Here is a 144,179-nt window from a genome sequence, read left to right as displayed (position 1 = left end):
CCATCTACAAGGCACAAGTCAGGAGCGTGATGGAATACTCTCCACTTGCCTGGATGGGTGCAGCTCCAGCAACACTCAAGAAGCTCGACACCATCCAGGACAAAGCAGCCCGCTTGATTGGCACCCCATCCACAAACATTCACTCCTCCAGCACCGTTGCACAGTGGCAGCAGTGTGTACCATCTACAAGATGAACTGCAGCAATGCACCAAGGCTTCTTAGACAGCACCTTCCAAACCTACGACCTCTACCAACTAGAAGGACAAGGACAGCAAATGCATGGGAACACCACCACCTGCAAGTTCCCCTCCAAGTCACACACCATCCTGACTTGGAACTATATCGCCGTTCCTTCACTGTCGCTGGGTCAAAATCCTGGAACTCCCTTCCTAACAGCACTGTGGGTGTACCTACCCCACATGGACTGCAGCGGTTCAAGAAGGCAGCTCACCACCACCTTCTCAAGGGCAGTTCGGGATGGGCAATAAATGCTGGCCTGCACAGCGACGGCCAAATCCCATGAATGAATTTTTTAAAAAGTCCAGGACATCAGAGGATCCAAAACTGCTGACAATTCTTCAATCTCCCAGCCAGGTCTACACACAGAGAAAGAGGAGACAGTTAAACAATCTGATCAGTGTTGTCAGCTTTTGGAACTAATATCGGTCGGTGACAAAAGGAGAACCGGCTCAAATAGACAAAATAATGGATTTCAACCTGTTTCGCATTATTCAGTTATTCAGTAAATGCTGCATTTATTGAAATGTTATCATTAATTAGTGATTGTGTGAAATTTCTCTGAACTGACTCTCAATCTACTCCCTCATCTTCACAAATGCCAAACCATTTTTTTCTCCATCTGTTTCTGCAATTTCGAGAACTTTCTCTGCATTGAATTTAAATGTCACTGATTTTCTCGGAGTATTTCCCCCATTGTTTTAGACTCTCTCCCTCTTCTTCCCTGAGATCTCTGATTAAACTCTGCTCTTTCTCAGTGAGAATCTGCCGCATTTTAACGAACTCGGATGTGATGTGGGTTTGCAGACTGCTCAGCTGTTACTTCCGAATGAAATGTGAAATATAATAAAGTTCCTCGATAGAGGGTCAAAACTAACCGAAATCCCAGAAAATCAGCACAGGTAGATCTTACCCTAACATGGGAAATCTGCTCTTTCTGTATTAATTCCGTTCCGAGAATCGCTGATTTTCCCTGTGAGAATTTAAGGAACATTTCAGCTGACCCGAGGATTGGCTCCGAGGTTTTACAATCAAATCTAATTTATACATGCAACCTGAAAACAAGAAGATGTGAACTGGTAACACGAAGTGTTTACTTTGTCCTTGTAGATTTTGGCAGCTCTTGTATTGTTTTTAATTTGTGGGACTTGCGATTCAGCCGCTCTCCTTTGCTGACTCTCATGATCAAATCTTATTGTTTGGGACTGCAGACAATCCAGCTGGTAACAACAATTCAGTTCAGTAACCTTATTAACAATACTGAGAAGATACAGATAGAAAATAGTTCGCAATTCTGGAGAACACATTTACTGTGACTTCCGTGCTCCCGTCTTTCCGGGTCTGCTCAAAGTAAACTGCCGCTCAAACCAGTTAAATTCTACATTTGCAATCTGGCCTTGTTCAACTCTAACCACAGACTGTTGCCTTATCACACAAACATCCCTTTTCCTTGCAGGGAAAGAGCACCAGTTTACAAAGCCAGCTTTTATCTCGCTCAATCTAAAGGTCACTCATCCTGACAGTCATTAACTTGCTCTGAATGTACAAATAACACATAATGAGCTAGTTTCACACGCTGACACTCTGCAGCTGTTTTTCAGCTCACCTATACCTTGTTATTATTAACTTCTCTTGTTCTCCTTTTCTGATTTTATAACTTCCTCCTGTCTCATATATTCTTGACGCGTATCCTAGATAATTCTGTTCTGTCAGGTACACGCATTTTCCAGTTTACTTCTTTTTGATACTTGCATACGTTTTAAATACAGGTTTATACCATTTTTATATTTCCTGCCTTCCCAACACTGAATTCATTAACGACTTAGACAATGGGATAGAAAGGCACGTATCCAATGTTTCCGATGTCACACAAATAGAGCTGAAAGCATCAAATTACAAAGAAACATTGAAAGGTTAACGTGAATCGGAAAAACAGTGGCAATAGATTTCAACACAGGCAAATGTGTTTGTTTTATTCTTTCACGGGATGTGGGCGTCACTGACATTTGTGGCCCATCCCTCATTGCCCTTGACAACTGAGAGGCTTGTTAGGCCATTTCAGAGGGCAGTTAAGAGTCAACCACATTGCTGTGGGTCTGGACTCACATGTAGGCCAGACCAGGTAAGGACGGCAGATTTCCTTCCCTGAAGGACATTAGTGAACTAGATGTTTCTTCATGACAATTGATGATAGTTTCATGGCACCATTATCAGACTAGCTTTCAATTCCAGGTTTTTTTTATTAATTGAAAGGAAAGTCTGGGAAGGTTCTGTGAGTGGCGGCAATTCCGCCGCCGGACAAATGTTGGAACATACTTTCACCTTCATGACCATGGTGGCACCTTTCCGACATCTTGAAAAATAAGGCTTTATCATTCAGGAGTGAAATTTCGGAATACTCTTTCACTACCGTATGTAAGGGGAATGTGGAATTCTCTTCCCCCAAAAGATTGTGGATACTGGGATAATTGGAGCTTTCCAGTACAGAAGTGATTTGAGGGGCTGAATGGCCCAGTTCTATCCCTATCTTCCTACGACTAGTTCGGTCCTTCCGATGATATGTTAAACCAAGGGGTTGTCTGCCTCAAGTAGGTGTTTCAGGTTCCACAGTAAAGAGGAGCAGGGAGTTCTCCTAGTGTCCTGGCCAACATTCCTCCCTCAACCAGCACCATTAAAGACAGTGATTCCTCTCATTTTCTCTCTGTGGGATCTTGCTATGTGCAAACTGAGTGCAGCATTTCCCTATGTTAGGACAGCTCCTGCACTTGCGAGTGTTGCATTGCGAATGCAGTAATTTACTGGGTTGACTTTAGTCACTGTTTGAATGTCGTTCTCTCATTGTTACAAAGAGCACCGCTGCCACCTGCTGGCAGAATATTCGTACTGCATGAAAGAATTCCAGGAAGTGGTGACTGCCTTTGGAGGTCGAATGGCGGCCTCCTGTGCTGGTTCAGACTATGATTTTATGTATTCTTATAATTGGATTTGACTAAATCCACCTTCTCAAAATTGATTTCATTCAATCCATTGTTTGAATATACGTTTCCTGGTATCATTGGGAAAAATACCTGGAAAATCTTGCACCCATAAACATAAATATGTGAGAAATATATACGCATAAGGAATCTCTTTAAATCTGTAATGTTTGATATATGCTGCAGTATTTAGCTGACTTTGAATTGCGCTATATAAATCAATATGATTGACATTAAGACATTATTGTTCCAACAGAATGTTTAAGTACAGTAATGGTGGAGAACAAGTGATTGGAGAACTCAGGAACTGAACAGGATCACTGTCAGTCTTGGTAGCAAGACTCTGCCTTTGGGCAAATCAACTTCAATCTGCTGAACTCCTGGTTTGTCGGATATTCTGGAGACTATCACAATGGGAATTGCTCAGCGGGGGAAATTATGTGACTTTCAACTCTCTCTCCGGACCTCGTTACACTCAATAGAGTCTATCATAGAGACATGGAATGCAATACAATCAACTGTGAACCCCGTTCAGTCTAAAGTGTCCTTATATATTTCTTGCTCCTGGTTTAGTGAGTTCACTTTTAACTCCTGTCTTTGTTTCAATTACCCTGTCCAGCTCCTTCAGAATTTTGAACGTGTCAATGAGATCAACTCTCTGAGCTCCAGAGATGATGAACCAGGTCTACTCAATATCCCCTCATAGGACTGTCCCCTTCAGAAATCATTCATACACCTTCATTGCTGAGGATAATGATGAAGATAAGAGGACTTGCACAAGCTGGTGGAATGGGTGGACAAGTGGCAGATAAATTTAATGCAGTGAATTGTGAAGTGATTCATTTTGGTAGGAAGAACGAGGAAAGGCAATATCAAATAAAGGTTACAATTCTAAAGTGTGTGCAGGAGCAGAGGGACCTGGGGGTAAATGTGTACAAATGATGGAAGGTGGCAGGGCTGGTTGAGAAAGCAGTTTATAAAGCAAACGGGATCCTGGGCTTTATAAAGAGGGGCAGAGAGTACAAAAACAATGAAATTATGTTACGTCTGCATAAAACAATGGTTCAGCCTCAACTGGAGTCCAGTTCTGGGCCCCACACTTTAGGAAGGAGGTGAAGGCATTAGAGTGAAAAATTCATGAGAATGGTTCCGGGGATGAGGAATTTCAGTTACATGGATAGATTGGAGAAGAGAAGATTAAGAGGACATTTGATAGAGGTGTTCAAAATCATGAGGGGTCTGGAGAGAGTAGATCGTGAGAAACAGTTCCCATTGGCCGAAGGATGGAGAACCAGAGGACACCAATTTAACATTATTGGCAAAAGAAGCAACAGGAGGAAAAACATTTTTATGCAGCGAGTGGTTAGGATGTGGAATGCACTGCCTGAGAGTGTGGTGGAGGCAGATTCAATCAAGGACTTCAAAAGAGAATTGGACAAATATCTGAAGATAAACAAATGCAGGACTATGGAGAAAAGGCAGGACAGTGGGACTAGGTGAGTTGATCTCCAGAGAGCTAGCATGGGCACGATGGGTCGAATGACCTCCTTCTGTGCTGTAACCATTCTAGAATTCTATGATTTCAAAAGGATTGGAATATAAGAATAAAGAAGTTTTACTGCAATTATATAGGGCATTAGTGAGATCACACCTCGTCTACTGTGTACAGTTTTGGTCTCCTTACCTATGGCAGGATATACTTGTATTAGAGGGCGTTCAACCTCGGTACACTGGACTGATTTCAGGGGCGGTAGGGTGGGGGTTATAGTCTATGAGGAGAGATTGCGTAGACCTGGTATATCGTCCCCACTGTTTAGAGAGTAGTTTCTTAAGGGGATTGACAGGGAAGATGCTGGAAGGATTTTTTTCTGATTGGAGTATCTAGAATTAGGGACCTTTGCAAATCAGGCAGAGAGAGCTTGAAAATTCAACCTGAATGTGAAAGAGAATGAAATGAAACTTCCATGTGAGGAACATCAGAAAGACTGAAGCTGTTTTGTGAAATTGATAAGAAATTGATCTGTATGATGTGTCTTGCTGGGAGAGTCACACCGCTTCCTGCTGATCAATGAAGCTGTTGAGATCAACAAGATACAATGATCAAAAGATTCACTTTAACTCGTCATTCACTCGCATGACTGAAACACTTTCATTGTGTGATTTTCTCTCAATCTCAGGGTGGGCTGAGGGAATTGTCTGATGTGATTAATTCATTAAAGTACAGACATAAACTAGGAAAGGAAAGTTTAAACTGAGATCCCAGCGTTCCTCAAACAGTTGTGAACATAACGGAATGGGTTAATTAGTTTCTTCACTTTCACTTATTCACTGGGCCATTCTGCTGTTTTCAATGATGGACAATTAACCATTGAGAGACCGTTCTTGTACTGTTACCTGAGATTCCACTTTGAGTTCCTGTTACTTTGGCCAAGAAGGCATTATTCATCTTAATATCACAGTGAAAACTGTGTAGTCTTATTTATGGATGTACCTGTCTGTTTCACTGGTTTCTGAATGTTTGTCTTTTGATTTGATGGATGTACATGTTTGGGAGCTCGTGAGGTATGTGGAGTTGTGTGTGATTATGTATCCAGGACCCACAACATCTCGATTTTAAAATTCTTATCCTCCTGGCCCTCTTCCTATCTCTGTAGCCTCTTCCAGCTCTGTAACCCACTGAGATTTCGGCATGGCCAATCCTGGCCTCTTGCTCTGCTCCGATTTCCTTTGTGCCACCATCGGTGACCGTGCCTTCAGCTGTTCCAGCTTCAGCTGTGGAATTCCCTCATGAACCTCTCCAATTCTTTCTCTTCTTGTAAGATGCTCCTTAACATCTACACGACAAAGATTTTGGTCATTTGGTCAAGATTTTGAGTTCCGAAGAAGAGTCACTGACCCGAAACGTTAACTCAGCTTCTCTCTCCACAGATGCTGCCAGACCTGCTGAGTATTTCCAGCATTTCTTGTTTTTATTAAAGATTTTGGTCATCTGCCTAATCTCACCTTATGTGGCTCAGTGTCAAATGTTGCTGCTTGTTTTATGATTATTTTGGTGGGCAGACTCCAGGACTCTTTTCAGAACATAAAAACATAAGAAATAGGAGCTGGAGTGGGCCATTCAGCCCCTCAAGCCTTCCCCGCCATTCAATAAGATCATGGCTGATCTGCCCCAGACGTCAACTCCTCTTACGTGCCAGCTCCTCATAGCCCTCAACTCCCTGATATTTCAAAACTCTATCTACCTCCTCTGTAAATACTTTCAGTGATCTAGCCTCTGCAACTCCTGCTTTTTGACTCCCTCCCTTCTTTAGTTAGTTTAGAGTTTAGTTTAGAGTTACAGCACTGAAACAAGCCCTTCGGCCCATCGAGTCTGTGCCTTCCATCAACCACCCATTTATACTAATCCTACACTAATTCCATATTCCTACCACATCCCCACCTGTCCCTATATTTCCCTACCACCTACCTATACTAGGGGCTATTTATAATGGCCAATTAACCTATCAACCTGCAAGTCTTTGGCATGTGGGAGGAAACCGGAGCACCCGGAGGAAACCCACGCAGACACAGGGAGAACTTGCACAGCTCCTTCTTGAACAGGGGTTTTCCAATCCGCTGGGACCCTCCCGGAATCAGAGTTCTGGAATATATCGACCAATGCCTCCACTAACTCTGCAGCCACTTCCTTTAAAACCCTTGGATGTAGGCCATCAAGTCCTGGTGACTTGTCTGCCTTTAGTCCCATTAGTTTGTCAAATACTTTGTCCCTCGTGATCGAGACTGTTACAAGATCTTTCCTCCCATTAGCTCCTTGCTTATCTGATATCTGTGGGATGGTTATAGTGTCCTCCACTGTGAAGACCATTGAAAATATTGGTCTAAATTATCTGCCATTTCCCTGTTCCCCATTATCACATCCTCCAAGGGTCCCAGGCTCACTATTAACTATTCTCTTTCTTTGTATATACCCGTAGAAGCTCCAGCAGTTTGCTTTTATATTTCTTGATAATTGACTTTCATAATCAATTTTCTCCATCTTTATTAGATTTTAAGTCATTCGCTGCTGGTTCCTAAAAAAAATTCCCAATCCTTTTGCCTACCACTAGTTTTCGCCACTTTGTCTGCCTTAGTAATGTGTAATGAGTAACTCTCCTTGACCACCTTTGTTAATCACGGGTGGTTCATCCTTCTCATCGAGTCCTTCTTTTTGACCGGGATAAATTTTTACTGAGTGTTATGAAATATCTGCTTAAATGTCTGCCACTGCTCATCCACTGACCTTTCCCTTAGTCTACTTTCCCAGCCCGCTTTCAACGACTCTTTCTTCATACCTCTGTAATTGCCCTTGTTTAAGTTAAGGAAACTGGTTTGTGACCCGAGTTGCCCGCCCTCAAACTGAATTTGAAATTCGACCATGTTGTGATTGCTCCTCCCTAGAGGATCCTTAACACCAATATCTCTTATTAACCCACCTCATTACACATTACTAGATCTAAAATAGCCTGTTTCCTGGTAGGTTCTGCAACTTATTTCTCAAAGTAACAATCCCTGATGCACTCGACAAATTCATCTTCCATGTTACCTCTGCCAATCTGACTTGTCCAGTCTATATGCAGATTAAAATCACCCATGACAGTTGTATCGCCCTTTTTACATGTCTCCATTATTTCCCGATTTATACTTTGTCTTACAGTGAGGCCTAAACACCCGTCTGACAAACTGCACTTGGGGATTCGCTGGAGATCTTTCCTGTGCGTTATACAGAGGAATAACAACATTCAGGACAGCCCCTCCCCCCCCCCGCCCGCTCCTCCCACCACGTGATGCCGTTCTCAGCCCCCTCCCCCTCAGAGGCTGGCTGATCCTCCAATCAGAACCGCGCTTCTTCCCGCTCTCACCACGTGATGCTGTGCTCTGTCCAGCCCCTCCCCCCGCTGACGCTGGCTGATTCTCCATTCAGAACCGCGCTTCTGGCCTCTCTCACCACGTGATGCTGTGCTCTTTACAGCCCCTCCACCTCCCGCCGATGATTCCTGATCCTCCAATCAGAGCCGCGCCTCTTCCCGCTCCACATGATGCAGTGCTCAGTTCAGCCGCTCCCCGCAGACGCTGCCTGATCCTCCAATCAGAGCCGCGCTTTTTCCCGCTCTCACCACGTGATGCAGTGCTCAGTCCAGCCGCTCCCCGCAGACGCTGCCTGATCCTCCAATCAGAGCCGCGCTTTTTCCCGCTCTCACCACGTGATGCAGTGCTCAGTCCAGCCCCTCCCCGCTGACCCTGCCTGATCCTCCAATCAGAGCCGCGCTTCTTCCCGCTCTCACGGGCCGCTCGCGCTGTGACGGTTGATGTTTGAAGTCAGCGCCCGGCCGTTCCTCGCGCTCTGGCCGGAGCTTTTCCTCCCGAGCGGCCGCTTTCCCCCCTCAGCCGCCCGGCCCCGCGCTCCTCCGCTTCACATTAGACAAAAGCTGCTCCTGTTTGGCGGCTTGGGGGAAGGGATTGGGCCGCCTGAATGTGCGGGAGGTTCTCTGCTAGCCGGGCCCAAGATGGAGGATTCTCTCTCCCCGGGGCTGAAGAATCTGGCAGGAAGAAAAAGGGGGAAAAGAGCAGCTTCTCCCCGCCTTAAAAGTTGTTCAAAAGAGAAACAAATCTGAGAAAAAGATCAAACTGTGTTTGGGGATCATTTTAATGGTGATGATATCGAATATTGAATTCAATGGAGGAATGCTGCTCTTTGTCATTTGTCAGTTGGAAGGTGCCGAGAAGCGGGGACCTTTCCTGGGCCTCCAGCATCATTTCCATTGGAGAGGCCGAGCTCCCAGCCTCAATCCGCCGCCCAGATGCAGCTCAGCTGTCGGGGACTGAGGAACCTCGGGCCGCTCTGAAGTGAGCTCGCCCACTGGAAGCTCTGTAACTGGGAGGTTATCATTGTAGGTCTTTCTGCACAAAGATCCCAAACACAATTCTCATCCTCAGCCTCAGAATTTATTCCTGTCACCCTGATCCCGGAACATTTTCTATTATTGAGGCTCAGAGTTGTCTCTGGGACAGGAGAGGTGATCATCATTCCGGGGAATAGAAGCAGCGTGTGCTCCAGTCCAGGACATCAGAGGATCCAAAACTGCTGAACAATTCTTCAATCTCCCAGCCGGGTGTCCACACAGAGAAAGAGGAGACAGTTAAACAATCTGATCAGTGTTGTCAGCTTCTGGAACTCAGTAACAGTCTCACTCAGAGACACAGTGTCTCTCAGCCCCACCGTACCAGATACACCCACACTCTCACAACATGGAACTGTACCTGCATTGTAATGTCAGATCCCGGAGAATATTCAACTCCTGGGCATCACAGAAATAATTACAGTCTGAGTGTCAAGATCAGGGCACCTGATATCCGAGTTTGCAGGTATTCCCGGGATTCAGGAGACAGTCAGTGTCCATTAGTTTGGTGACGAGCGGAACCCGCTCGCAATGGGCAAAACAATCGGTTTCAATCTGTTTCGCATTATTCAGCAAATACTGCATTTATTTCAATGTTGTCACCAATTAGTTTGTGACTGGGTGAAATTTCTCTGAACTGACCCGCAGGATATTCCCTCAGCTTCCCGAATGCCAACCAGTCTTTTTTCTGCATGAGTTTCTGCAACTTTGAGAACTTTCTCTGCATTGAATTTAAATGTCACTGATTTTCTCGGAGTATTTCTCCCATTGTTTTCGACGCTCTCCCTCTTGTTCTCCGAGATCTCTGATGAAACTCTGCTCTTTCTCTGAGAATCTGCTGCATTTTAACGAATTCGGATGTGATGTGAGTTTGCAGACTGCTCGGCTGTTCCGTCCAAATGAAATGTGAAATATAATAAAATTCCTTCATAGAGGGTCAAAACTAACTGAGATCCCAGATAATCAGCACAGGGAGACTTTACCCTAACATGGGAAATCTGCTCTTTCTGTATTAATTCCGTTCCTAGAATCGCTGATTTTCCCTCCGAGAGAATTTAAGGAACATTTCAGCTGACCCGAGGATTGGCTCCGAAGTTTTACACTCAAATCGAATTCATACATGAAACCTGAAAACAAGATGAAGTGAGCTGGTAACACGAGATGTTTGCTTTGTCCTCGTAGATTTTGACAGCTCTTGTATTGTCTTTAATTTGTGGTTCTTGCGACTCGGCCGCTCTGCTTTGCTAACTTTAAAGATCGAGTCATAGGAACATATGAATTAGGAGCAGGAGTAGGCCACTCGGCCCCTCGAACCTGCTCAGCCATTCAATAAGCTCATGGCCGAACTGATTTCTCCACATTACCACCTCCCCCCATAACCTTTCACTCCCTTGCTTATCAGGAATCTATCTACCTCTGTCTTAAACATATTCGACGACACTGCTTCCACTGCCTTTTGAGGAAGAGAGTTCCAAAGACTCGCGACCCTCTGAGAGAGAAAAAATTCTCATCTCTGCCTTAAATGGGTGAATCCTTATTTTTAAACAGTGAGCCCTGGTTCTAGATTCACCCACAAATCCTTTCCCCATCCACCCTGTCCACACCCCTCAGGAATTATATGTTTCAATCAAGTCGCCTCTTACTCTTTTCAATTCCAGTGGATACAAGCCTAGCCTGTCCAGTCTTTCCTCATAAGCTAGCCTGCCCATTCCAGGTATCAGTCTACTAAACCTTCTTTGAACTGCCTCCAACGCATTTACATCCTGCTTTAAATAAGGAGACCAATACTGTACACAGTACTCCAGATGTGGTCTCACCAATGCCCTGTATAGCTGAAGCTACTTTTGAATTCAATTCCCCTCACGATCAACGATAATATTCTATGAGTTTTCCTAATTATGTGCTGTACCTGCATACTAACCTTTTGTGATTCATGCACTAGGAAACCCCGATGCCTCTGCATCTCAGAGCTCTGCAATCTCTCACCATTTAGAAAATGTGCTTCTTTGTTATTCTTACTGCCAAAATGGACAACTTTGCATTTTCCCACATTATGCTCCATCTGCCAGATTTTTTGCCCACTCACTGAACCTATCAATATCCCTTTGTCGCCTCTTTATGTCTTCTTCACAACCTACTTTCCTCTCTATCTTTGTGTCATCAGAAAATTTAGCAACCATACCTTCAGTTCCTTCATCTAAGTCATTTATATAAATTGTAAAAAGTTGAGGCCCCACAACAGATCCCTGTGGCACACCACTCGTTACATCTTGCCAACCAGAAAATGGTCCATTTATGCCTGCTTGCTGTTTCCTGTTAGCTAGCCAATCTTCTATCCATGCTAAGATGTTATCCCCTACACCGTGAGATTTTATTTTTTGCAATAGCCTTTGATGTGGCACCTTATCAAATGCCTTCTGGAAATCTAAGTACAAAATATCCACCTGTTTCCCTTCATCCACCGCACATGGAACACCCTCAAAGAACTCCAATAAATTGGTTAAACATAATTTCCCTTTAACTAAACCATGTTGACTCTGCCTGATTACCTTCCATTTTTCGAAGTGCCCTGCTATAATATCTTTATTAATAGCATCTAACATTTTCCTTAAGACAGATGTTAACCTAACTGGCCTGTTTTTTGTCTCCCTCCCATTTTGAATAAAGGAGTTAACATTCACTATTTTCCAGTCTAGCCGAACCTTCCCTGAATCTCGGGAATTTTGGAAAATTAAAACGAAATCATCAACTATCTCACTAGTCACTTCTTTTAAGATCCTGGGATGAAGTCTACCAGGACCCGGGGACTTGTCAGCCCCCCGCTCCAACAATTTGTTCAGTACCACTTCCCTGGTGATTGTAATTTTCTTAAGTTCCTCCCTCCCTTCCATTTCGTGACTTACAACTAACTGTGGGATGTTACTTATATCCTCGATAGTGAAGACCGATGTATAATACCTGTTCAATTCACAACCATCTCCATATTATCCTTTATCAATTCCCCAGATACACTTTCTATAGGACCAACGTTCACTTTGGTAACTTTTCTTCTTAAATATCTATAGAAACTCTGATGATCTATCTTTATATTTCTAGCCAGCTTTCTTTTGTACTCTAATTGTAACTTCCTTATCAATCGTTTAGTCAATCTTTGCTATTTTTTTATATTCTGTCTAATGTTCTGACCTGCCACCCATCTTTGCACAATTAAATGCTTTTTCATTAAGTTTTATACTATTTTTAACTGTTTTAATTAACCACGGATGGCGTGTCTTCCCCTTGGAATTTTTCTTTCTCATTGGAATGTATCTATTCCTTAACCTAATTTGCCAGTTTACTTTATCTAGCTCTGCTTTCATGGTGCTTGTGATTTGCCACTGCAAGTAATCCAGCTAACAACAACAATTTAGTTCAGTAACTTTATTAACAACACTGAGAAGATATAGATAGTGTATAGTTAGATCATTCTGGAGAACATCATTACTGTGGCTTCCGAGCTCCCATCTTTCCAGTTCTGCTCAAAACAAGGTGCCGCTAAACCAGTTAAATTCCACATTTGCGATCTGTCCTTGCTCAACCAGAACCACAGGCTGTCCCTTTATCACACAAACATACCTTTTCTTTGCAGACAAAGACCACCAGTTTACAAAGCCCACTTTTGCACGATGAACAAGGACGTTAAGTTATGATAAGACAGACTTACAGACATTCTTCATTTTTAATGTCATGTCACTCACATCTTGTAATAGCAAACGTTCCACTGGTCCAGACACACAGTAATTTTCCATTAATGGTAAAATTCTGAGCATGGAATCCTCCTACTCCATAGTGAGTACAGTACATGATCCTTCCTCATCCTCCTGGATCTCTCTGCACCTTCGACATAGTCTATAGTCATTTCACCTCCAATATTGCTCCTCAGTTGTGTGGTATATTAAGAATGGATCAAGGTGAGTACACTCCACCTGACTGGACGACAGTGGAAAGGTTTTGGAGGAGGTTGGTGTGATCGACCGTGTCAACGGCTGCAGACGGTTCGAGAAACACGAGAAGCATTAGTTTACCTTTGTCACAGTCACAAAAGATTTCATTTGTGACTTTGATAAGAGCCGTTTCGATACTGTGGTGGGAGGAATCCTGATTGGAGGGGCTCAAACATGGAATTCCAGGAAAGATAGACACAGACTTAGGACATGTTCAAGAACTTTAGAGAGGAAAGAGAAGTTGGAGATGAGACAGTAATTTGCAAGGACGGTGAGGTCAATGGTTAGATTTCTCCTCTTCAGTGAGACGGTCTTTACTTGGTTCCGCATTTTCCTATCCAATTGTAGCCAGAGTTTCTCCAGCAATGGCTTATCTTCCTTCCTCTGCACTGCACCCCAGAAGACTCTCAACTCTTCATTCTTGATATTCTCCTCTTACTGATCTGCATGTTACCAATTGGCAATCTCATCCACATGAACGGGATCAGTCTCCAAATCCATACAGATGATAACTTGCTCTGCCTCTCCATTACCTTTCATGACCCCTCCATTGCCAGTGTGTTTTCAGACAGTTTATCTGGAATTCAGTTACAGAGGAGCGAGAATTTTTTCAAGTTCGCATTGCAAACGTTTGAGCCATCGTCTTTGGAAATTGCAAACAACTCTGCTCCATCGTCACCAACTCCATCCCCTCCTTGTCCACTGTCTCAGGCTGAAACTGACCCTTGCTGTCCTATTCAATCTGGAATTGTACAGCTGATTGTCATAGAGTCATAGAGTTATACAGCACAGAAACAGGCCTTTTGGCCCATCGTTTCTGTGCTGGCCTTCAAGCCCCTAACTATTCTAGTCCCATTTTCCAGCACTTGGCCCGTAGCCTTGTATGCTGTGGCGTTACAAGTGCTCATCTAAATAGTTCTTAAGTGTTGTGAGGGTTTCTGCCTCTACCACCCCTTCAGGCAGTGTATTCCAGATTCCTCCAATCCCCTCTAAATCTCCTGCCCCTTACCTTAAATCTATGCCTGCTGGTTATTGACCCCTCCACTAAGGGAAGAAGTCTCTTCCTATCTAACCTATCAATGCCCCTCATAATTTTGTATACCTCAATCATGTCCCCCTCATCCATCTCTGTTCTAAGGAAAACAATCTTATCCTTTTCAGTCTCTCTTCGTAGCTGAAATGCTCCAGCACAGGCAACATCCTGGTGAATCTCCTCTGCACCCTCTCCAGTGCAATCACATCCTTCCTATAGTGTGGTGCCCAGAACTGTACACAGTACTCCAGCTGTGGCCTAACTAGCATTTTATACAGCTCCAGCATCACCTCCCTGTTCTTACATTCCATGCCTTGGCTGATAAAGGCAAGTATTCCATATGCCTTCCTAACCACCTTATCTACCTGTGCTGCTGCCTTCAGTGATCTATGGACAAGTACACCAAGGTCCCTCTGACCTTCTGTACTTCCTAGGGTCCTCCCATCCATTGTATATTCCCTTGTCTTGTTAGTCCTCCCAAAATGCATCACCTCACACTTCTCAGGATTAAATTCCATTTGCCACTGTTCCACCCATCTTACCAGCCCATCTATATTATCCTGTCATCTAAGGCTTTCCTCGTCAGTATTTACAACACCACCAATTTTCGTGTCATTTGTGAACTTACTGATCATACCTCCTATATTCACGTCTAAATCATTAATATACACTACAAACAGCAAGGGTCCCAGCACTGATCCCTGTGGTACACCACTGGTCACAGGCTTCCAATCGCAAAAACAACCCGCGACCATCACCCTCTGCCTCCTGCCACTAAGCTAATTTTGGATCCACTTTGCCAAATTGCTCTGGATCCCATGGGCTCTTACCTTCTTAACCAATTTCCCATGCGGGACCTTATCAAAAGCCTTACTGAAGTCCATGTAGACTACATCAACTGCTTTACCCTCATCTACACATCTAGTCACTGCCTCAAGAAATTCAATCAAGTTAGTTATACACAATCTCCCCCTGACGAAGTCATACTGACGATCCCTGATTATTCCCTGCCTCTCCAAGTGCAGATGAATCCTGTCCCTCAGAATTTTTTCCAATAGTTTTCTCAACCACTGATGTTAGACTCACCAGCCTGTAATTACCTGGTTTATCCCTGCTACACTTCTTGAATAATGGTACCACATTTGCTGTCCTCTAGTCCTCTGGCACCTCTCCCATGGCCAGAGAGGATCTGAAAATTTGTATTCAGGCCCCTGCTATCATCTCCCTTGCCTCACATAACAACCTGGGATACATCTCATCTGGGCCTGGGGCTTTATCTACTTTTAAGCCCGCTAAAACATCTAATACTTCCTCCCTTTCAATGTTAATATGTTCAACTATATCACAATCCCCCTCCGTGATCTCTACACCTACCTTGTCATTCTCCACAGTGAAAAATCAATCTAAGAATGTCTGGGACATTGTCTGCAGTACCTGGTGTATCCTGTCTTTTCCATTTCCACTGCTGAGGTTTTTAATTTAGTTTCACCTCTTTTTGGATCTCTCTTCCTTTAAGCAGCAGTTCACACCTCATTTCTTTTTTCCTTTGCTTCTCTCTTTTCTCTGGATGCTTGCACTTTCCCCTCTTCCCACCTCGACATCACTGATTGTGATGTGTGGGTCACTCCTGCACAGAGAGAGATTGCAGGGTAAAATTAGTCTGGGTGTTGACATGACATAGACGACAGTAAATCAATGAGGCGGGGGATCCATAGCATTGTAATGGGAAGCGGGGGGACAGAGGGCCCGTCACCTTCCAGTCGCACCGCAATTAAGTCGAGGGCAGGATAGGACGATGACAGCCTTCCCACCCAAATACCAACTAAGGTCCTTACAAAGTCTATTATTAACCACTTAAGGACCTCTTCCTGCCGCCGCTGGAATGAAGCGAGAGGTGAGAGTGGCCTCTGCCACACAGGGAGGTCACCCAGTGAAATTATGTGACCTTGCTGCGCGCTTGTGGGGGAGTGGGGGCGATTCCTTGGGCAATCTATGGTCCACGGAGGGCCCCCGCTGGTAAACTCACCTCCCCAAACCCCCCTCAACGCTCACCCACACTCTACACATCACTGGGGCCTGCCGGTCTGGCTGCACCAAACCTGCCTCACTTACCTTGGGTCCAGGCCTCCAGAGCTGGACCTGGTTCCAAAGCTTCCTGCACTACCTGCAGTGGCCACTGCTCCCGGTAGCGCTGTCGATACTCCTGAGCTGCAGTCCTGCTGACTGACCGGCAGCTCTTAGAGGTGGATCCCTTTCTTTAAACAGACAGGAATCCCCATGCTGAACAGTTAACTGCTGGGCACTATTATACAGAGGTGTTTCCAAATGGCTGAGGTAGGTTTCCCACTGCCTTTTTGGCCTGGCGCTGTGAATCCCACCAGCTCCATTTAATCCAGCACACATGTGCAGAGCACTTCCTGGGTTAGTAAACCAGGGGATAAAAGTGGTTCTCGTTGCGTCGGTTTTCTCGGTATAAGATGGACCGATTTCGAGTTGCAGCACCCTGCACCCAAGGACACTTGAAATAGACTCAGATGGAGTATTGTGTACAGTTCTGGCCAATTTACTTTGGTGAGGATGTCAAGGCCTTGCAGTGGCTACAGAGGAGGTTTACCAGGATGCTGCCAGGGATGGGGGACTTCAGTTATGTGGAGAGATTGGAGAATCTGGGATTGTTCTCCTTCGAACTGAGAAGGTTAAGGGGAGATTTAAGAGAGTTAATTGAGAAATTGTTTACTGCAGCAAGTCGCTCTGTAACTAAAGGACACAGATTTAAAATAATTGGCAAAAGAATCAGAGGAGAAATTGTTTCATTAAGAGGGTTGTTATGATCTTGAATGCACTGTCTGAAAGGGAGCTGGAATTTTCATCAGGCAATTGGACATGTACTTGAAAAGAACTAAACGCGGAGTGTGGGACTGAATTGAACAACTCTCAAAGAGACAGCACAGGCTCGACGGGCCGAATGGTCTCCTTCTGTAATGTTTTCTATTGTCCACGACAGTCTTTCTCCATCGCTGTCTCTCTCCTTCCTCCACAGTCTCTCCCCTCCCGCCTCCCCACATCCCACTGTCTGGACTGGTTCTCGGTTCTTTATCTGCGGGAGCTGCTTCCGCTGCGGCGCTGAGGTGGAGCCAAAACGCGCTCAGAGGTGAATCCACCACGGTGTGTAAACCCCCGAGGGGCAGCAGATTCCATGAATATAACCCAGACTCCGAGTGGAAAGTGTTTGAATAAATTACAGCAAGAAACTCAATCACTGACTGTGTTATTTTAACTTCCCCCAGCTCCAGCCTCTCTGATTCTGGATCTGAACACAGTGAATCCCCGGCTCATCCTGTCTGAGGACCGGACCAGTGTGAGAGTCGGAAACAAACTGCAGCCGCTCCCTGACACCCCGGAATCGACCCGAAACCTGAGAGCGGATATTGGACTGAAGGACTTCGGTCTCAGTCACAGGTGGTGCGGATGGTGCAAATGTCACCTGAGGTCAGGGTGGCTCCAACCGAGTGACAATGTCTTGTTGGTGATGTTTGTTTGTTTAATCGGTGCAGTGGAACAAACTCGTGGCAACTATTTCAGCGACTCCTGTAAAATTAAATAAAAACCTCAAGAACATGGAGAATCATCGGGGCGCAGAGACAGAGGAGAATTAAAACCCGGGCAGAAATACAGCAAGAGAAACACAGACTCCAGATGAGAAGATAAAGGTAAAGAGGGGCAGGGGAGAGGAACGAGGGTGAGATTGAACACCAGTGGGAAGGACATGACAAAGGAAACCATCCGAGACCCGGCAAATTAAATCATACCCGAGGGAAATGAAAAGTAAAAGGGGAACCAGATAGAAGTGAAATCAGAAGGCAACAGGTGAGAGTATCAGAAACATGGAAAATCCCAGGGGATGGAAATGAACAGAACATTCCGGGGTTCAGAATAGCGAGTGGACAAGGTCATCTCAGCTGCCGAGAGAGAAGACAGGTTAACATTCCGGATATAAACCCTGTATCGGAACTGGGAACTGAAAGATCAGCAAAGGAAAGAAGGATGGGAATGAAGAAACAAATAGAAGCTGAATTGTAGAGAGGAACTGACTGGGTAGAATGAGCTGTGAACTGCAGGAACCCGGTGACCTTCCTGCCTGAAATGTTGCTCCACAGGCGGAAGCTGACGCTCCATGGAGTGAAGGAAGTGATATATTGTCTGAGGTGAGTGAAATAAAACAGCAACCCGGGACTATAATTATCATAAAAGTGACTGGGTCACAATAGCGCATTAACCCTTCCCCCTTCACGCCCATTCCACATCATAGCATTGAACAGGTCAATGTACATCACCTCAGAGAGATGGACAGTGATAGTAACTGTGCTGTAAAGGAGACAGATATTTACATCTCAGCTGTGCACATACTCCATACACAATCGAGAAAGATTGAGAGACAGCGACACAGCCCCTGGTTTAACTCGGCGAGAGTCAATAACTCAGCCTATTCAGGCAAAATGCTCAAAACAATCCCCAGAAATCATTCAAAGCTCACAATAGGATTCCTGCTCCACAAACAGCTGGCGTACACAATGAGTGAGATACAGTGATCTCCATATTGAAAGTGGGCGCCCGTGCAGATAGGTTGTGTGTCCAGCCATAGCCAGCTCAGGTGGTCTAACAGTGGTGGGGGAGCGGGGACAAGGTTGAGACATTGTGAGGCGCAGGAGAGCAACAATTTGTGTGAAGCAGCAACAACTGGAACTCAGCTTCCAGCGGCCCCTAAAGACTGCTTCAAGGACAGAGGGAGGTCGCTAAACAAGGCCAATAGTCTACATGGAGAAAGAAAAAGATTGACTATTTTCCTCAACTTCTTCAAAATTTATGATGAAAGTTGGGTGAGGGGCAGGAAGTGGCTGTGATTTGTCAAAGTGAGGCGAGTGTGTGATAGTGTCAGGCAAAAGTGAAGGAAAAAGTGTTTTCAAAGCTGAGCAACACCGGGAAACAATAGAGTGAGAGACGGGAGTGACACAATTGAAATCGTTTCGATTCCTGTAATAGCCTGGGTGGGGAGATAATTCCCACACTGACTGAACGTGAGGCCTGAGACAGTTCCTCACACAAACTGGATCAAGCTCTTTCATCAAGGCACAACCCGAGCTTAGCCACTGGGCTGCTCACTCTAGCAGATGCAGCCCAGATGTTACTGGTTTTCCATTTCAACGGAGAGTTCCAGAAACACCAGACAGTAAACTTGGATTGAGCCCAGATTAGCACTATCAATCCCACATGTTGTAGAACCTAGTCAAAGGGGCTAAAAGAGTTAAATTATGAGGACAGGTCGGTTTGCCTTACAGTTGAGTGAGGTGTCTCAGCTTAACCTCTAACTCGGGCCTTTCTAAATGCACAGAGCACACAGTCATAGTAACCAGCAGGGTCTCCAGAATGAAAAAGCAATTCTTTCGGTTATTTTATAAAGAAAAGATCATGAAAGAAAGTTAATACCTTTGGAGGTTATTCCAGTGGTCAGTGGCTTGGTGCGTACACCAGCAGAGATCCCATAGACATAGACTGTGTAGACGGTGCTAGGCCTCAGGCCTGTGATGAGAGACAATGGACAGTCACCAGTTACCGTGAGGTTCTGCACATCCTCAGAACTTCGCACTCTGTACTGTCTGATAAAAGAATCAAAAACCTTATCCACACCCCAGGAGAGTTGTGACATTATGACTGAAAGATTCTCCAGTTTAATCACTTTACTTGGCTTTAGTTGGCACCCCTTACTTACCAAAAAAGGTAAGGTAAGATGGCTCCTGGGCTGTAAGCTCCCTAGGAGGCTCCCTTGCTGTTCAACTCTATCCATGGCCATCTGCTCGCATTCTTAGTGTTTTCTCCCCCAAATCTACCCTCTTAAACTGTTTAAAATCCCCTGGCTCTTTAGTCAGTTCATTTTAGCCCTAACTACAAGCTAACAGCTAGTTTATGTTACCTGGGTCCACTGACCTCCCCCAGCCATACCTGCTCTTTGTTTTCTCAACGAAATTGATCGCAGTCCAGATGAAACTGAAAAGTACAGCTGGTGATACTTTGATCTCCGATCCTGCTGTCTTCACCGTCCAGAGTGTCCGCGGCCACGGCGTGCGGTAAGTCCATTGAAGAGAAGAAGGAGCAGCGGGACCCTAGGGAAGCCTTGCGAAAAGGTGCCCCGAGCACCCAAAAATCCACGAATGGCTCCTCAGCCGCAACTTGAAAGCGCCCGCGGGAGATGGCTCAGAGAGCATCTGCAGCGCACTGTCGGAAATGCTGGTTCCGGCGCACGAGGATGTCGCTCACCTCCCAAACGACACGGAGGAGATTTCCAGGCATCGATGGTAGGAACTGAGGAAATGGCTTATTACCTGCACCCCCTCTCCCCCTTCCCCCCTTCCCCTCCCCCTCTTTCCACCACCCCTTCCCCTTCCCAGCTCCACTCTCTCAGATCACCCCCCTCCCCCCTCACAACCCCTTCCCAGCCCCCCCTCGCACCATCTTCCCCCTGCACACCCCCTACCCCCTTACAACCCCCTTCCCAGCTCCCCCTCGCACCCCCTTCCCTCCACCCTTCCCCCTTGCACCATCTCCTCCCACCGGCATCATCCTACACCTGTGTAGGGGCCCTAACAACCCCACTGCCTTGTGGGCGTCTCAGGAGAGACCAAGGCTAAGGGAGTAAACCCTAACAGAGAATCCGGAGTGGAACCCCGTAGGTGGTCATGTGTCACCTTTGGCATGTTTCCGGCAGTTCCTGCAGCCATACCAGTGCCAAACGTCATGCTCTGCACTCCTTTCGACCCCACCAGAAAGGCCGAGAAGGGGGTTTTGATGATTGGGCAACTCAACCTCCACACATTCACCCAGGCATGCGCCATGGAGAGGTCACTCCATAGTTGCCTCACAGCGACTGAAACAGCATGGAAGGCAGCAGTTACGGGTTATAAGTCCAGATAAATTGGCACAGAGATTGGGCGCCACGGGTTGCATTTGTCGGTGGGAGAGGTCATCGCATCTCACTGGACAGCTACCGCCCGCCTCAAACCGTGCAGCCCCCGGTCAATAAGGTTCTGTCCCGCCACAGTCCATCTGCTTAAATGGGTGCTTGGAGCTCAGGGTCACAGCCCGAAAGGTGGACTGCAACACCGCACCAAACAACATGAAAAAAGGAAAGAAGGTACCAGCCCTTTGCTTTGCAAGCTGGAATGTCAGAACTATGTGTCCTGGCCTGTCGGAAGACCTTACACAAATCAAAGATTCTCGGAAGACCGCCATCATTAACAACGAGCTCAGTAAACTCAATGTAGACATTGCAGCACTTCATGAGACACACCTCCCCGCGAGTGGATCTCCAGCAGAGCAAGACTACACCTTCTTCTGGCAGGGCAGGGATCCTGTAGAACCAAGACAGCATGGAGTGGGCTTCGCCATCAGAAACTCCTTGCTCAGCATGATAGAGCCTCCCTCAAATGACTCGGAACGCATACTGTCCATCCGACTGCTCACCACCTCTGGTCCAGTACACCTACTCAGCATCGATGCTCCAACACTCTGCTCCCCACCTAAAGCTAAAGACCAGTTCTACGAGGAACTCCATAACATCATTAGCAGCATCCCCAACACCGAACACCTGTTCCTGCTGGGGGACTTTAATGCCAGGGTTGGGGCTGACCATGACTCATGGCCCTCCTGCCTTGGGCGCTATGGCGTTGGAAGGATGAATGGGAACGGGCAGAGACTGCTTGAGTTGTGTACCTATCATAACCTCTGCATCACCAACTCGTTCTTTCACACTAAACCCTGTCACCAGGTTTCATGGAGGCACCCAAGATCGCGTCGTTGGCACCAGCTAGACCTCATCGTCACAAGGTGAGCCTCCTTAAACAGTGTTCAAATCACGTGCAGCTTCCACAGTGCAGACTGTGACACCGACCACTCCCTGGTGTGTAGCAAGGTGAGACTCAGACCAAAGAAGTTGCATCATTCCAAGCAGAAGGGCCACCCGCGCATCAACACGAGCAGAATTTCTCATCCACAGCTGTTACAAAAATGTCTAAATTCACATGTAACAGCCCTTCAAAACACTCCCACAGGGGATGCTGAGACCAAGTGGGCCCACATCAGAGACACCATCTATGAGTCAGCTTTGACCACCTACGGCAAACGTGCGAAGAGAAATGCAGACTGGTTTCAATCTCATAATGAAGAGCTGGAACCTTTCATAGCCGCTAAGCGCACTGCACTGTTGAACTACAAGAAAGCCCCCAGCGAATTAAAGTGGCAATGAAAGCAGCCAGAAGCACTGCACAAAGAACAGCCAGGCGCTGCGCAAATGACTACTGGCAACACCTATGCAGTCATATTCAGCTGGCCTCAGACACCAGAAATATCAGAGGAATGTATGATGGCATTAAGAGAGCTTTTGGGCCAACCATCAAGAAGATCGCCCCCCTCAAATCTAAATCAGGGGACAAAATCACTGACCAACGCAAACAAATGGACCGCTGGGTTGAGCACTATCTAGAACTGTACTCCAGGGAGAATGTTGTCACTGAGACTGCCCTCAATGCAGCCCAGCGTCTACCAGTCATGGATGAGCTGGACATACAGCCAACAAAATCGGAACTCAGTGATGCCATTGATTCTCTAGCCAGCGGAAAAGCCCCTGGGAAGGACAGCATTACCCCTGAAATAATCAAGAGTGCCAAGCCTGCTATACTCTCAGCACTACATGAACTGCTATGCCTGTGCTGGGACGAGGGAGCAGTATCCCAGGACATGCGCGATGCCAATATCATCACCCTCTATAAAAACACAGGTGACCGCGTTGACTGCAACAACTACCGTGGAATCTCCCTGCTCAGCATAGTGGGGAAAGTCTTTGCTCGAGTCGCTCTAAACAGGCTCCAGAAGCTGGCTGAGCACGTCCACCCTGAGGCACAGTGTGGCTTTCGTGCAGAGTGATCGACCATTGACATGCTGTTCTCCCTTCGTCAGATACAGGAAAAATGCCGCGAACAACAGATGCCCCTCTACATTGCTTTCATTGACCTCACCAAAGCCTTTGACCTCATCAGCAGATGTGGTCTCTTCAGACGACTAGAAAAGATTGGATGTCCACCAAAGCTACTAAGTATCATCACCTCATTCCATTACAATATGAAAGGCACAATTCAACATGGCGGCACCTCATCAGACCCCTTTCCTATCCTGAGTGGTGTGAAACAGGGCTGTGTTCTCGCACCCACACTTTTTGGGATTTTCTTCTCCCTGCTGCTTTCACATGCGTTCAAGTCTTCTGAAGAAGGAATTTTTCTCCACACAAGATCAGGGGGCAGGTTGTTCAACCTTGCCCGTCTAAGAGTGAAGTCCAAAGTACGCAAAGTCCTCATCAGGGAGCTCCTCTTTGCTGACGATGCTGCTTTAACATCTCACACTGAAGAGTGCCTGCAGAGTCTCATCGACAGGTTTGTGGCTGCCTGCAATGAATTTGGCCTAACCATCAGCCTCAAGAAAACGAACATCATGGGGCAGGACGTCAGAAATGCTCCATCCATCAATATTGGTGACCACGCTCTGGAAGTGGTTCAAGAGTTCACCTACCTCGGCTCAACTATCACCAGTAACCTGTCTCTAGATGCAGAAATCAACAAGCGCATGGGAAAGGCTTCCACTGCTATGTCCAGACTGGCCAAGAGAGTGTGGGAAAATGGCGCACTGACACGGAACACAAAAGTCCGAGTGTATCAGGCCTGTGTCCTCAGTACCTTGCTCTATGGCAGCGAGGCCTGGACAACGTATGCCAGCCAAGAACGACGTCTCAATTCATTCCATCTTCGCTGCCTCCGGAGAATACTTGGCATCAGGTGGCAGGACCGTATCTCCAACACAGAAGTCCTCGAGGCGGCCAACATCCCCAGCTTGTACACACTACTGAGTCAGCGGCGCTTGAGATGGCTTGGCCATGTGAGCCGCATGGAAGATGGCAGGATCCCCAAAGACATATTGTACAGCGAGCTCGCCACTGGTATCAGACCCACCGGCCGTACATGTCTCCGCTTCAAAGACGTCTGCAAACACGACATGAAGTCCTGTGACATTGATCACAAGTCGTGGGAGTCAATTGCCAGCGTTCGCCAGACCTGGCGGGCAGGCATAAAGGCGGAGCTAAAGTGTGGCGAGTTGAGGAGACTTAGCAGTTGGCAGGAAAAAAGACAAAAGCGCAAGGGGAGAGCCAACTGTGTAACAGCCCTGACAAACAAATTTTTCTGCAGCACCTGTGGAAGAGCCTGTCACTTTAGAATTGGCCTTTATAGCCACTCCAGGCGCTGCTCCACACACCACTGACCACCTCCAGGCGCTTACCCATTGTCTCTCGAGATAAGGAGGCCCAAAAGAAAGAACATTGATTTGAACTGTGGAAGTTAAATGGGGAAAATTGATATGAACTTTTACCAAGCAATAACTGCTGAGAGACATTTGATGATGTCCCATTCAGTCATCAAGGGTTGTATTGTGGTACTGGCTTCAGAACCTAAAGGAAGAATCAGGCAAGATCAAAGGAATTCACTTTGAATCTTCAGGTCTTTCCTTGGACCAGGGAACCCCAGGGCTTTTTCACTATGGCTTTTAATTCATATCCAAAGAGAGATATCCGGAATTCTGAGACAATGGACAGGAATTTCCTCAAACATGTTCCCACTCCGCTGCCGTAACCTTTGCCGGGTGTGTGTTGGATGCAGATTTGTGTACTTATGGGGAGATTATAGCGGGTTAGCCCAGTGGAAATTACTGGCCAATAGCTTGTTTCCTCTCCCATAGATCCCAGTGTGTCCAGTACGGCAGAATTAGCGAGGGACCATGATCAACCAACAAAGGTGGGGATTGTTAGAGTTCCTCCAAGGTCATGCAAATGTTCCCACCTCACTGTTTTTCCCTAAGTCATGTTCTGAACACTGCGCACTATGTAGAGCAATAACTCTTGTTTAGATTCGAAAGTGATGTAGTCTTAAAGAAGTCCATCAGGGACATCCCACCCTGATCCCCTGAACCCTGATAATCCAGTCTTCAAAGCTCAGGCCAGTTAATCCTCTTTGTACTTTGATTTCTTATTTGCTGCTTTATGCCAGTTTTTTTGAATTCGGAGTGGTTTAGTCAGGTCTGTTCTTAGTGCTATTTCCCTTCTGGTGGACACATTCTAAGCTGAACATTTAGACCTGTCAGTATTTGCAAGTTGAGATACATGGGGATTATGAGGAACAAGGATTTAAATCTTGGATGTGACCTTCAAGGCTCCTCACACGTGGCCCACAAGAAGCATGGACATTCCGAATGGACTTGATAGAAATTCTAAGTTAGGTGGAAAGACAGAGACTGAAACATGCTCTTCAGACCTTGTTCATTAAAGAATCTTCAATGGACAGAAATTGTTGCACAGGTAAAGCTGGGAGGGAGGGGTAATTTTGACTTGGGGGTGATATCAGATTGGAGAACCCTTTACAGACCTCCACCGGTTTTCACTTCTACTGAAGCAAATGGAAATTAAAGTCTGTGGAGATCAGATGCAATATCACCCATTATACACCCCTGTTCCAAAGACAAAAATCATTCCTGCAGTAAGTTAAGTTGCATTTGGAGGAAAATGGAGTGCAGCCCGAACAAGTCAAAGCAGCAGAATAGCCACATGCATTTACAGAGCATGTACAACCCACAGAACACCTCACAGCGAGCATTTTACACTGCTTTGTCAAACTAGAGTAAGGAAGGAATAGCTTAAGACATGGACAGCGAACCAGGGGACTGTCCACAAGTCACCCGGCTACCACCGAGAGAGGTGGGAAGGCAGTTCTATCCTGGGAAAGAATCCAGTGAAAAAGGTGGGATGTTCTGCCATGTTCCAGAAATGGAGAATGACCTCCCACCTTCAGAGTGCACCAAGAGACAACTGTCAGAAACTGTTCTGTTTGTGTGTGATTGAAGAAAGAACAAAGAAAATTACAGCACAGGAACAGACCCTTCAGCCCTCCAAGCCTACGCATATCCAAATCCTCTATCTAAACCTGTCGCCTATTTTCTAAGGGTCTGTATCTCTTTACTTCCTGCCCATTCATGTATCTGTCCAGATACATCTTAAAAGACGCTATTGTGCCCGCGTCTACCACCTCCATTGGCAATGCGTTCCAGGCACCCACCACCCTCTGCGTAAAGAACTTTCCACGCATATCCCCCCTAAACTTTTCCCCTTTCACTTTGAACTCGTGTCTCCTTGTAATTGAATCCCCCACTCTGGGAAAAAGCTTTTTGCTCTCCACCCTGTCTATACCTCTCATGATTTTGTACACCTCAATCAGGTCCCCCCTCAACCTCTGTCTTTCTAATGAAAATAATCCTAATCTACTCAACCTCTCTTCATAGCTAGCGCCCTCCATACCAGGCAACATCCTGGTGAACCTCCTCTGCACTCTCTCCAAAGCATCCACATCCTTTTGGTAATGTGGCGACCAGAACTGCACGCAGTATTCCAAATGTGGCCGAACCAAAGTCCTATACAACTGTAACATGACCTGCCAACTCTTGTACTCAATACCCCGTCCGATGAAGGAAAGCATGCCGTATGCCTTCTTGACCACTCTATTGACCTGCGTTGCCACCTTCAGGGAACAATGGACCTGAACACCCAAATCTCTCTGGACATCAATTTTCCCCAGGACTTTTCCATTTATTGTATAGTTCACTCTTGAATTGGATCTTCCAAAATGCATCACCTCGCATTTGCCTTGATTGAACTCCATCTGCCATTTCTCTGCCCAACTCTCCAGTCTATCTATATTCTGCTGTATTCTCTGACAGTCCCCTTCACTATCTGCTACTCCACCAATCTTAGTGTCATCTGCAAACTTGCTAATCAGACCACCTATACTTTCCTCCAAATCATTTATGTATATCACAAACAACAGTGGTCCCAGCATGGATCCTTGTAGAACACCACTGGTCATACGTCTCCATTTTGAGAAACTCCCTTCCACTGCTACTCTCTGTCTCCTGTTGCCCAGCCAGTTCTTTATCCATCTAGCTGGTACACCTTGGACCCCATGCGCCTTCACCTTCTCCATCAGCCTACCATGGGGAACCTTATCAAACGCCTTACTGAAGTCCATGTATACGACATCTACAGCCCTTCCCTCATCAATCAACTTTGTCACTTCCTCAAATAATTCTATTAAGTTGGTAAGACATGACCTTCCCTGCACAAAACCATGTTGCCTATCACTGATAAGCCCATTTTCTTCCAAATGGGAATAGATCCTGTCCCTCAGTATCTTCTCCAGCAGCTTCCCTACCACTGACGTCAGGCTCACCGGTCTATAATTACCTGGATTATCCCTGCTACCCTTCTTAAACAAGGGGACAACATTAGCAATTTTCCAGTCCTCCGGGACCTCACCCGTGTTTAAGGATGTTGCAAAGATATCTGTTAAGGCCCCAGCTATTTCCTCTCTCGCTTCCCTCAGAAACCTGGGATAGATCCCATCCGGACCTGGGGACTTGTCCACCTTAATGCCTTTTAGAATACCCAACAGTTCCTCCCTCCTTATGCCGACTTGACCTAGAGTAATCAAACATCTGTCCCTAACCTCAACATCCGTCATGTCCCTCTCCTCGGTGAATACCGATGCAAAGTACTCGTTTAGAATCTCACCCATTTTCTCTGACTCCACGCATAACTTTCCTCCTTTGTCCTTGATTGGGCCAATCCTTTCTCTAGTTACCCTCTTGCTCCTTATATATGAATAAATAATTGGTGACCAATGGTGGGAGAGTGTTGGGGAGGGGGTGGGGCAGGACGGTTACAGGTAGGAGGTCATGTGATAGAACCGCCAGGAATACGCCCAATGACAATTGGCAACTCCTGGAGATGGGGGGAGGTTCTGAGCATGCTCACTCCAATCTTCAGCATCGATTGCTCCCCAGGGCAGCGCTTGCAGTGGGTTTGGGGATCTGGCTGTGAGCTGAGGTCCCTCTCAATTGGATGAAGAGGGGTAGGAGAAGGTCCTTGTGGAGCATAAGCACCAGCATGGACCATTTGGGCCGAATGGCCTGATTCTGTGCAGCAAGATTCGATGTAATATTGTTCTACGAATCAGAAACAGTCCATCCCCCGCAGTATTGAGAGACAAGAAAGCCTGCGGTGAACAAGAAGGGCAAAAGCAGTTCCTTTTGTTCACACCAGCAATGTATTCCTTGTGGTGCACTCAGTACCTTTGGTGACCACCATGAGGGTCAGTGGCTTCTTGGCTTGGCCAAGAGAGAGGCCGTAGACAGACTGTGTACTTGGTGGAAGGCCTCAGGCCTGAGATGGTCGTGGCTGGTTGGTCCCCAGTCACCGTGAGGTTCTGCACATCCTCAGAACCCTGAACTCCATACCACAGAAGGAAGGAGTCAAAGACCTTCTCCGCCCTCCAGGACAGACCAAGAGAGTCCATCGTGATGTTAAAGACAGAGAGTTTGCCCAGTTTGATCAGTCGACTCGGTTTGATTTTGACTTGGTCAAAGCAGAATAGGTGTGCGGATTTACAACTGAGTGTGGACCAGCCAGGGAACACAGAGAAACATGTAGAAAAGCAACATTGGAACCAGTGCAGTTGTGAATCTCCCTCTATGTCTCATCTCAAGCAAGTGACAGCTGTTTTAATTCCCTTCAGACCTTTGACCCAACATGGGCGGCACAGTGGCGCAGTGGTTAGCACCGCAGCCTCACAGCTCCAGCGACCCGGGTTCAATTCTGGGTACTGCCTGTGTGGAGTTTGCAAGTTCTCCCTGTGTCTGCGTGGGTTTCCTCTGGGTGCTCCGGTTTCCTCCCACATGCCAAAGACTTGCAGGTTGATAGGTAAATTGGCCATTATAAATTGCCCCTAGTATAGGTAGGTGGTAGGGAAATATAGGGACAGGTGGGGATGTGGTAGGAATATGGAATTAGTGTAGGATTAGTATAAATGGGTGGTTGATGGTCGGCACAGACTCGGTGGGCCGAAGGGCCTGTTTCAGTGCTGTATCTCTGAACTAAATTAAAACTCTGAGTCTAACACTGCCGCACCCAGGAGATACAATGGGCCTACATTCTCTGGAGTTCTGAAGAAAGACAGGTGATCTCATTGAAATGTACAAAATTCTTCATGAGCTTGACATGGTATCTGCTGAGAGGCTGTTTCCCCGGGCTGGGGAGTCTAGAACTAGGGGACATAATCTCAGAATAAGGGGTCGGCCATTTCAGACTGAGATGAAGAGAAATTTCTTCACGCAAAAGATTGTGAATCCTTGGAATTCTCTACCCCAGAGGGCTATGGATGCTCCAATGCTGAGTATATTCAGGACGGATATCCATAGATTTTCAGATACTAAGGGAATTAAGGGATATGAGGATAGGGGAGTTGAGGTAGAAGATCAGCCATGATCTTATTGAATGTGGAACTGGCTTGAGGGGTCAAATGGCCTTCTCCTGCTCCTATCCCCTATGTTCTCACCCAAGTGTCACTCACTCTAAAACTCAAAGGGGGTCCAGAAATATGAGGTTAGAAACAATAGCAACCCTTGCCAATGTTAAATCTCAGGAAGACTTATGGGACTCGTGGGATAACACTACATCCCGGGATACCCCTAAATCCTGGGATAAATATTGATCTCATTATTAATCAAAAAATCCTTGTTTTAATATTGAAACCATTGGCAAATGTTAGAAAGTTTTATTCAAATTGCAGGACCTTAAACTAATTTTTATTTCCTTAATGGGCCAAAATGTTTGCCATTTAAAAAAAATACTGGCAGACCCCAGACTCACAATGTAACCCCCTCATGAACTGATGTGCGGCTATAACACCAGAAAAATCCCTGCTATCTGCTGCTTCATCTCAAAGGTTTTAATCAGGGAGGTGGTGAGGTAGTGGGAATGTGACTGGACTAGTAATTGAGAGGACCAGGCTAATGCTCCTGGGACCTGGGTTCAATTCCCACCATGGAAGATGGTGAAATTTGAATTCAATTAATAAATCAGGAATTTAAAAAAGCCAGTCTCATAGTGACCATGAAACTATTGTCGATTGTTGTAAAAACCCATCTTGTTCACTAATGTCCTTTAGGAAAGGAAATCTGCCATTCTTACCTGGTCGGCTGACATGTGACTCCAGACCCACAGCAATGTGGTTGACTCTTAACTGCCCTCTAAAAAGGCCTAACAAGCCACTTAATTCAAGGGCAATTAGGGATGGGCAACAAATGTTGACCTTGCCAGAGATGCCCACATCCCATGAATGAATAAAAAATAATTCTGTCTGAGAACTGAAAAGGACAGAGATTGAAACCGGCTGTACAATAATCCAGTTGCTCCCATGCAGGTCAGAGCATTTGGAAAGGCTAAAATTGGTGGCTAGTGTTAACTGGGGTTTGTTTACTGAGAAACAGTGTTTGTTTACTGAGAAACAGTGGAATTGTTGATGAGGTTTACAAGGATAGATTGAGCAGCTCAACAATATAAACACTGACAGCTACAAAGCATCATTAGGAAATGCTCCAGATAGTACAGAAGGGGAGAGTAGGAACAGGGTGTTTAGTGAATGTCATCACCCAGCTCTACACAGTGAATCCACCCAATCGTCTGCTGAAGCCTTCAGTCCTCACTCTTTATTCACTGGGTGGCAATCACTAGAGGATATCAACCATCATGTATTTATTCCCAAGGTTTAGCTTGTGGCTTGCTCAGTTTCTAATCATGATCTTTGCTTCCTCTGTTTTTTGCTTTATTCTCTGGAGTTAACTGATTAATTCTGTTCCTTATTTTACGGGTTTGATCGTTGTATTGAGTTTCCTTGGCTTCCTATCACAGCTCATATTCTGGTTGACCTTCTGTCTGTTTATTCCACTATTGGACACACAACTCTACATGTTGTCTCACCAGTGCTTGGGTAAATGTCAGAAATACTTCACAGAACTTAAGTTGGATGGACCTTTCACATCTCCACATTTTTAATCTCCTTTTCCCACTTCTCCCCTCCCATTGACATAGAACCTTACAATAGTACAGCACAGAGGGAGGCCATGAGGCCCATCGAGTCCGTGCCAGCTCTCTCCAAGAGTACTCTAGATAGTCCCACTTCCCGGCTCTTTCCCAATGTTCCTGCAATTTTTTTCTCCTTCAAGTATTTATCCAGTTCTCTTTTGAAGGCTCTGATTGAATCTGCCTCCACCACCCTATCAAGCAGTGCATTCCAGATCCTAACCAGTCGCTGCATAAAGAGTTTTTCCTCATGTCACCTTCTGTTCTTTTTCCAATCACCTTAAATCTGTGCCATCTGATTATCAATCCTTCGGCCATTGGAAACAGTTTCTCTTTATTTACTCCATATAAACCCTTCATGATTTAGAACACATCTATCAAATCACCTCTTAACCCTCTCTTCTCTTAGGTGAACAAACCCCAGCTTCTCCAATCTATCCACAGAAATGAACTTCCTCATCCCTGGAACCATTCTCCTAAATCTTTTCTCTCCCCTCTCCAAAGCCTCATTCCCGAGGGACTGCCTCAGAAGAAGGTGAAAGCAGTTTCAATAGAAACATTCAAAAGGGAATTGAAGGAATATTTAAAGCTCAAAACATTGCAGGGCTATGGAGAAAGGGCAGGGGGAATGTCACCAGTTGTACAGCCCTTTCAAAGAGCCAGCACAGGCACGAAGGGCCGAAGGAGCTCCTTCTGTGTTGTCTGATTTTATGATTCTGTATTGTACCCCAGCTGAAACAGGCGGGTGTTCCATTAGATTAATAGAAAAGGTATAACAAAACAACTGAGATTTATATGGTGCCTTTAATGTAATCAAATGTTTATCACAGGAGCATCATTAAAAAAAATGATATTGAGACACACATGGAGATATTCGGTCAAAACGTATATATATATATATATGTACAGATAGTCTTTGGCATTACATGGTAGCAGAATCTTAACAGGTACATTTTCTAATGAACCACTTATACTAATAGTGAATATACTGGAGGACTCCCAGATACCTGAACACCCTGTACACAGAAATAACAGTATTTGCTTCATCTGTCTGCAGTGTCTGTGTGTAAATCAGAAGGTGGTGTCAGAATTGCTGAGCACTGCTTGGTGTGTTTACTGAGATACACAGACCAGGGAGGTTCCAGGCTGGAGCAAGGTGATAATAGAATAAACAGCACATTTTCTTTGTGTTTGTGGTGTTTAATGAAGCTTTTGAAGAAAGTGCTGCTTCTATTGTCTAGTTTAATAACAGCGCTTGTCAGCAGAGGTGTGTCACTGATTCATCTCAAACACGGCCATGTTCCTGCAGTTCACAGCTCATTCTACCCACTCAATTCCTCTCTGCAATTCAGCTTCTATTTGTTTCTTCACTCCCCCTCCTTCTTTCCCCAGTTTATATTCAACTGAAAATATCTTGTCATTTCTCACACAGCATTCCTACTTCATTGTCGAGCAAACTTCCCTCCTCCTTATTCTGTCATTGTAACAGGCAGTGGGAGGAATCAGTGACTTTTAAACGCGCAGATTCTCAGCGGTGCGAAGTTTTTCCCGCGGAAATTCCATCCCGGACTGAAGAAGGGAAAGATTCTCTCAGTGAAAGTGTGGGTGAAAGTGTGGAGATGGGACATGTTGTCCACATTGTAAAATGACACCTGTCCACCCTCATAGTCCAGGTAAACCCCGATCTTCCGGGGATTCACACTCGGGGAGAAGGGGGTCAGTGAGTGGGAGGTGAGGGCAAAATAACTCCTGTCCAACAGCCACACAGTCCAGTATCCGCTCTCAGGTTTCGGGTCAAGTACCTCTTTCCTGTTCACAGACTCTCGGACCACTCCCAGCCACCACCCAGTCTTGTTCTCCACCTCCACCTCCCAGTAATGTCTCCCTGATGTGAATCCCTCCGATCCCAGGACACATTCTAAGTAATCAAACCTCTCTGGGATGTCAGGGAGCCGCTGCCGTTTGTCTCCGAGTCTCACACTGGTCCGGTCCTCAGACAGGATGAGCCGGGGATTCGCTGTGTTCAGATCCAGAGTCAGAGAGGCTGGAGCTGGGGGAAAGTTAAAATAACACAGTCAGTGATTTAGAGAGGAGGAGGAGCACGGGATTGAGGACACTGGGCATGAGGGTGAGGAGGAGGGAAGTGAGGGGCAGGGCGGAGAGAGGGAAGCGTTTGGGGTAGATCCAGAGAGTCGGAGCGAGCGAGTTGTTGGGGGGGGGGGGGGCAGGAGGGGGAGGTTGAGAGTGAAAGGGAGGGGAGAGAGAGGGAACTGTTTGGGCAGAGAGGGAGGGGAGAGATAGGGTGCAGCAGGGGATGGTGGTGAATGGAGAATACATCAGTTTCTGGTGACTGACAGTGAACTGCCAAGCTTTGTTTGAAATTTAAACCAGGCAGCTTGACTCTGATTGGTCAAGGCATTACCCTGAGGAGTGAACCAGCGAATGGCTGTCACTTCTATTGTTTCACTGAAACAGGCGTTTTGTGTGTACAGTTTTTTCTGTTGCATTCTCCATGGCAACACCCGTCCACTTGCCAATCAATCAGCACTGCTGAATAACATTGTGAGAGTGAAGGGGTGCGGAAGATAGAGAGCGCGAGGGGAGAGAGAGGGAAGTGTTTGGGGCAGATCGAGAGGGGAGGAGAGAGAGGAGGAGGGCGGAGAGAGGGAAGCGTTTGGGGTAGATCCAGAGAGTCGGAGCGAGGGGGGGGGGGCGGGGCAGGAGGGGGAGGTTAGTGAAAGGGAGGGGAGAGAGAGGGAACTGTTTGGGCAGAGAGGGAGGGGAGAGATAGGGTGCAGCAGGGGATGGTGGTGAATGGAGAATACATCAGTTTCTGGTGACTGACAGTGAACTGCCAAGCTTTGTTTGAAATTTAAACCGGGCAGCTTGACTCTGATTGGTCAAGGCATTACCCTGAGGAGTGAACCAGCGAATGGCTGTCACTTCTATTGTTTCACTGAAAGAGGCGTTTTGTGTGTACAGTTTTTTCTGTTGCATTCTCCATGGCAACACCCGTCCACTTGCCAATCAATCAGCACTGCTGAATAACATTGTGAGAGTGAAGGGGTGCGGAAGATAGAGAGCGCGAGGGCAGAGAGAGGGAAGTGTTTGGGGCAGATCGAGAGGGGAGGAGAGAGAGGAGGAGGGCAGAGAGATGGAAGTGTTTGGGGCAGATCGAGAGGAGGAGAGAGAGGAGGTGGGCAGAGAGAGGGAAGTGTTTGGGACAGATCAAGAGGGGAGGAGAGAGAGGAGGAGGGGAGAGAAAGGGAAGTGTTTGGGACAGATCGAGAGGGAATGAGAGAGAGGAGGAGGGTGGAGAGAGGGAAGTTTTTGGGGCAGATCGAGAGGCGAGGAGAGAGAGGAGGAGGGCAGAGAGAGGGAAGTGTTTGGGGCAGATCGAGAGATGAGGAGAGAGAGGAAGAGGACAGAGAGAGGGAAGTGTTTGGGGCAGATCAAGAGGGGAATAAAGAGAGGAGGAGGGCGGAGAGAGTTAAGTGTTTGGGGCAGATCAAGAGGGGAATAAAGAGAGGAGGAGGGTGGAGAGAGGTAAGTGTTTGGGGCAGATCGAGAAGGAAGGAGAAAGCGGAGGAGGGCAGAGAGAGGGAAGTGTTTGGGACAGATCGAGAGGGAAGGAGAGAGAGGAGGAGGGTGGAGAGAGGCAGGTTTTTGGGGCAGATCGAGAGGCAAGGAGAGAGATGAGGAGGGCAGAGAGAGGGAAGTGTTTGGGGCAGATCAAGAGGGGAAAAGAGAGGAGGAGGGCGGAGAGAGGGAAGTGTTTGGGCAGAGAGGGAGGGGAGAGAAAGAGGGTGCAACAGGGGAAGCTTGAGAGTGAGGGGGATGTGAGGAAGGGGAGAGTGTGTGGCAGAGAGAGGGGAGGAGAGAGAGGCTTCAAGATAGTGAGGGGGAGGGGAAGGGAGAGAGGGCAAAGAGGGGAAGAGCACAGGTTGGGAGGTAGGAGAGAGAGCGGGAAGGGGCAGGGAGGGGCGAGAGCATAGAGGGAGGAGAGAATGCAAGGGGGAAGGGAGAGATAGAGTCAGCAGAAGGGAGAAACAAATTGGCAGGGGGCAGGGAGGGATTAGGGTGAGGGATTAGAGAGAGTTCAGGAAGCAGTGATAGGAGAGAATGTGTAACAGAGAGAGGAGAGTGCACAAGTAGTTGGAGGAGGGGAGAAACAGTGGGAGGGGGCAGGGATGGGAGACAGCAGAGGGAGCAGAGAATGTGAGGGGAAGGGGAGAGAGAGTGAGGGGGCAGGGAGGAGAGAATGTGGAACAGAGAGTGAAGAGAGAGGAGAAAAAGAATAACTTGCATTGATAACTTACCTTAATAACTTACCTTTCACGACCAACAGACGTCACAAAGTGCTTTACAACCAATGAAATAGTTTTTTTTTTGAAGTGTAGTCACTGTTGTAATGTAGGAAACCCAGCAGACAGTCTGCACACAGCAAGATCCCACAAACAGCAATGTGATAATGACCTGATCATCTGATTTTGTGATATTGACTGAGGGATAAATATTGTCCAGGACACCGGGGAGAACTCTCCTGCTCATCTTCAAAATAGTGTCATGGGATATTTTGCATCCACTTGAGCTAGCAGATAGAACCTCGGTTTAACATCTCATCTGAAAGAAGGCACCTCCAATAGTGCAGCACTCCCTCAGTACTGCACTGGAGTGTCAGCCTTGAGGGAGAGAGAGCAGGATGGGCAAGGATGAGAGCAAGTGGGATGAGTAGGCGTCAGAGGGAGAGTATGAAAGTGTCACGTTCAAGCAGGGAGATGACTGGAGAGAGGAAGGTGTTACGAACAAGGTGGGAGTAATACACTGTTAATTCATTCCTACTAGTCCACAGGTCATAGCAAATCAATGGACGGCACAGTGGCTCAGTGGTTAGCACCACAGCCTCACAGCTCCAGTGACCCGGGTTCAATTTTGGGTACTGCCTGTGTGGAGTTTGCAAGTTCTCCCTGTGTCTGCGTGGGTTTCCTCCGGGTGCTCTGGTTTCCTCCCACAGCCAAAAGACTTGCAGGTTGATAGGTAAATTGGCCATTATAAAATTGCCCCTAGTATAGGTAGGTGGTAGGGGAATATAGGAACAGGTGAGGATGTGGTAGGAATATGGGATTAGTGTAGGATTAGTCTAAATGGGTGGTTAATGGGCGGCACAGACTCGGTGTGCCGAAGGGCCTGTTTCAGTGCTGTATCTCTAAAGCAAAAAAAAATCAAATCAAATCAATAAAGTTTCCCAGCTACTGAAGAATGGCCAAATTAAACACTGAATTTCCCCCCGGATTAAAGCACACCAAACCAGGTTTCTTTAAACAACAACAACATTAACTATTTAGTAGAAAAGAAATAATAGGTCTTAACTACTAAGGAGATATATATGAAAAATGCTTTAATTCCTTAACCCTCATGCACTCATATATACATTCAAAAAGAAACTGGTAAACTGGGGTAAAGGATCTTTGGTTTACAGCTCTTAGGAATTGAAGGAATAACAAAAATCATTGTTTATCATGTTCTGCTAGGATGTTTTCAGTATGGTGAGGTGTCCCAGAGTTGAATAGTCGGATGCCACTCAAAGTCTCTCCAGGCGAGGTTGAAGAACAGTTTGTGATGGGTAGGCGTTATCGGCAATTTAACTGCAACAGACATCACAGAGGACTTCCATCATGGGTGTAGCAACAGGTCTGCTTGGAGTTTGAAGCAGCTGGCTAGCAGTAGAAGAATTCTTCAGATTTCAGGATTTCTTAGCACATAGGTGGCAGCAGGAATCTCACTGGATGCAGGAATTCTTCAGAAACCAAGGCAACAGGAATCTGCCACCTTTCAAATGCAGGATTCCTTTTCAAGAGATGCAAGTCTCCTTTACAGAGAGGTAACACTTTTCTGGGTCTTTTCTCACTTGCTCCAGGCAGGTCAAAGCAAACATTTCAAAGGCCTGCCCTTTGTCCACTTCACTGACTTTTTAAAGGATCCAAGGTGAAAAAAAAAATTCCTGAACATGGTCACATGTCCAGACAGTATCTCTTGCTGGTTCAAAAAAACTGCTTTGAAAAAACGTCAGACCTCTGTGGTTTCCTTGAAATTGCTGGCTTTCCTGTCTTTGTACAAGTTCAACTTCCTTTCAAAGCACCCATAAAGTTCAATTCGTGTTATGAACTTCCTTTCTAAACATTGCAGGAATTCCAATTATTTACAGTTGTCTTTCACTGAGCAAAATCCTTTTCTCAGTTTTTTAAAAACACACAAAATTCTAAGTTCTGAGTACAAAAATAAAACCTTTGTAACATAGGGCTGCAGGAGGAGGTCATTGAGAGGGAGTGGGGGAAGGTGGGAGATGGAGGGACCAGAACAAGTGGGAGGGTGAGGGGAGGAGAGAGAAAGATTGGGGGAGTGGAGAGCACAGGAGGGGAGAGAGAGCAAGAGAGGGGAGGTGACAGTGAGAGGGGGAATGGGAGAAAGGGAGCTGGAATGGGAGAGAGAGAGAGAGAGAGAAAACAGGAGGCGGAGAGAGAGTGGGAGGGTGTGGGGAGAGAGTGAGTGAGAGAGGAGGAGGGGGACTGAGTGGGAGGGTGAGGGAATAGAGAGAGATGGAAGATGAGGGAAGAGAGCAGGGCAGAGGTTAGAGACAGAAAGCGAGAGTGTGGGGGTACAGAGAGTGGAAGGATGTGGAGAGAGAGCAGGAGGTGGAAAGAGAGTGGGAGGGTGAGAGGAGAGAGAGCAGGAGGGGGAAAGAAAGCAGGAGAGAGTGTGTGGGAGGGTGAAGGAAGAGAGAGAGAGAGAGAGCAGGGCATGGGATAGAGGGAGAGAAAGAGCAGGAGGGACAGAAAGGGAGTGGGGGAAGAGAGATCAAGATGGGAGGGTGAGACGGAGTGAGGGGGTGGGGAGAAAGAGAGCTGGAATGGGAGAGAGCAAGTGGGGGTGGGGGGGGGGGGGGAAGAGATACGGAGAGAGAGTGGGGGAGGGGGAAGAAAGATAGCAGGAGGGGGAGAGAATGAGAGATTGGGAGGGTGAGGGAGAGAGAGAGTGGGAGGGTAAGGGGAGAGAGATTGAGTGAGAGAGTGTGTAGGAGGATGAGGAGAGAGAGAGCAGGGCAGAGGTTAGAGAGGCAGAAAGCAAGAGTGTAGGGGTAGAGAGAGTGGAAGGATGTGGGGAGAGAGAACAGGAAGAGGAAAGAGAGTGGGAGGGTGAGAGGAGAGAGCAAGCAGGAGGGGGAGAGAAAGCATAAGAGAGTTTGGGAGGGTGAAGGAAAAGTGAGAGAGAAAGAGAGCAGGGCAGTGGGGTAGAGAGGGAGAAAGAGAGTGGGGGGAAGAGAGAACAAGAGGGGAGGGTGAGAGCAGTATTTGGAGAGAGAGCAAGTGGGATGGGGGAAGAGGGAGAGAGAGCAGGAGTGGGGAGGGGGAAGAGGGAGGGAGAGAGCAGGATTGGGGAGAGAGTGGAAGGTGAGGGGAAGAGAAGGAGGGGGAGAGTATGAGAGTGAGAAAGAGCAGGATGGGGAGGGTGAGGGGGAGAGAGAGAGAGAGAGCAAGAGCAGGGAAGAGGGTAGTGAGACAGAGAACAAGAAAGAGCAGGAGGGGGGAGAGAGAGTTGGAGGGTGAGATTGGGAGGGTGCGGTGAGAGAGAGCAGGGCGAGGGATAGAAAGACAAAGAGAGTGTGAAGGGGAGGGAACAGAGAGTGCAGGAGTGAACGGAGATAGAGAGCAGGAAGGGAGGGGAAGAGAGCGGGAAAGTAATGAGAGCACGCAGAAGAGACAGGACAGAGAGAGAGAGAGAGAGAGCTGGAGGGAGTGGCTGGAGTAAGTGAGAGAGCAGGACGGGGAGAGAGAGAACGAGAGGGAGGGGAGAGAAAGCTGGAAGGGGAGAGGGAGAGTGCTGGGGGGAGAGCAGGTGAGGGAAGGGGTGAGAGGCAGATCAGGAGGGCAGGGACAAGAGCAATCGGTAATGTGAGGGGAGAGACAGAAAACAGGGCAGGGGAGAGAGCGAGAGAGAGAGTAAGAGGGGAAGAGAGAGCTGGAATGGGAGAGAGAGCAGAGGGAAGCAGAGACAGAAAGGGGAGAGAGAACAGCAAGGGGGTTGAAGAGAGGGAGAGTAGGAGGGGGAGGAGAGAGGGGTAGAGGACAGAAAGAACAAGACAGAGGCAGAGTGAGAGAGCAGGAGGGGAAGAGAGAGAGAGAGAGCACAAAGGGGGAGAGAGAGCAGGAGGGGGGAGAAAGAGAGAGCGGGTGGGGAGGGAAGAGAGAGCAGGAGGGGAGACAGATGGACAGCAGGAGGGAGAGAGACTGAAAGAGCAGGAGGGAGAGAGACTGAAAGAGCAGGAGGGGGGAGAGGGAGAGCAGGAGAGGGAGAGAGTGAGGGAGACAGCAGGAGGGGTAGAGAGACAGTGAGAGAACAGGAGGGGGAGACACAGTGAGAGAGCAGGATGGGGAGAGACAGTGAGAGAGGGCTGGAGGGGGGAGAGAAAGTGAGAGAGAGCAGGAAGGGTGGAGAGAGAGAGCAGGAGAGGGAAAGAGAGTGAGGGAGAGAGAGCAGGAGGGGGAAAGACAGTGAGAGAGAGAGCAGGAGGGGAGAGACAGTGAGAGAGAGCAGGAAGGGTGGAGAGAGAGAGATGAGGGAGAGAGAGCAGGAGGTACAGAAGAAGAGCAGGTGGGGGGTGGGAAGAGAGCGCAGAAGGGGAGACAGATGGAGAGCAGGAGGGAGAGAGACTGAAAAAGCAGGAGGGGGAGAGACTGAGAGAGAGCAGGAGAGAGAGAGTGAGAAGGGGAGCGGAGAGAGGGTGGGGGGAGAGAGAGACTGTGAAGGGGAGGGGAGAGAGGGAGGTGAGGGGGGGAGAGAGAGAGAGAGAGAGTGTGTGTGTGAAGGGGAGCGGAGAGAGGGAGAGTTGGGAGAGAGAGTGTGAAGGGAGGGGGAGAGAGAGAGAGTGTGTGTGAAGGGGAGTGGAGAGAGGCAGAGAGGGAGAGGTAGGAGGGGGAGAGAGAGAGTGTGTGAAGGGGGCAGAAGAGAGGGAGAGGTGGGAGAGGGAGAGAGAGGGAGTGTGAAGGGGAGCGGAGAGAGGGAGAGGTGGGAGGGGGAGAGAGAGAGTGTGAAGGGGTGCAGGGAGAGGTGGGAGGGGGAGAGAGAGACACTGTGAAGGGGAGGGGAGAGAGGGGGAGAGAGAGAGTTTGTGAAGGGGAGAGAAGAGAGGGAGAGGTGGGAGAGGGAGAGAGGGAGTGTGAAGGGGAGCGGAGAGTGGGAGAGGGAGAGAGTGAAGTGGAGCGGAGAGAGTGAAGGGGAGCGGAGAGAGGGAGAGGTGGGAGGGGGAGAGAGAGTGTGAAGGGGTGCAGAGAGAGGGAGAGGTGGGAGGGGGAGAGAGAGACACTGTGAAGGGGAGGGGAGAGAGGGAGAGGTGGGAGAGGGAGAGAGAGGGAGTGTGAAGGGGAGCAGAGATAGGGAGAGGTGGGAGAGGGAGAGAGAGGGAATGTGAAGGGGAGAGAGAGAGTGAAGGGGAGCGGAGACGGAGAGGTGAGAGAGGGAGTGTGAAGGGGAGCGGAGAGAGGGAGAGGTGTGAGAGGAAGAGAGAGGGAGTGTGAAGGGGAGCGGAGAGAGGGACAGGTGGGAGAGAGAGAGAGAGAGAGAGTGTAAAGGGGAGCGGAGAAAGGGAGAGGGAGAGAGAGGGAGTGTGAAGGGGAGCGGAGAGAGGGTGAGTTGGGAGAGGGAGAGAGAGAGAGAGAGAGTGTGAAGGGGAGCGGAGACAGGGAGAGGTGGGAGAGCGAGAGAGAGGGAGTGTGAAGGGGAGCGGAGAGAGGGAGAGGTGGGATAGGGGAGAGAGAGTGTGAGAAGGGGAGCGGAGAGAGGGTGGGGGGAGAGAGAGATTGTGAAGGGGAGGGGAGAGAGGGAGGTGAGGGGGGGAGAGAGAGAGAGAGAGAGTGTGTGTGTGTGTGAAGGGGAGCGGAGAGAGGGAGAGTTGGGAGAGGGAGAGAGAGTGTGAAGGGAGGGGGAGAGAGAGAGAGTGTGTGTGTGAAGGGGAGCAGAGAGAGGGAGAGGTAGGAGGGGGAGAGAGAGAGTTTGTGAAGGGGGCAGAAGAGAGATGGGAGGGAGAGAGTGAGTGTGAAGGGGAGCGGAGAGTGGGAGAGGGAGAGAGTGAAGGGGAGCGGAGAGAGGGAGAGGTGGGAGGGGGAGAGAGAGTGTGAAGGGGTGCAGGGAGAGGTGGGAGGGGGAGAGAGAGACACTGAAGGGGAGGGGAGAGAGGGAGAGGTGAGGGGGAGAGAGAGAGTTTGTGAAGGGGAGAAAAGAGAGGGAGAGGTGGGAGAGGGAGAGAGAGGGAGTGTGAAGGGGAGTGGAGAGATGGAGAGGTGGGAGAGGGAGAGAGAGTGAGTGTGAAGGGAAGTGGACAGAGGGAGAGGTGGGAGGGAGAGAGAGAGAGAGAGTGTGAAGGGGAGCGGAGGGAGGGAGAGAGAGAGTGTGAGTGTGAAGGGGAGTGGAGAGAGGGAGAGGTGGGGGGGGGGGGGGGAGAGAGAGTGTGTGAAGGGGAGTGGAGAGGAGGAGAGAGAGAGAGAGTGTCCTGTGAACAAAAAGCAGGACAAACCCAACCTGGTCAATTACCGCCCATCAGTCTACTCTCGATCATCAGAAAAGTGATGGAAGGTGTCATCGACAGTGCTATGAAGTGGCACTTACTTCACAATAACCTGCTCAGTGACACTCAGTTTGGGTGCAGCCAGAGCCACTCAGCTCCTGACCTCATTGCAGCCTTGGTTCAAACATGGACAAAGGTTCAAGAGGTGAGGTGAGAGTGACTGCCCTTGACATCAAGGCAGCATTTGACAGACTATGGCATCAAGGAGTCCTAGCAAAACTGAGGTCAATGGGAATCAGGGAGAAAACCCTCCGCTGGCTGGAGTCATACATAACGCAAAGGAAGATGGTTGTGGTTGTTTGAGGTCAATCATCTGAGCTCCAGGACATCACTGCAGGAGTTCCTCAGGGTAGTGTCCTCGGCCCAACCATCTTCAGCTGCTTCATCAATGACCTTCCTTCAATCATAAGGTCAGAAGTGGGGATGTTCGCTGATGATTACACAATGTCCAGCACCATTTGTGACTCCTCAGATACTGAAGCAGTCCATGTAGAAATGCAGCAAGACCTGGACAATATCCAGGCTTGAGCTGAAAAGTGGCAAGTAACATTCCTGCCACACAAGTGCCAGGTAATGACCATCTTCAACAAGAGAGAATCTAACCATTTCCCCTTGACGTTCAATGGGATTACGTTTGCTGAATCCCACACCAGCAACATCCTGGGGGTTACCATTGACCAGAAACTCAACTGGAGTAGCCATATAAATAACGTGTCTACAAGAGCAAATCAGAGGCTAGGAATCCTGTGGCGAGTAACTCACCTCCTGACTCTCCAAAGCCTGTCCACCATCTACAAGGCAGAAGTCAGGAGTGTGATGGAATACTCTGCACATGCCTGGATGGGTGCAGCTCCAACAACACTCAAGAAGCTCGACACCATCCAAGACAAAGCAGCCCACTTGATTGGCACCCCATCTACAAACATTCACTCCCTCCACCACCAATGCACTGTTCCAGCAGTGTGTACTATCTACAAGATGCACTGCAGCAATGCACCAAGGCTCATTAGACAGTACCTTCCAACCCCGCTACCCCTACCACTAGAAGGACAAGGGCAGCAAATACATGGGAACACCACCACCTGCAAGTTCCCCTCCAAGCCACACACCATCCTAACAGCACTAGGTGTACCTACCCCACTTAGACTGCAGTGGTTCAAGAACGCAGCTCACCACCACCTTCTCAGTGGCAATTAGGAATGGGTAATAAATGCTGGCCCAGCCAGCGATGCCCACATCCCAGGAATGAATCTAAAAAATTGCTGCTTTCCCTTACATTGGTATTCTTCCGAATTGTCCTGATGAGTGCAAGACAAAAAGCTTTGACAAAATGTCTCTGTTTTCAGCAATACTCAAATACTAATTTCCTTCAATTCCTCTGGATATCTAATTCTGGGTGATTTCTTGGATCTTCCTCAGTGAAAACAGATAAAAAGTGATCGTTTAGCTTCTCTGCCATTTCTCTATTCCCCATTATAAATTGTCCTGGCTCTGCCTATAATGGACCCACATTTGTCTTAGACAAACTTTTCCTTTTTCCGTACCTATAGAAGCTCTTACAGTCTGTTTTTATGTTCTTTGCTAGTTTACATTCATATTTTATTCTCCCTTTCTTTATCAGTTTCTTGGTCTTCCTTTGCTGCACTCTAAAACCCTCCCAAACCTCAGGTTTAGTACTAATTCTGCTAACTTAGTAGGCCTTTTCTTTTCATCTTATACAATCCTTAACTTGTTTTGTTAGCCACTGTTGACTGACTTTTATTTTGGGGTGTTTGCACCTTGAAGGAATGTATAGTTGCTGAAAAATATGTAATAATTTATTAAAGACTTTCCATTGCCTATGTACTGTCATACCTTTTAATGTATTTTCCCAATCCACCTCAGCCAAGTTACCCCTCATACTTTCATAATTTCCTTTGTTCAAAATTAACACCCTGGCTTCAGATTGAACAACCACACTTTCAAATATAATGCCAAATTTTCTCATATTATGGTCATTCAGCGCTAAACATCGGTTGACAACAAGATTGTAAATTAACCCTTCCTCATTACATAATACTGGATCTAAAATCGCCTGTTCTCCCGTTGGTCCCTCAACATACTGCTCTAGAAAACCATTCCCAACACATGCCAGAAACTCATCCTCCACAGCATTAGTGCTCATTAGGTTTAACCAGTCTATATGCAGATTGAAGTCACATGATTACTGTATTACTCATGCTACATGCTTCTCTAATCTCCTGATTAATACCATGCCCCACACTACCTATAGTGGCCTATAAGCAACTCCTACCAATGTTTCCTGCCCCTTGCTGTTTCTTAGCTCCACCCAAATAGACTCCATGTTTTGTTCTTCCAATATATGATCCTGCCTTTTGAATGTACTGATCCCATCTCTTAGTAAAGGTGCAACACCAGCTCATTTTGCTTTTTGTCTGTCTTCCTAAATGTCGAATATCCTTGACTATTCAGTTCCCAGTTTTGGTCATCCTGTAGCCACGTTTCCGTAATAGCAATTAGATCATACCCATTTACCTCTATTTGTGCCGTTCAATTATCTACCTTGTTGTGAATGCTGTGTGCATAGAGATAGAGTACCCTTAACCTTGTCTTCATGACGTTATTCTGCATTCTAAGCCTAGTTGATGCTCACCTTTGCTTCACCTGGCTTCTAATGTCGCTTGCTACTTTTCTACCTGCTGTTACCAGCTTTACTTCCTTCCAAGTTGAGCTACCCCTCAGGTTCCCATCCCCCTGAAGAGCTCATTTAAACCCTCCCCAACAGCACTAGCAAATCTCTGTTTTTTACAGGTCCTACCTGCCTCAAAACCAGTCCCAATACCTCAGAAATCTGATGCCCTCTCTCCTACACCAATTCTCCAGCCACATATTCAAGTGATCAATTCTCCAGTTCCTGTGCTCACGAGCACATGACACTGGGAGTAATCCTACACCATCCTTGGGTCATGTTTACTGCTGCCGAAATGCCTGTCTGATCCCCTAACTATCGAATCCACTATCAATATTACTCTTACACTTTTCTTCCTCCCCTCCTGTGCAGCTGAACCACCCGCGGTGCCACGGACTTGGCTCTGACTGCTGTCCCCTGAGGAACCATCGCCCTCACCAATATCCAAAATGGAAAACTGATAAGCAAACAAGATAGAATCAGGGAACTCCTGCACTGCCTGGTTCTCTTAGACTGCCTGGTGGTCACCTATTCTCTCTCTGCCTGCATGCTCCTAACCTGCAGTGTGACCACCTCCCCGAACATACTCTCCACGTAGTCCTCCGCCTTGTAGATGTAGAAAAGTGACTCCAGCCGCTGCTTGGGTTCTGATACCTGGAGCTCAGACTTCTGCAGCCAGTGGCACTTCCTGCAGATGTGTTCATCTAGGACATGTGGTGCGTCCGTGACTTCCCACATATCACAAGATGTACATTCCAATTGGTGAGCTGACCAGTCATACCGTAACATTAAAAACTATTTCTTACAATTAGAATAAGTAGAATAAGTTACCAGTTACTAACCAATCAGCTTCTTCCCCTGTACTAAAGAAACAGTCAGCTACTGGAGGCTGAAAAAAAGAAAAAGAAAGCAAGGAGCCCCTCCCTCACCGAACTCCCTCCCTCACTCACCACACTCCCGCTATACACTCTGTGCACTCAAAGCAGCACTCAGTGTAGACGAAGCACCACTGAGGAAGCCCTGCTTTTATAATTTCTGAAAAACAACTGATTCAAGCTTCTGAAAACCAGTTTAAGACAGCTCCCAAGTAACTAGCTGCAGCTGCTCCCAGAGAGCTTGTATACCCCTGTTTTAAGGCTGGAATAAAACTGAACATCTCTTAACTTAAGGAGTGGACAGCACCTTCCAAACCCGCCACCTCTACCAACTAGAAGGACAAGGGCAGCAAATGCATGGGAACACCACCACCTGCAAGTTCCCCTCCAAGTCACACACCATCCTGACTTGGAACTATATCACCGTTCCTTCACTGTCGCTGGGTCAAAATCCTGGAACTCCCTTCCTAACAGCACTGTGGGTATACCTACCCCACATGGACTGCAGTGGTTCAAGAAGGCAGCTCACCACCACCTTCTCAAGGGCAATTAGGGATGGGCAATAAATGCTGGCCCAGCCAGCGACGCCCAAATTCCATGAATGAATTAAAAAATAATAATTTTTAGTTAGCTGCTAAATGGAAGGAAAAACTAAACTTTCGATAGAAATTAACTGTTAAAACTCCTTCTCACCAGACTTACCAGACTCAGCAGCTCTCAGTGCAGACTTTTTTGCACAGAATCCTGTAAATTAATCCACTTGGAGAACATGTTCAATTCTCTTTTGAAAGTTCCTGTGGAATCTGTTTTCACCACATTTTCAGACAGTGCATTCCAGATCATAACAACAGTCTGAGAGAAACATTTTTTCCTTATTTTCCCTCTAGTTCTTTTGCCAATTATTTAAATCAATGGCCTCCAATTACAAACACACTTGCCAGAGTAAACATATTCTCCTGATCAACTCCATGAAACCCCCATAATTTAACTACCTCCATTAAATCTCCCTTTAATCCTCTATGCTCTAATGAGAACAATCCCAGCTTCTCCAACCTCTCCACATAACTGAAAACCCTCATACGTGCTGTTATCCTGGAAAATCTCCTCAGTATCCTCTCCAATGACTTGACATCGTTCCTAAAGTGTGGTGTCCAGAATTACACAAAACACTTCACCTGAGGCCTATTTGAAATGTTCGTTGGTGCCAGACACTGCAGCCTGAAATTGGTCCTTTTTATACCTCTACCTTGGCACAATGAGGAGCAGTTTCTCTGTCTAATTTCCTAACCCAGAAAGTGCCCAGGAATCAGTAGCAGAATCTCTAATGTGACTTGGAGACACAGGGGTTGAAATTCGTCCTGGGTGGTTGTGCGATACAGACAATACTGAAGTAACAGCTCAACACACCCCGCTCAATATTTGTTTCCATTAACTTCAGTGGAAATCACTATTGGCCGTAATGTAAAATGGCAAACTGATTTACCATCTGATTTTCCCATATGTGTTACCACCCAGACTAATTCTACTGCTCTCTGGAGGCATGAGTCATACATCACTAATCAGCGCTGTTCATGTGGGGAGAGGAGGAAAGTACCAACTGTTGGAGAAAAGGAGGAATGGAAAGAAAAAGGGTAAAAAGAAAATAAAGATGGTGGTGGGAGGGGGAACTGCTGCAGAAAGGAAGAGAGATCGAAAAAATCAACTGAGGGAAACTAAATTAAAAACCTCAGCAGATGAATTGGGAAAGACAGGAAGCAGCATGTATTGCTGAAAATAGAGACATGTTGTCGAAGTTTTTATGCTTGCACTCCTCAGGACAATCCGCAAAAATACCAATGTTAGGGAAAACAACAACTTTATACTGCATGAGAAGCGAATGCTGATTGGTTAGCAAGTGAACTCTGATTGGTAGAGGCGTTGCCATGAAGAATGCACCAGTTTATGGTGATTGACAGTTAACTGCCAAGCTTTCTTTGAAATTTAATTAATTCAGCTTGACTCTGATTGGTCAAGGCATTGCCTTGAGGAATAAACCAGCGAATCACAGTCACTTATTTTGTTTAACTAAAACAAGTGTCTGTACATGTTCTTTCTGTCTACAAAGAACGGGGCCCTCTGTATTAATATATGTAGCTTCCATTATGCGCAAATGCACCACATTGCGATTCCTACTGACAATCTTAAATTGGTTGTCAGCGTAATTCTTAGCACACTGACAATTATTTAGCAAATGTTGTCCAAGTGCAGAATCACATCTAATGTTGGACACTGTGTTTTGAGTTTTGCAAACTCAGGCTGGATGGGTACGGCTTGTACGTTGTCTGTTGGGAACAGCAGAAGGGACTTTGTGTTTGATACAATGCACCAGTTTTTGGGACATACGGCCTATATACCTAGCATCACACTGGCACTGAAATTCATATATCACATTACTCATTATTGTGATGTGCAGGACGCCTTTTGGTTTGACTGGTGCATTCTCTATGGCAATGCCTCTACCAATCAGAGTTCACTTGTCAACCAATCAGCACTCTCTTCTCATACGGCATTCTGTTCATGGCGAACACCACACGTGTTGCTAATACAAAGTTGCAGTGTGAAACAGCTAGCTACACCTGTTGCTCAGATTTTTGGGATACATTATCCTTCCAGGGTAATTTGAGGCAGACTAGGTACTTTTCAGGGCCAAAAACGACTGCCTGAGGCCCGTTGATGAGTTTGCGTGAAATACAGCGAGACAACATGTCTCTATTTTCAGCAATACTGAAGTCTGTACTACCAAATGACTATTTCTACACCATGTAGTCGAGACAATGTCCCAAACACTCTTAGATTGATCACAATCAGCAGTACAATTCCAGACTGAATAGGACAGCAAGGGTCTGGTTCACACTGAGACGGTGGACAAGGAGGGGATGGAGTTGGTGACAATGGAGCAGAGTTGTTTGCAATTTACAAAACGAATGTCTTAAATCTTCCCGATGTTTAGCTGGAAGAAATCGGACTCCCCCATAACTGGCTTCCTGATAAACTGGCAGTGGAAGGGTCGACAGAGGTCATGGAGAGGTAGAGCTGGGTGTCAGTGGTGTACATCTGCAAATTGACCCTCTTTCTGTGGATGAGGTTACCAAGTGGCAGCATGTAGATCAGGAAGAGAAGACCAAGAATAAATAATTAGGAGACTCCTGGGATAGAGTGTGGGGGCAGGAAGCGAAACCATTGCTCAAGTTAGTCTGGCTACAATCAAATAGACAAATGTGGAACCAAGTAAAGATAGTCCAATTGAGTAAGACAATTGAGGACAGATATTGGAGGAGAATGGTGTGTTGACCATGTGAATGGGTGCAGAGAGGTCCAGGAATATGAGGAGGGATAATGCACTATACTCACTGTCATAGAGCTTGTCATATGTGACCTTTATTAGGGCCACTTTGGGGCTATGACAGGGATGGAAATCTGTTTGATGTGGTACAAACATGCAGGTTGAGGGAAAATGGACATGGATTTCAGAAGTGACCACATGTTGAAGGACTTTGTAGAAGAAAGTAAAGTTGGAGAACAAGTGCAAGAACAGAGGGATTGAGAGTGAGGGTTTTTGAGTTGGGGTTTATGACAGTGGATCTGAAAAGAAGTTGGATAGGACGTGAGGAGAGGGAACCATTTACAATGTGAGATGGCACAGAAGACCCGAAGAGCAGTTGGGTGGACAACTTTTTTCAAGGAAGGAAATCTGCCATCCTTACCTGGTCTGGCCTGCATGTGATTTCAGATCCATAGCAATATGTTTGACTCTTAACTGCCCTCTAAAATGATCTAGTAAACCACTCAGTTGTACCAAACTGTTACAGAACAATTGAATGATAATAAAACCAGTTGGATCACTGCATCAACCTAGGCAGCAGAAATGACAAAGGCACACCCTGCCCAGTCGAACTTGCAAAGACCTCCTCACTAACATCTGGGGTCTTGTGCCAAATTTGGGAGAGCTGTCCCACAGACTAGTCAAGCAACAGCCGGACATAGTCATATTCACCAAATCATATCTTACAGCCAATGTCCCAGACTATTCCATCACCATCCCTGTGTGTGCCTTGTCCCACTCATAGGACAGACCCACCAGTGTTGGTGACACAGTGGTATACAGTCGGGAAGGAGTGGCCCTGAGAGTCATCAACATTGACTCCAGATCCCATGAAGTCTGATGGCATCAGGTCAAATATGGGCAAGGAACCTCCTGCTGATTACCACATACTGCCCTCCCTCAGCTGGTGAACCAGTGCTCCTCCATGTTGAACACTATTTGGACGAAGCTCTGAGGGTAGCAAAAGCACAGAATATATTCTGGCTGGGGGACTTCAATGTCCATCACAAACAGTGGCTTCACGGCACCACTACTGAACGAGCTGGCCGATCCCTGAAGGACCTAGCTGCCAGGACTTAGACTGAGCACACAGCAGGTGGTGAGAACACAAACAAGAGGTAAAACCTACTTGACATCATCCTCATAATCTCCCTGATTCAGATGCATCTATCCATGACAGTATTGGCAGGAGTGACCACCGCACACTCCTTGAGCAGATGAAGTCATATCTTCATACTGAGGACACCCTCCATCATGTTGCGTAGCATTGCCAGCATGCTGAATGGAATAGATTCAGAAGAGACCTAAACTCAAAACTGGGTATCCATGAGGCAGCAGCAGAATTGTATTCAACCACAATCTGACATGAGAGTGACTGCCCTTGACATCAAGGAAGCATTTGACCGAGTATGGCATCAAGGATCCCGAGCAAAACTGGAGTCAATGGGAATCGGTGGAAAACTGTCTGCTGGTTGGAGTCATACCTAGCATAAAGGAAGATGATTGTTGGAGGTCAATCATCTCAGACCCAGGATATCATTGCAGGAGTTCCTCGGGGTAGTGTCAGAGGCCCAACCATCAACAGCTGCTTCATCAATGACCTTCCTCCAATCACACGGTCAGAAGTGGGGATGTTCACTGATGATTGCACAATGTTCAGCACATTCACGACTCTGCAAATACTGAAGCAGTCCAAGTCCAAATGCAGCAAGACCTGGACAACATTCAGGCTTGGGCTGATAAGTGGCAAGTTACATTCTCGCCAAACAAGTGCCATGCAATGAGCATCACCAACAAGAGACAATCCAACGATCGCCCCTCAACATTCAATGGCATTATCATCGCGGAATCCTCACTATCAACATCCGCGGGGATACCATTGACCAGAAATTGAATTGGAGTCGCCATATAAATACCGTGGCTACACGAGCAGATCAGAGGCGAAGAATCCTGTGGTGAGTAACCCACTTCCTGACTGCCCAAAGCCTGTCAGGTGTGTCATGGAATAGTCTCACTTGCCTGGATGGGTGCAGCTCCAACAACATCCAAGAAGCTTGACACCATTCAGCCTGCTTAATCGGCACCTCCATCCACAACATTCACTCCCTTCACCACTGCCGCACAGTGGCAGCAGTGTGTGGCATTTACAAGATGCACTTCAGCATCTTAGCAAAGCTTCTTCGACAGCACCTTCCAAACCCGTGATCTCTATCACTCGACGAACAAGGGCAGCAGATACATGGGAACCCCTCCAATTGCAAATTCCCCTCTAAGCCACACACCATTCTGACTTGGAACTATACCGCTGTTCCTTCACTGTTGCGGGGTCAATATCCTTGAACTGCCTTCCAAACAGCACTGTAGGTGTACCTACCCCACATGGACTGCAGCAGTTCAAGAAGGCAGCTCACCACCACCTTCTCTAGGGCAATTCGGGATAGGCAATAAATGCTGGCCTAGCCAGTGATGCCAAATCCCATAAAAAATCCAGTTAAAAAAATCTTATGGCCCAGCATATCCAATCACTCTAACATTACCTTCAAACCAGGGAAGCAACCCTCGTTCCATGAGTCGTGTCGGAGAGCAGCACCAAGCATACATAAAATGGGGGTGCCAACCTGGTGAGGCTACAACACAGGACTATGTGTGATGAACTTTGGAAGTGAAGCCTGGCAACCCAACCCGATCCTGACTACACCCGACTGCATGTGTTGGGTTTGGGTGGGGTCGAGTCTATATTCTGCGTCCAGCATTCAGGCTCGGGTTGGGTCAGGCTGAACTGTACTGGCTCCATGATTTATAAATAAATGCATTATTACATTTTAGCGATATTCGGGTCGGGTCAGGCATTAAAAAAAATTAAAGGACTCGGGCTCCAGTCCAGTTCAGTTTAGCCATGGTCGGGTTTTAATTTTGTACCCGAGCAGGCCTTTAAGTGGAAGCCGCATACTATAGATAGAACTAATCGATCCACCTACCAATGGATTGTATGAACATACGAATTAAGAGCAGGAGTAGGCCATTTAGTCCCTCGAGTTTGCTCTGCCATTCAATATGATCATGGATGATCTGATTGTAACTTTGAGTCTACAGATCTACAGTCCTGTCACATCCAGTTTTGAATGATAGTGGACAAATAACTGGAAGAGGAGTCTCCATGAACACTCCCATACTCAATGATGGGGGAGCCCAGCACGTTAGTGCAAAAGACAAGGCTGAAGCATTTGCAACCATATTTAGCTGGAACTGCCGAATGGATGATCCATCTCAGCCTCCTTGTGAGGTCTCCAGCATCACAGATGCCAGTCTTCAGCCAATTTGACTCACTCCACCTGATAACAAGAATTGGCTGACGACACTGGATACAGCAAAGCCTATAGGCCCTGACAATATCCCCGCACTATTACTGAGTACTGGTGCTCCAGAACTAGCCTCGGCCCAAGCCCATCTGTTCCAGTACAGCTACACACTGTAAAATTCTCCAAATATGTCCTGTTCACAAATGCAATCGGTGGGCCGAAGGGCCTGTTTCAGTGCTGTATCTCTAATCTAATCTAATCTAAATCTAAATTACCCAGCAGTGTACTCTCAATCATCAGCAAAGTGATGGAAGGGTAATCGATAGTGCTAGAAAGTGACACTCAGCAATAATCTGCTCATCGATGCTCAGTTTGGGTTCCACCAGGGCCACTCAGTTCCAGACCACATTGCTGCCTTGGTCCAAAGCTGGACAAAAGTGCTGAATTCCAGAGGTGAGGTGAGAGTTATTGCCCTTGACATCAAGGCAGCATTTGACCAAGTGCAGCATTAATGAACCCGAATAAAATCAACATCAATAAAAATCAGGATGGAAACTGTTCACTGGTTGGAGACATACCTAGCACAAAAATGTTGGCTGTGGTTGTTGGAGGCCAATCATCTCAGTCCCAAGACATCACTGCAGGAGTTCCTCAGTCCTAGTGTCCTAGGCCCAACCATCTTCAGCTGCTTCATCAAAGACTTTCCCTCCATCATATGGTCACATGTGGTGATGTTCGTTGATGATGGCGGATGGTCCAGTACCATTCACAACTCCTCAGATATTGAAGCACTGCATTCTATTTACAACTACATTACCATTGCTGAATCCCCACAATCAGCATCCCGGGGGTTCTCACTGACCAGGAACTGGACATGACCATTCATATATATACTGTTGCTACAAGAGCATGTCACAGGTTGGGAATTCTGTGGCAAGTAACTCACCTCTTGACTCCCCAAAGCCTGTCCAACATCACAAGGCAGAAGTCAGTGCTGAAGTAGCAAACTCTCCACTTGCCTGGATGAGTGAAGCTCCAATAACATTCAAGAAACTCAACACAATCCAAGACAAAGCATCTCTCTTGATCGACACCCCATACAGCAGCTTAAACATTCACTCCCTCCATCACTGGCGCACCAGCATACAATATGTCCATCTACAAGGTGCACTGCAGCAACTCACCAAGGATCCTTCAACAGCACCTTCCAAACCCATAACCTCTATCAGCTAGAAGGACAAGAGCAGCAGACACATCGGAACACCACCACCTGCAAGTTCCACTCCAAGCCACACACGATTCTGACTTCGAAATATATCACTGATTCCTCACGATCACTGGATCAAAATCCTGGAATTCTCTCCCTAACAACACTGTGGATGTACCTACAATGTATGAACTGGAGCTGGTCTAGAATTCAGTTCACCACCACCTTCTCAAGGGCAATTAATGATGGGTGATGTATGTTGGCTCCCTGCCAGTGACGCTCATATCAATGAATGAAGAAAAAGGATGCCCAGTGGAGCAGGGATGTTCAAATTTGACCTCCCCTCTCCTCATCCCTCACAATCACACTCTCCAAGCCCAGGCAGCTCAATCAGATTTGGGTTTAGAATTTTTGTGAGCTGTTTATCAAACTCTCTCTTGAAGTTGTTGACAACCTCAGCCAAATAGACCTGCTTTACTTTCCATATCCTCCACATAAAGTAGTTGGGAGTAATTTACATCTCACTATCACTCAGATTTACACCATAAATGGAGCAGTAATGAGACTAAAGTCACACACAGTACTCACTACCTAGTTCCACCAATGCCCACTGGTAATGATGTAGCAGCTGTGAAATAGTTATCAAGAGTTCTCACACAAAACATGGGGGAAGCCTCATTACTATCTGCAAACCGGAGACCTTTTATGTCCATGGGGACTCAATGCAATCTTGGTCTTCCTTTGGATGATGCACTAGTTGTGCAAGTCCCACCCAGTGGAACAATCTGCAGAATGGCCGAACCACTGGTCATAAAGGGACCACTGGAAACCCCATCGGAAATGATTCAAGGAGTTAGTTCTCTCGATGACCTTCCCAATATTAATCCCACAATCAACATCACCAAAACAGATGACTTTGTCATTATCACAATGTTGTTTGGGTGACCTTGCTGTTCATAAATTGTTTCTCGAATTTCCTACATTACAACAGTGATTATTTCTCAAAAGTACTTCATTGGTTGTGAAAGGTACCATTGTAAAGCAAGTTTTCTTTCTGTTTTGGAACAATTACTCTGCGACCAGGAGCTGTGTGAATTGTTCTTACTGCTGCTCGCTGGTCCTTTGCTTTTCCTCTCACCCCCTACTGTGTATTCATGCCCCCTCCTCCTCAACAGAGTGGTTGGTGGAATTCCTGTCTCCATCCTCAAGGACCACTGAGCACCTTCCCAAGTTACATATCTGTGGACAACACGCCATCAATATTGTGCTGAAGCTTGATTGTGCTGGATTGGACCTCTGACCAATATCATAGAGTGAGCAGTGGGCTCACTGGCTCAACGCCTGCCTGATCCATGGGGTCACTCAAAAACTCAACCTCCTTAAATCTAAACTGTCCTTTCACCCTCTCTTTTCTCTGTTTGAGGCTATCCCTACTTTGTTGTAGACTCTGTGACTGTATTAAACCTATGGATGTTTATCTTCTCTGTACTGTTTTGAATCTTGAATACTTCAATAAGATCACCACAAGCCCTCCCTTATCCAGTGCAGAATTTCTGCAGCCACTCCTCTTGACTAAGGTGTCTCATTCCACCTAACAGATTAGCTGCCTTTGAACACATGCTCTCCAATACCTGCCTGTCGTCCTGACAATACATTGATAAAAATGTTACCCAGAACTCCAGACAGGGACAGACCAATCTCCTCTAGAAATTCAGTCTCACATCCTGAGATTCGTGCTCTATTCCTCTGGTTATACAGATCACTTTACTGCTTTAACACACAGTGCTGATGGCTTCAGTCACTTACCCAGAGGTATCCACAGAAAGCAAAATATGAGAATGGAGAGGGTCTCTGGGATTAACAACTGACAATGTGAATATTTAATCTGGAGATGTGGAGACTCTTTAGTCCCTTCACATCTGGATTTATAATCAGGAAAATTAATATGAAAGTCTTACCAGGATTAATGACGTCTATCATTTCTCTCCACGTTGTGTACTGTAAAGGACCGTTGAACTTTCCGATTGACAGGCCACCATCTGCTACTGAAAGTTTGTGATGCTGATCACTAATCCTGTAAGTATTAAACAGATGATGTTATAAATTAGTCTCTGTTAGAATATTTCAGAAATTATTTAAATGCTCAAACTATCCCAACATTCCTATTGTTCAGCAGTTTTCATGTTTGAGCAAATATGGTAGAAAGTGAAATGCTAATCTTGTTTCTATAACTGAGCAAAAGATAGCTTGTAAATGCAAGAACAGAGAATGGAAACACCCATGTCAAACAAAAAGGTAACAGCCTAACAGATTAGTTACCCAGATATCACATACCACAGGAGAAGATAAACATTTAGACAATGCACTTGCTGTATTAGAAACAAAGCTTGGAGAACAAAGATAAAGGTGAAATTATTAGAAACTGTGTAAACATCTAAAAATTGGGCAGCAGCTTAATGTCCAGCTATGTAATACGTGAGCCTCACAACCCTCTGAGACACCTGCTCTCCTCGACTTCTGGCATCTTAAACATCCCTGATTTTAGTCTCTCCACCATTGGTGTCTGGGCCTTCAGATGCCGAGGCCCTAAGCTCTAGAATTCACTCCCTAAACATCTCCGTCTCTCATCCTTTCTTTTCTCCTTTAAGATGCTCTCTAAAACCAACCTCCATCATCTGTGTTAATATCTCCTTATGTGGCTCAGTGTCTAATTTTGATTTATAATCTCCTGTGAAGTGCCTTGGGACATTGTATTATGTTAAAGGCGCTATATAAATACAAGTTGTTGCTCTTGTGGTTGTTGTGGGCACAGAGTAAGGTTGTATTGTAATATAAAAATAGAACTTGCTCTTCCTTTAAAGGTCTGGCTTTCTTGGGTTGGTCAGGAGCCATGCAGGCACATGGATGACCCACTCCTTGGAAACATGGGCCGTGTGGCTCTCTCAGGGTCAGGCAGAAGATCACAGCCTTGCTGGCAGCCGACAGCCTGCAAGTGATCACCTCGGGCCTGGGAAGCAGGTTGTATTAATGTTCATGGCATCTTGTTATTGAATACAATATTGTCGAGCAGTTATATAAAATCTAATACTGTTTAATCACTGTAATAAATATTACTATTAAAAAAACTCTCGTGTGTGAGACATAATCGGAGTTATTGTTGCCCGACTAACAACCCTTTAATGTTGTGACAAAACTAAGAAAGAAATCCGTTAACATCCATAATAACACTTTCCTGAGTTATTTTATCAAACTGTGCAAAGTTTCAGTAAAGAGCATATCCTACCTTCTCTTCCGACAAGCTTCCTCCTGAAATAAATAAATCACAAACAGTGAGGATGATAGTAACAGACTTCAGGAGGATACAGACAGGCTGGTGAACTGAGCAGACACAGGGCAGTGAGATTTAACATGGAACTGGAAAATGGTGCATTTTAGAAGGAAGAATGGGGAGAGGCAATATAAACTAAATGGTCCAATTTTAAAGGGGGTGCAGGAATAGAGAACAGAGAGAATGCAAGAAGTCTTACAGGTAAGGCAGATGAACTCAGAACATGGATCGGTACATGGGATTGTGATATTATAGCTATTACTGAAACGTGGTTGAGGGTTGGGCAGGAATGGCAGCTCCATGTTCCGGGGTACCAATGCTTCCGGCGTGACAGTGGTGGAGGTAAGAGAGGAGGGGGAGTTGCACTATTGATTAGGGAGGACATCACGGCACTACTTAGAGAGGATATCCTGGGGGGGGGGAGTGTCCAGCGAGGCCATATGGGTAGAACTTAGAAATAAGAAAGGGGTGATCACTTTGATGGGATTATACTATAGCCCCCCAATAGTCAGAGGGGCATATATGTAGGGAAATCACAGATAGATGTATGACTTATCGGGTTGTCATAGTAGGTGATTTTAACTTCCCTAATATTGACTGGGACTGCCTTAGTGTTAAGGGATCAGATGGGGAAGAATTTGTTAAGTGTGTCCAGGATAGTTTTCTGAAGCAGTATGTGGATTGCCCTACTAGAGAAGGGGCTACACTCGACCTCCTCTTAGGAAATGAGGATGGGCAGGTGGTTGATGTGTCAGTGGGGGAGCACTTTGGGATGAGTGACCATAGGGCGGCACAGTGGCGCAGTGGTTAGCACCGCAGCCTCACAGCTCCAGGGACCCGGGTTCGATTCCGGGTACTGTCTGTGTGGAGTTTGCAAGTTCTCCCTGTGTCTGCGTGGGTTTTCTCCGGGTGCTCCGGTTTCCTCCCACAAGCCAAAAGACTTGCAGGTTGATAGGTAAATTGGCCATTATAAATTGTCACTAGTATAGGTAGGTGGTAGGGAAATATAGGGACTGGTGGGGATGTTTGGTAGGAATATGGGATTAGTGTAGGATTAGTATAAATGGGTGGTTGATGTTCGGCACAGACTCGGTGGGCCGAAGGGCCTGTTTCAGTGCTGTATCTCTAATCTAATCTAACTCTATTAGCTTCAAGATAGTTATGGGAAAGGATAGAACTGGTCCTCAGATTGAAGTCCGAAATTGGGGGAAGGCTAATTTTGATGGCATCAGACAGAAACTCTCAAAAGTTGAATGGGAGAGGCTGTTTACAGGTAAAGGGACGTATGGCAAGTGGGAGGCTTTTAAAAGTGAGATAGGAAGAGTTCAGGGCCGGCGTGTTCCTGTTCGATGGGAGGGCAAGGCTGGCAAGTTTAGGGAAGCTTGGTTGACGAGGGATATTGAGGGTCTGGTCAGAACAAAGAAGGAGGCATATGTCAGGTATAGGCAGCTGGGATTGAGCGAGTCCCTCGGAGTATAGGGGATGTAGGACTACACTTAAGAAGGAAATTAGGAAGGCAAAAAGGGGCCATGAGATTTCCCTGGCAGATAAGATAAAGGAAAATCCTAAAAGATTCTATAAGTATATTAAGAGTAGAAAGGTAGCTAGGGAGAGAGTAGGTCCCCTTAAGGATCAGTGTGGCAATCCATGTGTGGAGCCACGGGAAATGGGCGAGGTCTTAAATGAATATTTCTCATCTGTATTTACCATGGAGAAGGTCATGGAAGCTAGTGAGTTCAAGCGATATCCTGGAACATATCAACATTACAAAGGAGGAGGTGTTGGAGGTTCTGAAGCGCATTAATGTGGATAAATCCCCAGGGCCTGACCAGGTGTATCCTAGGATACTATGGGAAGCAAGGGAGGAGATTGCTGGGGCCCTGGCAGAGATTTTTTTTATCATCCTTAGCCACGGCTGAGGTACCGGAAGACTGGAGGATAGCTAATGTTGTGCCTTTATTCAAGAAGGGCAGCAGGGATAAGCCAGGGAACTACAGGCCAATCAGCCTTACATCATTGGTGGGAAAGTTATTGGAAGGGATTCTGAGAGACAGGATTTATATGCATCTGGAAAGGCATAGTCTGATTAGGGATAGTCAGCATGGCTTTGTGCGTGGGAAATCATGTCTCACGAATTTGATTGAGTTTTTCGAGGAGGTGACCAAGAGGATTGATGAGAGCAGGGCAATGGACGTTGTCTACATGCACTTCAGCAAGGCCTTTGACAAGGTCCCGTATGGTAGGCTGGTCCAGAAGGTTCGAACACATGGGATCCAGGGTGAGCTAGCCAATTGGATACAAAATTAGCTTGGTGATAGGAGGCAGAGGGTGGTAGTGGAGGGTTGTTTTTCAGATCGGAGGCTGGTGACCAGTGGTGTGCCACAGGGATTGGTGCTGGGCCCTCTGTCATATATACTAATGACTTGGATGTGAATGTAGGGGGCATGATTAGTAAGTTTGCAGATGACACCAAAATTGGTGGTATCGTGGACAGTGAAGAGGGTTGTCTAAAAGGATATCGATCGACTGGGAAAGTGGGCAAGGGAGTGGCAAATGGAATTTAACACAGACAAGTGTGAAGTGATGCATTTTGGGAAGTTAAACCAGGGTAGGACATATACAGTGAATGGCAGGGCCCTGGGGAGTGTTGTTGAGCAGAAAGACCTTGGGGTGCAAGTACATAGTTCCCTGAAAGTGGCAACACAGGGAGACAGGGTGGTGAAGGCGGCGTATGGTATGCTTGCCTTCATCGGCCGAGGCATTGAGTACAAGAGTTGGGACGTCATGTTACAGTTGTAAATAACGTTGGTTAGGCCACATTTGGAGTACTGTGTGCAGTTCTGGTCGCCGCACTACAGGAAATATGTGATTAAGCTCGAGAGGGTGCAGAAAAGATTCACAAGGATGTTGCCTGGTTTGGAGGGCTTGAGTTATAAAGAGAGATCGGATCGGCTGGGTCTGTTTTCCCTGGAGCGAAGGAGGCTGAGAGGGGACATGATAGAGGTATAAAAAATTATGAAAGGCATAGATAGGGTAGATAGCCAGAGTCTGTTTTCCATGGTAGGGGTGACTAAAACTAGAGGGCACAGACTTAAGGTGAGAGGGAGGAGGTTTAAAGGGGATCAAAGGGGTAAATTTTTCACACAAAGAATAGTGGGTATCTGGAATGAGCTGCCTGAGGAGGTGGTGGAGGCAGGAACAGTAACGACATTTAAGAAGCATCTGGACAGGTACTTGAATGAGCAAGGCATAGAGGGATATGGAATTAATGCAGGCAGGTAGGATTAGTATAGATAGGCATTATGGTCGGCATGGACGCGGTGGGCCGAAGGGCCTGTTTCTATGCAGTATGACTCAATGACTGGATGACCTGGGGGATTACATACACAAATCTTCAAGATAATTGACAAAAAAGATAGGGACTTTTCTTTTTACAATAACTTGTGATGATCTGGAATGCACTGACTGACATGGTGGAGGAAGCAGATTCCATAGTAATTTCCAGAGGGATTTGGATATATATTTGCAAAGGGAACTATTGCAGGACGATGAGGAAAGAGCAGGAGGATTGGGATTAATTGGATAGCTCTTTCAATGAGCCAGCACAGGCAGGATGGGCCGAATTGTCTCCTTCTGTGCTGTCGGATCCATGATAATATTAAGTCTGATCTTTGTGTCAGATACTGGAACTCAACATCAGTCCCTCACAGACACAGTGACTCTCACACCCACCGTACCACACACACCCACACACTCACAACATGGAACTGTAACTGGATTACAATGTGAGTTCCAGCAGAAAATTAAACTGGTACAACACGGAAATAATCACAAACCAAGTATCAAGATCACAACAACTCATTCCCGGGTGGTTTCCGGTATTCCCGGGATTCTGCAGACAGTGTGGGAGCCGGTTAGTTGATGACAACAGCAGAACCCCCGGAATAGAAAAAAAAATCAGCTTAATTCTGTTTGTATTTATTCAGTAAATGCTACATTTATTTCACAATTATCATCGGTTATTTGTGACTGTGTGAAGTTTCACTGAACTGACCCACAATATATTCCCTCACCTTCAGAAATATCAGCTCGTCTCTTTGCTCCATCTGTTTCTGCAACTTTGAAAGCTTCTCCTCAATCGAATTTAAATTCTCCTGAATATCTCGAAGATTTTTCTCCATTGTTTCTAGAATCTTCTCCTCTTCTTCCCTGAGATCTCTGAGTAAACTCTGCTCTTTCTCCATGAGAATCTGGTGCATTTTAGTGAACTGGGATGTGATGTGGGTCTGCAGACTGCTCGACTGTTCCTACAGAATGAAATGTGAAACAGAATTAATGTCCCGCGATAAAGGGAACAAAACTAACCGAGATCCCAGAAAATCAGCACAGGGAGACCTTACCCTAACTTCAGAAATCTTCCGTTTCTGTTTCTGTTCCGTTTGTCGAACCACCGATTTCTTCCCTGTGAGAGAATCTAAGGAAGATTTCAGCTGATCCTGGGATTGGGAGAGAAAATCACAGAATCAAAATGTTAGACCATGAAAATGTGATAAAGTTATCAGTTTATAAAATGTTTTTCCTTTTCACCTTGTAGATTTCAACAGCTTCTTTAAAGGGCAGGAAGCGGTGGTCTCTGTGTTCCTGCGAATATCCACAAGTCACACAGATCAATTTCTTGTCAGTTTCACAAAACAGCTTCAGTTCTTCCTGATGTTCCTCACAGTGAAATTTACTTTCCTTCAGCTTTAATTTTCGAGCTTTCTCGGCCAGACTCGCTTTGGCTCGATTTGCCCTGAGGTTTCTTTCCTGAAATTCCTCTCGACATTCCGGGCAGGAGTTTATCTCCTTCTTTTCCCAACACTGGGTGATACAGGAGCGGCAGAAGTTGTGTCCACACTCCAGTGTAACCGGATCGGTGAAGAAATCAAGACAAATAGAACAATTTAAATCCTCGGTCAAGCTCTGTGTCTTCAGTTTTGAATCCATGTTCACACTCAGCACTTCCTGATTCAAACCGGTTTCAGATTGGATGTTACTGCTCTGCCGAACACATTCAGTTCAGAGATTTCCCGATGAAGTTCACTCCAGGACTAAGGGAATTATTATTATATACTAGTCCATGTCCCATCGACTTTTACACAGAAAGAAAAAACTGGGAACAGCATGAAGGACAAACAGGACACGAAGGAGGAACTGAACCCTGGCTGGGAGGGTGTAGGTCCATGGAGAGTTGGCAGTGGAGGGAGGGAGGAGACGGAGATGGGTGGGGATGGAGATTGCATTGCACTTTGCTCCAGACTGAACTCACTGCCGATTACAAACTCTCTGGTGAAACAGGGTGTAAGATCCAGATCCATAAACTGAATTGTGTTAATGATTGCAGCCGCTCACCAGGAAACACAAAGTGGCATAAACGTCAAGAAGACATTTTCAGCACAGGGACAGAGAAAGATGTTTTAAATTCTTTCATGGGATGTGGGCGTCACTGGCAAGACCAGCATTTGTTGCCCATTCCTAATTGTCCTTTTCAACTGATTGGCTTATTCGACAATTCCAGAGGGCAGTTAAGGGTCAACCGTCTTGAGAGGGATTGAGACTGTGAGGTTTGATATTCTTTGCAAGACAGAAACAATTGCATTTATATAGCACCATTCACAATGCCAGGACGTCCCAAAGTTCTTTAAAGAACACTAAATACTTTTGAAGTGTAGTCACCGTGGTGATGTAGGGAAATACATCAGTCACCTTGAACACAGAAATGGAACAAGTGACCAGAACATCTGTTTTGTCGGTGTTTATTGAGGGATAAATATCAGTAAGAACACAGGGGAGAATCCCCCTGTCCATGTTAGAACAGAGCCAAACAATCATTATCATTCATCTAAGAAGAAAGTTTAATGTTTCATTGGGAAAACACCACCTCTCACATTCCCTCACTCCCTCAGTACTGCAGGAGAGTGTCTGTCTAGATTATACTCACAAATCCCTAGAGTGGAACTCAATCCCACTATTTTCTGACTTAGAGGGAATAACATTACCACTGAGTCACAGCTGACCCCTGACACTGGGGCAGAGGAGGTTGATCACCTGTATCTGGAATGTTTGTTTACAGAGGAAGTCTGGAGAGATGATGCAGTGGATTTTCTGTCGAGGTTAGGTCCTCCCAGACAACTCCATAACACAGGTCTCTGTGCTCAATGGATCCTTCCCAGGGACGATGGACCTGAAAACAAAAACATCAAGTGATGCTGGAAGGCCTTGGAGAGTCATCTTTCCTCCAATATTAGGAGGAATTTCTTTACACAGGGAGTGGTGAGAATGTGGAACTCACTGCCACATGGAGTTTTTTATTTAATTCATTCATGGGATGTGGGTGTCACTGACTAGGTCAGCATTTATTGCCCATCCGTAATTGCCCTTGAGAAGGAGGTGGTGAGCTGCCTTCTTGAACCGATGCAGTCCATGGAGGGTAGGTCCACTCACAGTGCTGTTGGGAAGGGAGTTCCAGGATTTTGACCCAGTGACAGTGAGAGTGACGTCACAATCAACAGAGAGAGCAGTGAAACAGAAAGCCGGCCGGGGTGAGTATACTGGTAAACTTGTAATTTAATTCAATCTCAATCAATCAAGTGTAAAATAAGAGCAAAATACTGCAAATGCTTGAAAGCTGAAATCAAAGCACAAAATGCTGTAAATACTCAGCAGGTCTGGGAGCATCTGTGTAGAGGGATGCAGAGTTAACGTTTCAGGTCACTGACCCTTCTTCAGAACTGGATCATATATAAAATAAGACTTGATCAATTCATTAGCATATAAACTAAAAACTAGAGTGAGGAATAGACTGACCAGCAGGGGGTGTATTAGTTCAAATTAGACAACTTAATACATAAGCTTTATTATTATTCGCGTTAACAATATTTGTAAGGTTTATGAACAGTAGTAAGGTTTATTAGTATTGCCAAAACTTTATTATCATTGGTAAGGTCTATTACCAGTCGGAAGATCTACATATCTGTGTAATCAAGAAAAGTATAACCTCAGTTGAAGGTGGTACTAGCATTTAATAAGCAGAGTAAATTCTACTATATGTAGGACTTATTCTAAGTTAATTAAGAAAGTGATTAAAGTAAATTAACCAATAGTACAAATAACAATACCATGACACGTGTTCTGTTGCAGCTGTGTTATGTGGGAGCTTTTGGATTCCAAGGCGATCCAGGTCAAACACGTCTGCAGAAGAACTAGGGGGCACTGTTTTAAAATTAGGGGTCGCCATTTTAGGACAGAGAGGAGGAGAAATCTTTTCTCTGAGGGTTGTGCGACTTTGGATCTCTCTGCCTCAGAAGCTGGTGGGGGAAGGAACATTGAATATTTTTAAGGTGGAGGTAGATCGATTCTTGTTAGGAAAGGGAATCAAGGGGTATTGGGGGTAGATGGGAGTGTGGAATTTGAAACACAAACAGATCATCCATGATCTTATTGAATGGTGGAGCAGGCTCGAGGGCCTGAACAGCCTACTTCCACTCCTAATTCATATGTTCGTATGGTCACCCCCCGATCAAACTGCTCACAGAACTCCAGGTGTAGTTTGAACAGGACTTTGTATAGTTGAAGCATGACTTCTAACTCCTTGTACTGTAATTCTCTAGATATAAAGGCCAGAATTCCATTAATCCTTTTGTTTATTTTCTGTACCGGTTTTTAAATTTTAATGATTTATGTTCCCAGACCCCATAAGTCTCTTTGGACCCCCATTATAGTTAGCTTTTCACCATCACTGAACCAATCAATATCTCTTCGTAATTTGATGCTTTCAGCTACACTGCTTACAATGTCACCTATCATTGTAACATCGGCAAAATTGGATCTGTGATTTTCCAGCCCATCATCTAAATAGTGAATTCATGCGTTGTTGGAAAGATGTAAATATGAATTAATGGTATAAACCTGTATGGAAAATACAGTCAAATATTAAGAAGTAAACTGGAAAATGTATGTACCTGACCGACAGAATAATCTGGGTTGTGGGTCAAGAATATATATGACAAGAGGTAAGGAGGTCATAATATCAGAAAAGGAGAGCAAATGAAGTTAATAATAACAAGGCATTGGTAAACTGAAAAACAGCTGTAGAGAGTCAGCAGGTGGGACTAGCTCATGATGAGCTATTGGTATATTTAAAACAAGCTGGTAACTGTTACAATGAGTGACCATTAGACTGAATGAGATAAAACTACATGGCTCAGAAAGGCAGAAAAACAGGATGTCTTTACAAGATGTGTGATAGGGATAAGGGAAGAGATGAAAGTGAGACATACTGAGGGTACAGCAGATCCTGTGATTTGTCATTGAATTGGTACAGAAGGACTGATGGTGCTGCATGCTCTGCGGAGCTTGGTCGAGGAGAGCCTGTAGAGTGGATCCAAACTGACTTTGGTACAACACTCTTATTGTTCAAGCAGATGGAGCTTAGTACTGTTACGAGAGTTCCATATATTTCTGTTAAAACCTGAAATCTATACTTTTAAACTGAAGAGGCCGAACTTCGGGTGTTTTTTTGAAAGGAAGTTCAACAAAAGTTGACCAGTAAACAAGCTTTTACTGCAAAACAGGTGATTTCAAGTAAACACCATCGGGGGTTTGACTTAAGAGCTACTTTGTGTTGTGACGAGAGAGAATTTATGATTAGCATGAGACTTGCCTGGAAAAAAGTTTCGGTTTCATCTTGAACTGTTAAAAGATCCTGGTTTTTGGACAAAAAGAGGCAGTTGGAATCTGCATCTGGACCTGCCAGGAGATCAGAACAAAAAAACAGATAACTGTTACCTCGCTTTGAAGAATTCCTGCCGTTGAAAAGCAAAAGCCTGTATGAAATGGTACTCTTGCCTCCTGCATTTTTAAGAAACACTGAATATTTACAGAAAGCTTGCATCTTCAAATGAACTTTACATCAATTGTGTGAGTACTGAAACCTCGGTGGCTGCACAGCCTCATGGAGGACCTATGTGAAGCCTTCTACAGTTAAATTTCTTTGAATGCCTACCCAAACAGACTGTTCATCAAGCTCACCTGGAAAGATTCCTAGTGGTAGCCAACTATTTGACTTTGGAATACCTCGCCAAAACAAAGGACTTCCATCTCTTCAGTATTTTTCTTTATTCATTCTATTTATTTGTAACAGCTGTGAACAAAAATCCCTTTTTTTCCCAGTTATTGAATGTATATGCGCATGCATGAGGGCTAGGATATAAATAATACGGTGCTTTAATATTTCAATTCACGTAACAGTCCGCACCAGCCTGTCTGTCCAACAGAGCCCGGTACCAGCTACTTGTCACAGTCACAGTCACATGTTTCTGCTGTATAACTAATGTGTTATATCCTGTGATCAACTCTGATTAAAACACAACTTACTCACCTGATGGGTTGCAATTGTCTTTGCATATAATTGTCCATTACAACAGTGAATAGTTGAGGCCCCAACACAGATCCTTGCAGGACACAACTAGCCACATCCTAACAATTAGAATACCTGTCTATTGTACCTACTCTCTGTCTCCTGCCACTCAGCCAATTTCCTAACCAGGTCAATAACTTGCCTTCAGTTCCATGTGCCCCACACAGGCACTGCTTAACAGCCAGGAAGGATGTATATATTATAGACCCCAATGTTGCATATTGTGAATGTTATTGAATATTTTGAACAATATATGCCTGGACAATATCTTTGCAATATAAGAAGTAATTTTATTCAAATCAACATTACTCGCTCCTCTCTCTTTTCCCCTTCATTCTGCATTTTTCCAGTCTTACAAATATGTCTGCTTATCTCTCAGTCCGATGAAATTTGCATCTCAAAACATCATAACCTGTGTATTTTCCCTGCTCGATTGGCACGAGTGCCCTTCTTGTAGGGGAAAGTTTCAATCCCAATAGGATACGGTTTCACCACCTCCCAGTTCCATTGGTCTGTCCCACAATCCTACCCCCACACTTCCTCTTCGACTTCCTCTTTATCAGGGTCTGGGAGGGCAGCACTGCCTGAAATGTGAATCCACAGACCCCAAAATTTCCCAGACAGAGTTTCAGTATCTCAAGATAGATTTCTATTTCTGTAAAATAAACTTAATTTGCTCAAACATATACAAAACACGTCCCAAGTACATTCTGTGCAGTATAAAGTCATCTTGGAATTCCAGACTCCCTGTCAATGCATCGCTGCTCTCTACCTGTGACTCCAGACCCACAGTAATGAGAATGACTCTTAAATACTCTCTGAAATGTCCTAGCAAGCCACTTAGTTGTATTAAACCACTACAAAGTCAATAAGGAATGAAACCGGACAGACCACCCGGCATCGACCTCAGCACTGGAAATGACAACAGCAAACCCTGCCCTGTCGACTCTGCAAAAATCCTCCTGACTAACACCTGGGGACTTGTGCCAAAGTTGGGAGAGTTGTCCCACAGACAAGTCAACAACAGCCTGACATAAACATACTCACTGAATCATATCTTACAATGTCCCAGACACCGCCATCATCATACCCGGATATGTCCTGTTCCGCTGGCAGGACAGACCTGCAGAGGTGACAGCACAGTGGTATACAGTGGGGAGGGAGTTGCCCCGGGATTCCTCAACATCGACGCCGTACCCCATGAATTCCCATGGCATCAGGTCAAGCATGGGCAAGGAAATCTCCTGCTGATTCCCACCTGCCACCACCACCACCCTCAACCCCAGTTGATGAATCAGTACTCCTCCATGTTAAACACCACGTGAAAGAAGCATTGAGAGTTGCAAAGGTGCAGAATGTACTCTGGGTGGCTCAAATGGCCAAGCCGTCTCAAGCGCCGCTGGCTCAGTCGTGTGTGGCACTACCACTGTGCTAAATGAGATAGATTTCAAATCAATCTAGCAACTCAAAACTGAGTATCCTTGAGGCTTTGTGGGTCATCAGCAGCAGTAGAATTGTACTTAACCACACTCTGTATCCTCAGGGTCCGGCAGTTCCCCCACTCTACCATTACCATCAAACCAGGGGATTAACCCTGGTTCAATGAAGAGTGCAGGCGGGCATGGCAGGAGCAGCACCAGACATACCTCAAAATGAGGTGTAAACCTGGTGAAGATACAACCCAGGACTACTTGCATGCCAAACAGCGTAAGCAACATCCCACAACCAATGGATCAGATCTAAGCTCTGCAATCCTGCCACATCCAATAGTGAATGGTGGTGGATAATTAAACAACTAACAGGAGGAGGTGGCTCCGCAAATATCCCCTTCCTCAATGATGGGGGGGCCCAGCACATCAGTGCAAATGACAAGGCTGAAGCATTTGCAACAACCTTCAGCCAGAAGTTCCGAGTGTATGATCCATCTCGGCCTCCTCCTCAAGTCCCCAGCACTACAGACGTCAGTCTTCAGCCAATTCGATTCAATCCATGTGATATCAAGTAAAGACTCCATGACATGCCGCACGCCTAGCCAAGCTATTCTAGTACAGCTACAACACTGGCATCTACCCGGCAATGTGGGAAATTGCCCAGGTATGTCCTGTACACAAAAAGCAGGACAAGTCCAACCTGGCCAATTACTGCCCCATCAGTCTACTCTCAATCATCAGTAAAGTGATGGAAGGGGTTGTTGACAGTGCCATCAAGTAGCACTTGCTAAGCAATAACCTGCTCAGTGACGCTCAGTTTGGGTTCCACCGGGGCCACTCAGCTCCTGACCTCATCACAGCCTTGGTTCAATCATGGACAAAAGAGCTAAACTCAAGAGGTGAGGTGAGAGTGGCTGCCCTTGACATCAAGGCAGCATTTGACCGAGTACGGCATCAAGGAGCCCTAGCAAAACTGGAGTCAATGGGAATCAGGCAGTAAACACTCCACTGGTTGGAGTCATACCGATCTGTCAGGCAAACCCTGCCTGCCAAGACTGAGGCACACATAAACGTTGCCACATGAACATTAAAACTTTAAAAAATTGCAATCTCTGACTGGAAGAACATTTGCATCGTGCAAGACAATGTGGAAACAAAGGGCAGCCAGTCCCTGTTTTCCAATACACAGAAGTGGTCAAACCAGTTCTTGTGGATGTTGAAGACACTGTTCCATATAAGGAATTAGTCACATGACGAACCTGCTGAGCACCTGAGAGCTTTATTTTGAATTTTAAACTCCCAAAGGAATTTCCAGCGAGAACACCATGTGCTCATGGACTGAGATCTCCTCTGCCTGTGTCCTATCTGCTTACCCGTTCATCTCTCAGGGAACTGAAACCATTGAAGACACGTCAACTCAGAAAGACAGAAATGTTTCCTACGTGAACATGGTTGTTAGAAGATTATTGGCCCCCAACGGAAACACCATATCTTCAATCAAGGACTACAGCGAGCTCGAGAAACCGTAGCAAGACATTGCCTCAAACTGTTCTACTTATCTTTCCCTCTGTCTTTTCTATCCCTATTTGCATGGTTATGTCATATGTGCATGCTAGCGTGAGCGCAGCATATATCCGTAGGTGTGAAACGTATTAGAGAATAAGTTTAAGGTTCAATATTTTTTATTTTGCTTTATACTTGGAAAGTTGTGAACAAGGATTCACAAAAAGGGAGCTTAAAACACAGTGTGTTTCAAATTAAACCCTGTTACAGTAAGACCAAGTGGAGACAGAAAAAGACCCCTAGACATATTGCTCACCTGGTCGTAACAATAGCGCAAAGGAAGATGGTTGTGGCTGTCAGAGGTCACTCATCTCAGCTCCAGGACATCACTGCAGGAATTCCTCAGGGTAGTGTCCTAGGTCCAACCATCTTCAGCTGCTTCATCAATGACCCTCCCTCCATCATAAGGTGACAAGTAGGGTTGTTCGCTGACGATTTCACAATGTTCAGCACCATTTGTGACTCCTCAGACATTGAAGCAGTCCATGCAGAAATGCAACAAGACGTGGACACTATCCAGGCTTGGGCTGATAAGTGGCAAGTAATAATCATGACACACAAGTGCCAGGCAAAGACCATCACAAACAAGAGAGAATCTAACCATCTCTCCTTGACATTCAATGGCATTACAATAGCTGAATCCCCCATGGTGAGGGGTTACCATTGAGCAGACACTGAACCATGGCTACACGAGCAGGTGAGAGGTTAGCAGAGGCAGTGGCGTAGTGGTATTGTCACTGGACCAGTAACTCAGAGAACCAGGATATTGCTCTGGGGACATGCGTTCAAATCCCACCACAGCAGAAGGTGGAATTTGATTTCAATTAATAAATCTGGAATTAAAAAGCTAGTCTAATGATCGCCATGAAACCATTGTCAATTGTTACAAAAAACCATCTGGTTCACTAATGTCCTTTAGGGAAGGAAATCTGCTGTCCTTACCAGGTCTGGCCTACATGTGACTCCAGACCCACAGCAATGTGGTTGACTCTTACATGCCCTCTGAAATGACCTAGCAAGCCACTCAGTTGTATCTAACCACTATGAAGCCAATAATAAGGAATAAAACTGGACGGACCACCCGGCATCGACCTGGGCACCGGAAACGACAACGGCAAACCCAGCCCTGTCAACTCTGAAAAGTCCTCCTTACTAACATCTGGGGGCTTGAGCCAAAGTTGGGACAGCTGTCCCACAGACTAGTCAAGCAACAGCCTGACATAGTCATACTCACGGAATCATACCTGACAGACAATGGTCCAGATACTGCCATCACCATCCCCGGGTATGTCCTGTCCCACCGGCAGGACAGACCCAACAGAGGTGGCGGCACAGTGGTATACAGTAGGGAGGAAGTTGCCCTGGGAGTCCTCAACATCACCTCTGGACCCCATGAAGTCTCATGGCATCAAATCAAACATGGACAAGGAAACCTGCTGATTACCATCTCCCACCCTCCCTAAGCTGATGAGTCAGTACTCCTCCATGTTGAACAGCACTTGGAGGAAGCACTGAGGGTGGCAAGGGCACAGAATGTACTCTGGGTGGGGGACTTCAATGTCCATCGCCTGCTCACTCAACCTATCTATATCGTTCTGCAACCTCCTTAGGTCCTTTTCACAACATACTTTCCTACCTATCTTTGTGTCATCTGCAAATTTAGTTACCATGCCATCGCTCCCCTCATCTAAATCATTGATATAAATTGTAAAAAGTTGAGGCCCAGCACAGACCCCTGTGGGACTCCACTCATCACTTCCTGCCAATCAGAAAAGGACCTATTTAAGCCTACTCTCTGTTTTCTGCCAACCAGTCGATCTTCTATCCATGCCAATGTGTTACCCCCTATACCATGAGCTCCTACTTTGCGTAATAACCTTTTATGTGGCACCTTGTCAAATGCCTTCTGGAAATCCAAGTACAGTCCGTCAATGGGTTCCCCTTTATCCAGAGCACATGTGTCTCCTTCAAAGAACTCAAATTTTATTTACTTATTTTTAGAGATATAGCACTGAAACAGGCCCTTAGGCCCACCGAGTCTGTGCCGACCAACAACCACCCATTTATACTAATCCTACACCAATCCCATATTCTCTACCACATCCCCACCATTCTCCTACTACCTACCTACACTAGGGGCAATTTACAATGGCCAATTTACCTATCAACCTGCAAGTCTTTTGGAGGTGGGAGGAAACCGGAGCATCCGGCGGAAACCCACACAGACACAGGGAGAACTTGCAAACTCCGCACAGGCAGTACCCAGAACTGAACCCGGGTCGCTGGAGCTGTGAGGCTGTGGTGCTAACTACTGCGCCGCCAGATAAATTGGTTCAACATGATTTCCCTTTCACAAAACTATGCTGAATATTCCTGATTATCTTGAGTTTTTCAAAGTGCCCAGCTACAGCCTCCTCAATGATCAATTCTAACACCTTTCCCATGTAGACCTGCAGTTACCTGCTTTATGCCTCACCCCCTCTTGCGCCTCCTTCTTGAATAGAGGGGGTTATATTTGCTACCTTCCAGTTTGATGAAACCTTTCCAGAATCTAGCAAAGTTTGAAAGATTAACACCAATGCATCTACTACCTCATTAACCCCATCTTTTATGATCCAAGGATGAAGTCCATCAGGACCCAGGGACTTGTCAACCCACAGCTCCATCAGTTTGCTCAGTACTGCTTCCCTGCTGATTGTATCTTCACCAAGTTCCTCTCTTCCTTCCACCTCCTGATTTACAACTATTACTGGAATGCTTTTTATATCCTCTACAGTGACGACAGAAGCAAAATATTTGCTCATTTCATCTGCCATTTCTTTAATATCCACTATTAGCTCCCCATTCTCTCTCTCTGGAGGACCAACACTCACTTTACTTACTCTTTTCCTTTCTAAATACCTGTAGAAACTCTTATCCATTTTTACATTTATAGCTAGCTTCCTCTCATATTTTAATTTCTTTCTCCTGATTAATCTTTAAGTCATTCTCTGCTGTTCTTTATGTTCTGACCAATTGTCTGAATTGCCACTCATCTTTGCGCAATTATATGCCTTTTCCTTAAGTCTGATGCTTTCCTTCACTTCTTTAGTTAACCATGGATAGTGGGTCCTCCCCTTAGAATTTTTATTTATAGTAGGAATGTACTTATTCTGAGTATTGTGAAATATCCCCTTAAATGTCTGCCTCTGCTTCTTTATTGATCTATCTCCAAGCCTAGTAACCCAGTTCACTTCAGCTAGCTCAGCTTTCATGCCCACATAATCGCCCTAATTCAAGTTTAAAATACTAGTCTGAGACCCACTCCTCTCTTTCAAACTGGAAGTAAAATTCAGTCATATTGTGTCCTTTTCGGATTTGTGGGGGTGATTAGGAAAAGTTCTCCCCCAAACTCATCGGCCAGAACGGCCACTTGCCCGGCTCCCTGAACTGGCTGCTCCTCTACATTGTTCTTTATTAAGAGTGGGAGAGAGTTTTCAAATTCCTCTAACGGAATTACTTCTCCGAGTGTCTCATAGTGAGCTGTTTTTAAAAGCCCTCAGCCACTGGTCAAAATCCAATTGCTTAATTCTTTCAAACTCCAGGTAAGTTTGATTAGCTTGCTTTTTGAGAGTTCTAAACTTTTGGCGAAAGGCTTCGGGTACTAGTTCATATGCCTTGTGGATAGTATTTTTGGTCAGTTCATAATTTGATGAAGAGACCAGGTCTCAGCTGGCCATTTTGGCTGCCTGGTCAGTTTCTCAAAAGACACAAAAAACATTTCCAGATCTTCCTCATTGAATTTTGGAATTAATTGAGTGAGGTTTAGCAATTTTGTACCCAGCCCTAAATTATGCTCCTCCATATTGGCTATGCTTTCACTGGGGTTACTCTGTCGTCCCTTAGTCATCTCAAACCACCTCAACTGTCTTTCTTTGCATTCTTTCTCTCTCTCTCCTGCCTTTCATTCGCTTCCCGTTCCTTCTGGAAGGCCCTCTCATTCTCCCTCTCCTGCCCCTCTCGCTGTCTCTTTTTCTCCTTTCTATAATTCAGGTTTCCTCTGTTCTAAGTGTATCTTTGCTAGCTGTACCCTCTGGGTCTGCTTCCAACCCTGCTTCTGCTTCTTCAGATTCAAGGGAAAATGGTTGGCCACTAGCCTTCGGAGTTCAGACTTCCTAGCCTTGCCACATACAGTGATCCCACACTGCTCAGCCATTTTTCTCAATACCTCCACAGAAGGTGCTTTTAACTTCAGTGTTAAATGTCTGCCTCACCCTGGCTTGGAGAGCCACTCATTTCAGTAACAGACATGTTAGTATTCAATCTAACACAACCACAAGAAAACCTGTATTAACCTTGCTCTTTTGACTGGAAACAATTTGACTTCACCCTGCCAATTTCGCTCATTTGTCTGTGGGTAAAATCCCAGATGAGCCCCGAAATGTCTGTTTTCAGCTTCCCCTTGGTGAATCCTTGTTCACTGCTTTCCAATTATAAGGCAAAGAAATGAGCACAAACAGGCCTTCTTAGTTTTAAAGAAGAAAAGTGAAATTTATTAAAACTTAAACTCTAATTTGGTTAACGCCTACGGATACACGCCACGCCCCACGCTAGCATGCAAAAGCGATACACACTGTCAAATACAGACAGAAAAAAGCAGAAGGAAAAATAGAGAGGTTTGAGGCAATATCAGAAGAGTTTCTTGTTACTGTGCTTCGAGCTCACTGTTGTCCTTTTGTAGGTAGTCTTGCTTTTCGTTGAGGCACAGTATTCTTCTTAAACCTTGTTCACTGGAGGAGACTTTTCTCTCTTGGGGTTCATGTGTCTTCAATGGGTCTCCAGTTCTTTGAGAAAGAGATGGGAGCAGACAGGAGAGAGATGTTCGCAGTTCAAATTCAAAACACTCCAACATCCAGTCATGTGACCAAACTGGTCTGACCACGTCTGTTTGTGTGTTCGGCCATCTTAGTAGTTAACCTGGAATGTTAGCCTCTCCACCTTAAACGTAATCAAAAGTCCATTGTGGATTCATTGGAGCAGGGAGTGGCCCCTTTGTCTTTTCCAAGTACTGTCGGTTGCTATGCAAATGTCTTTTCAGTCAGGGGCTTGGCAACCCCTTGTAACTGACCTTTTCTTCCCAGCAACAACTTTAAATTTTAATGTTCATGTGGCAAAATCAATGTCTCTCATTCTTGGCAGGTGGGGGCCTGCACGATACAGGATTTTGACCCAGTGACAGTGAAGGAACGGCGATATAGTTCCAAGTCAGGATGGTGCGTGGCTTGGAGGGGAACTTGCAGGTGGTGGTGTTCCCTTGCACCTGCTACCCTTGTCCTTCCAGGTGGTCTTGGTCGTGGGTTTGGAAGGTGCTGTCAAAGGAGCCTTGGTGAGCTGCTGCAATGCATCTTGTAGATGGTACACAGTTGACAAATTAAACACCAATAGGTTAAACCCAAATAACAAAACACACTTGCTGACGTCAGGTGGGGAGTTGAACAGTGGGAACCACCCACACCTCCCCATGTGGCCATAACAAATTGGGGGCTCGTTTGGGATCTGAACCACCAGACAAACAAGAGATCTGGAAAAAGGGAGGAATATTGTTTATTTTTCCACAATTTTAGAGGCCAAATGTGATTTCTTGACACTGATTTTTCTCTACATTGCTAGAAACAAAAAGAGATGGCCACATTTAATGTTAAGGAGTTTGTAGAGCAGGAAGAGATAGCCCATGATAAGTTAACCAAATTAAGTATTGAGGATTTAAAAAGCTTAGCTACAGAGGTGGGAATCATTTATAAACAAAAAGCAAAGAAACCTGAACTGGTGAAAAGCCTCGCTCACCATTTTAAACTTACTCCTGAAGCAGAAGAGACAGCATAGAATCAAGAGTCTGAAAAAATAATCCAGCTAGAATTCAGTTGCAGATGAAAACAGAAGAAATACAGTTACAGTTGAAAACGGAGGAGATGTAGTTACAACAGGAAAAAGGGAGAGTTTCATAAGGCAAGAGAAGAAAGAATTGCAAAGAGACGCAGCAACAAAGTTTGAGTTAGCAAGGCTGCAAACCCATAATGAAAATGCCACCAATATCTCCAATTCAGAGCAAACCTTTGATATGCTAGGACACTCAAGACTAGTACCAAAATTTAATGAGGAGGAGGATGAGTCATATTTTATCTCATTTGAGCAAATAGCTGCCAGGCTAAAATGGCTGAAGGAATTGGGGCGGCACCGCAGCCTCACAGCTCCAGGGACCCGGGTTCAATTCTGGGTACTGACTGTGTGGAGTTTGCAAGTTCTCCCTGTGACCGCGTGGGTTTTCGCCGGGTGCTCCAGTTTCCTTCCACTGCCAAAGACTTGCAGGCCGATAGGTAAATTGGCCATTGTATATTGCCCCTAGTGTAGGTAGGTGGTAGGGAATATGGGATTACTGTAGGGTTAATATAAATGGGTGGTTCTTGGTCGGCACAGACTCGGTGGGCCGAAGGGCCTGTTTCAATGCTGTATCTCTAAATAAATAAATAAAATTTGGACTTTCCTCTTACAAGGCGAGTCCGTGGGGTAGAACTCGTGAAGCTCTTTCCCTGTTATCATAAGAAAGTTCCTCTGAATATGAACAAATTAAAACAGCAATTCTAAATGCATATGAGTGGTACCAGCAGCATACAGAGATTCAGACAAACCCAGAAGAGACCCACACACACTTACATTGAATTTGAAGAATTAAACATATAACATTTGATTGCTAGATATGATGATTCTAGCTTGAGAGTTCCTATGAGAACTTGAGAGAAGTGCTGTTGTTGGAAGAAATTAAAAATAGCATCCCAATAGTATAAGAACCCACATTGAAGAACAGAGTCAAAAGAGAAAGAGAAGCAGCAAAAATGGCCGATGATTATGAATTGATACACAAATTCTTAACTCAGAATAAATTTGGGTCTTGCAACTCTTACAAACTAGGGAGAGATAGCAGGGATGCAGATGAAGCAGCAATGGGCTCGATAAAAAAAGGAGAGTAGGGAAGGAAAACCAGACCAGTCTCTAACTTTTAAAAGAAGGAACCCAGCTGATAAATCAGTAGGGGTTCGCTGGACCTGTTTCCAGTTTTGTAAATATGGGCATGTACAGGAAAATTGTTGGTATTCCAAAAAACCAACACGCTGCAGTCAAGCTCATGTCCGTGGCTTTGAAAGTGGTAAGCCTGTGTTCTAAAATAATTCAAGTGCTCATACCAGAACTTCTTACACAAAGAAAAAATGACTCCTTTTCCAGGCACCAGTCAGAGATAACCATCCTCAGGGATACCAATTGTTTTCAAACGCTACTGGCAGTCAATTTCCAGAAATGCCACTGGAAAGCAAAACAAATACCAAAGTTTTTGTTATTCGTTCATGAGATGTGGGCGTCACTGGCTAGGCCAGCGTTTATTGCCCATCCCTAATTGCCCTTGAGAAGGTGGTGGTTAGCTGCCCTCTTGAACTGCTGATTAATAACCAGAACAACCAGATAACAGATAACCAGAAGAATATCTGAGAGTCCTCCAGTATATTCACATCACCCTGGACACAGAAATAAAAGTATTTGCTTCATCTGTCTGCAGTGTCTGTGTCAGAATTGCCGAGCACTACTTGGTGTGTTTACTGGGATACACAGACCAGGGAGGTTCCAGACTGGAGCAAGGTGGTAATAGAATAAACAACACATTTTCTTTCTGTTTGTGAGGTTTAATGAAGCACCGAATTGCCTTTTGAAGGTTGTGTTTGCTGACAACGCAACCATTAGGTGGTGCAGTACTAACACATATACAAATGCAGCCTCTTCCACTTAAACGTCACTGTCTGCGACGTTCAGGCAGCTGCCAGGATTAAAGGTGGCACTGCTCAATTTATCACAGAGTAACAAATTCAACCCGAAAATGTTCTCAATGGCTGCTATTGCCACCTCCATCCCACTCCAACAGACTCCCACTCCCTCCTGCCATTGCGCTTATCTCCATCGCACACGCCTCTCGTGCATGTGCGCAGCTTGGAACGCTCTGATGTTGTCAGCGGGCAGCTGCGTTGTCAGGAGTCACTTTGTATATTAAAATATTTCAGTTGATTTGTGATATTAGAAAACTGCAAGTCATTAGCAGAGTCATTAACCCAATTAACAGAAATAGGTTGAATAACTGTAATGGTATCTGTGTTAAATTACAGAGAAATGTAGCACAGATGAATTAAGAGTGAAGCCATAACCAATTTCTAGACTGATGTTCCTGAACCTCAACAGAAATGCAGTGATCGGGATTGCCAACAAGAGTCAATAAACAGTAAAGTGCAGAATAACTGCAGTCACAAAACGATCAGAGAAATGCTTCAAATTTCTGTAATAAAACACCACTCAAATCAACCACATTGATTACACAGATTTCTTTATTCACTCTGTACAAATCCAGCAATGTAGAAACACCAATCAGTGTGTTGTTTATTTATAACATTATTTATTTATACAATCTATTTTACAAGAATGAACTGTTTACTATAACCAGTAATATTGAGCGGTGGAAACTCAGGAATAATCCCTGGGAAGAGCTGGATCCCGGGGCTGACATCCCTGGGGGTGGTCACTCTGTGTGTCACTCCCAGAGTACAGATGAGCCCAGTGCTGCTATAATACTGTTACATTAATAAAACACTGTGGAGCAGAGCCCTGATGACCTGAGTCAATAAACTTTCCTGGAACAATTCCCTGGGCTGGAACAAACGGTAAAACAAACTCATTCTTAAAGCCCATTCTACAAACACGTGTCTGAATTAATCTCCATTCAGGAGGTTTCCCGGGGTCACTCCTGAGTCCCCAATTTCACATTTTATTGATTAAATGTTGAATATTTGCCCAGCCCAGTGCTCCGAGGGGAGATGACACCATCCGAGGAAAGGCCTTTCTGTCCATTTCACAAACTTTGTTTTTTTAAAGGATTATCCCTTTGTTACTCCACAGATTCAATTTTTATTTCAATTCTGCAAATCTCAAATTTGTTCAGAAGTGAAAATTCCAGTGAGTTCCATTCAATCTGCTCCATAATCTGGACACTTCACTCCGGATCAGGACCTGGTCACAGATACTTCACTCCGGATCGGGACCCAGTCACAGACACTTCACTCCGGATCGGGACCCGGTGTTTTGAAAAAAAAAGCCAACGGTGACGTCAGAAGGGAGCTGCAAGGTGATTAGTTGGTGAGTAGCAGTTGTTAGAATATCTTAAAAAAAGGGGGAAAGTTGTTTTTTTTGTTGAAAAAAATCTCTGGTGATAAGGTTAGTACTACTAGAGTTTTTTTTCAAGGACTTTAGATTGTAGTGGGTAGAACAAAGCCCCTAGTATAACCAGTATTTTTTAATTAAGGGAGTAACTAATTAACCTAAGGGTAAGTCATGGCAGGAGAGCTCAGCCCCGTGATATGCTCCTCCTGCACTATGTGGGAAATCAGGGACGCTTCCAGTGTCCCTGGTGACCTGTGTGCAGGATGTGTATCCATCTGCAGCTACTGGCTACCCGCATTACGGAGCTGGAGCTGGGGGTGGATTCACTGTGGAGCATCCGCGATGCTGAGGACGTCGTGGATAGCACATTTAGTGAGGTGGTCACACCGCAGGTAATGGCTGCACAGGCAGAATAGAGATGGGTGACCACCAGACGGAGTAGTAGGCGCAGGCAGGTAGTGCAGGAGTCCCCTGTGGCCATCCCCCTCTCAAACAGATATACCACTTTGGACACTGTTGGAGGGGATGACCTCCCAGGGGAAAGCAGCAACAGCCAAGTTCGTGGCACCACGGAGGGCTCAGCAGCACAGCAGGGGAGGAAAAGGGTTGGAAGAGCTATAGTGATAGGGGATTCTATCGTAAGGGGTTCAGATAGGCGTTTCTGTGGCCACAAACGAGACTCCAAGACGGTATGTTACCTCCCTGGTGCTAGGGTCAAGGATGTCTCAGAGCGGCTGCAGGACATTCTGAAATGGGAGGGTGAGCAGCCAGAGGTCGTGGTCCATATTGGTACTAACGACATAGGCAGGAAGAGAGATGAGATCCTGCAAAGTGAATGTAGGGAGTTAGGCAGAAGGTTAAAAAGCACGACCTCTCGGGTTGTAATCTCAGGCTTACTCTCTGTGCCACGTGCCAGTGAGGGTAAAATAGGAGGATTAGGCAAATGAATACATGGCTGAAGAGCTGGTGTATGCGGGAGGGCTTTAGCTACTTAGATCATTGGGATCTCTTCTGGTGCAGAGGTGACCTGTACAAGAAGGACGGGTTGCATCTAAACTGGAGGGGGACCAATATCCTTGCAGGGAGGTTTGCTAGTACTATTCGGGAGGGTTTAAACTAGTCTTGCAGGGGGGTGGGACACAATGAGATAGTTGAGGCACATGTAGAGGTTAAAGCAAGCAAGTCCAGTAGGCAGGCCGGGCAGGGGCAGGGGCAGGACAGGGAGCATGGAAGGTCTGGTTGGCTAAACTGCATTTACTTTAATGCAAGAAGCCTTACAGGTAAGGCAGATGAACTCAGAGCATGGATCGGTACATAGGATTGAGATATTATAGCTATTATGGAAACATGGTTGAGGGATGGGCAGGACGGGCAGCTCAATGTTCCGGGGTACCGATCCTTCCGGCGTGACAAAGGTGGAGGTAAGAGAGGAGAGGGAGTTGCACTATTGATTCGGGAGGACATCACGGCAGTACTTAGAGAGGATATCCCAGGGGGAATGTCCAGCGAGGCCATATGGGTAGAACTTAGAAATAAGAAAGGGGTGATCACTTTGATAGGCTTATACTATAGGCCCCCCAATAGTCAGAGGGAAGTGGAGGAGCATATATGGAGGGAAATCACAGATAGGTGTAGGAATTATAGGGTTGTCATAGTAGGTGATTTTAATTTCCCTAATATTGACTGGGACTGCCTTAGTGCTAAGGGATCAGATAGGGAAGAACTTGTTAAGTGCATCCAGGATAGTTTTCTGAAGCAGTATGTGGATGGCCCTACTGGAGAAGGGGCTACACTCGACCTCCTCTCAGGAAATGAGGATGAGCAGGTGGTTGATGTGTCAGTGGGGGAGCACTTTGGGACCAGTGACCATAACTCTATTAACTTCAAGATAGTTATGGAAAAGGACAGGACTGGCCCTCAGGTTGAAGTCCTAAATTGGGGGAAGGCTAATTTCGATGGCATCAGACAAGAACTTTCAAAAGTTGAATGGGAGAGACTGTTTACAGGTAAAGGGACATCTGGCAAGTGGGAGGCTTTTAAAAGCGAGATAGTAAGAGTTCAGGGCCGGCATGTTCCTGTTAGATGGCAAGTTTAGGGAACCTTGGTTGACGAGGGATATTGAGGGTCTGGTCAGGACAAAGAAGGAGGCATATGTCAGGTATAGGCAGCTGGGATCGAATGAGTCCGTCAAGGAGCATAGGGGATGTAGGACTACACTTAAGAAGGAAATTAGGAGGGCGAAAAGGGGCCATGAGATTTCCCTGGCAGATAAGATAAAGGAGAATCCTAAAAGATTCTATAAGTATATCAAGAGTAAAAGGGTAGCTAGGGAGAGAGTAGGTCCCCTTAAGGATCAGTGTGGCAATCCATGTGTGGAGCCACGGGAAATGGGTGAGGTCTTAAATGAATGTTTCTCGTCCGTATTTACCATAGAGAATGTCATGGAAGCTAGTGAGTTCAAGGGAGGGAACAGCGATATCCTGGAGCATATCAACATTACAAAGGAGGAGGTGTTGGAGGTTTTGAAGCGTATTAAGTTGGATTAATCCCCAGGGCTTGACCAGGTGTATCCTAGGATGCTATGGGAAGCAAGGGAGGAGATTGCTGGCGCCCTGGCAGAGATTTTTGTATCATCGTTAGCCACGGGTGAGGTACCGGAAGACTGGAGGATAGCTATTGTTGTGCCTTTATTCAAGAAGGGCAGCAGGGATAAGCCAGGGGACTACAGGCCGGTGAGCCTTACATCATTGGTGGGAAAGTTATTGGGAAGGATTCTGAGAGACAGGATTTTATATGCATTTGGAAAGGCATGGTCTGATTAGGGATAGTCAGCATGGCTTTTGCGTGGGAAATCATGTCTCACGAATGTGATTGAGTTTTTCGAGGAGGTGACCAAGAGGATTGACGAGGGCAGGGCGATGGACGTTGTCTACATGGACTTTAGCAAGGTCTTTCACAAGGTCCCGCATGGTAGGCTGGTCCAGAAGGTTTGAACACATGGGATCCAGGGTGAGCTAGCAAATTGGATACAAAATTGGCTTGGTGATAGGAGGCAGAGGGTGGTAGTGGAGGGTTGTTTTTCAGATTGGAGGCCGGTGACCAGTGATGTGCCACAGGGATTGATGCTGGGCCCTCTGTTGTTTGTCATATATATTAATGACTTGGATGTGAATGTAAGGGGCATGATTAGTAAGTTTGCAGATGACACCAAAATTGATGGTATAGTAGACAGTGAAGAAGGTTGTCTAAGGTTACAACAGGGTATAGATCAACTGGGAAAGTGAGCAAGGGAGTGGCAAATGGAATTTAACACAGACAAGTGTGAAGTGATGCATTTTGGGAAGTTAAACCAAAGCAGGACAAATACAGTGAATGGCAGGGCCCTGGGGAGTGTTGTTGAGCAGAGAGACCTTGGGGTGCAAGTACATAGTTCCCTGAAAGTGGCAACACAGGTAGACAGGGTGGTGAAGAAGGCGTATGGCATGCTTGCCTTCATCGGCCGAGGCATTGAGTACAAGAGTTGGGACGTCATGTTACAGTTGTACATAACGTTGGTTAGGCCGCATTTGGAGTACTGCGTGCAGTTCTGGTCGCCGCACTACAGGAAAGATGTGATTAAGCTAGAGAGGGTGCAGAAAAGATTCACAAGTATGTTGCCTGGTTTGGAGGGCTTGAGTTATCAAGAGAGATTGGATAGGCTGGATCTGTTTTCCCTGGAGTGAAGGAGGCTGAGATGGGACATGATAGAGGTATATAAAACTATGAGAGGCATAGATAGGGCAGATAGCCAGAGTTTGTTTCCCATGGTAGGGGTGACTAAAACTAGAGGGCACAGATTTAAGCTGAGAGGGAGGAAGTTTAAAGGGGAGCAAAGGGGTACATTTTTCACACAAAGAATAGTGGGTATCTGGAATGAACTGCCTGAGGAGGTGGTGGAGGCAGGCACAGTGACGACATTTAAGAGGCATCTGAACAGGTACTTGAATGATCAAGGCATAGAGGGATATGGAATTAATGCAGGCAGATGGGATTAGTATAGATAGGCATTATGGTCGGCATGGACACGAAGGGCCTGTTTCTATGTTGTACGACTCTATGACTTTACTCCGGATCGGGACCCGGTTACAAACACTTTTTCACTCCGGATCGGGACCCGGTATCAGACATCTTTTCACTCCGCATTGGGACCTTTAACCTCGCAAATTATCAGCGGTGCGGAGTTTTTCCCATCGATATTCCATCCCGGATTGAAGAAGGGAAAGATTCTCTCAGTGAATGTGTGGGTGAAAGTGTGGAGATGGGACATGTTGTCCACATTGTAAAATGACACCTGTCCACCCTCATAGTCCAGGTAAACCCCGATCTTCCGGGGATTCACACACGGGGTGAGGGGGGTCCGTGACGGGGAGGTGGAGGCTAAATAACTTCCATCCAACAGCCACACAATCCAATATCCCTTCTCATGTTTCGGGTCGATTCCCCCTTTCCTGTTCACAGATTCTCGGACCACTCCCAGCCACCACTCAGTCTTGTTCCCCACCTCCAACTCCCAGTAATGTCTCCCTGATGTGAATCCCTCCGATCCCAGGACACAGGCCCAGTAATCAAACCTCTCCGGGGTGTCAGGGAGCGGCTGCCGTTCGTCTCCGTGTTTCACACTGGTCCGGTCCTCAGACAGGATGAGCCAGGGATGCGCTGTGTTCGGATCCAGAGTCACACGCTCTGCAATAAAAATATAAACCGGAGTTCGGCATCTACAGTTTGAACCGTCACCGGTGCAATCCCAGGACAGACCGGGTCAGTGTATTTACATTTTAGGATCACATTCCTGTACCTACAGGTCACACACAGACTGAACCCAGTCTAATAATCAGTGTAACTCACTTTAATTCCATTTCTCTTAGTCTCTCTCCTTCCTGAGGATTGGCTGGTTCAGCCGCTGAGACCCTGAACCCTGCTCTATGAGCAGGAACAGACCCTCACACTTCCCAACAGATTCAGATTCAATGACGTTAGCAAAGGGACAAGTAAAACAGGGAGATGGTGACATGATTTTAAGCATCTCCATTCATGCTACAAGAGCAGCAACTCACCTCCTGACTCCTCAAAGCCTGTCCACCATCTACAAGGCACAAGTCAGGAGTGTGATGGAATACTCTCCACTTGCCTGGATGGGTGCAGCTCCAACAACACTCAAGAAGCTCGACACCATCCAGGACAAAGCAGCCTGCTTGATTGGCACACCATCTGCAAATATTCACTCCCTCCACCACAAATCAAATCAAACCTCAAATCCCCTCACCGTAACTCTATACCCCCTGGTTATTGACCTGTCCACTAAGGGAAAAGGTTTCTTCCTATCTAACCTATCAATGCCCCTCACAATTTTGTATACCTCAATCAGGTCCCCCCTCAGCCTTCTCTGCTCTAAGGAAAACAACCCTAGCCTATCCAGTCTCTCTTCATAGCTGAAATGCTCCAGCCCAGGCAACATCCTGGTGAATCTCCTCTGCACCCTCTCCAGTGCAATCACATCCTTCCTATAGTGTGCTGCCCAGAACTGTACAAAGTACTCCAGCTGTGGCCTATTTATACAGCTCTATCAATACCTCCCTGCTCTTATATTCTATGCCTCGGCTAATAAAGGCAAGTATCCCATATGCCTTCCTAACCACCTTATCTACCTGTGCTGCTGCCTTCAGTGATCTATGGACAAGTACACCAAGGTCCCTCTGACCCTGTGTACTTCCTAAGGTCCTACCATCCATTGTATATTCCCTTGCCTTGTTAGTCCTCCCAAAATGCATCACCTCACACTTCTTCGGATTAAATTCCATTTGCCACTGCACCGCCCATCTTACCAGCCCGTCTATATCATCCTATAATCGAAGGATTTCCTCCTCACTATTTACGACACCAGCCCAAAGTGTTCAGAAAAGATAGAGAAGGAAACAGGGAGGTGAGGTGACAGTAATGATTTGGGAAGATATTGCAGGGAACCAAAAACAGGGCTCCTTGGATGATGAGAGAGATAAAGATTATGATGAAACACAAACAGAGGGTTTATGATTCACATCAGGTGGATTCTTCAAGTGTGAACCAGGCCATGTACAAGAAGTTGAGAGGGGAGGTGAAGAGGAAACTAACACTGGCAAAGAGAGAATATGAGAATAGAATGGCAGTCAACATAAAAGGGAACCTAAAAATATTCTACTGGCATTTAAATAGGAAGTGGTGGAGTGGGGCCGATTAGGGACAAAGAGGGTAATATATGCTTGGAGGTGCAGGACAAGGCTAATACACTTAATGAGTACTTGGGGTATTGGTGTTCAGCAAGGAAGTGCAATCTGACAAACTATCAGTCAAAGCAGAGAGAGTAGAGGCAATGGATAGGGTAAAAATTGAGAGGGGTCAAGTACTGAAAAGGCTGGTATGAACATAAGATTTAGGAGTAGAAGTAGGTCAACCAGTTCCTCGAGCCTGCTCGGCCATTCAATAAGATCATTGCTGATCTGTTTGTGTCTCGAATTCCACACTCCCATCTACCCCCGAATAACCTTTGATTCCCTCGCTGAACAAGAATCTATCTACCTCCGCCTTAAAAATATTCAATGACCCCGCCTCCACCGCTTTCTGAGGCAGTGTTCCAAAATTGCACAAGTCTCTGGACAGAAAAATGTTCTCCTCATCTCTGTCCTAAAAGGGTGACACCTAATTTTAAAAACAGTGCCCCCTGTTTCTGGACTCACCCACAAGAGGAAACATCCCCTCCACATCCACCATTCAGGATCCTATAAACATCTATCATCAAGTCTCCCCTCAATCTTCTAAACTCCAGTGAAAACAAGCCCTGTCGGTCCAACCTTTCCTCATAAGACAACTCATTCATTCCAGGTATCAATCTAGTAAACCTCCTCTGAACTGTCAACACATTTACATTCTTCTTCAAATAAGGAGACCAAAACTGCACACAGTATGTTTGGTATGCTTAGGGTTGTTAAGTCACCTGGTCCAGATGGCTTACATCCCAGGTTACTAAAGGAAGTGGGGATGGAGATAGTGGAAGGGCTTGCCATAATCTTCCACTCTTCCCTGGATTTGGGGGAGATGTCAGAGGATTGGAGAGTGGCAAATGTGACATCCTCATTCAAGAAAGAATGTAAGGGCAGTCCGAGCAACTACAGGCCAGTTAGTTTATCAGTGGTGAAGGTTTCAGAAACAATAATCAGGAAAAATAACAGACACTTAGAGAGGTTCAAGTTAAATAAGGATAGCCAGCATAAATTTGTGAAAGGCAAATCATGCTTGACTAATCTAATTGAATTTTTTGGTTAAGTAACGGAGAAGGTTGATGAAGGCAATGTGGGGGATGTTATTCATATGGATTTGAAGAAAGCTTTTGATAAAGTACCACATAAAAGGCTAGTTAACAAAAATGAGGACAGCCAGTATCCAATTGGTTAAAAAAAATGGTCTTAAGGACAGAAAACAGTGAATCGTAGTAAATGGCTGTTTTTCAGACTGGAGGATGGTGTCCCAAAGGATTAATGCTGGAACCACTGCTTTTTTCTATATATAAATTAAATAAATGACCTGGATCTTGGAATACAGGTAGAATCTCAAAATTTGCTGCTGACACCAAACTTGGAAGTGTGGATAATATGAACCACCAGCAACAGGACATAGAAAGGCTAGTAGAATAGGTGACAGATGGAATTTCATGCTGACAAGTGTGAGGTGATGCATTTTGGCAGAAGGAACAGGGAGAGGCAACAAAGACTTAATAGCATAGTTCTAAAGAGTGTGCAGGAACCGAGGGACCTGGAGTGCATGTGCATCGATCTTTGAAGGTGGCAGGATTTATCAAGAGAGAGTGGTTAGTGAAGCATATGGGATCTTGGGCTTCACAAATAGAGGCATTGAGTACAAAAGCATCTAAGTTATGCTGAACCGTTATAAAGTTTTGGTTGGGCCCCAACTGGAGTATTGTGTCCACTTCTCATCACCACACTTCAGGAAGGATGTGAGGTTCCTTGAGAGGGTGCAGAGGAGATTTATCAGAATGGTTCCAGGGATGGGGGATTTTAATTACAAGGTTAGGTTGGAAATCTTAGAATAAAGGAAATTAAGGGGAGATTTAATAGAGGTGTACAAGATTATGACAGGCTTAGATCAGTTAGACAAGGAAAAACTGTTCCCATGAACTGATGGTACAAGTACTCGGGGACACAGATTGAAGGTTTTGGGCAAGAGATGCAGGGGGAATATGAGAAAGCATTTTTTTTACACAGCGGCTGGTCGCTGTCCACAAGGATGGTGGAAACAGAGACAAACAATGACTTAGAGGAAATTGGATGGCCACTTGAAGGAAATAAACTTGCAGATCTACGGGGATAGAGTGGAGGAGTGGGAGTGACTGGATAGCTCCACGGAGAGTCAGCATAGACTCGATGGGCCAAATGGCCTCCTCTGCTGTAATTGACTCTATGACTCTACATGTTATCAGTGGCGTACAGGGAAAAACAGATAACAGCTGTGTTGGGGAATGTGTTACCCTGACCCTATGACACAATCCCCTCTTTCCCACTACAGTATTTATAGACAGTGTTTCAGACAGGACTTTTGAAAATGCTGATGTTTTCATTAATCTTAAACATGCCACACAGACCAGAACCTGAACTTCACAAAATAAAAACAGTAAATTCCCAGGATCTGAAGTCTCTCACCTGCAAACATCATCTTCTCCTTCCGCTCTGAAAAAGTATTAAAATAACATCAATGATGTCGTCACATAATAAAATGTAAACACTGAGCATAAATGGAAAGCAGAACTGGGTGACACAATGATTGTTATTTATTTACAATATGCAAATGATTTCTAGTTGGCCACCACTACTAAGGAAGAACACCGACTGGTTCTGGAAGAGCTTCTGTAGTTATTACAAGAGGTGGGGTTAAAATTTAACCCTCGCAGGGTGTCATTGGCACAACATCATGTAACCTTACTGGGAGTCTCCATCTCAATGACTGAACAGAAGCTCAGTTAAAGGTACAGTTTATTCACAGACTCCCTTTCCCTCTTTCCTAAACAGCCTTGTGATCATCTCTCAGCCTTGCTGGCTCTCAGATGACATTCATTTCCAGGTTTGGTGAACTAGTGAAACCTCTGTACAAACTGTTAAAGGGAAAGGTGGATGATGTGCAGTTCAGCCGGAACCCAGAGCACACTGAGGCCATCTGTCTGCTCTAACAGGTCACCATGCAAATGATTTGCCGGCAGCCCCAGACCCAAATAAACCATTTCACCTTGAAGAGGGAGCAACTGACCAGAGTCTGTCTCCTGTCATCAGTCAAGATATACAGAGAAAACTACACTATCCTCACACACTGCTTAAATTGCTAATGAAACTTGGCGGCCCATCTCACTGCTTAATGTTGACTACAAGATTCTGTCCAAAGTCATAGCCAGTCGAGTCAAATCTGCTCTGGAGTTGGTGATTCACCCCGATCAGACCTGCACTGTACCCGGCAGGAAGATCTCTGATAGTCTCGCGCTACTCAGGGATACGATCGCCTACGTACGGGACAGGAGGGTGGACACCTGCCTCATCAGCCTGGACCAGGAGAAGGCTTTTGACAGGATATCGCACACCTACATGATGGACGTGCTTTCAAAAATGGGGTTTGGGGAGGGAATCTGCAATTGGATCCAACTGCTCTACACAAACATCAGTAGCACAGTCTCAATCAACGGGTGGGAATCGGAAAGTTTCCCAATCAAATTTCGAGTCAGACAGGGCTGTCCTCTCTCCCCAGTCTTGTTTGTTTGCTGTATTGAACCCTTTGCTGAGTCTATTGGGAAGGATGCGAGCATAAGAGGGGTGACAATTCCAGGCAGCGGAGGCACTCAGGTTAAAACCTCCCTGTACATGGATGACGTCGTTGTCTTCTGCTCGGATCCGTTGTCCGTGCGCAGACTGATGAGCATCTGCGACCAGTTCGAACTGGCCTCGGGAGCCAAAGTTAACCACGGCAAGAGCGAGGCCATGTTCTTTGGGAACTGGGCTGACCGATCCTTTGTCCCCTTCACTGTCAGGTCAGATTACCTGAAGGTGCTGGGGATATGGTTTGGAAGGGCCGGGGCGTGCACCAAAACATGGGAGGAGCGAGAAGCCAAGGTACGACAAAAGTTGGGCATGTGGGGGCAGCGATCTCTCTCCATTGTGGGTAAGAACCTGGTCATCAGGTGCGAGGCGCTCACGTTGTTGCTCTACGTGGCGCAGGTCTGGCCCATACCCCACTCCTGCGCCGTGGCTCGGACCGGGTCTGGAGGGACACGATGTTCAAATCTCTGGACAAGGGCGGGAAAAATGTACCCAACGTGGCCCTCATCCTGATGACCACCTTCGCGTGCGGCTGCATCAAGCTGTGTGTAGATCTCCAGTACGCAAACTCCAAGTGTCACTACGTGCTGAGGTTCTATCTGTCCCCGGTGTTGCGAAGGATGGGCCTGGGCACATTGTCGCGGAACGCTCCATGCAGTTGGGCCGTGCCATACCACCTATCCTTCGTGGAGCAGTTTCTGCGGAAAAACACCTTTGACCACCGGTCTATCAGGCAGTGGTCTGCACGGAATGTCCTCAAGGCCCTATGGGAAAAGGAGACGGTGGATCCTGTCGGATGGATCCCCGAGCAGACCGTCAAAGTCATTTGGCGGAATGCCTCATCACCAGAACTTTCAAACAAGCACCAAGACGTAGCTTGGCTGGTGGTGAGAACGGCCCTCCCCGTCAGATCCTTCATGCACACCCGAAGTCTCGCCCCCTCCACACAATGCCCCAGCGGTGGCTGTGGTGGGGAAGAGAAGGTCGGCCACCTCCTCCTGGAATGTGCCTTTGCAAAGCAGGTGTGGAAAGAGATGCAGTGGTTTTTGTCGAGGTTCATCCCAAGCAGCTCTGTAACACAGGAGTCTGTGCTCTACGGGCTGTTCCCAGGGACGCACACCGAGACAAACATCAACTGCTGCTGGAGGACTATCAATTCGGTGAAAGACGCCCTTTGGTCTGCCCGAAACTTGCTGGTCTTCCAGCGCAAAGAGTTGTCCACCACCAAATGTTGCAGACTGGCACATTCCAAGGTCCAGGACTACGTGCTGAGGGACGCACTAAAGCTTGGGGCAGCCGCAGCAAATGGGGAAAGACCACAGTGTAAGGTCCCCCCACCAAGCTGAACTGAGGGGCTGGATCCATAGGAAACCCCTCGAACTGTATCGTTGATATTTTCAATTGCTGTAAATGTAAAACTGTAATTGGCATGACAATTGTGAAACGGAAGGGTTGTGAAGAAACTCATGATAGTATTGAAGGAAACTGATCTCCCTTGCAATGTTTGTATTTTTTGGTGCTGTTTTGAAACTGTTTGGCAATGTAATTTTTACAGATTTTTATGAATAAAGTATATTTTGGAGAAAAAAAAAATTTGCTAATGATACTGGAAGTCACACTAATCTCGGCCCGTCTGAGCCATTGAACATTGCTGGAACATCATTTAGACATCATGTCTAAGCATACTATGGTTGCCACACTACCAGAAGGACGTGGAGGCTTTGGAGAGGGTACACAAGAGGTTTACCAGGATGTTGCCTGGTCTGGAGGGCAGTAGCTATGAGGAGAGGTTGGATAAAACTCGGATTGTTTTCACTGGAACGACGGAGGTGGAGGGGCGACATGATAGAGGTTTACAAAGTTATGAGTGGCATGGACAGAGTGGATAGTCAGAAGCTTTTTCCCAGGGTGGAAGAGTCAGTTACTAGGGGACATAAGTTTAAGGTGCGAGGGGCAAAGTTTAGAGGGGATGTGCGAGGCAAGTTCTTTACACAGAGGGTGGTGAGTGCCTGGAACTTGCTGCCGGGGGAGGTGATGGAAGCAGGTACGATAGCGACGTTTAAGAGGCATCTTGACAAATACAATAGGATGGGAAGAGAGGGATATGGACCCCGGAAGTGCAGAAGGTTTTAGTTTGGACAGGCATCAAGATCGGCGTAGGCTTGGAGAGCCAAATGGCCTGTTCCTGTGCTGTACTGTTCTTTATTCTTTGTACTACATTATTACCTCAGTTGATGTAATACACATGGGAACTGCATGAATGCCCAACCTCACGATTTAACTTTCTGGCACAGCCGGTCCAGGAGACGGCAATTCCCGGCGCTCCTAATATCTATGTTGATGGCTCATCTTTTCCATGTGGATGGTTAACCAGTAACAAGGTTTGCTGTGATTCTAAGGCACTGAACCCTCTAGTACCAGTGAACTCTTCATTCTGTCCAGCATGCTGAGATAGCCACTTTGGTAATGGCAGTAACAGAAATCGCTGATCGACTCATTGATATTCCATACAATGGAACACACCATGAACACCTTGCTGTCTTTGCCCCTTTCCCGTTGGCATTACTGAGTAATCTCTGATGGGGAATTATTGGTACATAGTGCATTGTTTCGGCAATTATGGGAGCTTCTGCGGAGCAGGGCACAACTGTGTTTTACAGGTCAAGATAAGGCTCACACTAAAGGCACAGACCCACAATGTGGGGAATCCTCACACGGATCAGGTAGCCAGATTTTATACGTAAAGTTAAGATTCAAAGATCCACACCCTGGTGAATCCTCACATGGTCTGGGCAGACGTGTTTTGTTGCTTTTGTAAAGCTTCACAGACCCACACTCTGGGGAATCCTCACGTGGATTGGGAAGCCAAGGAGAATGTTGTTTCTGGTGACCTGTTTGGACCTTGATTATATGGTGTCATGTCCTGGTTAGAGAGGTGACTGGTCCAGTACGATTTACTTGCTCTTCAAATGATGTGGTCACTTTAAAATTGCACCTTCACTGGGAACCAGCATGGTAAATCCTTGCCCTAGTCAATGGCATGGGCTCACCTGATCATCTATGTTCCCAAGGAAGAATCTAACCACTCCAACTACCGCCTCTTGATGTTCAAACCCATCCCTGATTCCTTCCCTCCCACGTTGCAGATGAACTTTATAAAATGTTCTCCCTCCATCAGGACACTCCTTGGCTGAATTGGAGCTTGTTACAAAGGCAATGTAGTAATCATGGGGGACTTCATATAGACTGGACAAATCAAACTGGAAAAGGTAGTGTGGAAGATGAGTTGTGGAATGCTTTCGTGAGTTTCCCAGAACAATATGTTTTGGAACCAACTATGGATAAAGCTATTTTAGAAAGACGCGGAGTTAATTAGTAATCTCATGGTCAAAGATCCTCTGGGAAAAAGTGACCATCATATAATTGAATTCCATATTAAGGGTGAGAGCGACATACTCAAGTCCAAAACAAGAATCTTAAACATAAATAAATTCATTTACACATGTACGAGGGGAGAGCTTGCTAAGGTTGATGGGGTAAATAGACTAAAAGGTAGGATGAACAAAGAACAAAGAAAATTACAGCACAGGAACAGGCCCTTTGGCCCTCCAAGCCTGCGCCGATCCAGATCCTCTATCTAAACATGTCGCCTATTTTCTAAGGGTCTGTATCTCTTTTCTTCCTGCCCATTCATGTATCTGTCTAGATACATCTTAAAAGACGCCATCGTGCCCGCATCTACCACCTCCACTGGCAACGCGTTCCACGCATATCCCCCCTAAACTTTTCCCCTTTCACTTTGAACTCGTGTCCTCTAGTAATTGAATCCCCCACTCTGGGAAAAAGCCTCTTGCTATCCACCCTGTCTATACCTCTCATGATTTTGTACACCTCAATCAGGTCCCCCCTCAACCTCCGTCTTTCTAATGAAAACAATCCTAATCTACTCAACCTCTCTTCATAGCTAGCGCCCTCCATACCAGGCAACATCCTGGTGAACCTCCTCTGCACTCTCTCCAAAGCATCCACATCCTTTTGGTAATGTGGCGACCAGAACTGCACGCAGTATTCCAAATGTGGCCGAACCAAAGTCCTATACAACTGTAACATGACCTGCCAACTCTTGTACTCAATACCCCGTCCGATGAAGGAAAGCATGCCGTATGCCTTCTTGACCACTCTATTTACCTGCGTTGCCACCTTCAGGGAACAGTGGACCTGATGGTAAATAAACAGTCGGAAACTTTTAAAGAAATGATTCAAAATTTTCAACAAAAATATGTTCCATTAAAAAAACACAAGGTCAGCAAGTAAGATCCATCCATGAGTTAATAGAGAAGTTAAGAATAGTATATTAGATTTAAAGAAGATGCTTAGATTGTTGTGAAGAACAGTAGTATGCCTGATGATTGGGAGTGTTTTAGGAACTCTCTGTGCCTGCCTGGGGTGGGTGTAACCAAAGGCTGCCCTGTCGATGGATCTCCCTCAAGCCAACAGCGGTGGTCTGGCTGCCTTTTCTGCTTTTTATTTAAATATTTTAAAAAGTTGGTGCTTCCATGTTGAAGCACCCTCTCCGTTTTATACCCTCTACTGCAGCCTGCTGCTCCTCTCTAGCTGGTAGGCCTCTGATTTGACCAGGTTTGAGAACATGCCCACTGCCCTTAATTGGGCAGGGAACCTGCCGCCATTAAAATCCCAAAGAGTGACCTCCCCCAGAGGGGAAGGATCAGGACTGAGAAATAGTCCTGTATCCTGTTTCCTGCCTCAGAGGGAAAATCTAGCCCTTTGTCTCACTCTTCACAAGACAACACAAATTACATACCAGAAATAGAGGGTAACCAAGGGGCTAATAACAGTGAGGAACTTAAAGTAACTGACATCAGCAGAATACAAGTATTGGAGAAAAGTAAGGGAATAAAAGCAGACAAATCTCCAGGACCTGATTGCCCGCATCCTAGGATTCTAGAAGAGGTAGCTGCAGAAATAGTGGATGCGCTGGTTCTGATTTTCCAAAATTTCCCAGATACTAGAACAGTTCTAGCAGATTGAAAGTTAGCAAATGTAGCACTGGCATTCAAGAAAAGAAGAGAGAAAACAGGAAATTACCGGCCAGTTAACCTGACATCAATTGTCAGGAAAATACTGGAATGTGCAATGAAGGAACTCTTCACAATGCACTTAGACAGAATCAACATAGTTTTACAAAAGAGAAATCATGTTTGACAAATTTATTCAAGCTTTTTGAGGATGTAATTAGTAGGGTAGATAAAGGGGAGCCAGTAGATGTAGTGGATTTCCAAAAGGTATTGAATAAGGTCCCACACAAAAGGTTTATATACAAGGGCTCATGGTTCAATGAAGAGTGCAGGAGAACATGCCAGGAGCAGCACCAGACATACCTAAAAATGAGGTGCCAACCTGGAGAAGCTACAAGATAGGACGACATGCAGGCTGAACAGCAGAAGCAGCATGTGATAGACAGAGCAAAGACATCCCACAGATCAGATCAAATCAAAGCTCTGCAGTCCTGTCACATCCAGAGGCAGAGGGTTGTAGATCTTTGGAATTGTCTAATCCAGAGGGTTGTGGATGCTCCATCATTGAGTATATTCAAGGCCGATAGATTTTTGGTCTCTCGGGGAATCAAGGGCCGTGGGAAACAGGCAGGAAAGTGGAGTTGAGGCAGAAGATCAGCCATGATCGTATTGAATGGCGGAGCAGGCTCTACTCCTGTTCTATTTTAAAAAAGAGCTATACAGTTGGAGGTATGGTGGCAAAACTGGTAACTATATACTATGCTTGATGGACTCAGAGCTGAAAGAATGCATCGCCTATTTTGCCTGTGGATTGCGGTCGATGTCTTTCTGGATGACTATCCAGCAGTAATTTTGGGAGATTGTGATGGTGTAACCCAGGACCCACTGACTGTACACAACGAGGCAGCCAAAAGAAAGCAGGAAATTGAAGTTGAAAGATGGCTATGTCGATGGTGGAGCTGCCGCTGGGAAATTGTGAATCCTGGTCAAATAGTATGGGAACTGAGTCGTTGTCGTGTATGTGGCAGATTTAACGTACTGCCACCTCACAAGAACACAGAGTCCTTCTGCAGGTCTTTTATTGAGTCAGACTGTTCTAACAGACACACACTGTTCTGCCAGCATGTACTGAAGGAAATAGAAGATCTCTCTCTCGGTCTATTTAAACCCTATTTATTATACTCTCAGAATTCTGAAAACTCAAGCCAGATTAATTTTTTTTTTTAAAACAAATTGTTGATCGGTGTTCATCATTGGAAAAGGAAGAGTGGCAGCACCAGAATTTATCACAATATTTATCTATAAAATACAATCCAGCTACGTTGATACTGGACATCATCCCTTTCAATAATTACACATTGCATGGAGGGACCATGTAAACACAGCTGAGATTTTCACATCATCGCTTCTTACCTGAGTCTATTAGATGCTCCTGTAGATCTGGAAGAGAATAGATTTTCATTAGAAACAGCCTCCAGCTGTACTGACTGGTCTCAATTATATTTTTTCGTGGGCCTTGGAATGACTTTCATTAGAGTTAAAGAGAAGAATTTCAATTCAGATGGAACAAAGGAAATCTTATGTTTATACAACAACTTACCACATCATCTGTCTCTGCCCTCACCACAGCTCATATGTTGCTGAAACCTCACTCCATGCCTTGGATACCTCTAAACCTGACTATTTCAATGCTCTCCTGGCCAGTCTCCCATCTGAACACCTTCCATAAACTCGAGCTCATTCAAATGTCTGCTGCCTGTTTCCTAACTGACACCAAGTGTTATTCACCCATCACCCCTTTGGTCACTTACCTACATTGGTTTTTTGTCCTGTAACACCTCATTTTTAAAGTTCCCATCCTTGTATTCCAATCCTTCCATGACCAACTCTGTAAGCACATTCAACCCTCCAATCCTCCAAGATCTCTGCACTCCTCCAATTCTCCTGCACATCCTTGATTCATCCCTCCACCATTGGCAGCTGTGTGTTCAGCTGCCCAGGCTCTAAGCTCTAGAATTCCACCCTAAACGTCTGACTTTCTCTTCCCTTAAGACATTCCTTCAAACCTCTTTGACCAAGCTTTTGGTCACCACTCCTAACATCTCCTTTTGTGGTTCGGTGTCAAATTTCATCTGCTAATGCTCATGTGATGCGTTTTGGGACATTTTACTACATTAGAAACGTAGAAAATTTACTGCATGGAAGATGGCCTTTCGGCCCATCATCTCTGTGCTGGGTGTACAACAGCTATCCAGCCTAATCCCACTTTCCAGCTCTTGGTCTGTAGCCTGTAGGTTACGGTACTTCAAATGCATATTCAAGTATTTTTTTTAAAAATGCAATGAGGGTTTCTTTCTCCACCACCCTTTCAGGCAGAAAGTTCCAGAACCCCACCACCCTGTCGGTGAGAAGGTTTCTCAACTCCTTTCTAATCCTTTTACCAATTACTTTAAATCTATGCCCCCATAGTTATTGACCTCTCTGCTAAGTGAAATAGTTCCTTCTGAAACATTCTATCCAGATCCCTGATAATTTTATACATCTCAATTAAATCTCCCCTCAGCCACCTCTGTTCTGAAGAAAATAACTCCGACTTATCCAGTCTTTGCTCAGAGCTAAAATTCTCCAGTCCTGGCAACATCCTCAAAAATCTCAAGTCCCATTCGCCTATTAGCCCTGTGCTCGCTGACCTACATTGGCCCCAGCCAAACAACTTCTAAAATTCTCATCCTTGTTTTCAAATCCCTCCATGCCCTCACCCCTCCCTATCTGTGTAAGCTCCTCCAGCCTACAACCCTCTGAGATATCTGCGCTCCTCTAATTCTGGCCTCATGTGCATCCCCGATTATAATTGCTCCACCATTAGTGACCGTGCCTTCAGCTGCCTGGACCCAAACTCTGGAATTCTCTCCCTAAACCGCTCCACTTCTCCACCTTGCTTTCCTCCTTTAAGACACTCCTCAAAAACTACCTCTTTGACCAAGCTTTCAATTATCTGATTTAATATCTCCTTTCGCAGCTCGGTGTCATACTTTATTTTAAAAATGCTCCTGTGAAGCACCTTGGGACATTTTATTGTGTTAAAGATGTGAGATAAATATAACTTGTTATTGTTCACAGTAGTTAGCATCGACTGAGGCAACCACTTACAGCTGATTGACAGTTAACTGTCACTGACAGGCAGTTTCTGATGAGTGTTGACTAACTTACAGTTTCTTATACAAATTTTTTTTAAGCTTTTAAGTTAAATTCAGAAAGTTAAACTAAATTTCACTTTGATATTACATATCCAAGAGTTCTACTTGCACCAAATTCCCAACTGCTATACTCTGCGATGCACTCTATACTGATCACTCTGGTAGTGTTGGCCGAGTGGAATTCCACCCAAGCAAACTAATTATCATAATCTTCAATGTAAAATCATCCATCAATCAGTGCATTCAATGTCTGTAACTGAGACAGAACCAATGAAGCTTCAAGGTGCTGGGGTGGGGTAGTGTAACAAGTGATGGAAAAACATTTCCCTTTCCAATTGGGGCTGGAGACTGGGAATGAAGCAATGTACAGCTCTCTATTCTGCATATTCCACAGTAACTAATTTAAACTGCTGTGTTGAACTGTCTCTAACTAGTGTGACTTGAATGCACATGAAACCTTTTTTTTTACTTTTCCTCTTTTCAATTATTATTACTCCCACTTACAATTGTACATCGTCAGTGTTGGGTTATCCCACACAGAGCCCCCAATAATATGTTACGACTCAGGTGGGAGGAATGCACTGTGTGTTTTAGTCCCACTTCTCCACAGGTCACAACATATATTTTTAAAATGTCTACCCAGTTACCGATACTGTTAATCATACACTGTTTATCCAAGAATAAAATACACCAATCGGGTTTCTTTAATAAACCACAAAATTATCAGTTTAATATCAAACAAGACTTATCCCGTAATGAAGCAAAGCATTAACAAAGGGATTGAAATATGAAAGTTCGCTTTTTAAATTCCCCACTCACACACACTGGGAAAAAAGATAGAAATTCTCTCTCATGGGGTCTAATACAAAAAAAAGACAAAAAAGAGAATACTTTTGCCAAATACTTGCTAATGCTTGAAGAAAAAAGAGAAGGTATGGAACGATGTTAGATGTCCCTTTTTTTTTTGCCTAGTATCCAGGTATAGAGTGACAGGTCACTGAGATCCTTTTCTGGGGCAATTCGTTCAGGCAGCGTCAGCAATTTATCCAGTAGGTTTTTCCAGTGTCTCAGGAGTAATGCAGTATTAGGGATTTTAGTTCCCACACATTCAAAGTGCAGGGTTTCTCTGTGACATGAGGAAAGAGATGAGTTGACACACTTGATCTCTCAGGGTTCCTTAGAGAGGTGCAAGAAAGTTTCTTTTTCCTTGGCAAGCCAAACACCAAATGTCTTCAAAACAGTTCACACCCCAGCTGAATTGAAAACAATCCAAATCCCAAAACAGAAAGTCAACCTCTTGACCTCCATAAACCTTGACATGTGGCTTCTCTGTAAACATCTTCCCAAGGCTTCTGTTGTTTATTGCTTAAAGCACATGATTTCCAGTAAAGGTTGTTTTCAAACAATGTCACTGTGTCCTTTCAGTGAACTGTCAACAACAAAGCAAAGTCCAGCTTCTATGAAATCTTCAGCCTTCCAATGAATCCATCTCCAAAATTTAAATAAGTCCTCAAAAAAATACTTAACAAAAAATATAGAAGCACTGTCATAACACTAGTCTGCTCTTGCAAATGACTGACAGTGCAGACAATGGCTATGGGGATGTTTGCAAGTGACCATTAATTTTGCCAAAGAGGACTTTCAGGGCCTTCTTGAATGGTGAGGTTGAGGTGCAGCTCAGCAGAATTATCAGTTCATCAGGACCAGAGACCTCACATGTGGTGAGGCAGCAGGCGTGGGCTGAACAGGTTGAGGCACTCATTGTCTCATTAATAGTCCTAACGATGGCAGGGCAGTGCAGGAAACTGTTCAGGAATCCTGCTGCGAGTAACTCACCTCCTGAACCCCCAAAGCCTGTCCACCATCTACACGGCACAAGTCAGGAGCGTGATGGAATACTCTACACTTGCCTGAATGAAAGCAGCTCCAACACACTCAAGAAGCTCGACACCATCCAGGATGAAGCTTGAGTGGCATCCCATCCACAACATTCACTCCCTCCAACACTGACATACAGTGGCAGCAGTGTGTACCATCTACAAGATGCACTGCAGCAATTCACCAAGGCTCTTTCAACAGCACATTCTAAACCTGCGACCACTACCACCTAGAAGTACAAGGGAAGATGATGCATGAGAACACCACCACCTGCAAGTTCCCCTCCAAGCCACACAACATCCTGACTTGGAACTGTATCGCCACTCCTTCACCGTCGCTGGATCAAAATCCTGGAGCTCCCTTCCTAACAGCACTGTGGATGTACTTACCCCAAATGGACTGCAGTGGTTCAAGAAGGCAGCTCACCACCACTTTCTCAAGGGAAATTAGGGATGGTCAATAAATGCTGGCCTAACCAGCGATGCCCACATCCCATTAATGAATATATTAAAAAAAGTTCAATGATCTGAGCAGATCAGGTAAGGTAAAGAACTCAATTTTCGATCACTTTCTGCCACACCCAATCTAATGGTGAGATTGCACCAATTCATGGATGATTTTACCTTGAGGATTAGAATAATTAGTTTGCTTGGGTGGAATTCCACTCAGCCAACACTACCAGAGTGATCAGCACAGAGTGCATTGCAAACAGACTGTAACAGTTGGGAATTTGGTGCAAAGAGGACTCTTGGGTAAGTAAGAAACAAGCCAGTTAGCAACCTGGCAGAGAGGCTCCAATAACTGCACCCCTTCTCCCCCACCCCCTGAAATATGCAGACCAGCAGCTCCTTCAATTACTCCAAACCCTTCTTAAAGTTTTCTTTTTCTGACTTTGTAGGGCAAAGATTCATAGAATTACATAGAATATGCTCCACAGAAACAGGCCCAATCCCTGTCAGCATTTATAGGAATGTAAGAACATAGGAAATAGGAGCAGGAGTAGGCCATTCAGTCCCTCTAACCTGCTCCGCCATTCAATTAGACCATGGCTGATCTTCTACCTCAATGCTATTTCCCCGCACTATCCCATATCCCTTGAACATACGAATTAGAAGCAGGAGTAAGCCACTTGACCCTTCGAGCCTGCTCCGCTATTCAATAAGTTAATGGCTGAACTGATTACTCCACATTTTCACCTATCCCCGATAACCTTCGACCCCCTTACTGATCAAGAATATATCTACCTCTGCCTTAAAAATATTCAAAGACTCTCCTTCCACTGCCTTTTGAGGAAGAGAATTCCAAAGACTCACCACCCTCTGAGAGAAAAAAAATTCTCCGCATCTCTGTCTTAAATTGGTGACCCCTTATTTTTAAACAGTGACCCCTAGTTCTAGATTCTCCCACATTTACATCCTTCTTTAAATAAGGAGACCAGTACTGTACACAGTACTCCAGATATGGTCTCACCAATGCCCTGTATAACTGAAGCATAACCTCCCTACTTTTGTATTCAATTCCCCTCACGATAAACGGTAACTTTCTATTAGCTTTCCTAATTACCTGTGGTACCTGCACACTAACCTTTTGCGATTCATGCACTGGGACACCCAGATCCCTCTGCATCTCAGAGCTCTGCAACCTCTCACCATTTAGATAATATGCTTCTTTTTTATTCTTCCTGTCAAAGTGGACAATTTCACGCTTTCCTACATTTACAGTCTGTTTTTATGTTTCTCGCTAGTTTACTTTCATGTTCTATTTCCCCTTCCTTTATCAGTTTCTTGGTCCTCCTTTACTGAATTCTAAAATGCGCCCAATCCTCAGGCATACTACTTTTTTGGCAACTTTATAAACCTCTTCCTTTGATCTGATACAATTTTTAACTTCTCTTGTTAGCTGTAGTTGGATCACCTTTCTTGCTGGGTTTTTGTGCCTTAAAGGGAAGTAAATTAGTTGTAAACTATGTATTAATTCTTTAAATGTCAGCAATTGCCTATCTACTGTCATAACTTTTAATGTAGTTTCCCAATCTACCACAGCCAATTTTCCCCTCATACCCTTGTGGTTTCCTTTGAGACCCTAGTTTTGGATTGAACTACATCACTTCCAAACTTAGTGTAAAATTCTATCATATTATGGCCAGCTCTTTGCTAAAGGCTCCTTTACAATGAGATTATTAATTAGTCCTTTCTCACTGCACAATACTTCATCAAAAATAGCCCGTTCTCTAGTTGTTTCCTCAACATACTGTTCTAGAAAACCATCTCGTATACATTCCCACACCCTGTCGGGCATCTTGGCACTGGCAAGGCCATTCATTCTAACCCACAGGTCAGAAGGAATGAGCGAAGGCTGCTGGCTTGAATGGCATGGAGGGAAAAACTCAGCGGAGCAAGTGGAGGAGGAGCTGAGTCTGTGGAAGGGTGGATATATGGGGGGAGGGGGGTGGAAAGAATATTTAGGATCTTGGCTCCGTTACGCTTTTTGCGCTGACAGCCGAGGGGACGAAGGAAAACCAGGGTTTTTCACTAACACTCGTTCCCAAGAGTGCAGCTTCAAGCCCAACCTCAGACGTTCCCCAGAAACAGAGACAGAGAAAACTGACTCTCCCCAGCTGGACACCAGCACAAACACAGTAAACTGAGCCGAGAGAGTGATCCAGTTCTCAGTTGGCTCCAAGGCCTCTGACTCCAGTATTGAGGAGACGGGGATACTGGAGCACATAGATATCTCTCTGGAGTGACCAGTCAATGGGAAGCTATGGATTGGTAAGCTGACAGAGCCTGCCTTCAGCTGCAAGCATGAAACAATGCCTGCTGATGTTGAATCAAATAGGACTGAGGAACCTGGTCTCCAACACTGAGAACATGGAGCACCTTGCTAGTCTGGCATCAGACTCTGCTGTAATTATCAGCATTGTACAGGTGACACTACAGCTCCATAAGCCCACCCAGCAGTTGGCTTCTGCTTCTGGATAACCAGCAACTCTCTCATCAGGGGATGAAACAGAAGTCAGGGTCACCAAATAAATGGAGCCTCAGGCTTTAGGAGACAGACCCAAGGGTGTGATACTTGCCTTTATTAGCTGAAGCATAGCATACAAGAGCAGAGAGGTTATGATGGAGCTGTATAAAATGCTAGTTAGGCCACAGCTGGAGTACTGTGTACAGTTCTGGGTACCACACTATAGGAAGGATGTGATTGTACTGGAGAGGGTGCAGAGGAGATTCACCAGGATGTTGCCTGGGCTGGAACATTTCAGCTATGAAGAGAAACTGAAAAGGCTAGGGTTGTTTTCCTTAGAGCAGAGAAGGCTGAGGGGGGACACGATTGAGGTATACAAAATTATGAGGGGCATTGATAGATTAGATAGGAAAAAACTTTTTCCCTTAGTGGAGGGGTCAATAACCAGGGGGCATAGATTTAAGGTAAGGGGCAGGAGGTTTCAAGGGGATTTGAGGAAAAAATGTTTCACTCCGAGGATGGTTGGAATCTGGAACACACTGCCTGAAGAGGCGGTAGAGGCAGGAACCCTCACAACATTTAAGAAGAAGTTAGATGAGCACATGAAATGCCATAGCATACAAGGCTACGGGCCAAGTGTTGAAAAATGGGATTAGAATAGTTAGGTGCTTGATGGCTGGCACAGACACGATGGGCCGAAGGGCCTGTTTCTGTGCTGTATAACTCTATGACTCTAATTACTTGTCTAATATTTATAAGCCCATAGAAGACTTCTGGATTCCCTTTTATGTTAACTGTTAGTTCATTCTCATACTCCCTCTTTGCTCCTCTCATTTCCCTTTTCGCTTCCCCTCTGAACTTTCTAAATTATCCTGGTTCTCACATGTATTATCCACCTGACATCTGTTATATGCCCCTTTTTCTGCTCCATATTACTATCTACCTCTTTTGTCATCCAGGGGACTATAGTTTTGCTTGCTCTCCCTTTCCCCCACATTTTAGGCTTGGTAGCATAATTGAAGCCCATGGGATAAAGGGACAGTAGCATAATGGATACGAAATTGGCTAAGGGATAGAAATTGGAGAGTAACTACCTTCTGTCTATTTCCTAGCAGCCATGTCTCACTCCCACATTACAACAGTGACTGCACTTCAAAAGTACTTCACTGGCTGGAAAGAGCTTTGAGGCACCTGATGGCTGTGAAAGGCACTATATGAATGCAGGTCTGATTACCAATTTCACAGGCTTTGATTTTGTAAAGAAGCCTCTTGTGCAATACCCAGTTAAAAGCTTTTTACACAATGTCTAATGGCCTTCACTAACCCACCACCTTAGTGACTATTTTAAAAAAATGTCAAATTTATTAAACATGACCTTCCTTTGAAAGCATGTTGGATGTCCTAAATATGCGCTCCTCTAGCCAAGCAATCATATATTGCACCCCTAATAATTCCGTCAAGCATCTTTCCTGTTATGATTACACCTATAGTTACCCAGGCCTCGTCTTGTCATCTTTTTTAAAGATGGAGACTGCATTATCTTCCTTCCAGTCTTTGGGAACTATCCCACAGTGTAATGCATTATTAGAAATATGGACTGGGGCTCGTACAGCAAATCTCTCATCTCCCTGAGAAACATCGGGTGGATATTATCTGATCCGGCAAATCTGTCTAATTTCAGGTTATTTAAATCAATATCCGTAATTACTAGTTTGATCATCAAATTGCAACAGTCAAGCATTAGCTTTAACAGTAGAGACTGATGCAAAGTACTGTCATAACTTAGTGAGTCTTTTGTAATCTGTCCTTGAACATCCATCCCTGGTCCAATATAGTGTTTGACAATTCTTGGACTCGTCACATAACTGAAAAAGCTTTCCCCATTGCTTCCACAATTGTCTACAATCCTCTTTTCCACTGTCCTTTCAGCTGATCTAATAGCAGCCTTCCTTCTCTCCAGTTGTTCTTTGTACGTTACTCTGTTTAGTATAAATTAGAGATTCACTGACATCGTCCTGTTTGGGAACCTGGTCTGTCTTTTACACTGTGCACAAACTGTAGTAAGAATTCACTTTGGGAACTAATGATGACCAAGTAAGCGTGTTACCTTTCAATTCTTTCCAGGTATAGAAAACACCATTCCATCGGTTCAACGTGTAGAGAAGAGCTGCAATTATCAGAATAGCTGTAGAAATGGTGAGAAACCAGAAAGCCACACTCCATCCTGAAACTCCCATCTCCTGAGGGAAAAACTCACCTGTAAACAAACAAACTTATTGTTGTATGACTGAGATATCATTCACAAATCAAACAATAAATCAATGGGATCATGTAAATATTACACTGTTACAGCCAGATGGTAAGGGGTAGTTCCCGCGGTTCACTTCCTAACCACAAGTGTTTTTATTACTAGGGTTTAAATCCCTTGTGTTTAATTCATCAAATAAAAAGACAGTGACAAGTTTTCTTGTCGGATTAAAACAGAAGATTAACTATTTATTAACAATACGCACATACAAACATACGAATTAGGAGCAGAGGTAGGTCATTCGGCCCCTTGAGCCTGCTCCACCATTCAATAAGATCATGGCTGATCTGTTTGTGTCTCAAATTCCACACTCCCATCTATGCCTGACAACCTTTGATTCCCTTGTCTAACAAGAATCTATCTACCTCCACCTTAAAAATATTAAGTGTCACCGCCTCCACCACCTTCTGAGGCAGAGTTCCAAAGTCACACAACCCTCAGAGAAAAAATATTCTCCTCATCTCGGTCCCAAAAGGATGACCCCTAGTTTTAAAACAGTGCCTCCTAGTTCTGGACTCACCCACAATATTCATTTGCGAAATGATCACAACCACACCCACGTATGCATTCACTTGCATACGCGTACACAGGAATAGCTAGATAGAGAGGGAAAGGTTTTGTGAAGGGTAGGTCGTGCCTCACAAACCTTATTGAGTTTTTCGAGAAGGTGACCAAATAGGTGGATGAGGGTAAAGCAGTGGATGTGGTGTATATGGATTTCAGTAAGGCGTTTGATAAGGTTCCCCACGGTAGGCTATTGCAGAAAATACGGAAGTATGGGATTGAAGGTGATTTAGTGCTTTGGATCAGAAATTGGCTAGCTGAAAGAAGACAGAGGGTGGTGGTTGATGGCAAATGTTCATCCTGGAGTTTAGTTACTAGTGGTGTACCGCAAGGATCTGTTTTGGGGCCACTGCTGTTTATCATTTTTATAAATGACCTGGAAGAGGGTGTAGAAGGGTGGGTTAGTAAATTTGCAGATGACACGAAGGTCGGTGGAGTTGTGGATAGTGCCGAAGGATGTTGTAGGGTACAGAGGGACATAGATAGGCTGCAGAGCTGGGCTGAGAGATGGCAAATGGAGTTTAATGCGGAAAAGTGTGAGGTGATTCACTTTGGAAGGAGTAACCATTCATGTATCTGTCTAGATACATCTTAAAAGACGCCATCGTGCCCGCATCTACCACCTCCGCTGGCAACGCGTTCCAGGCACCCACCACCCTCTGCGTAAAGAACTTTCCACGCATATCCCCCCTAAACATTTCCCCTTTCACTTTGAACTCGTGTCCTCTTGTAATTGAATCCCCCACTCTGGGAAAAAGCCTCTTGCTATCCACCCTGTCTATACCTCTCATGATTTTGTACACCTCAATCAGGTCCCCCCTCAACCTCCGTCTTTCTAATGAAAATAATCCTAATCTACTCAACCTCTCTTCATAGCTAGCGCCCTCCATACCAGGCAACATCCTGGTGAACCTCCTCTGCACCCTCTCCAAAGCATCCACATCCTTTTGGTAATATGGCGACCAGAACTGCACGCAGTATTCCAAATGTGGCCGAACCAAAGTCCGATACAACTGGAACATGACCTGCCAACTCTTGTACTCAATACCCCGTCCGATGAAGGAAAGCATGCCGTATGCCTTCTTGACCACTCTATTTACCTGCGTTGCCACCTTCAGGGAACAGTGGACCTGAACACCCAAATCTCTCTGGACATCAATTTTCCCCAGGACTTTTCCATTTACTGTAGAGTTCACTCTTGAATTGGATCTTCCAAAATGCATCACCTCGCATTTGCCCTGATTGAACTCCATCTGCCATTTCTCTGCCCAACTCTCCAATCTATCTATATTCTGCTGTATTCTCTGACAGTCCCCTTCACTATCTGCTACTCCACCAATCTTAGTGTCGTCTGCAAATTTGCTAATCAGTCCACCTATACTTTCCTCCAAATCATTAATGTATATCACAAACAACAGTGGTCCCAGCACGGATCCCTGTGGAACACCATTGGTCACACGTCTCCATTTTGAGAAACTCCCCTCTACTGCTACTCTCTGTCTCCTGTTGCCCAGCCAGTTCTTTATCCATCTAGCTAGTACACCTTGGACCCCATGCGCCTTCACTTTCTCCATCAGCCTGCCATGGGGAACCTTATCAAACGCCTTACTGAAGTCCATGTATATGACATCGACAGCCCTTCCCTCATCAATCAACTTTGTCACTTCCTCAAAGAATTCTATTAAGTTGGTAAGACATGACCTTCCCTGCACAAAACCATGTTGCCTATTACTGATAAGCCCATTTTCTTCCAAATGGGAATAGATCCTATCCCTCAGTATCTTCTCCAGCAGCTTCCCTACCACTGACGTCAGGCTCACCGGTCTATAATTACCTGGATTATCCCTGCTACCCTTCTTAAACAAGGGGACAACATTAGCAATTCTCCAGTCCTCCGGGACCTCACCCGTGTTTAAGGATGCTGCAAAGATATCTGTTAAGGCCCCAGCTATTTCCTCTCTCGCTTCCCTCAGTAACCTGGGATAGATCCCATCCGGACCTGGGGACTTGTCCACCTTAATGCCCTTTAGTATACCCAACACTTCCTCCCTCCTTATGCCGACTTGACCTAGAGTAATCAAACATCTGTTCCTAACCTCAACATCCGTCATGTCCCACTCCTCGGTGAATACCGATGCAAAGTACCCGTTTAGAATCTCACCCATTTTCTCTGACTCCAAGCATAACATTCCTCCTTTGTCCTTTAGTGGGCCAATCCTTTCTCTAGTTACCCTCTTTCTCCTTATATATGAATAAAAGGCTTTGGGATTTTCTTTAACCCTGTTTGCTAAAGATATTTCATGACCCCTTTTAGCCCTCTTAATTCCTCGTTTCAGATTGGTCCTACATTCCCGATATTCTTTCAAAGCTTCGTCTTTCATCAGCCGCCTAGACCTTATGTATGCTTCCTTTTTCCTCTTAGCTCGTCTCACAATTTCACCTGTCATCCATGGTTCCCTAATCTTGCCATTTCTATCCCTCATTTTCACAGGAACATGTCTCTCCTGCACGCTAATCAACCTCTCTTTAAAAGCCTCCCACATATCACATGTGGATTTACCTTCAAACAGCTGCTCCCAATCTACATTCCCCAGCTCCTGCCGAATTTTGGTATAGTTGGCCTTCCCCCAATTTAGCACTCTTCCTTTAGGACTACTCTCGTCTTTGTCCATGAGTATTTTAAAGCTTACGGAATTGTGATCACTATTCCCAAAGTAGTCCCCTACTGAAACTTCAAACACCTGGCCGGGCTCATTCCCCAACACCAGGTCCAGTATGGCCCCTTCCCGAGTTGGACTATTTACATACTGCTCTAGAAAACCCTCCTGGATGTTCCTTACAAATTCTGCTCCATCCAGACCTCTAACACTAAGTGAATCCCAGTCAATGTTGGGAAAATTAAAATCTCCTATCACCACCACCCTGTTGCTCCTACATCTTTCCATAATCTGTTTACATATTTGTACCTCTATCTCATGCTCGCTGTTGGGAGGCCTGTAGTACAGCCCCAACATTGTTACCGCACCCTTCCTATTTCTGAGTTCTGTCCATATTGCCTCACTGCTCGAGTCCTCCACAGTGCCCTCCTTCAGCACAGCTGTGATATCCTCTTTGACCAGTAATGCAACTCCTCCACCCCTTTTACCTCCCTCTCTATCCCGCCTGAAGCATCAATATCCTGGGATATTTAGTTGCCAATCATGCCCTTCCCTCAACCAAGTCTCAGTAACAGCAATAACATCATACTCCCAGGTACTAATCCAAGCCCTAAATTCATCTGCCTTACCTACTACACTTCTTGCATTAAAACAAATACACCTCAGACCACCAGTCCCTTTACATTCATCATCTGCTCCCTGCCTGCTCTTCCCCTTAGTCACACTGACTTCATTATCTAGTTCCTTTCAGGCTTTTGTTACTACCTCCTTACTGTCAACTGACCTCCTCAATTGGTTCCCATCCCCCTGCCACATTAGTTTAAACCCTCCCCAACAGCGTTAGCAAAAGCACCCCCAAGGACATTGGTTCCAGTCCGGCCCAGGTGTGGACCGTCCAATTTGTAATAGTCCCACCTCCCCCAGAACCGGTCCCAATGTCCCAAAAATCTGAACCCCTCCTTCCTGCACCATCTCTCAAGCCACGCATTCATCCTGACTATTCTTTCATTTTTACTCTATCACGTGGCACTGGTAGCAATCCTGAGATTACTACCTCTGAGGTCCTACTTTTTAACTTGGCTCCTGACTCCCTAAACTCTGCTTGTAGGACCTCATCCCGTTTTTTACCTATATCATTGGTGCCTATGTGCACAACGACAACTGGCTGTTCACCCTCCCCTTTTAGAATGTTCTGCAGCCGATCTGAGACATCCCTGAACCGTGCACCTGGGAGGCAACATACCATTCGGGAGCCTCGTTTTCGACCACAGAACCGCCTATCTACTCCCCTTACAATCGAATCCCCTACGACTATCGCCCTTCCACTCTTTTTCCCGCCCTTCTGAACAGCAGAGCCAGCCACGGTGCCATGAACCTGGCTACTGCTGCCTTCCCCTGGTGAGCCATCTCCCTCAACAGTATCCAAAACGGTATACTTGTTTTGGAGGGAGATGACCGCAGGGGACTCCTGCGCTGCCTTCCTGCTCTTTCTCTGCCTTTTGGTCACCCATTCCCTTTCTCCCTCAGCAATCCTAATCTGCGATGTGACCAATTCACTAAACGTGCTATCCACGACCTCCTTAGCATCGCACATGCTCCAAAGTGAGTCCATCCGCAGCTCGAGAGCCGTCATGCGGTCTAACAAGAGCTGCAGTTGGACACACTTCCTGCACGTGAAGGAGTCAGGGACATCAGCCATGTCCCTGAGCTCCCACATTGAGCAAGAGGAGCATGACACGGGTCTGAGATCTCCTGCCATTTTTAATCTTAAGCTTAAATGAAAAAGGAACGAAAAGTTTTTACCAATCACGATAAAACCAGAGAAATAGAAAAAGCCTTACCTTATATACACCCCGAGTCCTTTTCTTTGGTTAGAGGAGGAGGGTGGGTGGGAGACACTACAAGTGTGGTGTCTCGGGTTCAGAAACCGCCCAAATATATGGTGTTTTACTTACCCAGCAGCCCCCTGGCCTCCGCCAAAAACAAAAGGAAATTAAGTTTACTTTCAAACTGACCTTCCCAGCTGCTCACTCGCTCGCACTCTGCTCCCGAAAAAGCTGCTGCAATGAAAGGCTGCAGTGAAAAGTTTAAGATCTTAAACTGAACAGCAGGCTCTGTTTTCTGTCGATTTGTACCAAATTTCACCACAATGAGGAAAAGAAGATGTCATCACATGAGCTCAATGTCCAATTTATGAATGAAGCCAAAACCTAAAATTTCAGAAACAAAAAAGCATATCCTGGAAACAGCAGATGAGGCAGCTTCTGTGAAGAGAATAGAGGAGCTGGTACTTCAAGTTTGAATGTCTCTTCATAAAGGAGTTTCTCCATTCCCTCTCTCCACAGATGTTGCCTGACCCGGTGAGTGTGTCCAGATGTTTCAGGTTTCCAGCATCTACAGTTTTTTTTTGCCTTCCCTTCTTAAGAATTTCTGTGTTGTAACATTGAGCCAGATTTTACTGTGAGCAGCAAAGGAACAGCTTTGATCACTCACGTAGAGTTGCCCAGAGACTTTTCACAGGCCTGGTAGCAGAGATTTCCAGTCAGCGGGTGTCTGATTCAGAGCAGCATCCTCCACAAGGGACCTGTGAGCAGAGGAGAAGAAAGACCTGCATTTATTTATATAGCACTTTTCAGACGACCGGACATCGCAAAATGCTTTACAGACAATGAGGTACTTTTTTGTGGTGTAGCCATGGTTGTAATGTAGGAAATGCAGCAGCTAATGTTCGCACAGCAAGCTCCCTGCAGCAATGTGATAATGACCAGACAACCTGTTTTTGTGATGTTGATTGAGGGATAAGTATTGGTTTGACACCGGGGATAACTTCCCAGCTCTTCTTCAAAATACTGCCATGGGATCTTTTACATCCAATCGAGCAGGCAGAGCGGGCTTTGTTTAATGTCTTATCCAAAAGACAGTACTTCAGACCTTATGGGAGGGTCAGCCTTGATTTTGTGCTCAAGCCCTGGAGTGGGACTTGAACCCGAAAGCTGGTGGCTTACAGGCGAGAGTGTTCCCAACTGAGCCAGAGCTGACACACAACCAGATTGAGGAATCCTCAGAGACACGCAGACTGCAAAGCAGGAAGTAAAACAACAGGAATTAAACATTACTTTTAAACCATTGTACAGGAGTGAAACAATGATTGGGACATACACATAGGATCAAGGGAGAGCCATAAAAGAGAAAAGGGGAAAAAAATTTAGAAAATGATTCATTTTTATTTTCTAAAAGATCTGAGGGAATGAAATTCCACACAAATTAATTTTTCAGTGCCAGAGGTTATTCAGCAATAATTATTACACTGTTAAAAGCTCAATTACTCCTGATTGTACAAGGCTGAACTTTTTCATCTGTTTGGAGCAAGAATAATAGGTTCACAGCCTAAGTTCACATAATCAACAAAGACTGCAACAGTACTGCTGTAAAGGAGCAGGGTATCACTGACAGCAACTTCTGAATTTCCACAATTAACTATGCAAGTACGAATACCAGAAGTTTCTGTCAGTTTTACCCTGCAATAACGATGAGCGCTGACAGCCTCACCATTATTAATACAGCAAACTCTGGGCCAGTATATCCATCAAGAAGCCCTGTTTTGAGACACTGTGCAGAGTGCCATCTATCAACATGGACCAGTTTTACAGGTTCTGACACTGGCACTGGCCATAATTATGGCACTTGTCATAATTTTTCAGTCTTCCTTAGAGTCAGGGATGGTGCCAGGGGATTGGAGAATTGCAAACGTTACACCATTGTTGAAAAAAAAGGATGTAAAGAGCCCAACAACTACAGGCCAGACAGTTTAACTTCAATGGTGGGGAAAATGCTGGAAAGATTAATTCGGGTCAAAATTAATTGTCACATGGACAAATGTGGGTTAATTAAAGAAAGTCACCATGGATTTCTAAGAGAAAATCATGTTTAACTCACTTGCTGGAGTTTTCTGACGAGGCAACAGACAGTTGATGAGGGCAATGCAGTTGATGTGGTGTAAATGAACTTCCAAAAGGCATTTGTGCCACACAACAGACTTGTGAGTAAAGTTATAGCTCATCGAATAAGCGGGGCAATGGCAACATGGATACAGAATTGGCTCAGTGACAGGAAACAAAGAGTAGTGGTTAACAGATTCTTTGCAGGCTGGAGGAAAGGTTTGTAGTGGAGTTCCCCAGGGATCAGTGTTGGGACCTTTGCTTTTCCTGATATATATTACTGACCTAGACCTTGGTGTACAGGGCACAATTTCAAAGTTTGCAGATGATACAAAATTTGGAAGCATTGTGAACTGTGAGGAGGATAGTTTAAAACTTCAAAAGGACATAGACAAGTTAGAGGAATAGGCAGACAGGTGGCAGAAGAAGTTCAATGCGGAGAAATGTGAAGTGATTCATTTTGGTAGGAAGAACATGGAGACAATATAAAATCGAGGGTACAATTCTAAAAGGGATGGAGGAGCGGATGGACCTGGGTGTACATGCGCATAAGTCATTGAGGGACAGGTTGAGAGAGCTGTTAATAAAGCATACAGTGTCCTGGGCTTTATTAATAGGGGATACAGTACAAGAGCAAGGTTATGTTGAACTTGTATAAGACACTAGGTCGGCCTCAGCTGGAGTGTTGTGTCCAGTTCTGGGCGCCACACTTTAGAAAGGATGTGAAGGCATTCCAGGGGGTGCAGAAAAGATTCACAAGAATGGTTTCAGGGATTAGGATCTTCGGTTATGAAGATTGGTGAAGTTGGGACTATTTTCCTTGAAGAGAAGCTGAGAGGTGATTTGATAGAGGTATTCAAAATCATAAGGGGTCTGGACAGAGTAGATAGAGAGAAACTGTTCCCACTTGTGAAAGAATCGAGAACAAGAAGGCACAGATTTAAAGTATTTGGTAAGAGAAGCAAAAGTGACATGAGGTAAAGCTTTTTCACGCAGCGAGTGGTTAAGGTCTGGAATGCATTGCCTAAGAGTGTGGTGGAGGCAGGTTCAATTGAAGCATTGAAAAAGGAATTAGACTGTTACATGAAAAGGAAGAATGTACAAGGTTACGAAGAGAAGGCGGGGGAATGGCACTAGGAGTATTGCTCATTCGAAGAGCCGGTGCAGACACGATGGGCCAAATGGCCTCCTTCTGCACTTCAACAATTCTATGATTCTGTGACAGGAACAGAAATTCTTCAGATACTTTCAATTGACACAGCAGTGTCTGAGTCTTTGTTACTGTAAAACCTTTCAGCAAACACAACAGCTTTCACCAACACAACTCCCAGCTTCAGCTACTGAGCACTTTCTAAAATATCCACAGTCTGCAGAAAGGGGACTGTTCCAATATTGTTTTACCTCCATTGCAAAACTGAATAAAATGTAAGTAAGATAGAAACATGTCGGCCCAGATTGAAAGCAGACAGGGAGAATAATACCCCCAGCATAATGTGGAGAGAGGAGGAAGTGCCAGTGTGAAGTGAGAGAGAGGGAGAAGAACACTGTCTTTGAATTGTTTCTCTGAACTGGGGGAGGTTGGAGGGAGAGAGTGCCTCTGTGAAGTAAGTATATTGAGTGTCAATGTGATGGTTATGTTTGGACACACCTCATACATCGAGAAATATGTTTCTCAGTATGTAACGGTCAATATGTGGAGTGAGAGAAATTTTACACAAATGTTTGTCTGATGAAGGATCTCCATCTAAAATGCTAACCTGTCTTTTCAAATGGTGATAAGACTCTGAAATTCCAGCATTTTGTGCTTTGAAATTCAGCAATGCTAGAAACAATATTTCATTGATGGCATCATAAACATTCACATGGTGTATCTCTTAAGTAGTGGATTAATATTGATGGATACATGACATTTAGGAAGAACAGGAAGCTAGGAAATGGTGGAGGGGTGGCTCTTTTAATTAATGATAATATTAGCGCAATAGAGAGGGATGACCTAAGATCAGGAAACCAGGATGTAGAAGCAGTTTGCGTAGAGATGAGAAATAATAAAGGCAACAAGTCACTTGTGGGAGTGTTGTACAGGCCCTTGGACAGTAATCACACCGTAGGACGGGATATTTAGGAACAAAAAAATGGGAGCTTGTCAGAAAGGTACAGCAATAATTATGGGGGATTTTAACCGACATATAGACTGGAAAAATCAGATGGGAAAGGTAGCCTAGATAAGGAGTTCAGAGAAGGTTTTTGGGATAGTTTCTGAGAACAGCATGTTCTGGAGCCAACCAGAGAGCAGGCTATAATAGAGCTGATATAATAAAAGCAAAATACTATATATATATGCACGGGGTTGTAAGCTCCCTAGGAAGCTCCCTTGCTGTTCAACTCTATCCATGGCCATCTGCTCCCATTCTTAGTGTTTTCTCCCCCAATCTACCCTCTTAAACTGTTTAAACTCCCCTGGCTCTTGAAATCAGTTCATTTTAGCCCTAACTAAAAGCTAACAGTTAGTTTAGTTTCTGTTACCTGGATCCACTGCCCTCCCCCAGCCACACCTGCTCTTTGTTTTCTCAATGAAATTGATCCGGACGAAACTGAAGAACACAGCTGTCGATACTTTAATCTCCGATTCCTGCTGTCTTCACTGTCCAGAGTGTCTGCGGCCACGGCGTGCGGTAAATCCATTGAGGTGAAGAAGGAACAGCGGGACTCTCGGGAAGCCTTGAGAAAAGGTGCTCCGAACACCCAAAAAATCCACGAACGGCTCCTCGGCCGCAACTTCAAAGCGCCTGCGGGAGATGGCTCGGAGAGCATCTGCAGCGCACTGTCGGCAATGCTGCATACCTTTATTTAAACCACATCAAAAAACCCTTAGCGAATGTAATCACCTCTGTAAGTCTGCCCAAAGATGCTTCACCTCCCGAAGGACATGGATGAGCTTTCCGGACGTCGATGGTGGGAACTGAGGAAATGGCTTATTACCAGCACCCGCATTCCCCTCCCTTCCCCCCTTTCCACAGCCCCCTTCCCCTTCCCTGCTCCACCCTCTCAGCTCACCTCCTCACAACCCCGTCCCAGCCCCCCCCCTCGCACCATCTTCCCCCGGCACCCCCACCCCACCCCCTCGCACCCCCCTCCCTCCACCCCCTTCCATGGCAACCCCCCCACCCCCTGACAGCCCCCTTCCCAGCACCCCCTCGCACCCCCCTCCCACCGGCATCATCCTACATCTGTGTTGGGGCCCTAACAACCCCACTGCCTTGTGGGCGTCTCGGGAGAGACCAAGGCTAAGGGAGTAAACCCTAACAGAAAATCCGGAGCAGAACCCCGTAGGTGGTCATGTGTCACCTTTGGCATGTTTCCGGCAGTTCCTTCAGCCAATCAGGTGCCAAACGTCATGCTCTGCACTCCTTTGGACCCCACCAGAAAGGTCGAGAGGGGGGTTTTGACGACTGGGCAACTCTCAACCTCCACACATTCGCCCAGGCATGCGCCATGGAGAGGTCACTCCATAGTTGCCTCACAGCGACTGACACAACACGGAAGGCAGCAATTACGGGTTATAAGTCCAGATAAATTGGCGTAGAAACTGGGCGCCACGGGTTGCCTTTGTCGGTGGGAGAGGTCATCGCACCTCACTGGACAGCTACCGCCCGCCTCAAACTGGGCAGCCCCCGGTCAATAAGGTTCTGTCCCGCCACAGTCTACTTGCTTCAATGGGTGCTTGGAGCTCAGGGTCATTGCCCGAAAGGTGGACTGAAACACCGCACCAAACAACACGAAAAAAGGAAAGAAGGTACCAGCCCTTCGTTTTGCAAGCTGGAATGTCAGAACTATGTGTCTTGGCCTGTCGGAAGACCTTACACAGATCAACGATTCTCGGAAGACCGCCATCATTAACAACGAGCTCAGTAGACTCAATGTAGACATTGCAGCACTTCAGGAGACACGCCTCCCTGCAAGTGGATCTCTAGCAGAGCAAGACTACACCTTCTTCTGGCAGGGCAGGGATCCTGAAGAACCAAGACAGCATGGAGTGGGCTTCGCCATCAGAAACTCCTTGGTCAGCATGATAGAGCCTCCCTCAAATGGCTCGGAACGCATACTGTCCATCCGACTGCTCACCACCTCTGGCCCAGCACACCTACTCAGCATCTATGCTCCAACACTCTGCTCCTCACCTGAAGCTAAAGACCAGTTCTACGAGGAACTCCATAACATCATTAGCAGCATCCCCAACACCGAACACCTATTCCTGCTGGGGGAATTTAATGCCAGGGTTGAGGCCGACCATGACTCATGGCCCTCCTGCCTTGGGCGCAATGGCGTTGGAAGGATGAATGAGAACGGGCAGAGACTGCTTGAGTTGTGTACCTATCATAACCTCTGCATCACCAACTCGTTCTTTCACACTAAACCCTGTCACCAGGTTTCATGGAGGCACCCAAGATCGCGTCGTTGGCACCAGCTAGACTTCATTGTCACAAGGCGAGCCGTCTTAAACAGTGTTCAAATCACACGCAGCTTGCACAGTGCGGACTGCGACACTGACCACTCCCTGGTGTGCAGCAAGGTTAGACTCAGACCAAAGAAGTTGCATCATTCCAAGCAGAAGGGCCACCCGCGCATCAACACGAGCAGAATTTCTCACCCACAGCTATTACAAAAATTTCTAAATTCACTTGTAACAGCCCTTCAAAACACTCCCACAGGGGATGCTGAGACCAAGTGGGCCCACATCAGAGACGCCATCTATGAGTCAGCTTTGACCACCTACGGCAAAAGCGCGAGGAGAAATGCAGACTGGTTTCAATCTCATAATGAAGAGCTGGAACCTGTCATAGCCGCTAAGCGCATTGCATTGTTGAACTACAAGAAAGCCCCCAGCGAGTTAACATCCGTAGCACTGAAAGCAGCCAGAAGCACTGCACAAAGAACAGCCAGGCGCTGCGCAAACGACTACTGGCAACACCAATGCAGTCATATTCAGCTGGCCTCAGACACCGGAAACATCAGAGGAATGTATGATGGCATTAAGAGAGCTCTTGGGCCAACCATCAAGAAGATCGCCCCCCTCAAATCTAAATCAGGGGACATAATCACTGACCAACGCAAACAAATGGACCGCTGGGTTGAGCACTATCTAGAACTGTACTCCAGGGAGAATGTTGTCACTGAGACTGCCCTCAACGCAGCCCAGTCTCTACCAGTCATGGATGAGCTGGACATACAGCCAACCAAATCGGAACTCAGTGATGCCACTGATTCTCTAGCCAGCAGAAAAGCCCCTGGGAAGGACAGCATTACCCCTGAAATAATCAAGAGTGCCAAGCCTGCTATACTCTCAGCACTACATGAACTGCTATGCCTGTGCTGGGACGAGGGAGCAGTACCTCAAGATATGCACGATGCCAATATCATCACCCTCTATAAAAACAAAGGTGACCACGGTGACTGCAACAACTACCGTGGAATCTCCCTGCTCAGCATAGTGGGGAAAGTCTTTGCTCGAGTCGCTCGAAACAGGCTCCAGAAGCTGGCCGAGCGCGTCTACCCTGAGGCACAGTGTGGCTTTCGTGCAGAGAGATCGACCGTTGACATGCTGTTCTCCCTTCGTCAGATACAGGAAAAATGCCGTGAAGAACAGATGCCCCTCTACATTGCTTTCATTGATCTCACCAAAGCCTTTGACCTCGTCAGCAGACGCGGTCTCTTCAGACTACTAGAAAAGATTGGATGCCCACCAAAGCTACTAAGTATCATCACCTCATACCATAACAATATGAAAGGCACAATTCAACATGGCGGCACCTCATCAGACCCCTTTCCTATCCTGAGTGGCGTGTAACAGGGCTGTGTTCTCGCACCCACACTTTTTGGGATTTTCTTCTCCCGACTGCTTTCACATGCGTTCAAGTCCTCGGAAGAAGGAATTATCCTCCACACAAGATCAGGGGGCATGTTGTTCAACCTTGCCCGTCTAAGAGCGAAGTCCAAAGTACGGAAAGTCCTCATCAGGGAACTCCTCGTTGCTGACAATGCTGCTTCAACATCTCACACTGAAGAGTGCCTGCAGAGTCTCATCGACAGGTTTGCGGCTGCCTGCAATGTATTTGGCCTAACCATCAGCCTCAAGAAAATGAGCATCATGGGGCAGGACGTCAGAAATGCTCCATCCATCAATATTGGCGACCACGCTCTGGAAGTGGTTCAAGAGTTCACCTACCTAGGCTCAACTATCACCAGTAACCTGTCTCTAGATGCAGAAATCAACAAGTGCATGGGAAAGGCTTCCACTGCTATGTCCAGACTGGCCAAGAGAGTGTGGGAAAATGGCGTACTGACACGGAACACAAAAGTCCGAGTGTATCAGGCCTGTGTCCTCAGTACCTTGCTCTATGGCATCGAGGCCTGGACAACATATGTCAGCCAAGAGCGACGTCTCAATTCATTCCATCTTCGCTGCCTCCGGAGGATACTTGGCATCAGGTGGCAGGACCGTATCTCCAACACAGAAGTCCTCGAAGCGGCCAACATCCCCAGCTTGTACACACTACTGAGTCAGCGGCGCTTGAGATGGCGTGGCCATGTGAGCCGCATGGAAGATGACAGGATCCCCAAAGACATATTGTACAGCGAACTCGCCACTGGTATCAGACCCATCGGCCGTCCATGTCTCCGCTTTAAAGACGTCTGCAAACGCGACATGAAATCCTGTGAAATTGATCACAAGTCGTGGGAGTCAGTTGCCAGCGTTCGCCAGAGCTGGCGGACAGCCATAAAGGCGGGGCTAATGCGTGGCAAGTCGAAGAGACTTAGCAGTTGGCATGAAAAAAGACAGAGGCGCAAGGGAAGAGACAACTGTGTAACAGCCCTGACAATCAAATTTTTCTGCAGCACCTGTGGAAGAGCCTGTCACTCTAGAATTTGCCTTTATAGCCACTCCAGGCACGACTCCACACACCACTGACCACCTCCAGGCGCTTACCCATTGTCTCTCGAGATAAGGAGGCCAAAGACTATAGATGCTGGAAATACTCCGCAGGTCTGGCAGCATCTGTGGAGAGATGCAGAGTTAACGTTTCAGATCAGTGACCCTTCATCAGAATGTTTTTGTTTATTGCGAGGGGAATTGAATACAAAAGTAGTTATGCTTCAGTTATACAGGGCATTGGTGAGAGCAGGTCTAGAGTACTGTGTACAGTATTGGTCTCGTTATTTAAGGAAGGATGTAAATGCATTGGAAGCAGTTCAGAAAAGGTTTACTGGAGTAATACCTGGAATGGCAGGTTGTCTTATGAGGAAAGGTTGGACAGGGAAGACTTGTATCTGTTGGAGTTTAGAAGAATAAGAGGGAACTTGATTGCAACATATAAGATCCTGAGGGGTCTTGACAGGTTCGATGTGGAAAGGATGTTTCCCCTTGTGAGAGAATCTAGAACTAGGGGTCACTGTTTGAAAATAAGGGGTTGACAATTTAAGACAGAGATGAGGAGAATATTTTTCTCTCAGAGGGTCGTGACTCTTTGGAACTCTCTTCCTCAAAAGGTTCTGATTATGCCTGTCTTTTTGTGGGATATGCCGAACATTCCTTGTTCCAATGCTACTCAGGCCTCCCTCAACTCTTTTTCCGGTACATTGATGACTGCATCAGTGCCATTTCCTGCTTCCGCCCTGAATTGGAAAACTTTATCAACTTTGTTTCCAATTTCCACCCTTCTCTCACCTTTACATGGTCTATCTCCGACTCTTCCCTTCCTCGACTTGTCTGTCTCGATCTCAGGGGATAGGTTTCCACTAATATTCATTGTCAGCCCACCCACTCCCACAGCTACTTCGACTACACTTCTTCACACCCTGCCTTCTGTAAGCACTCCATTCCATTCTCCCAGTTTCTTCGTCTCCGACGCATCTACTCTGATGATAAAACCTTCCATGACAGCGCCTCTGATATGTCTTCCTGTTTTCTCAACCGATGATTCCCCTCATTGTGGTTGACAGGGCCTTCAACCATGTCCGGCCCATTTCCTGCACTTCTGCCCTCATGCCTTCCCCTCCCTCCCACCAGCCTCCACATCCAAAGGATCGTCCTCCGCCATTTCCATCACCTCCAGCGTGATGCCACGACTAAACACATTTTCCCCTCCCTTCCCCTGTCAGCATTCTGAAGGGATTGCTCCCACCACGACACCCTGGTCCACCCCTCCATTATCCCTGACACCTCATCCCTTTCTCATGGCACCTTCCCATGCAATTGCAGAAGGTGTAATACCTGCCCTTTTACACCAATTCTCCTGATAACCAAGGCTGCAAACACTCCTTTCAAGTGAAGCAGAAATTTACTTGCACCTCTTTCAATTTAGTCTACTGTATTTGCTGCTCACAATGTGGTCTCCTCTACGCTGGGGAGACCAAACGCAGATTGGGTGACCGCTTTGCTGAACACCCCCGCTCAGTCCGAAAGCATGACCCCGAGCTTCTGATTTCTTGCCACTTCAACACTCCCCCCTACTCTCATGCCAACATTTCTGTCCTTAGACTGCTCCAGTGAACATCAACGTAAGCTCGAGGAGCAGCACCTGATCTTTCGATTAAGCACTCTACAGACTTGTGGACTGAACATTGACTTCAATACCTTAGAGCATGACTCACCTTTTTAAAAAAAAATTTCTTTTTAACCATGTGCCTGCTTTTCATGTAGCCAGAGCTGCACATTATTCCGCTATTAACAGTCTCTCTGGACTAATGCTTTGTCTTTTCATCACAAGCATTAAAACACACCTTGCCTTTGTCCAAAGACAGCTTTGTTATTTAATCACCCTCTGCCCTATCACCTTCCCCTTAGTTCTCTCCGCCACCCCCTGCCCTTCACTTGCTTAAAACCCAATTCTTTTCTAACCTTTGCTAGTTCTGATGAAAGGTCACAGACCTGAAACATTAACTTTGCTTCTCTCTCCACAGATACTGCCAGACCTGCTCAGTTTATCCAACACGTTTTGAATATGCTTTGATGTACTGGTTGAAGAATGAAGGTTTGGCCAGGACACTTGGACCCCGCCTCTTCCTTGAATATTACAATGGGACCTTGTCACTCCACCTGAGACGGCAGATGTAACCTACTTTTTAATATTTGGTCTGAGAGTGCAGCACTCCCTCAATACTATAATCAAATGTCAGCCTCCATTTTGTGCTCAGTTATCTGAAGTTGGACTTGGATCTGTAGGTGAGAGAACTCCCCACTGAGCCGTGACTCAAAGGTGAGAGAACTCCCCACTGAGCCTGGCTGCAATATCCTGCCAACCTATAGCTCGGTTATCTGATTGAATGGGCAAATAGACAGTCTATTTAGATGGATTTCTCAGTTATTCACTCTTCAACACCATCATTTCAGAGCAAAACAAAAAATTACACAGGTAACTTTCATACAGTCAGTTTTGAAACAACCCTTACAATATTTATATTGATTAAAAATATCCACTGATCTGAAAGATGGTTTGGACACCACCGCTTCACCGAGGAGACAGGGGAGAGCAGGAGACCCCTGAAGGGCTGAATGGCCAAGGAATAGGTTGCAGAAACTATTAGTCAGTTTCCTCAGTTTGGACACTAAGTGAATTGAGGGATATGGGAATAGGGCGGGGAAGTGGAGCGGAGCTGGAAGATCAGCCACGATCATATTCCCGGTCCCGGGAGCTGCTTCACTCGGGCTCCCTGCTTTTCCTCTCCGGGACCACCCTCCTTCTTCCAGTTCCCATGCCTTCAGCCAGGAGAAGGGATACAGTAAATGGCACTAACCTGTCTCTGTGGGGAAACTTTCTGCCCGTTAACAAAATGGTCCCGAGTAAAAGTCACTGCTCAGAAAAGTTACTTTCACTTTGTACCACTTCCTGTGGGCGCGGTGCTGAATTGGAGCAATGTCCGGATTCCCGGACCATCCTTGGTCTTTCTCTCCCCCCGATAGGTCACTGGAGCTCGGCTCCAGCACCCAGTCTTTCACTCCTTTTTAATTCCCACAACATTTCCAGTCTGCTCCGGTTGATGTGAACCATGTCCCAAGAAACTTTCCACAGTAAGTTGGTCTGGATCCGCTCGGTCCCGGCTTCTTTCAGAAAAGCGCCCGCCTCCAGCTGCTTCTTCAATCTGCATTGGAAATGGGTTAACCCGGAGAATCGGAAGCCACAGTTCAGTATCTTTACTCTCTCACTACATTTTCAAATTGCAGCCTGTTTCCCAGCACAAGGAGTCCGTTTATGTTTGAGAATTTGTGGATAGCCAGGGATTGTGAACCATGTGTGACTTTGTGAACACCTGAACTTTACGTTTATATCAAACAACCTCCTGATTCCACATTTCATTATCTTGGTTCACGTTTGCCCACACAATCTTCAGTCACATTTAATCCAGCTCGTGATGAATTTCCTTACACAATTCACTGAAATAATAGTGTTTTGTTTTGAATTTCCAGGTTGATGAAAATGGACTGTGGAACTTTCCTCGGTTTGATCATGGTTTGTGGTCCAGTGTCTGGTGATAAATCTCTATATTAATAATACAGAAATATTAAAGTGATGTCCAGGTTGTTAATAATAGCTTCACTGATGGCTTTTTTTTATTTTGTGACATAATTAAAGGAAGTTTCACTTTGAGAACCTGGAGAAGTTTGTCTCAATGATGTAAAAAGTCAGATAATTACAGTATTGGTCAGAGCTCAGTGGGTCACACTGTCCTCTAACACAGAAAGTCATCAGTTCAAGTTAAAGACCTGCTACCCCACCCGAACCTGACAGGACCCGACACCATGTGTCGGGTTCAGGTCAGCTCGGGCCACTCTTGCGGGTCTGGCTTTCGGGCCGGGTCCGAGTTGGACACACACAGCAAGAATTGCTGTGGGTCTGGAGTCACATGTAGGCCAGACCAGGTACAACAATCGACAATGGTTTCATGGCCATCATTAGAGTAGCTTTTTTTAAAATTCCAGATGTATTAATTAAATTCAAATTCCACCTTCTGCTGTGGTGGGATTCAAACCCATGTCCCCAGAGAAATACCCTGGGTCTCTGGGTTACTAGTCCAGTGATAATACCACTAGGCCACCACCTCCCCTGGGCCTCAACTGGAGTATTATGTCCAGTTCTGCAAGCCACACTTTAGGAAGGATGTGAAGGCATTAAAGAGGGTGCAGAAAGATTCAAAAGAATGGTATTAGGGATGAGCAACTTCAGTTATGTCGGTAAACTGGAGAAGTTGGGATTGTTTTCCTTGGAGGAGAAAAGGTTGAGGGGAGATTTGATGGAGGTATTCAAAATCATGAGGGGTCTGGACAGAGTAGAGGGGGAAAAACCGATCACATTGGAGGAAGTACTGAGAACCAGATGGCACACATTTAAGGTAATTAGCAAAAGAAACAATGGTGACACGAGGAAAAACTTTTTCAGGCGGCGAAGGTTAGGATCTGGAATGCACTGTCTGAGAATGTGTTGGAGGCAGGTTCAACTGGATTATCTGAAAAGGAAGAATGTGCAGGGCTAGGGGGAGAAGGCCGGGGAGTGGCACAAGGTGAATTGCTCCTTCAGAGAGCCAGCACAGACACCATGGTCTCAATGTCCTCCTTCTGTACGAAAATGATTTGAACAAAATAAAATGCATGTCATGTAAATTCTTCAACTGTCTACCCGCTATAACCTTTGACTCCCTTGTCAATCAAGAACCTATCTAACTCAGCCTTAAAAATATTCAATGACCCAGCCTCCACTGCTCTTTGAGGAAGAGAATTCCACAGCCTAACGGCCCTTAGAGAAAAAAAAATTCTCCTCATCTCCAACTGAAATGGAAGACCCCTTACTTTTATATTACATTCCCTAGAACTAGTCTATCCTATAAGGGGAAACATGCTCTCAGCATCCACCCTGTCAAGTTCCTTCAGGATCTTAAGTATTTCAATAAGATCACCTCTCATTATTCTAAACTCCAATGGCTGCAGGCCCAACCTGTCCAACCTTTCCTCATAAGATAACTGCTTCATCCCAAGAATCAGTCGAGCAAACCTTCTCTAAACTGCTTCCAATGCAATTGTCTCCTCTCTTAAGTAAGGAGATGAAAACTGTACAATATACACCAGATGTGGTCTCACCAACGCCCTGCACAACTGCAGCAAAACTGCTCTACTTTTATATTCCATCCCCCTTGCAATAAATGACAACATTCCATTTGCCTTCCTAACCACTTGCTGCACACCTGCATGCTAACTTTTTGTGAATCATGTACCAGGACACCCAGATCCCTCTGTACTGCAGTTCTGTAATCTATCTCCATTTAAATAATATACTGCTTTTCTATTCTTCCTGCCAAAATGTACAAGTTCACATTTTGCCACATTATACTCCATCTGCAAATTTTTTGCCCACTCAACCTATCGATATCCCTTTGCAGACTCCGTATGTCCTCTTCACAACTTACTCTACCTATCGGTGTCATCAGCAAATTTAGCAAAATTCAGTATAAAAAAAGGGAACCCAAAGATTTTCAACCAGCATGTAAATAGTAAACTGGAAATAAAAGAGATGGGGTAGGGCCTATAAGGGACAATAAAGGTGACTACATGCTTAGAGATGAATGTCAAAGCTAGAATACTTAATGAGTACTTTCTATTGGTGTTTACTGACGGTAACCCCAGGATGTTGATTGCGGGTGTTTCAGCAATTGTAATACCATTGAATGTCAAAGGGAAATGGTTAGAATCTCTCTTGTTGGGAATGGTCATTGCCTGGCACTTCTGTGGTGCGAATGTTACTCGCTACTTATCAGCCCAAGCTTAAATGTTGTCCCATCTTTCAGCACGTGGAGACCGACTGCTTCAGTATCTGAGGAGTTGCGAATGGTTCTGAATACTGTGCAATCATTAGTAAACATCCCCACCACTGACATTACATCGGAGGGAAGGTCATTGATGAAGGGTCTGAAGATGGTTGGGCTTCGGACACTACCCTGAGGAACTCCTGCAGCAATGTCCTGGGACTTAGATGTTTGGCCTCCAACAATCACAACTATCTTCCTCTGTGTTAGGTGTGACTCCAACCAGTGGAGAGTTTTGCCTGATTCACATTCACTTCAATTTTGCCAGGGCTCCTTGATGCCGCGCTCAGTCAAATGCTGCCTTGATGTCATGGGCATTCATTCCCACTTCTCTCTTGAATTTAGCTCTTTTGTCAATGTTTGGACCAAGGCTATAATGAGGTTTGGACTGATACAGTCACAGAGTCATTTACGGTACAGAAGGCAGATGGAGTCTATACTGGCTCTCTAAGGAGCTATGTAGTCAGTCCCACTCCTGCACCCAATCCACATAGATGTGCAAGTCTACTTTCTTCAAGTGGCCATCCTATTTCCTCTTGAAGTTATTTATAGTCTTCGTTTCCACCATCCTTGTGGCAGCAAGTTCCAAGTCATGGCCAGCTGCTGTGTTCTTCCTCATGTTCCCCCTGCATCTCTTGCCCAAAACGTTCAATCTGTGTCCCTTAGTCCTTGTACCTTAGTTTGTCTAACTTATCTAAGCCTGTCATAATCTTGTCCATTTCTATTAAATCTCCCTGCAACCTCCTTTGCTCCAAGGAGAACCACCCCAGTTTTTCCAAAGTAACCTTGTAACTAAAATCCCCATCCCTGGAACCATTCTGGTAAATCGCCTCTGCACCTTCTTGAGGACTCTTACATCCTTCCTGAAGTGTGGTGACCAGAACTGATGCAATACTCCAGTTGGGTCTAACCAGAACTTCATAAAGGTTCAGCAAATGGAGTTTTTTGAGGATGTTACTAACAGAATTGATAAAGGGGAATCAGTGGACGTGGTATATTTGATTTTCAGAAGGCTTTTGATAAAGTCCACAGAAGATTGGTTAGCAAAATTAAAGCACATGGGATAGGAGATAATATACTGGCATGGATTAAGGATTGGTTAACAGGCAGAAAGCAAAGAGTAAGAATAAACAGGTCATTCTCACATTGGCAGGCTGTGACCAGTGGGGTACCGCAGGGATCAGTGCTTGGGCCCCAGCTGTTCACGATATATATCAATGATTTGGGAACCAAATGTAATATTTCAGAGTTCGCGGATGACACAAAACTGGGTGGGAATGTGTATTGAGGGGAAGTTGCAAAGCAGTTTCACGGGGATTTGGACAGACATAGTGAGTGGGCAAGTACCGTGGCAGATGGAATATAATGTGGAAAAATGAGGTTATCCACTTTAGGAGGAGGAAAACATGTGCAAAGTATTTCTCAAATGGTAAGTGATCAAAAAGTGTACCAGTACAAAGGGACCTGGGTGTCCTTGTCAATAAGTCACTGAAAGCTAACATGCAGGTGCAGCGAGCAATTAAGAAGGCTAATGATATATTAGCATTTATCACAAGAGGATTTGAATACAGGAGTAGTGAAGTCTTGCTTCAATTGTATAGAACCTTGATTAGTCTGCACTTGGAGTAGTGTGAGAAGTTTTGGTCCCCTTACCTTAGGAAGGATATTCTTGCCATGGAGGGATTGCAACAACGATTCACCAGACTTGTTCCCAGGATGGCGGGAGTATACTATGAAGAGAAATTGGGGAAACTGGGCCTGTATTCTCCAGAGTTTCAAAGAATGAGAAGTGATCTCATTGAAACCTACAAAATACTTAAAAGGGAGAGACAGGGTCGATGCAGGTAAGATGTTTCCCCTGGTTGGGGAGTCTAGAACCAGGGGACACAATTTCAAAATAATGGGGAAGCCACTTAGGACTGATATGAGGAGCAATTTCTTTACATAAGAACATAAGAAATAGGAGCAGGAGTAGGCCATTCGGCCTCTCAAGCTTGCCCCGTCATTCAATAAGACCATGGTTGATCTGCCCCAGACCTCAGCTCCTCTTTCGTGCCAGCTCCTCGTAGCCCTCAACTCCCTGATATTTCAAAAATCTATCTACCTCCTCTTTAAATACTTTCAGTGATCCAGCCTCCACAACTCTCTGGGGTAGAGAATTCCAGACGTTCACTACCTTCTGAGAGAAGAAATTCCTTCACATCTCACTTTTAAATGAGTGTCTCCTTATTCTGTAACTATGGGCCCTAGTCTGAGATTCCCCCACGAGTGGAAACATCTTCTCAACATCTACCCTGTCAGGCCCCCTCAGAATCTTGTACGTTTCAATAAGATCACCCCCTCATTCTTCTAAACTCTAATGAATAAAGGTCTAACCTGTTTATCCGTTCTTGATAAGTCAACCCTTCATCCCAGGAATCAGCCTAGTGAATCTCTTTTGAACTGCCTCCAGTGCCAGTATATCCTTTATTAAATACAGGGACCAAAACTGTACACAGTACTCCAGATGCAGCCTCACCAACACCTGTACCGTTGCAACAAGACTCCCTAGCTGTTCCGAAGAAGGGTCACTGACCCGAAACGTTAACTCTGCTTCTCTTTCCACAGATGCTGCCAGACCTGCTGAGTGATTCCAGCATTTCTTGTTTTTGTTTCAGATTTCCAGCATCCGCAGTATTTTGCTTTTATTCCCTAGTTTTAAACTCCAACCCCCTAGCAGTAAAGGCCAAAATTCATTTGCCTTCTTAATTACTTGCAGCACTTGCATGCTAACTTTTTGTGTTTCATGCACAAGAACACCCAGATCCCTCTGTGCTGCACTTTTGTGAAGTCTCTCTCCATTTAAATAAGTCTGCCTTTTGATTCTTCCTACCAAAGTGCATGACCTCCCACTTTCCTACATTAAACTCCATTTGCCAAGTTTTTGCCCACTCACTCAACCTATCTATATCCTCTTGCAGATTCCTTATGTCCTCATCACACCATGCCCTCCCACCTATTTTTGTATCGGTAACTGATAAACTCAGAGGGTTGTGAATCTTTGGAATTCTCTACTTCAGAAGACTGTGAAGTTCAGTCATTGAGTATGTTTAAAGCAGAGAGTGACAGATTGCTAAATACCAATGTCATAAGGGGAGATAGGGATAGTTTGGGAAAAAGGCAATGAAGTGCATGATCAGTCATGATCATATTGAATGGTGGTGCAGGCCCGATGAGCTGAACGCCCAACTCCTGCTCCTTTGTTCCTTTTACTTCCCTGCTTTTGTACTCAGTGTCTCTATTTACGAAGCCCAAGATCCCATATGCTCTGCTAACCACTCTCTCAATATGTCCTTCCACCTTCAAAGATTGATGCACATGCACCCCCAGCTCCTGCACTCATTAGAATGCACCATTAAGTCCATATTGCCTCACACTGTCCCTTCTCCCAAAAAGCATCACTTCACACTTGTCTGTATTAAATTTCATCTGCCACTTCCCTGCCCATTCTGCTAGCCTATCTGTGGCCAGCACTGTAGTGCAGCTATCCATTGGACTATTTCAACCACTGTAAATGGGCTTTATTGTCACTGGTTGGTATTGAATGGTGTTTTCCATGAAACGCTTCTCAGTTGTCACTTCTTAAGGTTATAATTGAGAGAATAGCATCAAGTTATATTTCTGTCGCATCAGGTGTTTGGAGATAGAAATTAGTTTATGAATTTAAATGTTACATTACTTCCAGTTAAATATTTGGCAACAATAGCCAATGCAACTCTTATATTGTCTGTGTTACCTTGATGTTTAGACACAGTGGTGTGTTAATTTGCAGGTGAACTGTTCGCCAAGAAACCAAGTTTGTCAAATTGGGAAATTACATTCATCATCATCCTTACCATCACCTTGATGACTATTCTGACAATTCTCATTTTGTTCTATTAGAAGAGGAAGTTTTCCAAGGTAAGAGGATGTTAACTGTTCGGCATTGAACATCCCAAATTCTTTATGCTACAAAAAAATAATTCACTAAGGTGCGATACAAAATATGCTTGAATTCACTGATGATAATGTATCAAACTGCGAGTACAATTCTGAAGATTTAGCATCAGTATGTGAGGGGTGCAATGATGGGAACAGCGGTTTTATCACACTTGAGTTCTTCAGGGAATTCCAGCCTATACCCAGCATCCCCAGCCCTGGTAATTCAGCCCCCAATGTTCAGACAAGTTATCCTCATTTGTCCTTTTGTTATTTTCTGGTTTGACTTGTTTGAACTTTGTGGGCCTGGAGGTTTGAAGAGGGTTGTTCTCAGCACTATTCCCTAGTTCAGAACACCAGAATCTGTTCATATCAGCAACTTGAGATCTATAGGAATTCATGGAGACACTGATTAAATGTCTACATAGCTCCTGAGGCTTCTATATTCAGAACTGTAGACCTGAGAAGATAAAAAAGATTGGTCACCTCTGTTCCAATGCATTGTAAATAAAATTTGCAGCAGCTTCAAAAACTAATACAACCCTCTTGAACAAATTGCTGTGAAGAACTGTTTCTCTTCAGATAAAGCTTATAAGATGAGGGCAGATCTTGAGTGACTGAATCAGTCACTTTTTTATTCCATGAAATTGTTTTTTTTTAATGCTGTTTCAGTGTTCACAAACCACAACTTATTTCATTTTTTCCACAAGATTGGAGATCAGTGATTGTCTTTGAGATTTAAATCAAAGATTATTTTGAGAATCACTTTGTGAGGTTTGTGAACTTCGAATTACAGAGACATTGTGACTTCAGCAATGCACCTTCCTACAAATTTAACAATAAAGGGGAATGAGGCAAAGAGTGTTCAAACCACAGTAAATTTAAATTCGTTGATTGACAGTTAAACCCAAAAAGTTAGGAAGAAGAAAGGAAGGAGAGAGCGATGGAAGTTTAAAGCACGAGCCCGAGAGGGAGCAGAGAGACAGCGGAAAGAGCTCACAGAGCGAGAGGGAAAGGGAGCGGAAAGAAGGCAAAGAGGGAGAGAGAGAGAGAGCGCGTAAAGAGCTCAAAGAGCATGAGGAAGAGGAAGAGGGAGTGGAAACAGCTCAAAGAGGGAGAGGGAGAGAGAGTAGAAAGACCGCGGAGAGAGTTCACAGAGCAAGAGGGAGCGGAAAGAGCTCAAAGAGGGAGAGGGAGCAGAGAGACAGCGGACAGAGCTCACAGAACGAAAGGGAGAGGGAGCGGAAAGAGCTCACAGAACAAGAGGGTGAGGGAGCAGAAAGAGCTCAAAGAGGGAGAGAGAGGAGAGAGACAGCGGAAAGAGCTCAAAGAGCAAGAGGGAGAGGGAGCGGAAAGAGTTCAAAGAGGGAGAGGGAGCAGAGAGACAGCGGAAAGAGCTCAAAGAGGGAGAGGGAGCACAGAGACAGCGGAAAGAGCTCGGAGAGGGAGAGGGAGCAGAGAGACAGCGGAAAGAGCTCGGAGAGGGAGAGGGAGCAGAGAGGCAGCGGAAAGAGCTCAAAGAGGGAGAGTGAGAGAGAGCACAGAGACAGCGGAAAGAGTTCAAAGAGCGCGAGGGAGAGGGGAGAGGGAGCAGAAAGAGTTCAAGGAGGGAGAGGGAGCAGAGAGACAGCGGAAAGAGCTCAAAGAGGGAGAGGGAGCAGAGAGACAGCGGAAAGAGCTCAAATATGGAGAGGGAGCACAGAGACAGTGGAAAGAGCTCGGAGAGGGAGAGGAAGCAGAGAGACAGCAGAAAGAGCTCGGAGAGGGAGAGGGAGCATAGAGACAACGGAAAGAGCTCAAAGAGGGAGAGGCAGCAGAGAGACAACGGAAAGAGCTCAAAGAGGGAGAGGGAGCAGAGAGACAATGGAAAGAGCTCAAAGAGGGAGAGGGAGCAGAGAAACAGCGGAAAGAGCTCAAAGAGGGAGAGGGAGCAGAGAGACAACGGAAAGAGCTCAAAGATGGAGAGGGAGATGGAGCAGAGAGACCACGGAAAGAGCTCAAAGAGCGAGAGGGAGAGGGAGCAGAGAGACAGTGGAAAGAGCTCAAAGAGGGAGAGGGAGCAGAGAACAGCGGAAAGAGCTCAAAGAGTGAGACGGAGAGGGAGCACAGAGATAGCGGAAAGAGCTCACAGAACGTGAGGGAGAGGGAGCGGAAAGAACACAAAGAGGGAGAGGGAGAGAGAGGAGAGAGAGAGTGTAAAGAGCGCAAAGTGCGAGAGGGAGAGGGAGCGGAAAGAGCTCAAAGCGGGAGAGGGAGCATAGAGACAACGGAAAGAGCTCAAAGAGGGAGAGGGAGCAGAGAAACAGCGGAAAGAGCTCAAAGAGGGAGAGGGAGCAGAGAGACAACGGAAAGAGCTCAAAGAGGGAGAGGGAGAGGGAGCAGAGAAACAGCGGAAAGAGTTCAAAGAGGGAGACGGAGCAGAGAGACAACGGAAAGAGCTCAAAGAGGGAGACGGAGCAGACAGACAGTGGAAAGAGCTCAAAGATGGAGAGGGAGATGGAGCAGAGAGACTGCGGAAAGAGCTCAAAGAGCGAGAGGGAGAGGGAGCAGAGAGACAGTGGAAAGAGCTCAAAGAGGGAGAGGGAGCAGAGAAGAGTGGAAAGAGCTCAAAGAGTGAGACGGAGAGGAAGCAGAGAGATAGCGGAAAGAGCTCACAGAACGAGAGGGAGAGGGAGCGGAAAGAGCACAAAGAGGGAGAGGGAGAGAGAGAAGAGAGAGCGCGTAAAGAGCGCAAAGTGCGAGAGGGAGAGGGAGCGGAAAGAGCTCAAAGCGGGAGAGGGAGCAGAGAAACAGCGGAAAGAGCTCAAAGAGGGAGAGGGAGAGAAAGCAGAGAGACAGCGGAAAGAGCTCAGAGAAGGAGAGGAGGCAGAGAACAGCGGAAAGAGCTCAAAGAGCGAGAGGGAGCGGAGAGACAACGGAAAGAGCTCAAAGAGGGAGAGGGAGCAGAGAGACAACGGAAAGAGCTCAAAGAGGGAGAGGGAGAGGGAGCAGAGAAACAGCGGAAAGAGCTCAAAGAGGGAGAGGGAACAGAGAGACAGCGGAAGGTTGTCAAAGAGTGAGAGGGAGCAGAGAGACAGTGGAAAGAGCTCAAAGAAGGAGAGGGAGCAGAGAGACAGCGGAAAGAGCTCAAAGAGGGAGAGGGAGCAGAGAGACAGCGGAAAGAGCTCAACGAGCGAGAGGGAGAGGGAGCAGAGAGACAGCGGAAAGAGCTCAAAGAAGGAGAGGGAGAGGGAGCAGAGAGACAGCGGAAAGAGCTCAACGAGCGAGAGGGAGCAGAGAGACAGCGGAAAGAGCTCAAAGAAGGAGAGGGAGAGGGAGAGGGAGCAGAGAGAGAGCGGAAAGAGCTCAAAGAGGGAGAGGGAGCAGAGAAACAGCAGCAAGTGCTCAAAGAGGGAGTGCGAGAGGGAGCAGAGAGACCGCATTAAGAGCTCAAAGAGCGAGAGGGAGCAGAGAGACAGCGGCAAGAGCTCAAAGAGCGAGAGGGAGAGGGAGCAGAGAGACAGCGGAAAGAACTCAAAGAGGGAGAGAGAGAGAGAGAGCAGAGAGACCGCGGAAAGAGCTCAAAGAGGGAGAAGGAGCAGAGAAACAGCGGCAAGTGCTCAAAGAGGGAGTGCGAGAGGGAGCAGAGAGACCGCATTAAGCGCTCAAAGAGCGAGAGGGTACAGAGAGCCAGCGGCAAGAGCTCAAAGAGCGAGAGGGAGCGGGAGCAGAGAGACAGCAGAAAGAGCTCGGAGAGGGAGTGGGAGCAGAGAGACAGCGGAAAGAGCTCAAAGAGCGAGAGGGAGAGAGAGCAGAGACACAGTGGAAAAAGCTCAAAGAGGGAGAGGGAGAGGGAGCAGAGAGACAGCAGAAAGAGCTCGGAGAGGGAGTGGGAGCAGAGAGACAGCGGAAAGAGCTCAAAGAGCGAGAGGGAGAGAGAGCAGAGAGACAGCGGAAAAAGCTCAAAGAGGGAGAGGGAGCAGCGAGACAGCGGAAAGAGCTCAAAGAGGGACAGGGAACAGAGAGACAGCGGAAAGAACTCAAAGGAAGAGAGGGAGAGAGAGCAGAGAGACAGCGGAAAGAGCTCATAGAGGGAAAGGGAAAGGGAGCAGAGAGACAGCGGAAAGAGCTCAGAGAGGGAGAGGGAGCAGAGAGACAGCAGAAAGAGCACAAAGAAGGAGAGGGAGAGGGAGTAGAGAGACAGCGGAAAGAGCTCAACGAGCGAGAGGGAGAGTGAGCAGAGAGACAGCGGAAAGAGCTCAGAGAGGGAGAAGGAGCAGAGAGACAGCGGCAAGTGCTCAAAGAGGGAGTGTGAGAGGGATCAGAGAGACCGCATTAAGAGCTCAAAGAGAGAGAGGGAGCGGGAGCGGGAGCGGGAGCAGAGAGACAGCGGAAAGAACTCAAAGAGGGAGAGAGAGAGAGCAGAGTGACCGCGGAAAGAGCTCAAAGAGGGAGAGGGAACTGGAGCAGAGCAACAGCGGAAAGAGTTCAACGAGCGAGAGGGAGAGGGAGCAGAGGGCCAGCGGGAAGAGCTCAAAGACCGAGGGGGAGAGGGAGCACAGAGACAGTGGAAAGAGCTCAAAGAGGGAGAGGGAGAGAGAGCAGAGAGACAGCGGAAAGAGATCAAAGAGGGAGTGGGAGCAGCAAGACAGCGGAAAGAGCTCAAAGAGGGAGAGGTAGCAGAAAGACAGCGGAAACAGCTCAAAGAGGGAGAGGGAGCAGAGAGGCAGCGGAAAGAGCTCAAAGAGGGAGAGGGAGCAGAGAGGCAGCGGGAAGAGCTCGGAGAGGGAGTGGGAGCAGAGAGACAGTGGAAAGAGCTCAAAGAGGGAGAGGGAGCGGGAGCAGAGCAACAGCGGAAAGAGTTCAACGAGCGAGAGGGAGCAGAGAGACAGCGGGAAGAGCTCAAAGATGGAGAGGGAGCAGAGAGACAGCGGGAAGAGCTCGGAGAGGGAGTGGGAGCAGAGAGACAGTGGAAAGAGTTCAACGAGCGAGAGGGAGAGGGAGCAGAGAGACAGTGGGAAGAGCTCAAAGATGGAGAGGGAGCAGAGAGACAGCGGGAAGAGCTCGGAGAGGGAGTGGGAGCAGAGAGACAGCGGAAAGAGCTCAAAGAGCGAGAGGGAGAGAGAGCAGCGAGACAGCGGAAAGAGCTCCAAGAGGGACAGGGAGCAGAGAGACAGCGGAAAGAGCTCATAGAGGGAGAGGGAGAGAGAGAGCATAGAGACAGCGGAAAGAGCTCATAGAGGGAGAGGGAAACGGAGCAGAGAGACAGCGGAAAGAGCTCGGAGAGGGAGAGGGAGCAGAGAGACAGCAGAAAGAGCTCTAAGAGGGAGAGGGAGCAGAGAGACAGCGGAAGGAGCTCAAAGAGGGAGAGGGAGCAGAGAGACAGCGGAAAGAGCTCAAAGAAGGCGAGGGAGAGGGAGCAGAGAGACAGCGGAAAGAGCTCAAAGAGGGAGAGGGAGATGGAGCAGAGAGACAGCGGAAAGAGCTCAAAGAGAGAGAGGGAGAGGGAGCAACGAGAAAGCGTAAAGAGCTCAAAGAGCGAGAGGGAGCAGAAAGAGCTCAAAGAGGGAGAGGGAGCAGAGAGACAGCGGAAAGAGCTCAAAGAGGGAGACGGAGCAGAGAGACAACGGAAATAGCTCAAAGAGCGAGAGGGAGAGGGAGCAGAGAGACAGTGGAAAGAGCTCAAAGAGGGAGAGGGAGCAGAGAACAGCGGAAAGAGCTCAAAGAGTGAGACGGAGAGGAAGCAGAGAGATAGCGGAAAGAGCTCACAGAACGAGAGGGAGAGGGAGCGGAAAGAGCACAAAGAGGGAGAGGGAGAGAGAGGAGAGAGAGCGCGTAAAGAGCGCAAAGTGCGAGAGGGAGAGGGAGCGGAAAGAGCTCAAAGCGGGAGAGGGAGCAGAGAAACAGCGGAAAGAGCTCAAAGAGGGAGAGGGAGATGGAGCAGAGAGACCGCGGAAAGAGCTCAAACAGCAAGAGGGAGAGAAAGCAGAGAGACAGCGGAAAGAGCTCAAAGGAGAGGAGGCAGAGAACAGCGGAAAGAGCTCAAAGAGCGAGAGGGAGCAGAGAGACAGCGGAAAGAGCTCAAAGAGGGAGAGGGAGCAGAGAGACAACGGAAAGAGCTCAAAGAGGGAGAGGGAGAGGGAGCAGTGAAACAGCGGAAAGAGCTCAAAGAGGGAGAGGGAGCAGAGAGACAACGAAAAGAGCTCAAAGAGGGAGAGGGAGCAGAGAGACAGCGGAAGGTTGTCAAAGAGTGAGAGGGAGCAGAGAGACAGTGGAAAGAGCTCAAAGAGGGAGAGGGAGCAGAGAGACAGCGGAAAGAGCTCAAAGAGGGAGAGGGAGCAGAGAGACAGCGGAAAGAGCTCAAAGAAGGAGAGGGAGAGGGAGAGGGAGCAGAGAGACAGCGGAAAGAGCTCAACGAGCGAGAGGGAGAGGGAGCAGAGAGACAGCGGAAAGAGCTCAAAGAAGGAGAGGGAGAGGGAGCAGAGAGACAGCGGAAAGAGCTCAACGAGCGAGAGGGAGCAGAGAGACAGCGGAAAGAGCTCAAAGAAGGAGAGGGAGAGGGAGCAGAGAGACAGCGGAAAGAGCTCAACGAGCGAGAGGGAGCAGAGAGACAGCGGAAAGAGCTCAAAGAAGGAGAGGGAGAGGGAGAGGGAGCAGAGAGAGCGGAAAGAGCTCAAAGAGGGAGAGGGAGCAGAGAAACAGCAGCAAGTGCTCAAAGAGGGAGTGCGAGAGGGAGCAGAGAGACCGCATTAAGAGCTCAAAGAGCGAGAGGGAGCAGAGAGACAGCGGCAAGAGCTCAAAGAGCGAGAGGGAGAGGGAGCAGAGAGACAGCGGAAAGAACTCAAAGAGGGAGAGAGAGAGAGAGCAGAGAGACCGCGGAAAGAGCTCAAATAGGGAGAACGAGCAGAGAAACAGCGGCAAGTGCTCAAAGAGGGAGTGCGAGAGGGAGCAGAGAGACCGCATTAAGAGCTCAAAGAGCGAGAGGGTGCAGAGAGCCAGCGGCAAGAGCTCAAAGAAGGAGAGGGAGAGGGAGAGGGAGCAGAGAGACAGCGGAAAGAGCTCAAAGAGGGAGAGAGAGAGAGAGCAGAGAGACCACGGAAAGAGCTCAAAGAGGGAGAAGGAGCAGAGAAACAGCGGCAAGTGCTCAAAGAGGGAGTGCGAGAGGGAGCAGAGAGACCGCATGAAGAGCTCAAAGAGCGAGAGGGAGCAGAGAGACAGCGGAAAGAGCTCAAAGAAGGAGAGGGAGAGGGAGCAGAGAGACAGCGGAAAGAGCTCAACGAGCGAGAGGGAGAGGGAGCAGAGAGACAGCGGAAAGAGCTCAAAGAAGGAGAGGGAGAGGGAGCAGAGAGACAGCGGAAAGAGCTCAAAGAAGGAGAGGGAGAGGGAGCAGAGAGAGAGCGGAAAGAGCTCAAAGAGGGAGATGGAGCAGAGAAACAGCAGCAAGTGCTCAAAGAGGGAGTGCGAGAGGGAGCAGAGAGACCGCATTAAGAGCTCAAAGAGCGAGAGGGAGCAGAGAGACAGCGGCAAGAGCTCAAAGAGCGAGAGGGAGAGGGAGCAGAGAGACAGCGGAAAGAACTCAAAGAGGGAGAGAGAGAGAGAGCAGAGAGACCGCGGAAAGAGCTCAAAGAGGGAGAAGGAGCAGAGAAACAGCGGCAAGTGCTCAAAGAGGGAGTGCGAGAGGGAGCAGAGAGACCGCAATAAGAGCTCAAAGAGCGAGAGGGTGCAGAGAGCCAGCGGCAAGAGCTCAAAGAGCGAGAGGGAGCGGGAGCAGAGAGACAGCAGAAAGAGCTCGGAGAGGGAGTGGGAGCAGAGAGACAGCGGAAAGAGCTCAAAGAGCGAGAGGGAGAGAGAGCAGAGAGACAGCGGAAAAAGCTCAAAGAGGGAGAGGGAGCAGCGAGACAGCGGAAAGAGCTCAAAGAGGGACAGGGAACAGAGAGACAGCGGAAAGAACTCAAAGAAAGAGAGGGAGAGAGAGCAGAGAGACAGCGGAAAGAGCTCATAGAGGGAAAGGGAAAGGGAGCAGAGAGACAGCGGAAAGAGCTCGGAGAGGGAGAGGGAGCAGAGAGACAGCAGAAAGAGCTCAAAGAAAGAGAGGGAGAGAGAGCAGAGAGACAGCGGAAAGAGCTCATAGAGGGAAAGGGAAAGGGAGCAGAGAGACAGCGGAAAGAGCTCGGAGAGGGAGAGGGAGCAGAGAGACAGCAGAAAGAGCTCAAAGAAGGAGAGGGAGAGGGAGTAGAGAGACAGCGGAAAGAGCTCAACGAGCGAGAGGGAGAGTGAGCAGAGAGACAGCGGAAAGAGCTCAGAGAGGGAGAAGGAGCAGAGAGACAGCGGCAAGTGCTCAAAGAGGGAGTGTGAGAGGGATCAGAGAGACCGCATTAAGAGCTCAAAGAGTGAGAGGGAGCGGGAGCAGAGAGACAGCGGAAAGAACTCAAAGAGGGAGAGAGAGAGAGCAGAGTGACCGCGGAAAGAGCTCAAAGAGGGAGAGGGAACTGGAGCAGAGCAACAGCGGAAAGAGTTCAACGAGCGAGAGGGAGAGGGAGCAGAGAGACAGTGGAAACAGCTCAAAGATGGAGAGGGAGAGGGAGCAGAGGGACAGTGGAAACAGCTCAAAGATGGAGAGGGAGAGGGAGCACAGAGACAGTGGAAAGAGCTCAAAGAGGGAGAGGGAGAGGGAGCAGCGAGACAGCGGAAAGAGCTCAAAGAGGGAGAGGGAGCAGAGAGACAACGGAAAGAGCTCAAAGAGGGAGAGGGAGAGGGAGCAGTGAAACAGCGGAAAGAGCTCAAAGAGGGAGAGGGAGCAGAGAGACAACGAAAAGAGCTCAAAGAGGGAGAGGGAGCAGAGAGACAGCGGAAGGTTGTCAAAGAGTGAGAGGGAGCAGAGAGACAGTGGAAAGAGCTCAAAGAGGGAGAGGGAGCAGAGAGACAGCGGAAAGAGCTCAAAGAGGGAGAGGGAGCAGAGAGACAGCGGAAAGAGCTCAAAGAAGGAGAGCGAGAGGGAGAGGGAGCAGAGAGACAGCGGAAAGAGCTCAAAGAAGGAGAGGGAGAGGGAGCAGAGAGACAGCGGAAAGAGCTCAACGAGCGAGAGGGAGCAGAGAGACAGCGGAAAGAGCTCAAAGAAGGAGAGGGAGAGGGAGCAGAGAGACAGCGGAAAGAGCTCAACGAGCGAGAGGGAGCAGAGAGACAGCGGAAAGAGCTCAAAGAAGGAGAGGGAGAGGGAGAGGGAGCAGAGAGAGCGGAAAGAGCTCAAAGAGGGAGAGGGAGCAGAGAAACAGCAGCAAGTGCTCAAAGAGGGAGTGCGAGAGGGAGCAGAGAGACCGCATTAAGAGCTCAAAGAGCGAGAGGGAGCAGAGAGACAGCGGCAAGAGCTCAAAGAGCGAGAGGGAGAGGGAGCAGAGAGACAGCGGAAAGAACTCAAAGAGGGAGAGAGAGAGAGAGCAGAGAGACCGCGGAAAGAGCTCAAATAGGGAGAACGAGCAGAGAAACAGCGGCAAGTGCTCAAAGAGGGAGTGCGAGAGGGAGCAGAGAGACCGCATTAAGAGCTCAAAGAGCGAGAGGGTGCAGAGAGCCAGCGGCAAGAGCTCAAAGAAGGAGAGGGAGAGGGAGAGGGAGCAGAGAGACAGCGGAAAGAGCTCAAAGAGGGAGAGAGAGAGAGAGCAGAGAGACCACGGAAAGAGCTCAAAGAGGGAGAAGGAGCAGAGAAACAGCGGCAAGTGCTCAAAGAGGGAGTGCGAGAGGGAGCAGAGAGACCGCATGAAGAGCTCAAAGAGCGAGAGGGAGCAGAGAGACAGCGGAAAGAGCTCAAAGAAGGAGAGGGAGAGGGAGCAGAGAGACAGCGGAAAGAGCTCAACGAGCGAGAGGGAGAGGGAGCAGAGAGACAGCGGAAAGAGCTCAAAGAAGGAGAGGGAGAGGGAGCAGAGAGACAGCGGAAAGAGCTCAAAGAAGGAGAGGGAGAGGGAGCAGAGAGAGAGCGGAAAGAGCTCAAAGAGGGAGATGGAGCAGAGAAACAGCAGCAAGTGCTCAAAGAGGGAGTGCGAGAGGGAGCAGAGAGACCGCATTAAGAGCTCAAAGAGCGAGAGGGAGCAGAGAGACAGCGGCAAGAGCTCAAAGAGCGAGAGGGAGAGGGAGCAGAGAGACAGCGGAAAGAACTCAAAGAGGGAGAGAGAGAGAGAGCAGAGAGACCGCGGAAAGAGCTCAAAGAGGGAGAAGGAGCAGAGAAACAGCGGCAAGTGCTCAAAGAGGGAGTGCGAGAGGGAGCAGAGAGACCGCAATAAGAGCTCAAAGAGCGAGAGGGTGCAGAGAGCCAGCGGCAAGAGCTCAAAGAGCGAGAGGGAGCGGGAGCAGAGAGACAGCAGAAAGAGCTCGGAGAGGGAGTGGGAGCAGAGAGACAGCGGAAAGAGCTCAAAGAGCGAGAGGGAGAGAGAGCAGAGAGACAGCGGAAAAAGCTCAAAGAGGGAGAGGGAGCAGCGAGACAGCGGAAAGAGCTCAAAGAGGGACAGGGAACAGAGAGACAGCGGAAAGAACTCAAAGAAAGAGAGGGAGAGAGAGCAGAGAGACAGCGGAAAGAGCTCATAGAGGGAAAGGGAAAGGGAGCAGAGAGACAGCGGAAAGAGCTCGGAGAGGGAGAGGGAGCAGAGAGACAGCAGAAAGAGCTCAAAGAAAGAGAGGGAGAGAGAGCAGAGAGACAGCGGAAAGAGCTCATAGAGGGAAAGGGAAAGGGAGCAGAGAGACAGCGGAAAGAGCTCGGAGAGGGAGAGGGAGCAGAGAGACAGCAGAAAGAGCTCAAAGAAGGAGAGGGAGAGGGAGTAGAGAGACAGCGGAAAGAGCTCAACGAGCGAGAGGGAGAGTGAGCAGAGAGACAGCGGAAAGAGCTCAGAGAGGGAGAAGGAGCAGAGAGACAGCGGCAAGTGCTCAAAGAGGGAGTGTGAGAGGGATCAGAGAGACCGCATTAAGAGCTCAAAGAGTGAGAGGGAGCGGGAGCAGAGAGACAGCGGAAAGAACTCAAAGAGGGAGAGAGAGAGAGCAGAGTGACCGCGGAAAGAGCTCAAAGAGGGAGAGGGAACTGGAGCAGAGCAACAGCGGAAAGAGTTCAACGAGCGAGAGGGAGAGGGAGCAGAGAGACAGTGGAAACAGCTCAAAGATGGAGAGGGAGAGGGAGCAGAGGGACAGTGGAAACAGCTCAAAGATGGAGAGGGAGAGGGAGCACAGAGACAGTGGAAAGAGCTCAAAGAGGGAGAGGGAGAGGGAGCAGCGAGACAGCGGAAAGAGATCAAAGAGGGACAGGGAGCAGCGAGACAGCGGAAAGAGCTCAAAGAGGGAGAGGTAGCAGAAAGACAGCGGAAACAGCTCAAAGAGGGAGAGGGAGCAGAGAGGCAGCGGAAAGAGCTCAAAGAGGGAGAGGGAGCGGGAGCAGAGCAACAGCGGAAAGAGTTCAACGAGCGAGAGGGAGCAGAGAGACAGCGGAAAGAGCTCAAAGAGGGAGAGGGAGCAGAGAGACAGCGGAAAGAGCTCAAATACGGAGAGGGAGAGGGAGCACAGAGACAACGGAAAGAGCTCGGAGAGGGAGAGGAAGCAGAGAGACAGCAGAAAGAGCACAAAGAGGGAGAGGGAGCAGAGAGACAGCGGAAAGAGCTCGGAGAGGGAGAGGGAGCAGAGAGACAGCGGAAAGAGCTCAAAGAGGGAGAGTGAGAGAGAGCACAGAGACAGCGGAAAGAGCTCGGAGAGGGAGAGGGAGCAGAGAGACAGCGGAAAGAGCTCAAAGAGGGAGAGTGAGAGAGAGCACAGAGACAGCGGAAAGAGCTCGGAGAGGGAGAGGGAGCAGAGAGACAGCGGAAAGAGCTCAAAGAGGGAGACAGAGAGAGAGCAAAGAGACAGCGGAAAGAGTTCAAAGAGCGCGAGGGAGAGGGGAGAGGGAGCAGAAAGAGTTCAAGGAGGGAGAGGGAGCAGAGAGACAGCGGAAAGAGCTCAAAGAGCGAGAGGGAGCAGAGAGACAGCGGAAAGAGCTCAAATATGGAGAGGGAGCACAGAGACAGTGGAAAGAGCTCGGAGAGGGAGAGGAAGCAGAGAGACAGCAGAAAGAGCTCGGAGAGGGAGCATAGAGACAATGGAAAGAGCTCAAAGAGGGAGAGGGAGCAGAGAAACAGCGGAAAGAGCTCAAAGAGGGAGAGGGAGCAGAGAGACAACGGAAAGAGCTCAAAGAGGGAGAGGGAGCAGAGAAACAGCGGAAAGAGCTCAAAGAGGGAGAGGGAGCAGAGAGACAACGGAAAGAGCTCAAAGAGGGAGAGGGAGCAGACAGACAGCGGAAAGAGCTCAAAGATGGAGAGGGAGATGGAGCAGAGAGACCACGGAAAGAGCTCAAAGAGCGAGAGGGAGAGGGAGCAGAGAGACAGTGGAAAGAGCTCAAAGAGGGAGAGAGAGCAGAGAACAGCGGAAAGAGCTCAAAGAGTGAGAAGGAGAGGGAGCAGAGAGATAGCGGAAAGAGCTCACAGAAGGAGAGGGAGAGGGAGCGGAAAGAACACAAAGAGGGAGAGGGAGAGAGAGGAGAGAGAGAGCGAAAAGGGCGCAAAGTGCGAGAGGGAGAGGGAGCGGAAAGAGCTCAAAGCGGGAGAGGGAGCATAGAGACAACGGAAAGAGCTCAAAGAGGGAGAGGGAGAGGGAGCAGAGAGACAGTGGGAAGAGCTCAAAGATGGAGAGGGAGCAGAGAGACAGCGGGAAGAGCTCGGAGAGGGAGTGGGAGCAGAGAGACAGCGGAAAGAGCTCAAAGAGCGAAAGGGAGAGAGAGCAGCGAGACAGCGGAAAGAGCTCCAAGAGGGACAGGGAGCAGAGAGACAGCGGAAAGAGCTCATAGAGGGAGAGGGAGAGAGAGAGCATAGAGACAGCGGAAAGAGCTCATAGAGGGAGAGGGAAACGGAGCAGAGAGACAGCGGAAAGAGCTCGGAGAGGGAGAGGGAGCAGAGAGACAGCAGAAAGAGCTCTAAGAGGGAGAGGGAGCAGAGAGACAGCGGAAGGAGCTCAAAGAGGGAGAGGGAGCAGAGAGACAGCGGAAAGAGCTCAAAGAAGGCGAGGGAGAGGGAGCAGAGAGACAGCGGAAAGAGCTCAAAGAGGGAGAGGGAGAGGGAACAGAGAGACAGCGGAAAGAGCTCAAAGAGGGAGAGGGAGAGGGAGCAACGAGAAAGCGTAAAGAGCTCAAAGAGCGAGAGGGAGCAGAAAGAGCTCAAAGAGGGAGAGGGAGCAGAGAGACAGCGGAAAGAGCTCAAAGAGGGAGACGGAGCAGAGAGACAACGGAAAGAGCTCAAAGAGCGAGAGGGAGAGGGAGCAGAGAGACAGTGGAAAGAGCTCAAAGAGGGAGAGGGAGCAGAGAACAGCGGAAAGAGCTCAAAGAGTGAGACGGAGAGGAAGCAGAGAGATAGCGGAAAGAGCTCACAGAATGAGAGGGAGAGGGAGCGGAAAGAGCACAAAGAGGGAGAGGGTGAGAGAGAGCGCGTAAAGAGCGCAAAGTGCGAGAGGGAGAGGGAGCGGAAAGAGCTCAAAGCGGGAGAGGGAGCAGAGAAACAGCGGAAAGAGCTCAAAGAGGGAGAGGGAGATGGAGCAGAGAGACCGCGGAAAGAGCTCAAACAGCAAGAGGGAGAGAAAGCAGAGAGACAGCGGAAAGAGCTCAAAGGAGAGGAGGCAGAGAACAGCGGAAAGAGCTCAAAGAGCGAGAGGGAGCAGAGAGACAGCGGAAAGAGCTCAAAGAGGGAGAGGGAGCAGAGAGACAACGGAAAGAGCTCAAAGAGGGAGAGGGAGAGGGAGCAGTGAAACAGCGGAAAGAGCTCAAAGAGGGAGAGGGAGCAGAGAGACAACGAAAAGAGCTCAAAGAGGGAGAGGGAGCAGAGAGACAGCGGAAGGTTGTCAAAGAGTGAGAGGGAGCAGAGAGACAGTGGAAAGAGCTCAAAGAGGGAGAGGGAGCAGAGAGACAGCGGAAAGAGCTCAAAGAGGGAGAGGGAGCAGAGAGACAGCGGAAAGAGCTCAACGAGCGAGAGGGAGAGGGAGCAGAGAGACAGCGGAAAGAGCTCAAAGAAGGAGAGGGAGAGGGAGCAGAGAGACAGCGGAAAGAGCTCAACGAGCGAGAGGGAGCAGAGAGACAGCGGAAAGAGCTCAAAGAAGGAGAGGGAGAGGGAGAGGGAGCAGAGAGAGCGGAAAGAGCTCAAAGAGGGAGAGGGAGCAGAGAAACAGCAGCAAGTGCACAAAGAGGGAGTGCGACAGGGAGCAGAGAGACCGCATTAAGAGCTCAAAGAGCGAGAGGGAGCAGAGAGACAGCGGCAAGAGCTCAAAGAGCGAGAGGGAGAGGGAGCAGAGAGACAGCGGAAAGAACTCAAAGAGGGAGAGAGCGAGAGAGCAGAGAGACCGCGGAAAGAGCTCAAATAGGGAGAACGAGCAGAGAAACAGCGGCAAGTGCTCAAAGAGGGAGTGCGAGAGGGAGCAGAGAGACCGCATTAAGAGCTCAAAGAGCGAGAGGGTGCAGAGAGCCAGCGGCAAGAGCTCAAAGAAGGAGAGGGAGAGGGAGAGGGAGCAGAGAGACAGCGGAAAGAGCTCAAAGAGGGAGAGAGAGAGAGAGCAGAGAGACCGCGGAAAGAGCTCAAAGAGGGAGAAGGAGCAGAGAAACAGCGGCAAGTGCTCAAAGAGGGAGTGCGAGAGGGAGCAGAGAGACCGCATGAAGAGCTCAAAGAGCGAGAGGGAGCAGAGAGACAGCGGAAAGAGCTCAAAGAAGGAGAGGGAGAGGGAGCAGAGAGACAGCGGAAAGAGCTCAACGAGCGAGAGCGAGAGGGAGCAGAGAGACAGCGGAAAGAGCTCAAAGAAGGAGAGGGAGAGGGAGCAGAGAGAGAGCGGAAAGAGCTCAAAGAGGGAGATGGAGCAGAGAAACAGCAGCAAGTGCTCAAAGAGGGAGTGCGAGAGGGAGCAGAGAGACCGCATTAAGAGCTCAAAGAGCGAGAGGGAGCAGAGAGACAGCGGCAAGAGCTCAAAGAGCGAGAGGGAGAGGGAGCAGAGAGACAGCGGAAAGAACTCAAAGAGGGAGAGAGAGAAGGAGCAGAGAGACCGCGGAAAGAGCTCAAAGAGCGAGAGGGTGCAGAGAGCCAGCGGCAAGAGCTCAAAGAGCGAGAGGGAGCGGGAGCAGAGAGACAGCAGAAAGAGCTCGGAGAGGGAGTGGGAGCAGAGAGACAGCGGAAAGAGCTCAAAGAGCGAGAGGGAGAGAGAGCAGAGAGACAGCGGAAAAAGCTCAAAGAGGGAGAGGGAGCAGCGAGACAGATGAAAGAGCTCAAAGAGGGACAGGGAACAGAGAGACAGCGGAAAGAGCCCATAGAGGGAAAGGGAAAGGGAGCAGAGAGACAGCGGAAAGAGCTCGGAGAGGGAGAGGGAGCAGAGAGACAGCAGAAAGAGCTCAAAGAAGGAGAGGGAGAGGGAGTAGAGAGACAGCGGAAAGAGCTCAACGAGCGAGAGGGAGAGTGAGCAGAGAGACAGCGGAAAGAGTTCAGAGAGGGAGAAGGAGCAGAGAGACAGCGGCAAGTGCTCAAAGAGGGAGTGTGAGAGGGATCAGAGAGACCGCATTAAGAGCTCAAAGAGCGAGAGGGAGCGGGAGCAGAGAGACAGCGGAAAGAACTCAAAGAGGGAGAGAGAGAGAGCAGAGTGACCGCGGAAAGAGCTCAAAGATGGAGAGGGAGAGGGAACAGAGGGACAGCGGGAAGAGCTCAAAGACCGAGGGGGAGAGGGAGCACAGAGACAGTGGAAAGAGCTCAAAGAGGGAGAGGGAGCAGCGAGACAGCGGAAAGAGCTCAAAGAGGGACAGGGAGCAGCGAGACAGCGGAAAGAGCTCAAAGAGGGAGAGGTAGCAGAAAGACAGCGGAACAGCTCAAAGAGGGAGAGGGAGCAGAGAGGCAGCGGAAAGAGCTCAAAGAGGGAGAGGTAGCAGAAAGACAGCGGAAACAGCTCAAAGAGGGAGAGGGAGCAGAGAGGCAGCGGAAAGAGCTCAAAGAGGGAGAGGGAGCGGGAGCAGAGCAACAGCGGAAAGAGTTCAACGAGCGAGAGGGAGCAGAGAGACAGCGGAAAGAGCTCAAAGAGGGAGAGGGAGCAGAGAGACAGCGGAAAGAGCTCAAATACGGAGAGGGAGAGGGAGCACAGAGACAGCGGAAAGAGCTCGGAGAGGGAGAGGAAGAGGAAGCAGAGAGACAGCAGAAAGAGCACAAAGAGGGAGAGGGAGCAGAGAGACAGCGGAAAGAGCTCGGAGAGGGAGAGGGAGTAGAGAGGCAGCGGAAAGAGCTCAAAGAGGGAGAGTGAGAGAGAGCACAGAGACAGCGGAAAGAGCTCGGAGAGGGAGAGGGAGCAGAGAGACAGCGGAAAGAGCTCAAAGAGGGAGACGGAGAGAGAGCAAAGAGACAGCGGAAAGAGTTCAAAGAACGCGAGGGAGAGGGGAGAGGGAGCAGAAAGAGTTCAAGGAGGGAGAGGGAGCAGAGAGACAGCGGAAAGAGCTCAAATATGGAGAGGGAGCACAGAGACAGTGGAAAGAGCTCGGAGAGGGAGAGGAAGCAGAGAGACAGCAGAAAGAGCTCGGAGAGGGAGAGGGAGCATAGAGACAACGGAAAGAGCTCAAAGAGGGAGAGGGAGCAGAGAAACAGCGGAAAGAGCTCAAAGAGGGAGAGGGAGCAGAGAGACAACGGAA

The 144,179-nt window shown here is 46.7% G+C and overlaps 2 protein-coding genes across 2 annotated transcripts; both read right to left on the bottom strand.

Annotated features, from left to right (window-relative positions):
- Positions 1–32,081: 32,081 nt before the first annotated feature.
- Positions 32,082–61,583, bottom strand: LOC137346066 (zinc-binding protein A33-like). Its single transcript, XM_068009350.1, has 6 exons — positions 61,185–61,583; positions 60,998–61,093; positions 60,671–60,904; positions 56,553–56,575; positions 55,228–55,343; positions 32,082–33,270 (listed from the first exon to the last, which is right to left on the bottom strand). Exons 1-6 carry the CDS (start codon positions 61,581–61,583, stop codon positions 32,723–32,725), a joined length of 1,416 nt encoding a protein of 471 aa, XP_067865451.1. The 3' UTR covers positions 32,082–32,722.
- A 16,576-nt stretch (positions 61,584–78,159) lies between these two features.
- LOC137346341 (E3 ubiquitin-protein ligase TRIM39-like) lies at positions 78,160–119,416 on the bottom strand. The gene is made up of 7 exons (XM_068009852.1): positions 119,354–119,416; positions 111,807–111,920; positions 108,782–108,887; positions 103,345–103,494; positions 94,609–94,635; positions 87,002–87,028; positions 78,160–82,997 (listed from the first exon to the last, which is right to left on the bottom strand). The coding sequence occupies exons 1-7, from the start codon at positions 119,414–119,416 to the stop codon at positions 82,447–82,449; spliced, it is 1,038 nt and encodes a 345-aa protein (XP_067865953.1). The 3' UTR covers positions 78,160–82,446.
- Between the last annotated feature and the right edge of the window lie 24,763 nt (positions 119,417–144,179).

The sequence above is a fragment of the Heterodontus francisci genome, chromosome 29, assembly GCF_036365525.1.
Source record: "Heterodontus francisci isolate sHetFra1 chromosome 29, sHetFra1.hap1, whole genome shotgun sequence".
Classification (NCBI taxonomy): domain Eukaryota; kingdom Metazoa; phylum Chordata; class Chondrichthyes; order Heterodontiformes; family Heterodontidae; genus Heterodontus; species Heterodontus francisci.
The sequence above is the reverse complement of the archived record's forward strand: the minus strand, read 5'-3'. Positions and strand labels throughout refer to the sequence as shown.

Excerpts from the sequence above, each read along its gene's own strand:
- LOC137346066 (XM_068009350.1), bottom strand. The coding sequence starts at position 61,583 with ATGGATTCAAAACTGAAGACACAGAGCTTGACCGAGGATTTAAATTGT. Across the intron at positions 61,094-61,184 it reads AAGCTGTTGAAATCTACAAG|GATCAGCTGAAATCTTCCTT; the intron begins GTGAAAAGGAAA and ends TCCCAATCCCAG. Across the intron at positions 33,271-55,227 it reads GATAGACGTCATTAATCCTG|CTCCAGCCTCTCTGACTCTG; the intron begins GTAAGACTTTCA and ends ACTTTCCCCCAG.
- LOC137346341 (XM_068009852.1), bottom strand. The coding sequence starts at position 119,416 with ATGTGCAGCTCTGGCTACATGAAAAGCAGGCACATGGTTAAAAAGAAA. Across the intron at positions 108,888-111,806 it reads CGCCTTCTCTTCGTAACCTT|AAAACAGAGCCTGCTGTTCA; the intron begins GTACATTCTTCC and ends ACAAATCGACAG. Across the intron at positions 87,029-94,608 it reads GGAGCATCTAATAGACTCAG|AGCGGAAGGAGAAGATGATG; the intron begins GTAAGAAGCGAT and ends ATACTTTTTCAG.